At 29.6% G+C, this 105,754-nt stretch overlaps 12 protein-coding genes and 1 long non-coding RNA gene across 22 annotated transcripts in view; 6 read left to right on the top strand and 7 right to left on the bottom strand.

Moving 5' to 3' along the window:
* The first annotated feature begins 1,661 nt into the window (after positions 1-1,661).
* LOC109801013 (AT-hook motif nuclear-localized protein 5) lies at positions 1,662-5,983 on the top strand. The gene is made up of 5 exons (XM_020361975.3): positions 1,662-2,828; positions 4,020-4,087; positions 4,627-4,758; positions 5,070-5,228; positions 5,437-5,983. The coding sequence occupies exons 1-5, from the start codon at positions 2,357-2,359 to the stop codon at positions 5,677-5,679; spliced, it is 1,074 nt and encodes a 357-aa protein (XP_020217564.1). The 5' UTR covers positions 1,662-2,356; the 3' UTR covers positions 5,680-5,983.
* A 2,741-nt stretch (positions 5,984-8,724) lies between these two features.
* On the bottom strand, positions 8,725-10,602 carry GPX8 (glutathione peroxidase 8). The gene is made up of 6 exons (XM_020361914.3): positions 10,447-10,602; positions 9,957-10,033; positions 9,724-9,785; positions 9,379-9,497; positions 9,117-9,284; positions 8,725-9,013 (listed from the first exon to the last, which is right to left on the bottom strand). The coding sequence occupies exons 1-6, from the start codon at positions 10,498-10,500 to the stop codon at positions 8,981-8,983; spliced, it is 513 nt and encodes a 170-aa protein (XP_020217503.1). The 5' UTR covers positions 10,501-10,602; the 3' UTR covers positions 8,725-8,980.
* A 4,880-nt stretch (positions 10,603-15,482) lies between these two features.
* LOC109802682 (retrovirus-related Pol polyprotein from transposon RE2) lies at positions 15,483-17,942 on the top strand. Its single transcript, XM_020364096.2, has one exon. The coding sequence runs from the start codon at positions 15,483-15,485 to the stop codon at positions 17,940-17,942; it is 2,460 nt and encodes an 819-aa protein (XP_020219685.2).
* Positions 17,943-19,281: 1,339 nt separating this feature from the next.
* LOC109800558 (xyloglucan-specific galacturonosyltransferase 1) lies at positions 19,282-21,221 on the bottom strand. Its single transcript, XM_020361338.3, has one exon. It carries the CDS (start codon positions 21,070-21,072, stop codon positions 19,420-19,422), a length of 1,653 nt encoding a protein of 550 aa, XP_020216927.1. The 5' UTR covers positions 21,073-21,221; the 3' UTR covers positions 19,282-19,419.
* A 1,606-nt stretch (positions 21,222-22,827) lies between these two features.
* Positions 22,828-28,025, bottom strand: LOC109801185 (multiple C2 domain and transmembrane region protein 7). 5 transcript variants are annotated; one of them, XM_083066580.1, is made up of 4 exons: positions 27,763-28,025; positions 27,556-27,656; positions 27,123-27,185; positions 22,828-26,158 (listed from the first exon to the last, which is right to left on the bottom strand). In XM_083066580.1, the coding sequence occupies exon 4, from the start codon at positions 26,085-26,087 to the stop codon at positions 23,061-23,063; it is 3,027 nt and encodes a 1,008-aa protein (XP_082922706.1). In that variant the 5' UTR covers positions 26,088-26,158; positions 27,123-27,185; positions 27,556-27,656; positions 27,763-28,025; the 3' UTR covers positions 22,828-23,060. The 5 variants fall into 5 exon arrangements, with proteins under 5 accessions (XP_082922706.1, XP_020217784.1, XP_082922704.1 ...); XM_020362195.3 differs by having other exon boundaries at positions 27,561-27,656; XM_083066578.1 differs by having other exon boundaries at positions 27,578-27,656.
* Positions 28,026-32,419: 4,394 nt separating this feature from the next.
* Positions 32,420-41,036, bottom strand: LOC109801598 (putative copper-transporting ATPase HMA5). 3 transcript variants are annotated; one of them, XM_083066507.1, is made up of 6 exons: positions 40,595-41,036; positions 34,993-36,384; positions 34,538-34,807; positions 34,105-34,227; positions 33,544-34,023; positions 32,420-33,050 (listed from the first exon to the last, which is right to left on the bottom strand). In XM_083066507.1, exons 1-6 carry the CDS (start codon positions 40,949-40,951, stop codon positions 32,634-32,636), a joined length of 3,039 nt encoding a protein of 1,012 aa, XP_082922633.1. In that variant the 5' UTR covers positions 40,952-41,036; the 3' UTR covers positions 32,420-32,633. The 3 variants fall into 3 exon arrangements, with proteins under 3 accessions (XP_082922633.1, XP_020218296.1, XP_082922634.1); XM_020362707.3 differs by having other exon boundaries at positions 34,538-34,792; positions 40,595-41,030; XM_083066508.1 differs by having other exon boundaries at positions 34,993-36,380; positions 40,595-40,728.
* A 4,306-nt stretch (positions 41,037-45,342) lies between these two features.
* Positions 45,343-49,646, bottom strand: LOC109800064 (putative copper-transporting ATPase HMA5). The gene is made up of 5 exons (XM_020360746.3): positions 47,873-49,646; positions 47,291-47,545; positions 46,816-46,938; positions 46,123-46,599; positions 45,343-45,965 (listed from the first exon to the last, which is right to left on the bottom strand). The coding sequence occupies exons 1-5, from the start codon at positions 49,514-49,516 to the stop codon at positions 45,543-45,545; spliced, it is 2,922 nt and encodes a 973-aa protein (XP_020216335.1). The 5' UTR covers positions 49,517-49,646; the 3' UTR covers positions 45,343-45,542.
* Positions 49,647-52,171: 2,525 nt separating this feature from the next.
* On the top strand, positions 52,172-53,898 carry LOC109800065 (actin-depolymerizing factor 7). 2 transcript variants are annotated; one of them, XM_020360748.3, is made up of 3 exons: positions 52,172-52,305; positions 52,841-53,100; positions 53,408-53,898. In XM_020360748.3, exons 1-3 carry the CDS (start codon positions 52,303-52,305, stop codon positions 53,556-53,558), a joined length of 414 nt encoding a protein of 137 aa, XP_020216337.1. In that variant the 5' UTR covers positions 52,172-52,302; the 3' UTR covers positions 53,559-53,898. The 2 variants fall into 2 exon arrangements, with proteins under 2 accessions (XP_020216337.1, XP_020216336.1); XM_020360747.3 differs by lacking the exon at positions 52,172-52,305 and having other exon boundaries at positions 52,832-53,100.
* Positions 53,899-54,297: 399 nt separating this feature from the next.
* LOC109801559 (putative LRR receptor-like serine/threonine-protein kinase At1g63430) lies at positions 54,298-59,302 on the bottom strand. 2 transcript variants are annotated; one of them, XM_083067014.1, is made up of 14 exons: positions 58,977-59,302; positions 58,748-58,898; positions 58,321-58,459; positions 58,092-58,163; positions 57,811-57,954; positions 57,578-57,727; positions 56,931-57,047; positions 56,783-56,847; positions 56,217-56,471; positions 55,918-56,123; positions 55,679-55,814; positions 55,451-55,608; positions 55,056-55,271; positions 54,298-54,934 (listed from the first exon to the last, which is right to left on the bottom strand). In XM_083067014.1, the coding sequence occupies exons 2-14, from the start codon at positions 58,854-58,856 to the stop codon at positions 54,689-54,691; spliced, it is 2,013 nt and encodes a 670-aa protein (XP_082923140.1). In that variant the 5' UTR covers positions 58,857-58,898; positions 58,977-59,302; the 3' UTR covers positions 54,298-54,688. The 2 variants fall into 2 exon arrangements, with proteins under 2 accessions (XP_082923140.1, XP_020218248.1); XM_020362659.3 differs by having other exon boundaries at positions 58,748-59,301.
* Positions 59,303-70,704: 11,402 nt separating this feature from the next.
* LOC109800557 (amino acid transporter AVT1A) lies at positions 70,705-77,122 on the top strand. 2 transcript variants are annotated; one of them, XR_014430765.1, is made up of 12 exons: positions 70,705-71,335; positions 71,722-71,972; positions 72,852-73,066; positions 73,369-73,392; positions 73,492-73,672; positions 73,761-73,980; positions 74,104-74,239; positions 74,340-74,363; positions 74,476-74,642; positions 75,212-75,255; positions 76,224-76,286; positions 76,776-76,801. XR_014430765.1 is itself a non-coding variant. In XM_083067036.1 (12 exons), exons 1-12 carry the CDS (start codon positions 71,154-71,156, stop codon positions 76,866-76,868), a joined length of 1,575 nt encoding a protein of 524 aa, XP_082923162.1. In that variant the 5' UTR covers positions 70,715-71,153; the 3' UTR covers positions 76,869-77,122. The 2 variants fall into 2 exon arrangements, 1 of the variants encoding a protein (XP_082923162.1); XM_083067036.1 differs by having other exon boundaries at positions 70,715-71,335; positions 74,476-74,617; positions 76,776-77,122.
* Positions 77,123-80,496: 3,374 nt separating this feature from the next.
* On the top strand, positions 80,497-90,887 carry LOC109801434 (amino acid transporter AVT1A). The gene is made up of 13 exons (XM_083066365.1): positions 80,497-80,653; positions 84,470-84,722; positions 86,476-86,732; positions 87,020-87,234; positions 87,670-87,693; positions 87,788-87,968; positions 88,065-88,284; positions 88,380-88,515; positions 88,612-88,635; positions 88,740-88,881; positions 89,202-89,245; positions 90,063-90,125; positions 90,572-90,887. The coding sequence occupies exons 2-13, from the start codon at positions 84,517-84,519 to the stop codon at positions 90,665-90,667; spliced, it is 1,608 nt and encodes a 535-aa protein (XP_082922491.1). The 5' UTR covers positions 80,497-80,653; positions 84,470-84,516; the 3' UTR covers positions 90,668-90,887.
* Positions 90,888-98,166: 7,279 nt separating this feature from the next.
* Positions 98,167-99,274, top strand: LOC109801616 (protein LURP-one-related 4). Its single transcript, XM_020362727.3, has 3 exons — positions 98,167-98,441; positions 98,544-98,765; positions 98,861-99,274. Exons 1-3 carry the CDS (start codon positions 98,259-98,261, stop codon positions 98,993-98,995), a joined length of 540 nt encoding a protein of 179 aa, XP_020218316.1. The 5' UTR covers positions 98,167-98,258; the 3' UTR covers positions 98,996-99,274.
* A 5,834-nt stretch (positions 99,275-105,108) lies between these two features.
* LOC109799871 (uncharacterized) overlaps positions 105,109-105,754 on the bottom strand; it is a 1,512-nt gene continuing 866 nt past the window's right edge. The window contains exons 1-2 of the long non-coding RNA XR_002239905.2: positions 105,355-105,754; positions 105,109-105,254 (exon numbers count right to left, since the gene is read on the bottom strand). The exon at positions 105,355-105,754 is cut by the window's right edge and continues 866 nt beyond it. This is a non-coding gene — a long non-coding RNA (uncharacterized LOC109799871). The remainder of the gene's footprint in view (positions 105,255-105,354) is intronic.

The following is a 105,754-nucleotide window of genomic DNA, read 5'->3' as shown; positions in this document are numbered from 1 at the left end:
AATCATCAATGAATAATAACTGATAAAATTTGCACGTTCCTACAAACCTGGATACCATGTAGATCCCTTCGAGCTTTCAAACTATTGAGCATACTTGTGACCCCTCCATGCCAAGGATGAAGAGGTATGGTGAGAGAGGGTTACCTTGCCATGGGCCTCTACTTGGAGTAATAATCGATCGGATCATTGTTGACTAGTATGTTATATTGGACAAAATTTATGCACATTATCATCCACTTTACCCACATATTGCAAAAACCCATTTTGGGAAGCACGACTTCAAGGTATTCCTAAGATAATTTGTCAAAAATCTTACTAGTGTCCATTTTAAGTGTCACTTCGTATCTACTCCCCCTATGTGATAGTAGAGATAGTGAATAATTTCGGATGCAACCATTATGTTGTTGATGATAAGCCTATTACTGACAAAAGTTTTTTTTTCTCGAGGAGATACATTTATCCATTATGGGTTTGATGCATAAAAACTTAAAACCTACTTCTCTTTTCATGTTAGCTAACAATTTAACTTTTTAGTCCATGAACATGATTTACACATATCCTAAAGTTTATAATCAAGTACTAATTTACAATTGTAAAACATGATTTTTGTTGGTCGAACATTATTTTAACACTATGATAATCGATCTTTGAAGTATCAGATTGACCCTCTATTTTCTAAGATAACTTTAGAACTACTAGACAAAGATGTTTGATTATAAATTGTATGTTATATAAGATAAATTTTTATTTTGTACACTTAATTAATTTCATAATTAACAAATATTTTTTAAATATATATTTACAATGAATAATTTAATTTATAAAATATATATTTTTTAATTTCTTAAAAGTTATTAATATTCAATTTAGAGTAAGAGATGAAAAAAGATAAATCAAATGAAATATATTATTGAGAAGATAAAATTATAAAGATAAAAGAATTGTATTTGAAATAATTGTAAAAGAACTTTATCTACTTAGAAAGATAATGTGTGAAATACATTTTTAAAAAGAAAAGTTATTAAAAATATTTAACTGAAAAATAGAGAGTAATATGCATTTTAAAGATAAAAAATAGTAGATTTTGATAACTTAAAATTAACGGAATTATTTGATAAGAAAAATAGCTTAAATTAATATCTTGAAAGATAAATTTTACAAGATTTGAAAATGAAGGATGGATGAGAGTTGATTCCGTAGGGCGAAGAGGGACCAATAAACCATTGGTTATACGAAAAAGGAGATTTGGTCTGTGTCTTGGGTACTTTGGTAGGGCCACACTGTCCCAAATTGACACCACTATTCAGGGGAATGCTCCGGTGCCCTCTTATTTGAAGGGGTTTTGGTGCCCCTCAGTACAAAAGTTGGGTTTTTAAGGGCAATAAGGTAAATTGATCAATTCTGATCAATTTACCTTATTGCCCCTAAAAACTCAACTTTTGTACTGAGGGGCACCAAAACCCCTTCAAATAAGAGGGCACCGGAGCAATAGCCCACTATTCAGTATTCACCCTTTCCATTTGCTTCTTTTTTATTTATTAGCCAATTTTGGTCACATATTAATTAAATTAAATGCAGATACATACACCTATCCTTTTCTTTCACACACGCGCTTACCGCACTTTAATTCAAATGCTCTTTCATATTATTTATTTATTTTAATTTTCCCTTCTCCTCTCTGCTCTCTCAAGTCTCAAGTCTCAAGTCCCAAGTGCAGTCCCATTCTTTGTCTTTTCTCCCCCCTTTTCCCCCTTTCCACCCCTCACACTGCATTCTTCTGTCAAAACCCTAGATTTTCAAATCTAGGGTTTTGTTTTCTTAACCTGTTAAGGACATGATTCCCCAACTGAACTGCCTCCTCCCTATTTTCACTTTTCTCTCTTCAATCTCAGCCTCTGCTTTTTCTACATTTTCCCTCACTCACCTATGTCAATGCTGATTCTCTTCCTCCCTTAAAACCACCTCCTTTCGTATTTCCTTCAACTTGCCCATTTGCATCTCTTCTTCTCTGCGGTGTTTCGTGGTAAACGAAGCCGTCACGTAACCCTTGTTCTTTCTTGTTGCATTCACTTGACAAAATCTCTGAGCTTGTTACTTGAATCTCGTGAGCTTATAGGGTTTTAGATCCTCTCATTCCTTCTTTGTTTTAGGGTTAAAAATTTAATCTTTCCGCCATTGTGAAAAAAGCTATTTGCTTTTCACTAGTAGAAGGATACCTAGCTCAACCTCTGTTTTTGAATATTCACTGGTTTCTAAGTTTGAGAAGCCAGCACTAGTAAAAGGATTTGGGGTTAAGAGGAAAAGAGTTTTTTTTTTTTTTTCCTTTCACACAATTGACAAACCTGTTAGTAAATGCATGGATGGGAGAGAGGGTATGGCATTTCCCGGTGGCTCTGCTCCATATTACATGCAGCATAGAGGAGGGGTTAGTGGGTCAGGTCCAGGAACTGGGACTCAGAGTGGAGGGTTCCAACCTCCCTCTGGGTTTAGAGCTTTGTCAAATGTCTCTTCAGGTTCTACATTTTCAGTAGAGCCTCAGGCTCAGTCTCAGGTTCAGGCTCAGGCTCAGGCTCAGCGTGTTGGTTTTAGCCATGGCATTAACATAGGTTCCTCTCCTGATGGTGGAACTGGAGTATCTTCTTCTGGGGAGCCTGTGAAAAAGAAAAGAGGGAGGCCTCGGAAGTATGGTCCTGAAGGAGCTGTTTCCTTGAGGCTCTCTCCGTTGTCTGCCACTGCTAATTCCACCCCAGGCTTAGGGACTCCTGCTGAGAAACGGCCCCGAGGGCGCCCGCCTGGAAGTGGAAGGAAGCAACAGCTAGCCTCTCTAGGTACATTTATAATTATGTGAGAATTTGAAATTATGGTTTCCTGTGGATTATGATCTATTCATATTGGGATTTAACTTCTCAAAAGTGAAACTATCATTTAAAAGAGAAAAGTGAGGTGTTAATAATTGTTGATAAGGTCCCCTAGAGATGTTACTTGCTTCTTTGGTCTTGATGTTGACAGCTCGCTAATAAGTTTTTCCTATTGAAATTGTCAACTTGCTGTTAAGTTCATCTTTTTAGGGTATGGATGGAAAAATAATTGGGGATCAGGGAAATACAATTAAGCATCTTCAGGAGACCAACTAAATTATGTATTTTCTCTGAGAAAATTAATGGCTGAGATCATGATAAAATGCATGTACATGTATAACAAACTATGAGGTTGTTAAAATCTAATTTTATAGTTATTTGGTGATTACAACAATTGATAACTGTTTAAATGTCTGATTAACTTGCTGACTTAGTTTTCCATTTTTGCCATCATTTATATAATGAACAAGAGAAAAGCAGTGGATATGCATCTTTCATTTTGTACTGTTATTTTCCATTTCTGCACACTTTGTAGTTTGAACTGGCACTTTCTATTTTCTTCTTTTCTTTTGCTTTTTTCTGTTTAGATTTTGTTTTTCTTCTATATTTTGTTGTTGCCGTTATTGTGCTTATGTTTGTGGTCCGGGACTCCCAAGTTATTGTTATGTCATCTCATCTTAGTCATAAGTTCTGCTTCAGAAATCTCTTAATTGGTCTTAATTTTAATACAGGATCTCCTTGGCATTTATTGGTTGAACTGAGGCAATTATTACATGTTTGGTTCTGCTTAATTTAAAAATAAAAAAAACTTTTTTGTGCTAGCTTCCTGAGATAGCTTTTGAAAAGAAAAAATATAGCAGGTATTTCTTAAAAGAAGCAGCATCATGATTCTAATGTTGATCTTGTGTACAGACTGCAATGCTTAATTACATGGCAGCCCAGATTCAAATTTCTGCTCCAGTTTCACCCTGCACTTCAAAAGAATTAATTAACCTTGAAAACCTAGGCACTTAGTTTCGTACTTTACCCTTCCCTTTCTAATACATTTATTTATTTATTATTTTGATGCTAACTCACAGTAGTTAAAGGAAATGCCATCTTTATCTATTTTGCTAAGAAGTGTGTGAACTTCTAACAGTGTTTTTGTTTTTCTCTTCCTAGGTGAATGGATGAACAGTTCTGCAGGACTGGCTTTTTCACCTCATGTTATCACTGTTGGGGCTTCGGAGGTAGTTATATTCTTTCATTAATTCATAACAGCTATAAGTTTTGTTTAATTCTAACTTTTTTTATTCCTTAATATATAAATGTTTCGGCTCATTTTGGCTATTTTTAAATTTTAGTGACTCCAAAGTCATTGCTGGCATCAACATGAGGAAAAAATAATTTGCCCAACCAAGAAAAGTTAATGAATAGATTCTCCCCCCCCCCCCCTAAATTATAGGGTGCTTCTCTATTATTATTCATAATATTGATATGATTTTTGTTTTACCATTTATTATTTATGATCACCCCCGCCCTCGTGGATGGTTATATATTTGTCAATCACTTAATACACACCAGCAAGAATTGAATAATAATCTGGGATTTTTAATGATATATAAACTGAAGATTACATTGCACATAAGTGTGGTTGCTAGCATGCAAAACTGATGAGTGATGATACTTAATTCCAGCCTTCAAATAATAAACATAAATTCATCATGTAAACCTTTATGATTGTTAGTTATTTAGAAGTTCCATGATTTATAGCCTTTCTTTGTTTCAGGACATCGTAGCAAAGTTATATTCATTTTCACAGCAGAGACCCAGGGCTCTGTGCATCTTAACAGGAACTGGAACAGTTTCTTCTGTCACTCTGCGCCAGCCAGCTTCTACTAGCGTCAGTGTTACTTATGAGGTTAAAGAGCTAAACATTAGTTACCTCCACTACTAGAAATTTTTACATCATAATTATCCTCTGCTCTATTATCTCTATCTCCTTTCCATGGTTCCAGCTAAGTGATAAGTTATTATTGTTTAGCAAGTAATGGATTTAGTTATAGTTCTGTGCTGTTCAAGAAAAGAGGTTAATGATGTTCATTTCAGCAAAATTGGGCTAATGTGTAAGAAAGCATCTCTATGCAACAGCTGACGGATACTGCTTAAAGTGCTTTAGGTTGTTGGTTCCTATTATGCAACAATAAACATTTTATCTTTTACCTTTTCCAGGGCCGATTTCAAATATTATGCTTGTCTGGTTCTTACTTGGTTGCTGAAGAAGGTGGACCTCGCAATAGAACAGGTGGCATGAGTGTTTCCCTTTCTAGTCCTGATGGTCAAGTTATTGGTGGTGGTGTTACTAGGCTTATTGCTGCAAGCCCAGTGCAGGTATATTCTTAATTGCTCCAAAAGCTAGGTTTCTTGCACCAATTATACTTATTCTTGCTTGCTGCATTCCCATTCAAGATATGCTAGAACAATAAGTTCAGCAACTGCATGGTATATTCTGAATGATTTGTATTCTTGTGCATCTTAGTATGCTTTAAATTCAAACCTCCCCCCAAAAATTTACAAATTGAGACTTTGCTTTATGCAGGTGGTAGTATGCAGTTTTGTATATGGGGGCTCTAAGCCAAAGACTAAACAAGCGACCACTACAAAAGATAGCAGTTCAGAGCCTCAGAGTAGTGACAAGCTAGCTTCACCAGGCAGTGCTCCACCTAATCAAAACTACACCTCTTCTTCTTCTCCTGCCACAGGCATTTGGCCTGCTGCATCAAGGCCAGTAGAGGTGAAAAGTGCACATCCACACACCGGTATTGACTTGACGCGTGGATAAACATTTACATTTATTCTACAAGAGACCATTGCAGTTTTGTATAGATATCTCTTGTTGTAAATGAACCGAATTTGTGAGCATTGTGACTCTTCTTGCTGTTATGGGTTCACGGGTGACAACTTCTCGCTGACCTATGCTGTAACTAATGGATTTCAGGGTTCAAGTAACATTCTTGACTTAACTAAGTGTTTTTGGTGAAATCAAAGGCCAATTTTCTAGATTAAGTGGAAAGAATGTTATGTTGACCGTTGAGATCGACTTTAACAATTAATAGCACATCTAAGGGCTCACTTTGATGACCGTAGATATCATTTCAAGATTTCATTATGAAGCATTAATTTCAACCACTGACACCTCAGTTGTCACATCTGTTTTTCATTTCTTTCCCCAATGCGTCGGTTTACTTTTATCTAATTATTTTGTTATATACTCGGGGTAATTATAAACCAGCAGGCATTCTATTAAGTATTAACTGTATTTTACTTTTTCATATCTATATTATAAGCTACGATATAATTTAAAAAGAATCGATAGATCGTTAATAAGGTATGATATCTTTTTTTTATAAGATATTAATTTATATTTTTATTTTGTCTTCATTAAAAGTTGTGATAATATGTATTTCTCTTTCATCTTTTAAACTTTTTAATTATTATTTATCATTTTTATTAGTAGTAATAATGCTTTCATCTTATAGAAATTTAATAATAAGTAAACATGATAAATTTCATAAATTATAATTTTACTTTTAAATTTAATTAAATTAATTATTATAACTACTTATATTTTGATTAAAAATAAAAAATGTGTTTTCTTGAATATAACATGGCAGCAGGACTATGTGAAGTTGGGTTCTCTATCAGTAAATTTGACGTATTTTATGCCTTTATTAAAAATAAAAATAAAATTATAATTGAATAATAATGTGTGTTGATGTAATTACTGTTGTGATTGATCTTTGAGTTTCAACATTTTAAATTCAAATTTTGTGTTTAATAAAAATATTAATTTTAATTTTTTAGTAATAAAAAAATATTATCTACTAAATATGAAATTCAAGGTAATCATTAAATAAATATCCTCTTTATATATTACATAGATAGAATAATATATTATTCATTGATTAATCATGTTCTTTAAGAAGTTAGGCGGAACTATCTTTCTTTTTGTTTATGCTGTCCCTTTTTTTCACATGTAAAAAAAATAATCTACGAATGGTAATCCTTAGTAAATCGATTGGTTAATGACGACTTATTTATATATACGATTAACATTTAAATATTATTGTACTTTGTGTCAAATCAACGTAGTTATTTTATGGAAATACAATAATTTATTTGGGATATTATTTACAGAGGATCTTGTGACAGTTAAAATTCTAGGTAACTAACTATTTTCAAGCTATGGTAATTTTTAAAATATTAATAAAAACCAATAAAGGATGATAAAAAAGTTATTTTTGTTTAAATTTCTTCCATTATAAACATACTTTAAGTTGAAGGTTGCTTATATTTAATAGGTTTAAATATATTTTTGATCTTTATAAAATTAGTAAATTTTGAGTATTTGTAAATTTTTTTAATGTTTTTCATTTTTATAAAATTAAAAATTATTATTTTTAGTCTCTATTTTTATGTAATCATTTTTAACTATTTTTTATTTACTAAAAAGTTAATTAATCATCTTATATGTTAGTTACAATCATTACTGATATTATATTGATATTTAACATTTCTAAAAATATTTATAAATTTTTAAAATAAATGTTATTTATTCATCTTAAAATGATTATTAGAGACTAAAAATAGTTAATTTAAATTTTAGAGGAATATACTTATTTTACAAGGACAAAAAACAATATTATAAATTTTAGAAGGATGAAAAACAAAAAAAAACTCTTAAAAAGGACCAAAATCAAAATCATCAATCAAATAAAAACTAAAAAAATATTTAAGTCTATTTAGTTTTATAAGATTTACTCATTTACTCATTAACGAAAATTAGCATTATACACGGCTAATTAGTTGTACAGTAGCTTTCTTTTTAGTCATTTATATGATTTAAAGGAACAGAGCTTTATAAACTTACCTTGATGGTCGTTTGTCTAACTTCAAAGAGAAAGAGTTGGATGAGTGAAATAAGACAGTCTCATATATGACAATTTACTGGCTTTTTCAAAATGTTTCCCTTACCTTAGGTCTTCTGTATAATTTTTACTTACCATTCTCTCTAAAATTTTACTTAGCAAAATAGGTCTTTTGTATAATTTTTAAATTTTATTAGAAAAATCATTTTATTTTTCTGTGTCACTTTATATTTTATTGCATAGTGCTCGTAAGCAGTGGCAGAAACAGGATATATATATTTAGAGAAATATTATTTTGAAAACTATTTCAAATTATAAAAAGTTAATTTAAATTATAAAATATTAAATTAAATAATTGTTTTATAATATAATCATTAAAAAGTGTAAAATTTTTAATGAGTCGAAAGATGTTTCGGACTTTTTATCATAGGATATAGCGGTTCTCATATATTTAAGAGTGTCATGACCAAATTTCACATTTTTTTGTTACAGGGACATGTGTGCTTCGTAAAAAGTTTAGCTAGAAATAACTAGCCAGGAGAATTATGTTTTTGTTATCTGTTTTTTCCGGCTTTTGTTTCTTTCTGCTTTATGTAATCAAAAAAAAAAAATCCCACATTTTTTTTTCTTTTTGGCGATGGCATGAAATAATTTTATAAGAATTTTAAAAGAAGTTAAAAATTTTGGAGGTGATTGTCCTATTAACTTTGGTTCTGCACTTCTATCTGGTAGTGTCAAAATACCAATGAAATGAGGGAGAGAGCAATGGAATACATGACAAATTAAAAAAAACCAAGCATTTGGATTTGCAAACGAAGAAATTGTCAGGCGAAAAAATAAAAAATTCCAAACCTATACCTTTTTATTTCTTTAAAAATCAGCGTGAAAATTCAACGGTACACGCATGAAAAGTGTTATTATTCGATTATAAACAATTGACAATCGATTGCTAACACTCGTGAACAAACAAAATCAATTAAAATTGGAGCTTTCATAGGTTTCACCTATTTATTACAAACATGGAACGTTGAGGGTTAAAAAAACAAACGAGGAATATGCATTAAATAGCTGGGAGAATGATAGAAATGAAATTAAAGGAAGTCATTACGAAACATGGTCTGAATGATGTCCATGACATTAGTTTGTGCATATTACATAACATTGCATAATGAACTCAGGAAGACATGAGATAGGCCACATTGTATCTTTTTGCCTTCACTCAATACCCAGAAGCTGACGGATGTCTCGCTGCAATACATAAAAATATATGCTAAAATAATTACAACAGAACAGAATAGCAGCATAAAGCATATAAATTAATTAATTTGAAGGGTAATATTATTGTGTTCACCTCAAGGCTGAGAGGAGAAGTGGTGGGATAGTAGCGACCCACTACTTGTCCGTTCTTATCAACCACAAACTTGGCAAAGTTCCACTGAATATCATCCCCAAAAATACCCCATTTCCCTGACTTCAAGAATTTATACACAGGAGAAGAATTTTCCCCATTCACTTCAATCTAGCACAATAACAAGGAAAAGCATATATAATACCAGTGCTAGTCATATACCATAGCCTAAAGCAGTTGAAAATTAATTTATATGTGGACCTACCTTATCAAAGATGGGGAATTCAGATTTGAAGCGAGTGCAGACAAAGTCCACAATTTTATCATTGCTTTCTGGTTCTTGCTCACCAAATTGATTACATGGAAATGCCAGAATCTCCAGGCCTAATTAAGTTTACCAACCCAGTCATTTGAATATTAATTAAATATATCTTTAGTACCACAACAGAAAGATCAAAGTAATGCACCACAAAACCAATTTCCAAAGGGTTCCTCCCTAACATGTAGGCCCCAAGCAAAACAGACCCTTATTCCTATATGAGCTTATCCCAAGTATGATGTTACAGTTGGAAATGACAAACAGGAAAACAGTGAAGGGTCTAATACAAACCTTCGTCTTTATACTTCTCATATAATTGATTCAGCTCCGCATAATTCGAGTTGGTCAAACCACTGTTTCAATCCCAAACAAGAATTTTAAATATATTTAACATTTATAAGATTTGCGGTGGGAAACTGAGAATAGTTATTGACTAAAATTTCAAGGCTTTAAATTAATAGAAGGCACAATCAAGGGAACAAAAAATAAGTAATGAGTAAAGGTATAACACAAATTAAGGATACCATTTAGAAGCAACATTGACAATGAGCAAGACTTTTCCCTTGTAAGTGGAGAGATCGACAACATCTCCCTTAGCATTCTGCAAGTTAATGGAAGGATTTCAACAGGAATTTCAGTTATTACAAATATATCATATTTGTATTCTTACAACATACGTAAACACTTTCATGCATGTCTAGATTCATATTGGACCATCTAAATCATGCTAACTATACTTTATTCTGTTTTACTACTTTATTACTTAAGGATATCCAATCCCAAACCACTTTGCTTCAAAATCAATTTTAACCTAAATAAATTTTATTAAAAATTAATTTAGTAAACACTAAACGCTTGGTCATACACACTGTTAATCCTGGAGTCGAGTGCATCCCACTCATTAATGCATGTTTGGTTGGAATTATTTTGCATATTTCTTTCGTTTAGAATCAATAACTGAAGACACAAACAGAGATGAGGGAAAAACAGATAAGATGAAAGAAGAAGAGCAACCTTAACAGCAAAGTCGTACAAGGACTTTGGATCCTTGGAGGATTCGGTCGTCATCGCCTACAGCCCAAGACTAGAAGAGGAACTCAACTTACTCGTTAAAATGGAACAGGAACACATCATTTCTTCGTTGAAACCTATCACCAATAAATATTTCACACGTGGCCTGATTCTTGTCCGATATGCGTACGAACAATTTTATTTATTTGTATTTTTTTTTATAATATCAGTATATCACTACTACTTTATCTATTTTATTATATCAATTACTTTATGTCACAATTATTTATTTATTTCTCTCTTTATTATAAAATTTCCGTACGAATACAATTTCTCGATTCTTTTATGCACCTGCGATACGTTATATACGTTCAATCTAATTAAAATATGATAACTGATTATATAATTGAATTTGTGAATTTATTTATAGGCATAATTTACACGATATTCTTAAGTTGATAATTGAATTCGGAAACATCAAACCTACCCTTATATCTCACAAGTGTAAATTAATTTTTAATTATCAATTTTATAGCATGATAAAAATCATTTCTATGTAATTTATTAATTATTATTAATATTTATACGTAAATTTTAATATGAAATAATATATCCAACTCCCATGTGATAGTTTGATGATGAGTAAATAATAATTAATAAAAAATCTACCTAATTTCTTTAGTATCCGCATTATATTAATACCCAAAATTATGAAAAAAATTTACTTCCTTAAATTGAAATCGTTAATTATTTCAATCTTTAACATTAAGGGGGTGTATTGAATTAGGATTTTAAAGGACTTTTTTAGTTAAAAAAAATCCTGCGGATTTTAAAAGACTTTGTAGGATTTTTATGACTTTTAAGATTTTGCAGGATTCTACAAGACTTAAAATCAGGATTTTAATGGATTCTGCAAGACTTTTAAATCAGGATTTTAATGGATTCTGTGGTATTTTGTAGAATTTTCGTGGATTTTTTATATTTGATAAGATTTCAAAAAAAAATTCATACATTCAAATTTAAAAAGAGTCAAAGACAAAAATAATAAAAAATAATAATGTCAGATAAATAATAATAATAATAATAATTCTCCATAATATCTTATCCTCTTAAATAGCATTTACCCACATATCCATAGCTATACTAGTCCTCCAAGCATTAACGTCTTTTCGCTCTTGTTCCTGGGTTTGAATAATAGGTTCAAAAGTATGATCTTAATTAATTGGTAACGTTGAAGATGAAGGTTCATCCACTGCTTCAATTGGAAATTCATCAGAACGACATTCTTTACGTAAAAAATTATGTAGTGCTACACATACTAACACAAGTTCTACTCGTGTCTTAAATAAAAATGGAGGTGCTGACTTAAAAATTGTGAACCTTGATTTAAAAATACCAAATATTTTCTCGATCACATTCCTTAAAGACCCATGACGAAGATTGAACAACTCTTTCTCATTTTCAGGGTCATTACCATGACCTGCAAAATCTTGTAGATGATATCTTACACCTCGAAATGAAGCTAAAAATTAGCGTCGATTAGGAAATCCAAAATTCACCAAAAAAATATTTACCTAATTACATATGCAATATATATAATATTAGTATAATAATAATAATAATTATTATTATTATTTAAAGAATAAGCATTTAGATATATAGAATATATATATATATATATATATATATATATATTATTTTAGTTATATATTATATGATAATTTTTAACGATATTTATAAATGTAAATTATTCTAACAAATATTTTAACAATATTTCCTCTTTTAAAAAATAAGCTAATGAAGACATAAATCCTAAACCCTAAAAAATTAGATACTGCAACGTCTTATGTTAATTTTCTTTTTTTAAAATATAAAAAGTCCTAATTTCACAATATAAAAATAAAAAGAAAAATTCATAGTAAAAAAAATAAAATAATTGTTGAGTCATAAAAGGAGGGGAATAAGAGTAACAAACTTAAGGGAAGGAGATAAATCGCAATTTTTATGCTAAGAGAGTTCTTTCCCCAACTAAGATCAATTTTCATCTCATTCTACTCACAGAAACCCTAACAAATTCATTTTATATATATATATATATATATATATATATATATATATATATATATATATATATATATATATATATAGTAGAGATTATGAAATCAATTTCATCTTTCACTTTTTTATTTTCTTGACGTGTGTTATAAAAAAAATTACCACTTAAAAGTTAAAATTTTAAGCATTTTTTTGGTGTTATATAAAGAAACAAATTCAACTACATAGAATAAAATAAAACAAGTCAATTAAAGAGAACGAACAGAAAAATAGAGCAAACCAATGACACTATCATTTACATATCGGAGTTTCACAAAATAGGGGAATGGGATGAGAACAATACTACAATATTATATATGAGCAACGAATAATAGTGTAATATTATTAGCAGAGACAAAATGGAGAAGACAAGAGCATAGAAAAAAAAAAGATGAAAAAATCACTTGAAAATTCTTGAAAAGTCACTTTAAACAATCCTTCAAAATCTGATAGGTTTGGATGAGATTGTTTTATGAATTTGGTATTTATAGATAACATTAGAAAGTCCTTCAAAATCCCTCTCACACAAAAATCCTTTAAAATCCTTATATTTTTGAATATCAATAGATTGTTTTTAAGTTGTAAAAAATCTCAAATGAATACCAATGAATTTTAATGGACTCTTTAAAAAATCTTGAAAATCCTTATTGAATACCACTAGATTGTTTTTAAGTGACATAAAATCCTGATTGAATACCAATGAATTTTTTTACTAAAAAAAAGTCTTTTAAAATCCTACGAAATCCTAAACCAATACACCCTCCTAAGACTCATTTGTGATTTTTATATATAAATTTAATTTAGTTGGTTGAATAGAATCTATAAATTATATTAAATTCTTTAGTATTAAATTCTATACTAATAGATTAAAAAATCATTGTGATTTCTTATTTTGATAACTATTTATTAATTAATGAGTTATTAATTGATATGTTAAAATTAATTAATAATTAATATCTTATTAGTTATTAGTATTATTATCAAAATTATCAATAATTATCATTTCTTATTAATTAATTAATTTTGACACATATTAATTAATAACTTTTTAAATATGTTTTTAGTTCATTAAATGTAAGTTAAATTTATTTTTAGTCTTTTAAATTTAAAATTAATTTTTTAGTCATAAATTTTTTTTGAAAAAAAACTTCTTTTCAATCGCGTAAATGTCATTAATGAATCATCTTCAAATAAAATTCACCTAATATTATTAAGTGAATTAGTTAGGCAAAACTTATTAAGTACCTATAAGGAAAAATATCTCAATAAATCTTATTAATTATCCATTGTTAACTCAATCTATTCCATAAATTTGACTAATATTGTATAACTAACACAATCTATCTCGTGAATACTATATCTATACTATCAAGTGATGTTACAAGGAACTAAAAGAAGGTTTTTTTTATTAAAAAAATAATTATAAAGATATTAAAAAAATGAAAATTTAAATTTGAGAGAAAAAACAAAATTTTCCTGAATATTTAAGCCTTAATTTCAATCCATAACTTTATGTGTTCTGATAGCTATCAAATTTAGAGAACAAAGTGACTAATATATTAAATTTAAAACCAATTAAACTGAAAGTTCGATTTCAGGAATTGAAGGAATCAAATTATTTGATGGTTCGTAAACAATTGAAATATACAAGTAGACTTCGTAGGCAATGGTTGCCGTTGCTCCCAACCTTAAAGATTTTAATATTATAGATGATGTAGCACACATTTAATAATTCATTTCACGACAATAATTGTGTTGCTGCAGTAGCACGGGACAATTTCTCTGAAATCACAGTCTACACAGGCATTTCGTTCACCATCAAGGAAAAAAAAAGGGGTAGTGTCCGGCTTCATATGACATTTATTACGAGGAAGAACTAGCAAGTTTGGTTCACGTTTGAGCAGTGAGTAAGAATGAGATAAGCAAAACCATTGTATATGTCGAAACGAACCTTATGCCTACCCAAATTAACATCATTAAAAAATTCAGAATGTTCAAAATTGTTCATTTATTAGGCTTCCCACACATTTTATTAACAGGGTTAGGCCTAGAGCCAAAAAATAGACTCTAGAAGTTGATATTTCAAAAGAAGCAGAAGAACATCATGAGTTTAGACGAGAAGGAAATCGATGATGTTCGTCCACAGACCACAGAAGAATGAGTTTGGTATCTTGCATAAATTGGGACCTAATTTTGACTTGTATCAAAAAGATCTAAGAATGAAATCAGTGAAATGGGAAACGCAGCTTTGAACCGAGTACAAGCAAACTCCACCATCTCTTCTTTAGTTCCTGGCTCCTGAACCCCAAACTGATTGCATGGGAATGCCGGAATTTCAAGTCCTACATAAACGAATAAGAAGAGAGACCCTTTTGATTTTAAAAACTATCCATGGTTGGTAAATATATATCAGCGTGAAGGAACTATAACAGGAGACATAAATCAAACACCCATGAGAAAAGCATACCTTTTCCTTTCTATTGCTCATACAATTGATTCAGCTCTCTGTAGTTTGAATTAGTGAAGCCGCATCAAATATAAATATTATGTATATATATTACAAGACATATAGGAAGAAAAAGTAAAGGGCATGAAAAAGTGCGTAAGCATAACATGTAGTCAAGTAAGTACCAGCCATTGTGAGACAACATTTACAATGAGAAGGACCTTTCCTTTGTGTAAAGGGAATTTGTCAAACTGGTAGTTAGTTATCTTTCTGTTACAGTTTGTTACTGTTGATATAATTGATCAGTTTTATCTCTTATCTCTTATTATTATAATGTATAAATACCCCTCTTGTACTCATTCATTCAAATAATCAAGATCATTCTATTCTCTTCCTTTTATGATCACAAATTCTAATTTGGGGTCCAGCCCCCTTAACCTCCTCTAATGGATCAAGATATTACATAATATTCATTGATGCATTCTCTAGATACACTTGGATGTATTTGCTTCAAAATAAATCTCAAGCATTTACTGCTTTTCTTCAATTTAAATCTCTTGCTGAAAAACAACTTGGAACAACTTTAAAAGCTTTACAATCTGATAATGCAAAAGAGTATCTCACCTTTACTCCTTATCTTACTAAACAAGGGATTCATCACAGATTGACTTGTCCTCATACACATGAACAAAATGGTACCCCAGAAAGAAAGCATAGACATTTGACAGAAACTGGTCTCACTTTATTGGCCTCTGCCTCTCTTCCTTTAAATTTTTGGGGAGAGGCATTCAGCACTGCAGCTACCATAATAAATTACCTTCCTTCACCTGTCCTTAAAAATATAAGTCCTTTTGAAAAATTGTTTCATCAAAAGCCAGATTATAAATTCTTGAGAGTCTTTGGATGTGCTTGTTATCCCTTGCTAAGACCTTATAATAAACATAAACTTGCTTTTCGGTCACATATGTGCTTATTCATGGGCTATAGTTCTCAACACAAAGGTTATAAATGTCTCTCGCCTTCTGGAAAATGCTACGTCTCTAGACATGTCATATTTCATGAGTCAATTTTTCCTTATAAACTTCCTGCCAACCCTTTTGTCTCTGACCATCCTCCTCCCTCTTCCAAATCTACCTCCTCTAATCCTTTACTCGTTTTATCTCCTACTACTCAGAATTTCCAAAATGATAATGATCCAACTGATTCATTACCTAATGTTACTTTACAGAGTAATCCTAATGAATCTTCTACTGTAGTTGCCTCATCTCCTATTGCAGGTTCTGTCACTCAGAATACTCATCCAATGACAACTAGAGCCAAAGTTGGTGTCTTTAAACCGAAAACTTATGTTTCTTACAAAGAAGGAAGCTATGATCACACTATTGAACCACATACTGTAAAGGAAGCAATGGCCAAGCCTGAATGGCTCAAAGCTATGAAAGAAGAACATGACGCACTTATCAAAAATGATACATGGTCCTTGGTGGATCCACCTCCTGGGTGTAAGCCCATCGGCTGCAAATGGGTGTTTAAAAGCAAATTTAATGCTGATGGAAGTTTTCAAAGGCACAAGGCCAGATTGGTAGCCAAGGGGTATCATCAAAGAGAGGGTTTTGATTTTAAAGAAACTTTTAGCCCAGTGATTAAGCCAGCAACAATTAGAACTGTTCTAACACTTGCAGTTTCTCAACAATGGCCTATTCATCAAGTGGACATCAATAGTGCCTTTTTACATGGAAATCTTCAAGAAACTATATATATGACTCAACCACCAGGTTTTGTTTCATTTGACAAACACAAGGTATGCAAATTACTTAAAGCTCTTTATGGCTTGAAACAGGCCCCTAGGTCTTGGTTTCATAAGCTCAGTATGACTTTAAGGTCCTTGGGATTTAATTCAGCCAAGAGTGATACTGCACTTTTCATGAGATTTACACCTACCTCTAAAACCTATGTACTAGTGTATGTTGATGATATTATCATCACCAGCTCTTCCTCTTCTGAAATCATCTCTCTTATTGCTCATCTTAACAACAAATTTTCTTTGAAGGATCTAGGTCCTCTTCATTATTTTCTTGGCATTGAGGTCCAACATCATTCTGATGGTGGTATTCTATTGTCTCAATCAAAATACATAAGAGACCTACTTCATAAAACAAATTTGTTAGACTCTAAACCTCAGCCAACTCCCATGGTTTCTGGTTTAAAGCTTACTGCTGATGGGTCCTTTTCAGTTCAGGATCCCACTCACTATAGGAGCATTGTAGGAGCTCTTCAATACATCACTGTGACAAGACCTGAAATTTCATTCTCTGTTAATAAGGTTTGTCAATTTATGCATAAACCACAAGAGCATCATTGGAGGGCAGTAAAGCGGATTTTAAGATATCTCCAAGGATCAATTACATATGGCTTGCACATAAAACCTTCACAACAGCTACATATCATGGGTTTTTGTGATTCAGATTGGGGTTCAGATCCTGATGATAGAAAGTCTACCACAGGTTACTGTGTGTACCTTGGACCAAATCTTGTATCATGGTCTTCTAAGAAACAAGTTGTTGTTTCCCGAAGTAGTACTGAGGCTGAGTACAGGGGACTAGCTGCTGTCACTGCTGACATTTTATGGCTGCAGAATTTGCTCAAAGAGTTGCGTGTTCCAGTTGCATTGCCAAGAATTTATTGTGATAATTTAGGTGCTGTCCACCTTACTGCGAATCCTGTCATGCATTCTCGCACAAAGCATTTTGAGTTGGATTTGCATTTTGTTCGTGATAAAGTCCTGTCAAGGGAGCTTGTTGTTATTCATCTACCTGCTGAATTTCAGGTTGCTGATATTCTCACTAAAGCTATTTCGAATCCTCAATTTACAACATTTAGATCCAAACTCAAGGTTTCATCAGCTTCCACCATGAGTTTGAAGGGGGGTGTAAAGGGAATTTGTCAAACTGGTAGTTAGTTATCTTTCTGTTACAGTTTGTTACTGTTGATATAATTGATCAGTTTTATCTCTTATCTCTTATTATTATAATGTATAAATACCCCTCTTGTACTCATTCATTCAAATAATCAAGATCATTCTATTCTCTTCCTTTTATGATCACAAATTCTAATACTTTGATTAACATCATTTCCCCTTGCATCCTGCAAACAAACAAACGTAATCATTAAATTAAATGAGAGGTCCATATGATTACAACAGGAAAACCACGAAGAAACAACACTATGTTCATTTTTCATTTCCAACTATCTCATTCTCATTTTCCTTCCTGTGTTCTTTTGGACTTTGTAATCAAACCATCTCACTGTTGCGTTGGAGATGAAACCAAGTTTTGGGCCCTCATTTTTTCATCTTAAAAATCTGTCATGGTTGAAAAATATAACTTATCTTGTTTATAGGGTCCGGCAAAAAATAAAAAATAAAACAATTAAAAACATTATTAAAGAAAATAGTTTTAGGCTCCTACTAACTACTCTTTCACCAGTCCACCTAATAATTTTTAATGAAAATGACTTATGCGAGATTATGTATAAGTTATTTTTGAGATTATGTATAAGTTATTTTTGGAATTTTTATTTTTATTTTTAATTTATTCTGGCCAAAAAGCCTAAGCTACAATCGTTAAAACAAACAAAATGTAGTTAATATACAAAGATTTACAATTAAATATCTTTTTAATCCACATAATAATGTAATATTTTTTTTCTTTATTTTTTCTTCACTTTTAGATTTTGTAATTTTTTTCCTGTCTTTTCACTATTTATGCATGTCAAATATCAAGTGAATTAAATTTACTTCAAATAGTCTCCATTTAATAGACACATTATGCAAAATGGTGAAAAAAGTAACAACAGTAATAATAAATTCTACAAGAACCATAAGTTAAGTAAAAATCTTTTAAAGACCAAAAATGAAAAACAAGTATATAACATGAACAACAAGATATTTAATTCTAACTTTATGATGATTTATGAAGTTCATTTGTTAAATTTGTTTCAATAAATGAAAGTGTTATTATAAGATCCATACAGAAGTTATAAAATAAAGGCTTAAAACAATTATAATAAATTGCATCTTTGGACTTGATCTAAAGCTAGCTCCCTAAGAAGCTATTGTTAATTTGTCGGTGATCAAGTACTCACCCCCTTGATGATTAGTAGGTAAACTCGAACAACATTTATGACTTGAAAAAAATTCCTAATGTTAGTGCTCATATATATGCTTCAAAGTAGAGGCAGATAAACTAAATAATAACATCGAGAAGAAGTTTAGGTAGATCGATCAATTAACAAGGAAAAAAAATAATACTCTCGTCTGTTGCACTTTACTATTGATGAAAGATCGTTACAAGTATTGTTAGTGAGTAATTGTGGAAAGAGCAAAAAGGAAATCAAAACACTACATAGGGTATTGAATGTAAATAAACAGAAGAGAGTCAATCCTTGTGTGCTTCATCTAATCTGCTAACCCTCTCAAGCAGATTATTCATTGTAATAGCAAATGCGTCCTGAAACTTGTCAAGCTCAGCATTGTAATCCCCATATAACAATCCAGGCAATAGTTCATATATAATATACCTCCTCATGTTTTCCCTCTCTCTTAACGAAATATTGCTTAGCCTCTCCACAATGTTCACATTCATTTGTGTCACCTCTTTTTTGTCCATAAACACTGAGTACTTGTCATGATCATGGGGTAAGTGCCAGGGATATTGGTAATAGGCTGTGAAAGGATCAAAGAGAACTGGGATGCAACCTGATATGAGTGAGTCAAACACAGATTTTCTTGTTGGACTATCCCCTGGTGGTTGCAAACAGAACTCAGACTCCACAAAAAGTTCTATTACTGACTCAGCCTCATCACACTTTGAAGAACTACAATTCAGAAAATGACATTTATCATTACCAAAAGAAGTGCATTGGTTGATTAATATTGACCTTATGTTTTCTTCTGCATCAGCACGTGCAGCCCCAGCAAAACTAACAAGGTGTTTGCGATTTGATCTCATGATTTTCATTTGCCAAGAGACTACATCATTGCCTGAATGTGGATGGAAATTAGTTGGATGAGGAATTCCAATGTCATTCACATGCCACGGTTGGCGTTCAATCAAGAGCTTAATGGGGTTTTGCATTTTCTCAAGCTCTAACAATCTAGTACCCCAAAGAGTTTCACTGCTTCTTCTAAAATCCCACGAAATCTTGCCCAACACAAACACATGATCCTTACCTGAGTTCCTTTTCCACGGTCCTTGACTCTCAAGCCACTTGACCAATTCCAGACCCAAACTGTCCTTGACATCGTTTGACACGTTCTTGAAATGCCATCTCAAGATGTCCAAACCACCATAGAATGGAACATAGAACAACTTTGCACCCTTTTCATCATAAACCCTGCATGGATGCTTCAAGACCCTCGAATGAAAAATGAGTTCCAGTGAGTACTGGTGAGTCTTATGCCATCCTTTGCCAAGGTTGGCTATTGGCTCACCCAACCCCTCGTTACTCAAATAGCCGCAGAAGTTTTGCCATGGAACCATGTCACGGCATTGACCCACCAAGTCTTTGTTAAACTTGGATGGCAAATCATATACGTATATTCCTTGACCATCACAAGTTGCATAGTTTTTGTTTGACCTCCATGATCGGTGGACCTGCAATTGTTCCTCCACTACCTTAACAGCACTTGCAACCCTTTCGTCTCTATCATTCATATCTACTCTATTTCTAGTAGTAACCAGACGTGGTATATTTGGAAACTTACCAGTTTCTGTTGCATTACCGTGACCAATTCCAGGGGTAATAATAGAAGTATTGTTGTTTGTGGAAGTTGGGATTTCAAAGGAGGGATGTGTACCTGCAGATAGACAATAGAGGCTATTGAGCTTCCTTGTGGAAAAGCAAACATGAATGATGTTTCCTGTTATTAAGGTGGAGAAGGAGGACCACAAGTAGATAAGGATTATAAGGAAGACTAAAGCAGAAATTCTACTAAGAAAGTTGTATAGGATTGTAAAGCCAAAGTAAGATTGTTTAGCCTCAAGTTTTTTAGATGATTTTGGTCTTCTTCTGGATATAGACACTGCCATTTTCTGGGTGAGAACAATGTGGTATACCTTCTGGCTTTTATATTGTAGAGGGAAACTTAATCATGGTTTTCTCACCTAATACTTTTTCATGCAAGCTCGTGGGAATTTTTCTTGATTAAGTTATATGCACATCGAGATTGGAATTAGGCTATATTATGCGGTTATACTCCCCGATACACGGTTTCAGATTGAGATCGGAAAAGTCGACATACGTAGTATCAAATCCATCTTAGTCTTACGCTTTTTTTTTAAGTTACTCCCAATAAGCGTGACTTCCTACAATTGCCACGTTTATATTATTCAATCGTTATACCATTTCATCTATCATCTACCCAAAAAAAATAATCCATTTCATTTATCATGCAAGCATGTAGTACTTTTCCCTTGAATAAATAATAATGTGCACGTCGTCTAGTCGTGCTCCTAGACACAATACGTTTGCAGAATGGCATATTTTAGTGGTAGTTAAGTCAAAATTTATTATTAGCAACAATTATTTAATAATAATAAATTAATTATTTTTATTTTATTATAATAAAAATATTATTAGTTAATAAATAATAATTATTAAAAATATATTTATGTTATATAAAAATTTATCATTAATAGAAATTATTTAATAATAATAAATTAATTATCTCTCTTTCATTATCTAATAAAAATATTAATGATTAAGAAATAATAATCATAAAAAATATATTTATTAGAGTAATTATTGAAAATGATCAATAAAAAAATAGTAAGAATAACTTTTAATTTATTTGATTGAGAAAAATTTAAGTAACGCATTAAAGAATATATCAGTAGATAATAATTCTCACCTTATAAACTAATTTTGTATGGTTGAATTAGACTTATAATACATTATTCTAAGATGATATCAAATTGTCCACCATTTAGACTTGAGGAAATGTATTGAAAAAAATTCAATATATAACTAAAGAACAACTCTCACCTTACAAGTCTTACACTAAAGATAAGATAATTAAAAAATATATAAATTAAGAATCTTTTCTTAAATTTTTAGTGATAATAGTAAAAAATATTAAATATCAGCAAAAAAATGTCACAAAAATGCATACATTTTTTTCGATTTATTAAGATACAAACAAAGTCTTACATTAATAAAAATAAGAAGAGAGATAACAATTTATAAAATATACATATATTTTAATGATTGAGAGGTTTTTTAGACGATAATGAAGAGTAAAACTGTAAGGCCTTAGACTCAAAATACACTATATCTCATTATTGTGAAGTTGTGTGTGAAATAACCTTAACAAAATTATAATCTTCCTCTTGATAAATATAAATACCCCTTCATGAAAAATAATTGTCGATAACTACTTTATCAACTGTTTATGAGGAAATACCAATAAAATATTTTGTAATCATTTTTATTATCATTAAAAATAATATTAAATATCACTGAAAATTCATTTTGTTGTAGAGGGTTGACATTCATAATGCAATTATTGTTCATCCTCTCAAAGAGGTGGAACATGATCACTCGGGTGGGCTATTTTTCAAATGTTTGATTTTCTGAGTAGTCAAAATATTGTTGATCGCCATACCACTCTTTTCAACAGTTTTTCCCTAGTTGTAAAAAAACGAAATTAGCATCAAATGAAACAGGTATTCAAGATAACTAAGTGATTAAAATCATAGTCTCGATCTGAATTTTCCCAAAACTCTACACTGGTTAAGATCTTGACTCGTAATTACATGTACTAGAGCAAGTCAAAGACCAAAACATTTGAAGAAAGATAATTATATTCATTCAAGTCAAGTCTTACTGATTTGCAGCTAAGCAATCAACATATAAATTAGAAGTCCTTCTCAGTTCTCAGCTTGAGCATGGTAGAAAATAACATAAATTATAGCCTTACATAACAAAAACAAAGTAAATACCAGATAAAATAACAAAAGGGAGAAAACCTGGTTTTGAAACATCACTTACACTACTACTACACACTCGCAGCATCTCTCTACAACATACTGTCTGTTCTTGCAGGCAGGCGCCGGAAAAAGTTGACTGGGGTACATGGCAGCCTGTGGCGAAATCTTGGATGCCTCATGATGTAAAACCCTGCCAAACCAGCCACAGCTTGAAAAGGAGTAACATACAGTACAAACGCAGATAAGAGACAGAATGTGATGAATATGGCTGTAGCACGTGGATCTCTCCAGCTTAACAGTGCCTGAATCCTCTCTCCCTGGCTGGCCAAATCACCAACCACTGTTTGAATCCTTCCAGCCACACTCCTCAAACGATCATACCTCATTCTCACTAGCTCCGGGTTTCTGCTCGTGGGGAAAGTGTCAAACTCTTCATCTAACTCATCCTGGTGCACTGCCTCAGCCTGTGAGATTCTTGTGTTCATGTGAGGAGGGTACCTTGGTCGATACCTGAAGTTCCACACCCCTATCAGAAACATGTAGAGGAAAACAGTTGGCAAGATCAATTCCGGGAAGCAAACAAGCATGAGAAACAGCACATGAACCAGCACTGTTGTGATAGGATTCCTCCACATGCAGATATCACCAAACCACTTCCCAACTGCAAACACACCAGAGAAGACAGTCATGAGCCTGAAGAAATTCGCCTTGCTTCGCCGCATGCTCCAAAGGTGTGAGTCTACGTCTGACATGTATTCCACCACTTCCTTGCGAAGTGGTGGCTCTGCTCGGCCTAGCCGTGCCGCCAGTATGTTCATTGCTTGGTGGCGTAGCATGTCTAGCTGCGTCACTGAGAAAGGCCTTATGTAGTGCATCTTTGGCAGCAGTGGCCGTGAGTATAGGTAAAGCATGTTTGCAAAAGAAGTGCATGAAAACCTTATTGCTAGGTGAAGTTCACCCATCTTCTTAATCCCGGTTGCGTGAAGAACCAACAAAGGATATGAGTGAGTATAAATCCTGCCTGTTTCAAGAGTAGAGATGCGAATTCTTACCTTTCCAATTTTCAAGTCCTTTGAAGAACCATTACCCTTTTCCCCGATTTGGCTGTTGTCAAACACACCAACTGTAAGAACTGTGGCGTGATCAAAAACCTCCCAAGTGTATTGCTCGTTGTACTTTGGACACAGATTATCAACAATGGTTCTTGTTCTGACCCATTTGTGACCATATTTTGCTACACAGTATGTGTCAGATGTGCCCCTACTATCCCTTGTTTTCATTGGGGGGAGACCTACAGCATTCAGCACTCCAAGTTCTAAAACACCAATTGGAGGCTTCCACAGTTGCTTTGCTGTAGGGCGGAGATCGCTGCTGTAATGAGTCGACTCATCAAGAACATGATATCCTCCATCTAGACACAAACGGAGCTGAATTCTGCTTGAGAACTTTTCTTTCTTCAACTGATCAACATCTATAGCAACTGGCTTTTCTAAGTTGAACCATCGAGAATGAATGATTCTATCATCCGCACGCCTCTCCACAAGGTTCAGTGGTATGATGACCCTCCCAATGATCTCATCTTTTCCGGGACTCACCCGGTCTTCAACCGAAATGACTAAATGATCTTCAAAAGGTTCAGCAGCAACAAACACAAGATCCTCATTCCAGAGTGCGCTTAGTGTTCTGGCCGGAACTGTCTTTGTTTTCAGCACTTGGTTTCCAATCTGCACCTTGGCATACACATCAGGGAAACGCATTTTCTCTGTAGGAACCAAGTCCTGTGCCTCCACCACATTGACACGCACATACCATAATCTTGGTGCATGATAGACCTTTGAACGCATCACTGCAGAGATTGCATGTGTGCTGTCAACAGGTGTGGCTGCATCTGAATGCCATGCATCAGAAAAAGCCTCATCTGCTTGAGTACCAATCCAGACAGCAAGCATCAACTCACCTTTTATCTTCTCCCCTTTCTTGTCCTCAAGGCGGTACCACTCTGGTGCCAAAGGGCTATCTGGCGGTACTCTCAATGGAACCTCATTTATGTCAAACCTCACAATGCCTACAAAATCATCTTTTATGAGATCCTTGTCCTTGATCACAACATCTAGTACGGATGCTTGCATCCGGTCCTTTGAAAAGGCAAACACCTGATTCCATTCAGGACTTTGATTCTTATCAAAGTGTTTAGTGATACCTTTGTAGTTGCCAATTCTCACCTCAACAAATGGATCAAGACTCCCAGTAACATCCATTGCAGGAAGCTCACGGGCTTTGACAACCCTGACATACAGAAAGTACATCCTTTCCACAAGATCATATGTACTAGCAGTCTTGTCTTTGTGAATAACTCGACCCCCAACAACTCTTCCCCCGCCAAGATATGGACTTGTTTCCTTCAGTGCAAAATCGACTGGTTGTACTGATGTGGAAGTGCGTACTAGCCTCATAGGTTGTGGTTCAGATTTCATTTGATCAGCTTCATACTTTGTTACATAATGAGTATCTGCAAAGCCAGAGGAATGTTGTTGGTGCTGGTGCTGATGATGGTTTGCGTTAGGGAGATGATGGAATGTGTGTCTTGACTCAACCTTTTCATTTGGCAAACTATTTGTCATTGAATTTACAGGTGCTCGAACTTCTGCATGTGCTGAGCTGGGATTGTTTGTTGCCATGGACTCAACTGTAGGAGTTGGAACAGATGATTTTATGGTTGAGTCATTAGTGATGTAAACTTTAAGGCCAATCTCTCCTCTTACACGAGAGAACATACCCCGCTTTTCCAATGGATAGTGCATGACAACTGCATCACAGTAAGGGACAAAAGAAGTCCCAGTAAGGCTAGCCTTGCCGAGAAATGAAGTGGAGTTAGTAGCCTTGGCATGGCAGTGGACATAGACATCAAGTGTGAGATAGTGAAGATTAGAAGGGTCAGATATATTGAAGTAGAAGCTCTCATTCCAAACAGGGTTAAGATCCCTTTCCTTTATGGTCGTACGGAACTTTTGGCCATCGAAGTACAGTTCCACAAATGCATTGGATGAACCTTGTCCATCTTTAGGTAATAGATTGTGAGCACTAACCACATCTACCCCTAACTTGAAGTTGTTCATAATTGAATGCGGTAGTCGGGTTTCTGTATCCAATGAGATTTAAGCGAGAACTGAACGATAATTGTAAATACCTACAAAGAGAGGAATAAATAAGTGACGACAAAACAACTGAAATTTCAATTATGGGACAAAGCTGCTTGACTAGACGAGTATAAATCTCACATGACTCTCTAGATGCATATTTTTGTATATTTTGCATTTTGCATTTACATACATAGCAAAACATCTAAATATGTGATGATTAGATTTAGCCTCGGTCCAAGAAGGTGATGAGCGTGGCAAATACAGGGTTGACCATGCATCCATACAGCAAAGGAAAACTATGATAGTGATGAATAACAATCAACATAATTAGATCAAAGTATAAAAACTGAATATATCTATTATGACCCCGAAAAAAACTGTGCAACAGCAAATATATATGTATTAATGCATATTTCCATGCCCAACGTAATTAGATCAAGAGGTAAGCTACTACTCTACTAGGAACCTAGATGTTGCGGAAGATAGAGGCACTAACAAGAAAATAGTAAAAGGGTATCAACGTCCCTCCTGTAAATTGTGACTTTGTGAGATGCGGAATAAAAGAACAGGTGGTGGTATATTGGTCAAAAGTATTGGTTGTACTAAATCATTCAAATTTTCATTTTTAAAACAAATGCCTCAATCATGTTGGGAAAATTTTCAGGAAACAAAAAGAGAATAATAAACTAACTAGTGAATAAGCTTCTTTTCTCAAGTAAAAAGCATGTAACACGGCCAATCCAATGTCTTCATTCTCATATCACACTATATTTGCTGTGGCAAAGTAAAACATCTGCTAGTTCCACAGAAAGGCTAAAAAAGGCAATAGGAACATTTAAAATAAGGTACAGAGCTTGCATGATAGTGTATTATTTAGGAGAGAGGGGCTATGTAGCAGTTACTGTTCACAAGACGAATCAAAAAATATATTGAATGAGGGGGAAAAAATCTCAGCAGCAAACATCAGTTCTAATGGAAACAAAGAAGGGGGTTATAAAACTGATACATCACCTTGGAGAGCAGATTTGCAGGGGATCTAAACGAGTAACAGGTTCAAGAAGATCTTTGCTTGTCCTGTTCAGTGAGCAATAGATCAATGCAAAGCCACTAGAAATAAAAGTAGAGTTGGAAAGTACCAAAATCTGAGCAAATATGAAGGATTGGCAGGAAAAAAGAAAAATGGGGTCAACATATATCTCTTCATAAATCAAGCTCATGTGCCAAACCCTCCCGGAACTATTTATGTACACGCATTTAAAGAAACCAGCATGTGGCACTGATTGCTTTTTCAGCTCCAAGTTAGTGATCCATTAAATACGGCACACACACATGAGCTTTGCGCAGGTGAAGGGACTCATCCCAAAAACTTAAAATAATAATAATAATAAATGTGACTTACGACAACATCATGCATGATGCAGCTAAAAAATGAAAACTAACTAACCATACCAAGAAAACCAGCAAACCTGAATCACATTAACCTTAAGGTCCTTAACCTTCAAAAATCATTTCAGATTTTGCTGTTACTAGTAATAACAGTGAATGCTGCAAAAAAGAATTAAAGAGAGAGAGAGAGAGAGAAGACAGTATGCATGAGATATGGACTAGGAAATGGTGTTGGTTCTTGAAGCACGAGCTTAGTTGGGAATACCTCGTTTATTGAAGAGGCAATAGCATAGTGGAAGTGACAAGGAGGCAACAACAAGAAGCGAAAAAAAAAGAAGGGTGTGTTGGAGTGAGGGAAGGGAGAAAAGAAGTGGTTGGTGCATAGCTTAGAAATAGAAAATAGAAAGGGTGGTTGGTGACCCCAATCACAATGGCATTGCATTACTCAGTTAGTTTACTATACTAGTGAGTAGTGAATGGGCACATCACAGACACTGTCTACGATGCATGGTGCTAAAGACAAAGGATACCCGTGTTTCTGTTTCAGTTTCTGACTTGTCCTTCTTGTCTTACTAGTTTCGTTTCTCTGGTAATGCTATGCGGACCACTTCATCCGGAAATGTTATATGTCAGTATGTACGAAATCACACATCACATCCCATATCTAAGCCACATTGCAGATTTGCTGCACGCTCCTAGCATTCTAGTTTTTCTTTTCTATAAATCTATTTCACCTTACCCACTTCCAAAAAATATATAATATACCATTTTGTCATATTTATGAGATTTTATTTTATTTAAATTTTGAATAATTTTTTCATTATTTTATTTTTTATATTTTATGTCTAATTATTCAATATAATCTTAACAAATAGAATTGTTATTAGATAAAATTTGTTTAAAGTTTTAAATTGATTATAAATCTATACATAAATATTATCTTCTATAAATTTTAATGAAAATCTATCATCTTCAATTTTAATTTCAATTTATTGCAAGATCCAATTTTTTCATATTTTTTCGCAAAATATTTCCAGCACAGCTTTAAGAATCATTTTCAACAACTTTATGTATCATATAAAAAATTAGTTAAGATTAGAATATAACACTAGCTTGCTCCATGAACTATTGTCCTTTGGGTACTGCTTAGAGTAATAGAATTATATAAATATTCCTTAAAATGATAAAAATCATGCTACATTGTCTTTGAAATGCTAAAAATCGTTTAAGTTAATCCATCAATATTAATAAAATATATTAACGGAGTAAAATGATATTTTTTAATATTTTAATAACTATTTGTATAATTTTATCATTTTAATAAATATTTAGGAGAGAAAGTACTACTTTATAACTCATTCATCTATTTGGTTATAATATAAAGACTAGGTTGTGAGTTATTATGTTATCATCTCAAATTTTAAGAGATTATAAACACTCTCGTATCAACATTTTTGCTTATATAGCATGTTTTTCTCATTTTACAATTTGTTACACTTTTTTATATTTATTATTATTATTATTAATTATTATTATATAGAAGGTAATACTTTTAAATTATTTAAATGTAAAGATTGGATTGCATATTATGACATTATCTTCTCAAATTTTTGGAGATTATAGACTCTCGCATTATCATTTTTACTTATGTGACATGTTTCACTCATTTCACAATTTGTTACATTTTCTTTTTATTATTATATAGAGGATAATACTTTTCAACTGAAACTATGAAAATATTTTTTTTATTTGTTATTAAACTTTCATTGAAAACTATATATATCATTCTATGAATCATCTCATTCTCTTCATCCGATCACCTCCTATATTCTCTCAAATATCTCTTTCTCTTTATCCAATCATCTCCCATGTCAACAATAGATTTCTCTTCTATTTTATTCATCATTTCTTCTTCTTTTTTCTTCTTTTTTTCTCCTCTTTTTACCTTTTAATCATTTCATTTGTTATGAGGCTAAGTCCAACCTTACATAAAGGGGGTTAATGATTGGGTTACAGGGAAAAACTAAATGAATTGACAAATAGTATCATATATTTCAATTTATCACATTGTAAAAAGGATATTGTGCTTAGATATTCTTAATGATAGTTATTCAAATGTAAGAAGATATCTATAACTTTTTAATATTTTTCTAACTAGTGCAAATTCATATCATGTTCTTGAATTTTATAAAATTATGCACATTTTAGTTCAAATAAAAAATTACAAATATGTTTTAATTATTGTATTTTGAGCCAATTTTGTTAGTTTAGTGACCCTTAGGAGTAATTGATTGGTGCAAGTGCAGGCTACCACAAGTTGATATAAAAATTTCATAATGAAAGGTTCAACAAAAAAACAAGATAAGATATCATTTATTTCTTAATAGTTTTTCTTGTAAGGGACATCTTCTCAAAACGTAATTTAATGTCATTATTGATTCTTCTTTTAATTTGTTGTTAGAGTTCCTTTCCTTTTTTGTTTTTCCCACTACATATATTATTTTAATTGTAATTGTCAACCTTTATAATTTAAAGAAATAGTTGTTAAGAGAAATATCACACTATGAGCACTTGAATGAATTATTGTACTTTTGATTGAAACTTAAAAAAAAAAGACAATAACATATAATAGAACTTCTTGTGTTTAATTCAATTTTAGAGAAAAGAGCTCAAAACATTTCTCTCCATTGTTCATTCACCTCTAACAATGATCATTATTTTTGAGTTGTTATACTTTTAATACATATCCATTATTTTATTAACCTATATTTTTTTTTCTTCTCTTTTTGTGTCATTCATATTTGTAAATATTTTTCATTTTTTCCACTTTCATGTATCACTCATATACAACACTTTCAATAGTATTTTTTTTTTATGTATTAATCAATATTCTACATCAATCATTTTTTTTATATTTTCTCTCCCTCTCTCTCTTTATTTCTTATTTTGAGTATGTTCATTAAATTTCTTTTTATAAAGGCACTTTTTAAAATAAAATAAGTACTTTCAAAATTTTTAATGTGTTTATCTAAACTTTTTTTTTTAAATAAGTAATTTTCTACTTTTTTATAAGCAACTATTATTCACTCCTTAAATAATAATTATTTTTTTTTAAAATACTTGTTTACAAACTCTTCTTTTTAGTTTAAACAAACAAATCCTTTATCTTTTTTCTCCTCGCACCACATGTATTTTGTATATTTGTTTTCCTTTTTGAGGATTAAGATACATACTTTTAATTATTTTGATTTTTCAAAATTATTAACCTTGAATCAAATAAACATGTCATGTGTAGTAGTTAATACCAATTATATTATATAATGTTATAATTAATATTGTTTAATCAATACTTTAAAATTATTTTTAATCCATAGTTATACATATATTAATATATGATTGTATTGATTTGTAATTAAGAGACTAAATTTATTAAATTATTTATCATAAAAATAATAGTATGTAATTATTATTAATTTATCATTTAAAAATATTATAAATTTACAATAACAAATCAACAAACATTTAGTCAAAACTAAAAAATTAGATTTACATGTAAAGAAAATATAAATACATGTATTAAATATTTGAAATAATATATAACTCATACAGATGGTGATAGTATTTTTTTTCTTTTTTCCTTTTTTTTCGTAAAATGTTAACACAAATTATCTGATAATTTAGTTAAAAGATACTTACTCTAATAACATTTTAATAAATGTTAAAAAAAATATGAAACGCATAGTAGTAAAATTTTTAAACATAATATGTAAAAGAAAATATTTAACAAACATTAATAGAATTGTAATACAATTAATTTGTATGTTTTTGTTGAGAGACAATAATTTCTAATCATTTTTTAGGACTAAATTCAATCTTATTCTCCTTGAAATTAGTCTCGTATTTTTTTTTTGTAAAGATAAGAAAAATTATAAAGATGGTCGCAATGAAAATTAAACCTAGGTCCTCATGCTTCTAACTACCCTAATCCCTCTCCATCCAACCATTAAGCTAACTCTAGTAGTTTAATTAGTCTTATATATATATATTAAAATTATATATGCATATACATACATATATAAACTTAAAAATAAACTTGAAATCAAAGTCATAAAATATACAAAATGATGGAGAGAGAGAAGGTTGCTTAAAAAATGATATAAAATTATTTAAGTTATTCTTACACTTTATCAAATAAAAATAATATATATTACCAAAAAAAATATACTTTAGAGGAAAAATAGTTCTACTAAAATGTGTTGAAAAGTTAATGTAAAAGACGTGTTCAAGTAAAAGTTTGTCAAAAAAAATATAAAATATTTATAAAAAAGTTTGTCAAAAAAAACAAAATATTTATAAAAGAAAAGGTATGATGACAGAGAAATTAAATGTGAAGAGCATAAAATTTAAAGGCTATGTTACATAATTTAAAGGAATTACATTTGAAATTAATAAATCAATTAATGAAAAAAAACGTTTCAACGTAACACTAATTTGAATAATTTTACCCGCGCATGGTGTTAATATCTAGTTTATTCTTAAAATTATGAAGATGTAGAATTTAGTATAAAAAAATTTGTGGAGCGCGTAGTGAGGAGGAGACAGATACTGTAATAAATAGCAGCATGGGCCATGGGGTGACCCATTCAATCTGGGCTGGACGTAGTGGGCTTCATTTACTTCGTAATGCCATCCCATCCCCCCAATTTAATTCGGCCATTATTAATACAACAATCTCCGTGTGCATATCTGTCTTGAATCCCCTATGCATGCACATCATTAATACAAATTATTATATTCAGCTTTTTTACCAGAATAAATATTCATTTTCTTTTTATTTTTGTCTTCCAGACTTTCAGGGTATGGCCATTTCTTCCATAAGGCATTGGTGTCTCATGGGTGTGTATCATAAAGAAAGCCACTAATTCATACAAGCAATATATATAATTAAATATGTGCGACATTCTAGGCATAACATACTGTAAATGTTAAACAAAGATGTGGTTCACTTCACTCATTTAAAATCTATATATTTTGTACAAACTGTATTGGAAAAACGAGAATATCTACTTTGTATGAACCCCTTCCCAAAAAGTAAATAAAAATAAAATCCTTGGTCCCCAACAAAGAAGAGATTGACTATTGAATCTTGATAGCATTTATCTCCAAGTTGTTTAGCTTGGTAGGTCTCTTGTAATTCTTTAACAAGAGGGATGAGCAAACAACACTGATAGAAGAGGCAGCCATAGCAGCTCCAGCAACCCATGGTGGCAATCGGAATCTAGTGGAAGGGTAAAGGATGCCTGCAGCAATTGGGATAGCTAGCAGATTGTAACCCAAAGCCCAAATGTAGTTTAGACGAATACGAGAGAAAGTTTTGTTTGCAAGGTCAATTGCAATTATTATATCCTCCAAATTGCTCTTCATTAGAACAATGTCAGCAGCCTCAATAGCTATGTCTGTACCAGCACCTATTGCCATTCCAACATCACCTGCCACAAGTGCTGGTGAATCGTTTATGCCATCTCCCACCATTGCCACAGTGTACCCAGAAGCCTGTAAATATATTTTTTTTAATCAGTAAAAAGTAGCAAGGTTAATGTGCAGATATGTTTGTCAATTTGTATTAAATTAAAAGAGATAACAACATACACCAAGTTCTCTAATCACATAATCACACATGGATATTTTAATAAAAAATTGTATCATATTTTCAATGGAATTAGTTGTTTTATTTTATTAAAGGTGTTGTTTTCTGCAGCAGAAAGTCAGAGACAAATTGTTCAAGATACGGATAACTATTTAGAAGACTGATCTCTCCTAATATATATTAATGAAAGTTATTTGATGTTAGGGAAAAATATCTGTGTGATCATTTGATTAATGACTTAATATAAGTTTTGTCATGTTAAAAAGTCGGCCAAAAGGTTTCATTACATATGCTTAGTTGATGGCTTGGTGCTACGGGGAGCTAAGTGATAAAATTTGAGACGCATGTATTCTTTGACAGGGTTATGTAATCATTTGGGACCATGATTTTGTTATGTACCTGCAATTCTTTTATTTTAGTGGCTTTAGTCTCGGGTTGAGCCTCTGCCATGACAGTTTCCATGCCAGCTTGTCTGGCTATGGAGTTGGCAGTTCCCCAGTTATCGCCCGTCACCATGATGCTCTTGATTTTCATGGAATTAAGAATAGAAATAACTTCTTTGGCACCAGGTTTCAGTGGATCAGATACAGCCACAACTCCAGCTACTTCTTTATCCAAGGATACTAAAATCACTGTTTGAGCCAGGCTTTCAGCTTCTGTTAGTATTTCTTCAGCATCTGCTGAAATGGCTATGTTATGATCCAACATCATTTTTTTATTACCAACCATTATTTCCTTGTTTAGAACAATGGCCTTCACTCCATGGCCTGAAATAGAAACAAAGTCGCGTGCTTCTGGCCAGGGATGATTTTCTTCACCTTCTATGATCTTTTTGGCGTGCTCGACAATGGCCTTGGCTATTGGATGCTCACTGTTCACCTAATATACGTATAACAATAAACACTATTTTTAAATGTAATTTCAGAGTCAAGTAGTTATGGTAAATGGAAGAAGACTTACCTCGGCTGCAGCAGCAAATTCATAAAAATCTTTAAGTGACATTTTTTTGAAGAGTTTTGTTGTTACAACCACTGGCTTCCCAACTGTGAGAGTCCCTGTCTTATCAAACACAATGCAATTCACCTGCAACATTTTAAGTTGAGTGAATTTTGTTTCACGAGAAATGTTAGAAATATACTTTCTAAAACACTCTTTGTTATTGAATATGTTAATGAGTGAAATTTTAGTAGGATTCGAACGAAACTTATGCATAGTTTCTAAGTAATTTTGATAGTTCAACAATTTTATTTCAGTAATATATATAATAAAAGTTTATATAAAGATTAATATAAATCCCCTTGGTGAAACTTATTGGAGAACGGCAACAAAATTACGCCAGAAACTGCATTTGTTTTTTTCCACACAAACTATGAAATGGGACTAATAGGAACACCTTGTGTGCACTTTCTAATGCTTGCCCCCCTTTGATCAGAACACCTTGTGTTGCACCAACTCCAGTACCAACCATAACAGCCGTAGGAGTGGCAAGGCCTAGAGCACAAGGGCAGGCAATGACCATAACCGAAATCCCAAACTGAAGTGCAAGCTCAAAGCTGTTCATGGAGGATGGTATCCAAGATTTCGGGTATGCATGTAACTTTCCAGCGAGAAACCATGAAAGCCATGTCGAAAGAGAAAGCACAATGACCTTCAAAAAAGGGCACTAGTGAGCATAAATGAAATTCCAAGTTAGAATTGTTTGTGAGAGTTTCTCTATTAGAAAAACTTTTTATTTTCAATAAAGAAGTTTTTTCATAAACTCTTTTAAACTTGTATCTAAATAAACCCTTAAACAATACCAACTATAGAACAAAACCAAAAAAAGTAGTTAGTACTAAGCTTAATTACCAGAGGAACAAAATATTTAGAAATATGATCTGCAAGTTTTTGAACAGGAGCTTTAGCCATTTGAGCAGACTCAACAAGTCGAACAATCTGGGAGAGAGCACTCTCTGATCCAACCCTTGTCACCTTAACATGCAAAACACCATTCTCATTCACAGTGCCTCCAATCACCATATCACCCTTCCTCTTCCCCACAGGCCTTGCCTCTCCGGTTATCATGCTCTCATTTACATGACTTTGACCCCATATGACAAAGCCATCCGATGCTACTTTTGCACCAGGAACAACCTTGATCACATCATTCTTTTGTATCAACCTGCTATCAATTTGTTTTTCACTAACCACATTTCCCTCATCATCATGAGTTAACAAGGTTGCTGCCTCGGGCGTCAAGTCCATAAGCTTTGCAATGGCCTGTGATGTCTTCCCCTTTGCCAACACTTCCAAATACTTTCCCAATAGAATAAACGAAATAAGCATAGAACTGGTCTCAAAGAAATCGCTTCCTTTGAAATGCCGAGAGAAAGCAGCCCTTACCACAACATAGAGAGAGTAGAAATAGGCTGCATTTGTTCCTAAGGCTATCAACACATCCATGTTAGCAGAACCTTTGCGAAATGCTTTATATGCACCAACATAGAACCTTCTCCCTATGATAAACTGCACCGGGGTCGCAAACTCGCACCTCAAGAGAAGTCCAATGTTCAGCATATTTACAACTTTGATATCCAAAACACGTTTAACTCCAGGTATATACATGAGGACCATGGATGTCAAGAAAACCGGAATGGTGAAAGCCAAACTCCATTTGAACAACTTGAAGTACCGGTTAATTTCCTCTTGTCTTTGTGCTTCTCTTCCTCCATCATTTGGGAATATCACCGCTTTAAAACACCCTGACTCTGTAGATTCTATGACTTCTATGAAGGTTCTTGGTCCTGTCAAGTATGGTTTATAAGTTATGACAATTTTGTTAGTGTCTGGATATATGTCTGTGGTTTCAACACCTGGGAGTGCACGGAGAGAGTGTTCAATGGCATTCAGGGATTGATCATTTTTAATGCCATCAATTTTGAGTTCTATCTTGGTTATGTGTTCCCCTGTGCTTATGAGTATAGCTTCAAACCCTGTGTCTTGAATAGCCTCCATTATGTGGTTGTGCGTGAGAATGTTAGGGTCATAGCGAACTTCTGCTTCTTCAGTTGTTAAGGCCACTCGTGCTTTATGCACCCCATGAAGGGATTGCAAAGCTGATTCAATAGCGGAAGAACAAGAAGTACAAGTCATGCCTCGTATGTGTATTCGGCATAATTGAATGGAGATGTTGTTGGAGTCGTCTTCTATGGCTTTGGCTTCAAATCCAGCATCTTCAATGGCCTCACGTATCCTCTCTACCTTCGTATAAAAAATATATGGCTTGTGAATATAAGCCAAAATATGTACCAAATATCATTTTTCCCCCCGAATGTTCTACCGTTTTATTTTAAACTAATACGATATATATATTTGAGAGACAAATAAAATTTGGTTAAAGATTATTCTATCAAAGGTCAAATTTGAGTTCTGTCCAAATAATTTGATTTTAAGTTTAACACATTAATTAATTCCACCCAACTTCTTGATTATTACTAAATATCCATTTATATTTCATTATTTTTTCTTGGAAATTGATCTAATACTTTTAATGAAGTATTTCTTTTTAACTTTTTTTTATTCAATTCAAAGATATTGTACAAAAATATGTACCAATGATTTATCAGTAGAAGTGATTAATGTATTGATTCTAAGATTGAATTGTTTGAACAGTATTCAAGTTTGATTTTTGATGAAAATAAGTTAATTAAGTTTTACTTAACTCTCGAATCAGATTAGACCGATGAAAAAAAAAAACATAAAAATCTAATTCCTAACAAAATGCACATTATTATTAAAGTGCTAATTTACTTATAGTTTTCAACCTTTAAATCTAAATTATACGTGTGATTTTCAACTTTGATTTTTTTTTTTTTATCAATGAAGTTTCTTTGTTTTTAAAATAAAACAAAATTATAAATCACCAATAAAATATTCTCATTAATTAATTAAATTAAATTTTGAGTTTTTGAAAAATAAAAACTTTAAGAGTATATGTTTTTATATTTTATTTATATATATATATTATAATAAAAAAAAGTTGATTAAGTTAATTTTCTCTTAAGTATTCATTTAACTTTTAATTATTTTACTTATATTTAAAAGTTCTCGTATAATATTGTATAAATGTTTATTAACTAGCAATAATAATTATTAGTTCTATCACTAAAACCCAAATATATCATCATGATATTAATGCTAGAGTTTATAAAATTAGATATAATACTATTGGATCATAAGATGATCCGCCAAAAGAATTTTTTATTGAATGCTATCTTTGAAAATGATATGAGAATATTGAGATGAATGGCTACAGGAAGAAAGTGGAGCATATCATCAAAAAGTGCTAATAGGACAGCCATTAATAATAATCAGCCATGGGAAATTTCGGGATTGACGAGGCATGCTAGTAGCAAATACAATTATTTTAATATATATCATAATATCCAGTAATAAAAGTGTTACAAGATATGTGGGCTAGCTAATCATCAACTTTAAAGACAAAACAAAAAGCATATTCGTGCACAAGTGGAACAAAAGGCTGAGAAGCATTATTAATGAACACTGTAAAATGGTGTTCACTTTTATTTTAGTTATTATATATAAACCACAGGAAAAAAAAATATATAATAACATGTTAATAATAATGACACATGTGATAGACTATGGCCAAGGCCAAGGAATCAAAGAGGTGATATCTTAAAAGAACCAAGAGGAATGAGATGATCTTAAAGACATTTTTCATATGTTTGTATATATAGTAGTTTCTTTGTATAAGCTTATTTTTGCCTTTGTATTTGTGAGGCACTTTACTGGCTTTTATTAGTGATTGTATAATGTTTTTAGGGTGGGTTACTTGGAGAGTTTAACTCCATTTAACCTCCTTTGTTGATACATTCATTTTATATTTTTTCAGTAGGGAAAAAGGGGTGGCATTTAGCAATGCTTGAAGGTGTGACTAGTAATTGGGCCAGAATTGGACCTAGGCAAAATTTTGCATATTAGACTCATTTTGCTCCTAATTTTTCATAGATTTGATTTAGCTAGGTCTCATCATCATATGATGAACCTAACTAAACCAAATCAAAGAATTTCAAAATAAATCATGGAGCATTTTGGAGCCTTGACCACCTAGCTTGTGTCTTAGTTCTTGGCCAAAATTGACTAGTTCTTTCTTCAAGTTTTGAAGCTTGCCTTCCAAGTTTCTAAACCTTGGTAGGTTAGGCTGACCTTACCATGGTTCTTAAGTGAACCATGGTCAAGGTTAGCTTCTCCTACAAGTTTTATAAACCATGGAAGGTTAGCTACACCTTACCATGGTTCCTAGTGAACCATGGTTAAGGTTAGCTTCTCCTAGAAGCTACCTCTTCCTATAATTTCGTTTTCTCTTCACTTATAATCACTTTTGGACATTTATGAGAATTAGAAATCAGATTTCTCTCTCATTTTCAAGAGTCAATTTCGTGAGAAACCTCCTCCTAGGTTCTCTTTCAAGGTTCCTTCTCCTAAAAGCTTGGTTTCTCAAGCTTCTTCACTTTTTCAAGAGGTAACCGAACCTCTCTTAGGTGCTTCTCCACCATTGGAGAATCCTCCAAGGTGATTCTGCCACCTTCAAGGAGTTCAACCTCATGGAGCATTTCGGTCCTTGCATGGAAAGCTTGGAAGAATATCAATCCTCTCCAAGTACTTCCATCAACATGACGCAGTCAAAGAAACAAGGGAAAAGGGAGAAAAATAGGTAAAGAAATAACGATGAAAGTTAAAATGATATTCTACTTTGAAATTTAATTTGAATAACCTTTCATAAGAGAGACTTATAAAAAATGGATCTCTAAAATATGAAAGAACATAATTAGTCTGTTTCTGTTCCACGTAGCCCTGATTTCATTTTCATGAGAAAAACGAAACTGGGGAAGCAAACACTTACGTAACAATCACAGATATGATCTTATCACTCAGCTTGCATGATCTGTGTATAGTATATATTATCCAACAAAGATGCAATATGTGTATTTATATACCATAACAATAACGACTCTCAACTTTGCAATTTCGACACGCAACTACCAACCGTCGACTATATATGCTAGCTAAAAAACTTACACATATTTATAATTACATAGATTTAACTTGTGTGTGACGGAAATAAAGATTAAATGGTTAATAAATGCGAGATATGCGTAATACTTTCACAAAAATATAAAATTGCTTTTCTTGTAAAAATGATAGAGCTAGCCTATATATAAACTACAACCGAAAGCGAAATGTTACTAGCTCAAAGAATCATTATTCTTCCCTGCAAGAGTGTAAAAATTGAAATGTTTAAGTTGCGTTTTGGTAAATCATTACAGTTCTTTAAACGTAATTATTGAGTTGATAAAAAAACGTAATTATTGAGTCTTTTGGTAAAGGATATAACTTTATTGATTTAATCAGACAATTTCTGCATGATATGCATAGCACTTGGGAATTTTGAGATCTTTGCTCCACGTACTTCCCTCACGCACCACACGATCAGCCACTTACTTTCAAAACAGGATCACTAGTCATAGCTATAATTTTTAAACTAAAAGTTATAGTAATCATTATTCTAAAGACGCTGATTGAAGAATTAAAAGTAGAAAAATTTGTGAAATTTTACGAAGGATCAAATTGGGACACGATATATCGTGTATGCCTAAAATATGCTTAAAGGACCCCATAAGCACTGAAAATAATTGATATCGAAAGGTCATTTTAAATTAAACAATTCATATTGTTAAACTTGTATCTTCGGCACCCAATCTGCTAACTTAAAAGAAATAAGAATGTTATTTTCAAGTAAGCGCGCGTATCCCCGCCTTTTTAGTTTCAGTTTCGTTAACTGATGTAAGAATTATACATAATTTAATTTGATATTTTTTTACAAAAGAAAATAATTTAGCTCTATAAGGGAATCTACCCAATTAATTAAGTGATAATTACTTACCAACTTTTCTGAAAAGACTAAAAACAAACAATCACAAATACGATAAGAAGAAAAATTTTAGGAATATAACATGTAACTGTGTATATATGCTCTCTTTTTCCTCTGATGTGATAGGATAACACTTAACAGAATGAGAAGTGTTAGTGAGGTTTTTGAAAAAAATAGAGTATTTAAAAATGATCATTACTATTTTTCTTAGTCCCATCCTCCTTCTTTACAAATGTAACTATGAATATCCAAAATTTATAAACACAGTGCAACAATTTATTTATTTGTTAAATTTATCAATCTTTTTTATAAAAAAAAAAGAATGAATTGTTGGTCTCTTGTGTTATGAATATATAAAGTTGAAAAAACAAATTGTGTGAATGGAGTAAGTGAGAATTAAAAGAGAAGATCCGAAAGCATGTAGAGAGAGGCAGGAATATTTGTGAAGAAGCAATTGAATGAATAATAATTAAAGTGGCGAAAGCAAAGGAAATTGAATGAATGAAGTGCACTCACATGAAGGAGTTTGGGGTAGTAAAGAACGTGAGTTTTATGATTCAAGACATCAACAAGGGCCTCTCGAATCCCAGGTAAGCGTTTGATGGATTTCTCTACGGATCCAGCGCAGGCAGCACACGTCATTCCCAAAACGCTGAAAACCACTTTGGCTTCTGATCCTAATCCTTCTTTCTCTGCTACTTCCACACTCCCATAGTCATAGTGTGGCTGAGCCCAAAGGTTCCCACAGCACTGCATCATCTCCATCTGCATCTGCATCTGCATGCTCATTGCTCTCCCCACATTCTTTAATATTCTTTCCTTCCTTCCTTCCCTCTTATAGAATCCAATATTAATAAAGGCAACATCACCCATTCCGCATCCCAATGCTACAAAATTTAATTATAAACCTTTTTTTATTGCCCCTCACTTTTGCTAAATGTTTTTTTATTCATAAAAACTATCATAAGACTTTCACTTATAACATGCTTATACGATTCTAATTATTCTCACCTTTAAGTCGAGCTATTTGTTATCATTCACATAATAAAAAAATAAAAAAAAACTTATTTCTTAAAATAACTATTATGATTTCTTGAAACTTATTTTATTAATTAAAACGAAAAAAAATAATCTTACGCACAAATAAATAACTGACTTTCAATTACACCTTCATACAATGGAGTCCGCTTAGCCTAATGGCTTGTTTGATGAAAGGGAAGTGGAGACAAAAAGTAAAAAAATATTTAAAAAAGAAAAAGTGTAAGAAAGTTTGAAAAAAAGTGATTATTTTTTATAAAGAAGAATTAGAGGAAAATGAGAAAATGAGAAGAAGTTTTGGTGAATGTTATAGTAAAAAGCTTTCCCTCTAAAATGAATGGAAGTGTGTGGAAGTTGTTTATATCCTTTTAAATTTGTACTCAAACATCTTCAAAGATTTAAATTAATTATGATTTACCAGTTTATGAAAAAAATTAACTCCTTTAATCACGTATCACAATATGTAAATTTTTTTAAGATGATGTCTCTTAAGTATATAATTAGGGATTTCATGTTTAGTCAATGTCTATAAAAAATTATTTGTTAAAAAATTAACTTTTTAAATAAATCTAATATACTGAGTGATTAGTTTTTAACTTTTAGTTAAAGAATATTTACAAGAATATTTATGAGAGAGAGAGAAGAGAATTTTATTTGCTCTTGATGTAGATAAAGCTGTAGAACAATCTGACTTCTTTAAAACGTAAAAAACTAAAAAAGTTATACAGATAAATGATTAGATAGATTTTTAATCAACATAAAAATTAGTAATTGTAAAAAAATAAAAAATAAATATTTTGTCTATATTCAAGTTATACAAATTTAATTTAAAACAAAATCGTAGTTATTCAAAATTATATATATATAAATCACTCTGTAAATAACTATTTATTTTATAAATATTTTACTCTCTTCACTCTCTGTCACTTTAATTTTTATTTGAGTATTCTCCTGTCATGAGGTGAACTTTACATTTCTAACATGTATTAGATAATATCTTTTGTATTTTTTTTTTATATCAAAGTAATAATTTATTATCTAAAAATAATTAAATACAAAAAACAATTTCTTCAAAATTCAAATATTGTTGTTCTTATGTATCATTTTTATATTTATTTTAATATAATTTATATGTTAAAAATTATTTTTTATTAAAAAATTAATTATAACACATAATATAATTAAAAAAAATTATTGATTATAAATTTTAGTTATATATATACAATAAAGAATTATCACGTGCATTAATATTGTATATACTAAAATGTTTTAATCAAAATATCAAAAAATAAATTAATGAAATGAAAGATTATACAGAGCCGCAGACACACATATGATTACTTGATTTTGGTAAAGATACATATCCCTGGGGTAAATTGTAATTTTATCCCCTTTAATTCTTGATTAACAATTTTGATTATTTATTTTTAATTATGTTATTTTATTTATTTAATTTTGAAAATATGCAATTTTTGTCGAACCGCTAAATTTATATACAATAATAGTTTAAATTTATAAAAAAGTATTCGTTCAGAAAGGTGAAAACTTAATAATATTTTATGTTGTCATGTTATTGCATAAATGTGACATTACATGTGCGCAAATTCAAAAATATAGCAAAATTTTAAAAATTAAAAAATAAATTACGTAATTAAAAAAGAGAACCAAAATTATGAATTAAGAGTTAAATAGAAAAATGACAATTAATTCAATAACTTTAGTATCCAAATATATATATATATATATATATATATATATATATAACTACTTAAATGAGAAAAATGAAAATAAGAATATTAATAATTAAATCTTATTTAATTTATGAAATATATTTTTTATTCGCCAAAAATCAAACTCGGAGTTTAAGACAATTCACAAATACTATACTACTCAATTAATTGAGTTAGACTTTGTTAATTTATTAATAAATAAATAAATATACACAACTTCTTATGAAGATACAAATTAAAGTCTCGTATTGAAATAAAATAATGAATATAAACTTATTCAGACACACAAAACCTCTATTACTAAAAAGTCTTGACAATATATGAAAAATATATCTCTACCTGATCACTCAACAGCTTAGAAGGGAATAACAAGTTGAAATGTTTGATTGCGAGAGTTAGATTGACTGTGCTTATTTTATGATATCCAACTCATTGATTGATTGATTAATAATAACAATAATAATAATTAACGATTAACGATGATATCAGCGTTATTAAAAGTCTAAAGGTTTTTGAATTTTATGATAGCCACAAATAAACTTTAAAAAGGTTTGGAATTCGTGAGTTATTGCTGAAACATTCAATATGCAGTGCCATAGCACATGAACTGACATTTGACAATTTAAGCATACGCACCCACTTTAAAATATCCTTTTATAGGCAAAGGAGCAGTTTAAGTAAGAAAAAAATTTCTCTTGTTAGAGTTTTTATATACAAGTTTAAATCATGCACTTCGTTCTAGGGATGGCAACGGGGCGGAGCGGGGACGGGTATCATGATACCCGTTCTCCTCCCTGCAAGTTAAACTCATTTTCATTCTCGTTGTCATACCTGTCGAGTATAGATTTTCATCTCATCTCCGTCTCCGTCGGGTATCGGGTATGCCCGTACCCGTACTCGTACCCGTCAATTTTTTTATTTTTTATTTTTTATAAAAAAAATGATATTTTTAAATTATTTTTTATATTATAATTATAATTAAGTTATTTCTTTATCTCATATTATAATAAATAATCACACATAAAAAAATATTAAATTTTTTTAATATAATTAAATTGAAAGTGAATATTAAATTAAAAATGAGAACGGGGACGGGTACGGGTACGGGTAAGGGTACCCTTGCTCACTGAAAAGTCTTTTTGCATTGACTCTACGGCTAGTCATTTTTTCCTTCTTTTCTTTCAGCATAACCAAACAAAATGAACAAGTATCTTCCTCTTATTTTCATTTTATTTTCACGAGCAGAACCAATCAAATGAACACGTATTTTTCCCTTATTTTCTTTCCTTCTATTGTCATAAAGTCAAAACACTATATAAATGGATGTGTAATGCAATATATATTGAATAAATGACAAACCCAGGTGGGGAGGTTACCAGTAGTTAGTATTGGTGAAGTAAGTGGTAACAGAGGAGTCTCCTTGTTTGAGAGAATGAATATCAATTAAAAGTTAAGATATTCGAACATGGTCATTTCGAGAAAACCATTGCTTGAGTTCTTTCCATGCATCAAATACAGTATCAATGTAAATGATACTATGAACAATTTATGGGAAAATCGAATAGATGAATCATGAAAGAACAAGTGTATTACAGCGTTTTTACATTGAAAATTTGGGATTATTTGAAACAGGTTTCTTGAGAGTGTCATCTACAAAAGATACTTTATTTTTCTGCCATGGCCATTAAATGGGACCAGCTATGATAATTAGGTCCATCAAGAACAGGGGAAACAAGTCTTAGTACTTATCAAATTCAAGCATTGCTTGCGCTTCTTCCTTCTACTACACCTACGGCAACAACATCTATTACCAACTTGGTCAGCAGTCATGATGTTAGCACTTCACCAATATATAATATTGGACTCAGGAGCAACTGAACATATAATATCATCTTTATCTTCTTTTTCTTGTCACAAATCTATTCAACCTATACATGTTTCTCTTCCAAATGGTCAACATTCTATAGCAAATTTTTTTAGTACTGTAGTATTATCTCCTAATGTTTCTCTTTATAATATTCTTTATATTCCTAACTTTTTTGTGAAAAAAAAGGAAGAAGAAGAAGAAGGGTATTTTAAACTGATACCATATTGGTAAATTTTACAGAAAAAGATTTCAATTTTATTATTGAATGAGAAAGTCTTATATAAAGACTCTAATTACAAAAAATATAACTACCTACTGCAGAAAGATATATATTCTTAATATAAGAAAAACTATTTTAATAGTTAGTTTAGGTTAGGACGTACTGGCGAGTTGAACAGTATTTTGAATATCCTTTCCTTATACTATCAGAGATAATGAAGTACTTACTAATAAAAAATTTCTGAATCTATTATAATTCATCCATATAAGAGTGAGTTTCAAAGATGCATTTTGCTATTTGTCATTTTAAATCAAATCAATTTACTTGTATTAAATCAGCGAAAATATTGGTTTACAAATTACAATTCAATCAGTGAAAAAATTGGGCAACCTTCCACACACATCACACATTTAAGCTGGGCATAGCTTCGTTTCAGCAAATTTGTAAATTTTAGAAACAAGTACATTTAATTGTGCAAAAGACTGAGTTTTACAAGGAAAAGAAGAAAAGAGCTTTCCACTTTTGTACACAAAACTAAATCATCACAATATAACACTTATATACATGAAAAATTGGCTAAAGCAAAACCATCAATCGTGATGCATCATATCAGTCTGACTCGATCCTTATGCTTCGTATCTCAAGGTTGTCCAGCTTCCTGGGTCTCCTGTAATATTTCAACAACAGAGAACAGCAAACGACGCTGACAGAGGAGGCAGCCATGGCAGCCCCAGCAATCCAAGGTGGCAATCGAAACCTTGTGGAGGGGAAAAGAGCTCCAGCAGCAATTGGGATTCCCAATATGTTATAACCCAGAGCCCAAAAGTAATTGAGGCGAATGCGGGAAAATGTTTTTCTGGAAAGGTCAATGGCAGTTATGACATCCTCCAAGTTGCTCTTCATGAGGACAACATCAGCAGCCTCAATAGCAATGTCTGTACCAGCACCTATTGCCATTCCCACATCTGCTGCTACAAGTGCAGGTGAATCATTGATACCATCTCCCACCATAGCCACAGTGTACCCAGAAGCCTAGAAGACAAAAAAAAAAAAAAAAAAAAAGCCACTCAATGTTACAACAGATAATATATTCCTCTGAACCAGTACATACAGCTGTAGAAGTTTAAGCAGACAATAACTAACTTCTTAAAATTAAAGTTGAAAAGTTTTAATCATTATGCATTAGTACCTGCAATTCTTTCACTTTCTCTGCTTTCTGATCCGGTTTGGCCTCAGCAATAACACTTTCAATTCCTACTTGCCTCGCAATAGAACTAGCAGTTCCAAAGTTGTCCCCAGTTACCATGATGCACTTGATTTTCATGGACTTGAGAATGGAAATGACTTCTTGAGCACCTGGTTTCAATGGATCAGATACTGCTAAAACTCCGGCTACTTTACCATTTATAGATACCAAAATTCCTGTTTGAGCCATTTTTTCGGCCTCGGCAAGCATATCTTTGGCATCAACAGGAATTTCAATGTTATGATCAGCCAACAAACTCTTATTGCCCACAATTATTTCCTTGTTATGAACAGTGGCCTTTACTCCATGTCCTGTGATGGAAACAAAATCCCGTGCTTCTGGCCAAGAAGGGTTCTCTTCATCTCTAAATCTTTTGGCATACTCAACAATGGCCTTAGCCAGTGGGTGCTCACTATTAACCTGAGATAGGCAACTAATATTAATGACAGTTGTTTACATGCATATGCATCTATAATCCATGAATATTGAAAGCACTTAAGCAATTAACAAATTCAATTCAAGTAAAGTCATAACTTAAAAAAAAAAAAAAAAAAAAAAAATCAGAAAACAATTTCTTGTTTACTATAACTATTAATGAGACTAAGCCTTTGAGAAGGAGATAGGGGAGATGATTACCTCAGCTGCAGCCACAAGTTCATAGAATTCTTGGAGCACCATTTTTGTCAATAGATTTGTTCTCACTATCATAGGTTTCCCAACAGTGAGAGTGCCCGTCTTATCAAAAACAATGCAATTTACCTACAAGACAGTCATAAACATATTCAGGTGTAAGTCCAGATAAAATCATGAATGCTTTTATAGATAATTTTGAGATGTCACAACTCTATTTCTTCAATAAGCTTAACACTAACAAACAACAGTACTAATGATATAAAGTGAACACAATACAAACAATAGTACTCCTTTCCTATAACACATTTAATGTTGAATTAATTAGTAGAAATAGCTCTTAAACATCAGCACTCCTTTCCTGTGCTTATTTCCTTTCTTGTCACTTTATTAACTGCTCAATTTTAAGTTCATCAAACCAACATAGACAAAGCAAATTCAGAATTCAAGGGGCTAATCTAATCTAATGTAAACTGTTGACCTTATGTGCACTTTCTAACGCTTGCCCTCCTTTGATGAGCACACCCTGAGATGCACCAACTCCAGTGCCAACCATAACAGCAGTTGGCGTCGCCAAACCCAAAGCACAAGGGCAGGCTATGACCATGACAGATATGCCAAACTGCAAAGCAAGCTCAAAGCTATCCATGGAAGACGGTATCCAAGACTTGGGGTAAGCATGAAATCTTCCAGCCAAAAACCAAGCCAGCCAAGTAGTAAGCGAGATCACGATCACCTGCATAGAAATATTCATCCCTTTAAAATAGCTCCTCATCCTCCACAAGCATAATGATTCAATAAAAACAAGAGTAGATTAAATAAGCACCCCCAGATTGGATGATCACTCCCTACTTTTCTATCCTTACAATAACCCTCTCAATTGTTTGGAAAACATAACACGAATACCTCTTAAATATTAGAGAGATTATTATAAATGTTAAAGACCAGAGTGTGAGTGTAATTCTAAGAAACCTTAAAGATGCGAGTGTAATTTATTTTTATTTTTTTGAAGGGAGTGTAATTTATTGTTAAAGCAAACAATTCCTTGATTATATATACTTACGAGAGGCACAAAGTATTTGGAAATGCGATCAGCAAACTTCTGCACAGGAGCCTTGGCCATCTGAGCAGACTCAACAAGGCGCACAATCTGCGAAAGAGCACTCTCCGATCCCACCCTGGTAGCCTTGACATGCAAAACACCATTCTCATTGACAGTCCCTCCAATAACAACATCCCCTTTCCTCTTGGCGACAGGACGCGCCTCCCCCGTTATCATGCTCTCATTCACGTGACTCTGCCCCCACACAACAAACCCATCCGAAGCCACTTTGGCCCCAGGAACAACCTTGATCACATCACCCTTCTGCACCAACCTCCCATCCATCTCCTCCTCCCCCACAACGTTCCCATCCGCGTCCACGCTCAGCAAAACCGCCGTGTCCGGCGCCAAGTTCATGAGCTTGGCAATCGCATCGGAAGTCTTCCCCTTGGCCAGAATCTCCAGATACTTGCCAAGCAGAATGAACGAAATCAGCATCGCACTGGTCTCAAAGAAATCATTCCCCTCCAAGTCTCGAGAAGTAGCAGCTCTCACGACAGAGTACACCGAGTAGAAATACGCGGCGTTTGTTCCCAACGCAATGAGAACATCCATGTTGGCAGAGCCACGGCGTAGCGCCTTGTACGAACCGTAGTAAAAGCGCCAGCCGAGAACAAACTGAACCGGCGTGGCCAGCACCCACCGTGCAACCTCCCCCACCGTGAGCATGTTGACAATTTTGGCCTCAAGCAAGTTCTTAACTGGAGGGACATACATAAACACCATGGAGGTTAGAAACACTGGAATAGTAAAGAGCAAGCTCCATAAGAAAGACTTGTAATAACGTCTCGTTTCGTGGCGTCTGTGAGAGTCTCGTTGTCCTTCTTGTGTAGGATATATTTTGGCCTTGAAATTGGCGGTTTGGTTAACGAGGTTGATGAAAACTCTGGGTCCGGTTATGTCAGGTTTGTAAGAAACGGAAATTTTGTTAAACTCGGGGGTGATGTCCACCGCAAGGACACCTGGGAGTGCCTGCAGGGAATCCTGGATGAGTTTGGTGGAGGGGTGGTGGGCTAAGGCGGGTTCCACGTGGAGGTCTATTTTGCTTAAGTCTTCGCTAGACGTGATGAGCGTGGGTTGGAATCCGGCGTCTTGGATGACTTGGAGAATGTGGTTGTGGCTCAGGAGGTTTGGGTTGTACTGGACTTGGGCCTCTTCCGTGGCCAGGCCCACGTGGGCCTGGAGGACGCCTTGAGTGGCGTGAAGAGCCGATTCGAGGGAGGAGGAGCAGGTGGTGCAGGTCATGCCTTTGATTTGGATGCGGCACACTTGAACGGAGTCGTCGTGGCTCAGTAACGCCGCTTCGAAACCCGCGTTTTCGATGGCCTCGCGGATCATTTCTTCGTTGACGAAGGAGGGGTAGAAGATGACGTGGGCGCGGTTGTTGAGGACGTCCACCATGGCTTCGCGGATCCCCGGGAGGCGCTTCACGCCCTTCTCGACGGATCCGGCGCAGGCAGCGCAACTCATTCCGACGACGGAGAAAAGAGCGGTGGCCTCGGAGAGCTCCTCGACGGAGGTGGCCTTGGGGTATTTGGGCATGGACGGATAGTGTGGTCGCGGCGAGAGGTTTCGCCAGCAACCTAAGGCTAACAGCTTCGCCATTACTAACAGGAGAAAGTTTGTGTAAATTGTAAGCGATATGATACATACAAATATACAATTAGGCGCTTTTTATATTGTCAAACACTTCCCCAACTTCCATACGCTTTAAACAGATGCCGTTCTTCGTGACTCCTCACGCTACTTTATTTGGTCGGTGGGTCCTTTCTTCTTCTTCTTCTTCTTCTTTTTTTTTTTTTTTTAAATGTTATATACCCCTCCAATATTCGCGCTTTCTTTTTTATTTCTCCATTTTTTTTCTCATTAAAATACATTATCGACCCCTTTTTATTATCTTTTAAATCTTAAACTTTTACTTTGTTTTAATATTACCTTGTGTATGTAGCTGTGTTAAATTTTGGGACCAGCTATCCCACTTTTTGAAGTACCTCCAATATAGCGAGAAAATTAGTCACAATTATCAACAGTGGATACTCTAAAAACGAATAAATATATATATATATATATATATATATATATATATTTTACAATGAATTGTTTACAAAATAATATATAAATTATACTTTCTCTTTTTTAAAATATACTTTTGAGAATAAGAGTGAAAATATTTCTCTTTTGAATTTTTTAAAAATATATTTTTGTCTATCAAAAAAAATGCAAAAGTATATTTTTCTTTTTTTATAAAGTATTTTTTTATAAAATAAATATATATTTTTAAAGTATTTTGAAAAATTAGAGTTCTTGTACAAGTCCTTATATTCTTTTTCCTAAAACGAGCGTTTTAAACGCGAACCCAAATGTAGCACATTAAAAAAAAAATTATAGTAAAACTTAAATTTACAATTTATATTGTTTAATACCATATACATTGTTAATGTGTATAATTATTTTTTATACACTATTAACGAATCATAAATCATTCTTAATATGATTTTAAAAATAAATAAATTATTATAAAAATTAATTAACTTATACATGGTATTTTTTATTATTAAATGGAGGTATAAAATATGTTTATCTGTTAGGTCGGATTCGTGGTCACCCCTACATATGAAATTGATTTGTATGGTCAATTTTAATTAGAAGAATTGCCCGAACCAAATAGATTCTGCCTTTTTGTTTCCATCCTTTCCAGATTTCTCGAAACGCTGTGGGAGCAAGTTATTTTTCTTCTTTACTTTTCCAAGTATTATTCATACATACTGAATAGTAGCATTATTAATATCAAAATCTCATATTCCATGTAAATGACCATATTAATTAAAAATAAGAAGATTGAAAGAGTGGGGGTAAACGAGAGAAATCGTTTACGGAAGCACTAAAAAATTGTCACAATTGGAATCATTGTGTCATTTTTGTCTTGGGCCAACAAACACGTCATGGATTACGTTTAGAGGCCTTCCAACCAAAGTTGACTTGGACTGAAAGGAAGGCCCATTTATTATTAGTTGGTCATGGCCCACATTCCCATACTATTCAGGCCTTAGTTATTTATCTAACCGACCCAATCAAAGAACAGGCCTAAATCTGTACCTACGTGTTCTAATTTAGGTGGATGATATATACACTTCCTTTTTCCTATAAGTACACCCCTTTTAAAAAAAAATAATTAAAATTTTAAAATATTCTCAATTTTTTGTTTTTTTTTAATTTTATATTCACAACATTTAATTTAGAACTTTTTTTTACAGATCTTTTTTTTTCTTTTTTTTTTTTTTCCAATTTTTATATACACCCCGTTATCTTTCCTTCACCCCACCTATTTTGGTAACATATAAAAATTGAAAGAGAAAAAACAAAGTGTGTGAAAAAAAAGAAAAAAATAGAAAATTGAAAGTTAAAGGTATAAAATTAAAATATATATATAATATTTTATAATTTTTTTTAAAAAATAAAGGTGTACTTATAAAAAAAACAGGAGGTGTATATATCATAAGTCTTCCGAAAAGAACTTTCCGTCAAAATAATTACGGAAAGTATTTCCGGAATACTAAAATTACTATTCCAGAAATAACTTTCCGTCAAAATAATTATGAAAAACACTTTCCAGAATATTAACCGTGTGTGTATTTGTTACCATAATTCCGGAAAGAACTTTCCGCAATAGTAATTTTAGTGTTACGGAAAGTACTTTTCATAATTATTCCAACGAAAAGTTATTTCCGGAATAGTAATTTTAGTATTCTAGAAAGAACTTTTCATAATTATGTACAAATACATCTCCGAAAAAAACTTTCCAGAATAATTTTTTTTTATTCCAAATAATATTAAGGATAATTTATAAATTTAATATTTTTTTTTTTAAAAGGGGGTGTATGTATAAAAAAATGGAGGTGTATATATCATCAGCCTTAACACACCATCTATCCATTCATATTGATAAAAGACGGTCCAAAATCCAAAAGTTCAGATTGACATGAAAACGAATATAGGATCCAAATAACATTATTAAACAGCGACTTTATTTGTTTAAAAGATTATCAATTATACTTTTTCTCTAAATGAAAAAATGTGTATATTAAATGGAATGGAAATCATTTTGTACATGATTTATTTCTCTAATAAAGGCTTCTCCTAAATGTGGAAGCAAAATAGATTACAAGGAAGCCATCCATTAATTTTCTAATGCTGTTTCCATTCCCTAACCGCTATCTTAGTCTTGTCAAAGTTCCACCTCTCGTGGCTCCCAAAAACAAGGATCTTTATCTGTTATTTCTCTTCATCATTTTCATTCAGTCTCTCTTGCTCCCGTTTTCCATTCTCTATCGCTCCCATCCCTTTCTTTTCATACACTTTTCAAAGGGCGCTTCTTCCTCATTGCTGGCAAAATGGTATTTCCTTTTTTCTATATCTTCTTTTTCGCCTTTGCATGTCAATATTATCATTTATCACCAATTCATACTCATGTTTTCTCAGTATATTACTGCTGAATATTTCACATTTCATTTAGGTAGGATGGTTTTTTCACGTATCAAGATGAAACTTGAGTTTCTGAAACGTTAATTAAACTGAAAATTCTATCAAACTATACGATCAATTGTGCATCTCTAGCAGAATGAAAAATCATTTCATTATTTGCATGCATGCACCCTACAAAAAGTTAACGATTGTCAAACCATTTCTACGTTTCTTAATGTCTCATGTATATCCCGACAAAAGGACCTGTCGTGCACGGGAACACAAGTTAGGAATCAGAACTACCTAAAAATTCTAAATTCTCACCCTAACTCAAATCAAGATAATTTTTTGCATGCTGTGACCTGTGACGAAGAATGAATACCAATCTTGAATTTTAATGGGAAAGTGTAGCTTAACAATAATGATAGGTCATTTGATGAAAAAAAAATAAATGAAATTATGGGGCAGGCAAATGCAGCGTCCGGAATGGCTGTGCATGATGACTGCAAACTTAAGTTCCAAGAGCTTAAGGCAAAGCGGATCTACCGATTCATTACCTTCAAAATTGAGCAACAACAAGTTGTGGTCGACAAAATAGGGGGATCAACTGAAAGCTATGACGATTTTCAGGCCAGTTTGCCAGGTGACGAGTGTCGTTATGCCGTCTACGATTTTGATTTCACGACTGATGAGAATTGCCAGAAAAGCAAGATCTTCTTCATTGCATGGTACTAGTCTACAACATACAAAACTGTTACAAGAACTGCACTTGGTCAATTAATATCTCCCACTTGGCTTCAATAGAAGCCAAAATCACTTTTCTAATTTTGTCATTCAACTTATGAGTTTGTTTAGATATAAGTTTATAAGTGTTTTGAATATTTTTTTACTGAAAATAAACAGCTTTTCCAAATAGATAGATTCTTAAAAGTACTTCTAACTTGTATTCAAACAAGTTCTATCTAGTAATGCAAATATCTTAAAGACTAGTAAGACAGGTTTTTGAACAAGCTGTTGAATATTGTTTGAGTGCAGGTCACCAGACACTTCAAAGGTGAGGATGAAGATGGTGTATGCAAGTTCTAAGGATAGATTCAAGAGGGAACTGGATGGCATTCAAGTTGAACTGCAAGCAACTGATCCAAGTGAGATGAGCTTGGACATTGTGAAAGCGCGAGCCTTCTAAGTCCCCCCCGTTTTACTGTCTCAACTCGTCTTCACAGTTATAATTTTTTTTTTCTTCTTTTCCAAACTGTTTGATAAAATTGGGGGCCATGGTGTTATTGCTTATTCTAGCCTGGATTCAACAACGACTAATCCAAGATGACATGTGTTATTATAATGCGTCATTCTTCCAGACTTTGTTTAGTTTTCTTTTGACCTTGGTTAGTTTCAAGAGACAATGTGAGTGGCTCGTTCAAGAGATCAAGTATCATCTATTATTGATTGCTGGCTCTGCCAAGTTGGCAATAAACCACTTGGTTGTTTTTCTTGGAAGAGGATTATATGTAAAAGCATTTATTATATACCTTTTTTTTTTTTTTTTTACTTCTCCTTTGAAGTAGATTATGGACATGGTACATTATTTATGTGTTGAACAAACAAAAATGGTCGTGATTTACATTAGTCCAAAAATTAGAAATAAAAGGGACAGTGCATGGCAATGACACGGCACTGACATGACTATTAGAACGTTTCTTTGTTTTCATCCAAACCCAAACAAGCTAAAGAGAAATAACTAGATCCAAGTATTCTCACCAATTCAATACTATATAATTTTTGCTCCCATGGCCTTGGATGATGGATGTTAGTTGGGAGAACAATTCTAATTCGATGGTGAAAAAACCATTTCCAAGGTAGGTAACAAGCCTAGCAGGGTACCTTAATTAGGTAACAAGCGCAACAAATAATAATCTAGATAGAGATTTTCCATATTAACTCAAAACGCCACTATAAGCTTTGTAAAAAGTCACCCTTGTTACATACATCATAATATAGGTACCCTAATCTCCCTGATTTCTGAAAAAGGGTCCAAGACGAATAACACAATGCTCGGCAGAATACACAAAGGAAAACATTTGTCCAATTCAATACTCTTCTATTTAGCATTTTTTGGACTTCTACTAGCCCGCTAGTGCTATACAACGAGACCTTGTCGTGCTTAAGCCTAACACAAACTCATTTTGAGCAATCATTTACAACAGAAATAAACACGAAGGGTAAAAAAGAAAAAAGAGAAGAAAGTAGTCAGAAAAAGTATTACTGCTGTGTATGTCTCTGATTTAGTCTAGATCTGTTAATTGAGTTTTGAGTGTATTAAGATAAAAGTGCAAGTTCAGCCCAAGCCAAAGATGATGACTTGATCTCCAAGCTTACTGATGTATCAATTCTGCTCTCCAGCATGCTGCATAATTCTCGCATAGATGGACGCATAGTTGTATCAGGGTCGATACAAAGAGTTATTACCTCGCATATCACTTTGAGGTCTTCATATCTAAAATGTTTTAGTTCAGGATCCACCACGTGGGACATTTCATCAGGCCTTTCAAGGTAGCCCTTGGCCTGCAGCACATATATACGTTAACAAACACAACTTTGTAGAAATGCACACTCTTTCAGGGTTGTCTGAAGCGGTAAAAGTAAAACTACACTTTTATACATCAAATTTCAGGAAATTACTTACCCAATCCACCAAGTACCCCTTGTTCTTACAGTATGGAGGTCTCCCACTAATTATCTCTAGCAGAAGTACCCCAAAAGCATATATGTTCCCTTTGGTATCAAGATGGCGTGCTTCAAGGGAGTTTGGAAGAACACATATAGCACCTTGGCTACCAATAGAACCAGAATTCTTTTCTGATCGTTCAAGAATTGTTTTCCAACTTTCAAAATCAACCAACTGCAATTGAAGTTCATGTCAATGAAAATCTTGAGCAAGCATTGGGATCTCCAACATAACACATAGTATATAAACATCGGCACATGTTACTCTATTTCTGCTCATTCTTTACTACAAGAAGATATTGAGCACAATTGTAATTTGTAAACTTGAAGATTTGAACTAGGTAGTGTGCGCACCTTAGGGGAAAATTCTTCAGTAAGGTATACAGCACTGGAATTAAGCTCCGAGATAGTAAATGGAGGGTCCACTTCTGTGTGCAAATACTTGAGTCCGCGTGCAATGCCTATGGCAATTTTCATACGCCGTGTCCAAGAAAACTGGCACCCTTCTTCATCTGCAGTCATAGTTGCATGTTGAAGGAACTGAAACACTTAAAACATACAACGCTAAGACACTAGACTTACAACAGTGTAGGTGTTCATGAAGTGTCCCATTTGATGCATAATCAAAAACCAACATCCTTGTAAATGGAGTGTCCTCTCTACAATAGCCCAGTAGTTTTCCTATATTCTCTTGATTTAATCTTGCCAAGTCTGCCACCTGAATGACATGAATAGCATAAGTAAGTATTAAAAAATTTGTACAACTATTTGTCTCCAAATTCATTCTAGCATGCTATAGGCATTGGAGTTTTTTCATTTACTTCTCTCTGGAAATAGAGCTCAAGATATCCTGTCCAATGCTCCTCCTTGATGCAGAGGGAAATAACAGCAATCTCCGGTCCACCTTTCATGGTTCCCTTGTAGACCACACTATCTGGTGAGGACCCAATTATGTTGCTGAAGTCTTCACAGGCCACTTCAAGCTCTTGTCTGCTATACCTTCTCACATCCTTCAACATCTCAGGGTCTGCACGTTAATGTTGGAAACAGCTTTAGAACATTGTTAGATGTAAATAGAAAGTAGGAAGAAAAAAAAAAAAAAAACAGCTAGATGCTATACCTATATATACTGCTGCCATATGATCTTTCTGGCTTGAAGATTTTTTCCAAGGAATGATGATAGATGATCTTTTGTTACATCTCTGAAAAGCTGCAAGAACAGCAACCAGAAAGAGAGAGCCCACCATAGTTCCAGTTACTATTTCTAGAGCCAAAAGCCAAATAGGTTTTGATGCTCCATGATGGTTGGTCACATATTCAGTAGTTTGGTGGTATGGGTTCACCACTGGCTGGCTCTTGGCAGGTGAAGCACCCGCTATGAAATAATAGTTCAGTATTAGATAGAAAATTTTGAAGTAGCAATATAAGGTAAAGAGCGTTATCCAGTGATCAGTGTGTTGGATTTGACAAAATTCTTATACCAATTGTAAATATCACATAGATCCATTCCCAACACCGGCTTGGGATTTCAAAAGAGGAATACAAAGTGAATATCTGTAAAAGTATGAAGTCAAAACATCTCATTTTATCTCTTCCGTATGATTCAAATTTTATGAGATGTTTACGAAGAAACATGTAATTCATGCCTCCAATTTTGAACGCTTAAAAGGTCATGTCAATACATACCACACTGAATAGAAGGCCGCTGATTTAAATCATTGCTCTGGAGGCAGTTACCTTGAAAGCTTAACCTGCTAGACATAGTATATGTTATTGTTTACTAAATATAGTGGAGGAGTAGAATGCCAAGGTAACCAAGGTATCAGTAGAGTACCTTGGAAGATACTCCAAGCATTTGGGTATGCTACCAACTAAAAAATTATATGAGAAATCTGCTACTTTCAACTGAGACGAACGACACAAGCCAGTTACATTCTCCTTTGATGCATACCTGAAGAAATTATACAAATTATAAGAGACAGATTAACAAAATTCAAACTTTGACTGGTGTAACTTGATTATATATAGTTTATGTTTAATTAGACTACATGTTTTCCAGCCAAGACAGTTTTAAGCTGATTCATATCCCAAAGGTCATTTAAGCCTCCTTAATGAAATCCTTTTACATATTGAATGGCTCTTGAACAACATGTGGAAAACATGACATTATTGCCAATAACAAATTATCTTATTCCATTTTGCATATATAGAATTTTCCATTTGCATTAGTCACAAGTAACGAATCAAGTGACATTTGATGGAAACAGTAATTTGCAACCAATCAATTGTATACAAGACCAAAATCAAGCTCAAATACTAGCTCATCTGACCATGGCTATGTGCAACATATATATTGTTGCCTGTAGTCTATAGCCATACGCAGAAAAAGAAAGATTTATTAACCAGATAAGGAAACTAGATGAATAATAAATGAATCCCTGAACCAAACTATAACAACTCAATTATAAAAATTACACTCACATGCTATGCCTATTTGAAGCAATATTTGAGCTACCACCAGCAGGAACAGGTCCTTGAAGCCTATTCCTATCCAGCCGAAGTTCTTGAAGGTATCTCAAGTTACCAAGCTCTGGAGGTAGCCTACCAGTCAACCCGTTGGACTGCAAGTTTCTATAGGAATTCAAATAAATTTGAATAAGTATGAGAGTCAATAATTTTATCTATATAAGAAGAGCATACTGAATTTCTTTTACATGTTCACAACTTGGGTTAGATTTCCAATCTCCGGAGGAATTGGTCCCGTTAACTGATTCCTTCCCAAATCCAACACCTTGAGAGATTTCAACACACCCAATTCTCTAGGTATTGTTCCAATGAAATTGTTGTCATGCAAATTTCTGTATAAACACAAGAACCAGAAATTAGCTTCAAGCTTCATATTCCAGAACCAAGACAGTTGTTAATCACAATATGACTAAACCAAGGGTTTTCACTGTTCAGAATGAAGTATGGCTAGGAGAAAAATTGAACATACAGTTCTTGCAAGTAGGTGATTTGCCCCAACTCTGGTGCAAGAAACCCTTTTAATGATGATCCTGGTACGCTTCTGCAAAGAAGAATCCCAATCTTTAGTACTGGCCTACTAGGAATATGCTAGCTTAGAAATTCACGCCATAAGCCATGTCTAAAAGCAACAGTACACCCCACCGCCACCACTAACAACATAAAAAAGCACCAGCCAGTGAAGACCAATAGTATCTTACAGCTTGATGACGTGATCTCGAGCCAAAGTGCATAAGACGCCAAAACAGTTACAAGGATCTGATTCCAACGTATCCCAATTCGATAATACTTGATATGGGTCTTCATAAACAGCTTCTTTGAAACTCCTGAGCGCCCAAACTATCAAGAAAAGAAAGAAACAATGCAAATGCTTCATTCAATTTCATTGCGATGAACTCCGTAATAAAAAGATATTTTGTAACCAAGGCAAAAAGACCACCGCCATGAAAAGCTAAACCAATCACACAATCTCAGAACATGCAAGTTCACACAAGAAATAGAGCTACCTGCAAATCTTTGTTACTTAATGACACTTAACACACCACCTTAAAAGAGAGTATAACATGACTACATGAGTTAATAGCTGAGATCTAAAAGAGGAAGTGAAAACATCAAAGTAGCACATACCTTCGTTTGGGGGCACGATGTCAGAAGCCACAAAAGAGAGCGTGGAAATCAAACTGAGAAACAACAATGAAGTACAAGGCTTCATCTTTCTTCTGAGTTTTCCACACATCTACTTGTCCCTTGTTTTGTTAGCCAGACACTTCACTTCTCTCTGACAAAATTCAAAAAGCACTTTTTTTTTCCAAGAAAGAGTAGAACTCATGAGAAAAAGAATGGAAAAACTAGATACCTCAAGACTAGTTGAAAGGTACAAGAAAGTTCAAAAGTTGCTAAAAAATTTGCTTTGTGTGCTAGCAAGCAGGTTTTGCAGCAAAGAAGTGAAAGAAGAGTTTAAATCCAAGATTTGGCAACCACCGGTAGAAAGAATAACCAACTGGCTAGTTGGATAGAGAGACAAAGAAAACGAATTGTTAGGGTGACAATGACAATGACAATTGACTCGAGCCACAGCAGAATGAAAACTTGGATTGAAAGAGAGTTTAACCAACAAGCAAGTGTCAACCATTAATTTGATTAAGAGATTCCCACATTCAATTCAATACAAGAGAGTAAATTCAGTATAGCTATGCCTATCTTCAAAATGCCAATTTATACTGTAAAGACTACTCTTTTCATATTTCCTTTTTCGTAATTATCACTTTAATATTCTTTTAGTTTCTCTAAAATCTGCAGGTTTTTATTTTATTTCTTGTAAAAAAATATTTTTTTTCATAAATTTAAAATTATTACTTTGAATCTTTAATCATCATTTTAATAAAGATAAACAATATTTTTTTTAAAAATATCACGTGGCTAATATCATCATCAAGTGTGAATAATATATAGTATAGTCACTAAACTTTTTAATAAATAAATAATTAATAAGACTAAAAAAAATAGTTTCAAATTTTAAAAGAATAAAAAAAAGAGAAAAATAAAAATTCAATGAGTAAAAATACATTTAATTAAGTAATTAATTAAAAAGTAATGGATGATGGAGTGGGGTATGATTAGTGCTAGTATTACTAAAGTATCTCGTGAAGTTGGTGAAAGATGGAATTGAAATCTCAACGTTTTTGACAAAAGTCGTTCTACATTAGTCAACAACTAATATGTAGGTTAAGCAACGAGCAATCATAAATTACGACATGTTCAATCTCCAAGGGATTGCTCTTCTACTTAATAATGACAAAATTTTGTGTCAAACTGCGCAATGCTTCATTATGTCTTCTTATTTTTCCATCTTCTCTTCGATCAAACATGTTTCTTCAATCAATTTTACAGTTTTCTTTTCCTTTTCGTATAGACATTTTCTTCAAGGAAGTTACTCTTTAATTTTATTCATTAAAATCGTTATTTTCTATCCACACAGATTCATAAGATTGCGATATATCAAAAAACTAGGAACATTTTAGCAAACTTGTATCTAATTATTGAACTTGTGATATTTCAGGAATTCCTTACCATAGACGAATTTATGACTTTCATTGTTAAAAAAAAAAATTAAAATCATTGTCAGAACATAATGACATCATCACTATAGACGTAATTTATTTATTTTGTTCTTTCAAGACGTAAAACATTATGGACGTGAATTTTCTATTGATGTTTGTTTCCTTTTGCTTGTCTTGTCTTTTTTTTTTTTTTCTTCCTCCATTTTTTTTATATCCGGGTTAAATATTTGGAAAAAGAATACGATTCATGCATTTGCTAACGGGCCAAATTAATGATTTCTGCATTTTTTTTTACCGTGATTACTGGTCGGTTTGATACTTAGTTATATAAAATATTAACTAAGCAAAAGTGCTTTTTTTGAAAAAGCAAGAAACGGTTCCAAAATTTCCACAGTTTACAGTTGTTCTCCAACAAAAACCGATATGAAATTAAACATGTGTAATGTGTTCTAACCTTGAAGTATAACAAACCCCACCCCAGCTTTCGTTTTCTTGATTGTGATTTAGAATATGAATAGAAGAGTACCAATACCTAATAAAGATTGGCATGATGCATGTTCAGGTTAATTTTGGTTTATTTAATAGTTACTCTCCTGTCTTCATGTTTATGTGTTGTTGTACTTGTTTAGTCATTATGGCTAAAGTAATAAAGCTTTGTCCATTATCGCATAACTAATCAGTTAAATATGAAGAGGCTTTCATTTTAATTGATTATCCCCCCACCTTTTGGTTAGTATGATAATATGATTATATTTTTTAAATGGTACATGTTAGGGGTTACGAGACAAAATGGAGATAATTTTTTAATCCTGATAGAGCCTCGCTAATGCTTCCAAGCAAGACATTCTAAGAGTTAGAGTGTATTTAAAGGAAGGAGAATCCTCCTCGTCTCCTCATGATTTTCAATCAAGATTATTTGCAAAATGCAATTATAATATATATATATATATATATATATATATATATATATAAAATACCATGAACTGGAAATCATAAATTATCAACAAAAAAAAATATAGTACTAATATATATTTTAGTCTATATAATACATAAGTCAAATATTTATTATATATAACTAAATTTTATAATAAATTATACATAAATAAATATTATATTTGAATATATAAATTATATTTAAAATTTGTATAAATAGGTATTTGTATAAATCAATATTATATCTCTAAAAATATTATCGCAAAAAAATATATATTTATATTTAATATATAAAAATTAATTATTCATCAATAATCAAAGGTCAATAATGGATATTAACTATAAAATAATTTTCTATCAAACTAGTTGAGATTGTTTTTATTTTATGTAAAATGATCGAGAAAAATCTTAAATAAACAGACTTTAAAAGTTAAACAATAGTCTCATATACAATTATGGATATAAATTTTGAAAACATATCATTGTTGGTCTTTCTAGTTACTTTTTCATGTAAAAATAATTTCCTATCAAGTCTAAATTCAATTAAAAAAACAACATATAGGTTAACTTTAACATGTCTTACACTTTTTAATTGATTAATTCAAATAATTATGTACTTATATTCTTTAATTAAAGATCAGAATTTAATCTTCACATTAATTAAGTATGAAGTTACAATTGAAGATATCATTTTGTTCTTATAAGAGTTAAATCAATAAAAATAAAAAATAAAAAGGTTATACCTCGTTATAAAAAAAATTCTAAATAATAATAATGAATAGTAAAAAGTATATAAAAAATGTTACTTTATTGAAATTATCAAGATGATTCACATTAAGGATAATATTTTATTACATTTTTAAGAAATTGTTAATAAAATAAGAAATATTAATCCTTATAAGAGAGAAGTGATTATCGATCATACATTTCATTAAGGGAATAAGGTTACAAATTTTTTTTATATATAAAAAAAAGTTCGTTACATTTAAAATATATTAGAGTCAAAGATAAAGTTGAAATGTAATTAGAAACCTAGTAAGCAACATAGAATTTTGCTGTTCTTGCAAAGGAATGAGAATAAGATTAATATATCTCCTAACATAACATAAAGTGTGGAAAAGAACTAAGGCTATTCTTACACGAAGTTAGAATAGCACTTAATTGAGAATGAGCTATACAGTTACCATTTACGACATCAATAACAATTTTACAGTTCATCTCTAAGGCAACCTGCTAGAAATCTAAATCAGCTAACCAAGCAACTGCATAAAAAGAGCCAATCCTTTTACCTCCACAACTGGGATATAACCCTTTAAAAGCACTACTTTTGTGCAAAGAAAAACTCCCGTCATCCCTAATACAAAACCCAACACCAAACATCTTTTGGAGGAGAAAAACAGCAACATCAATATTATTACATTTCACCATACCTAAAGGAGGTTTCTCCTAGTGAGGTTGGTTGGACCTGGAAAAAGCAATTGGTAATTAACTGCTTATCTTTAGCTCTTCCCCACTCTTAGTTAAGTTTGTTGCCACAGTGAACATATGATGGTGTAATTTTTGTTTTTCCACTTATTTCACTGTAGTTTTTATCTTGGTTGCCTCCAATTAAAAAAAAATAAATAGTCATCAACAAATAAAAGAACAAGTAAAGTGAATAAATTTGGACCATACAATATATATACTTAATTTTATGTGACCACTTCAAAAAATTGTCTTTTTAAAAAGTTCATATGATTTGATTGTTTTAATTTTGATGATAAAATATAATAAAATAGGTCTTCGGTTTTTTTTACTCTGGTGTCAAAATACTTGCACATAACCAATTCATCAGACACCTTAGATAACACAAAATTCCTTGTACGCTAATAAAGCCGCACATTTGATGGTTTTGATTTATATATATTTTAAGAGAGAATAGATTCTCCTTGTATACCACTTACTACTTACTCTTTAGGATTAAAAAATAATCTAATGGATTAGCAATGAAGTATAGTAGAAGATGGGTCCACAACTAAACTCTTACAATGTGAGATGGCTTTAGTCTTTGCTTTTGTAAAGGGTCGTCCATGCCGACTCTTCATTTTGCTTGGTATGAAGAGTGTCCCAATGATAAGGACCTACACATGTGTATCTTTTTACTCAAGTATACTATAAATACAGGAATTTTCTTCGTAATTTCCCTACTCTTTATTTGGTGTTTTCCATTGAATATATTGGTTCCCACCATAGTCTCATTAATGGTTTCTTCATTTTTTCCTTTGCTTTTTTGCAATCGAAGAAGTCTCCCACGCTGTCCATATATGAAATTAAAATGTCCTGTGAAATATTTCTGCAAAACTGGTCCTACCTTTATAATCATTACGAAGCTAAAAAATTTCGTGCTTTCTTTAATCTGCGCACGTTCTTTCTCCCTGACATTATTGTGTTTCCTCTAAACACTAGGATGTGTGCAATTGACGCCACAAAAATACTCCACTCATGCACCAGCACAGCTTCTTAAATTCCTGAGATTAATAATTTTCCTGCTATATTAAATTGTTCAATTAATATTTTGTTCTACAACTAACCTTGTATAAAAATTTATAATATTAAGTGTTAGATTGCATAATTGTATCTACTTAAAAATGGTTTTATCATCCATCAGTTAAATCGACAAAACTTGTTGTAAAATACTAAATTAACTCACCTAATTGTTGAATTATTTAATATTAATTTTACATAATTTGATTGACATTCTCTGTGTTTTTACATAATTTTTACAGACAAATAAATTTGTGTTTTTAATTTTTTAACACGTTGTTTTTAATTTAAAGATCAAATATTTGATTAAAAAATCGAGTAATCGTGATGTTAGTAGAGGTGACAAATTATTTTTTTTTAAAGTATTATAAATTGAAATAATTTAATTATAAGTTCAAAAAATACTTGTGAATAGTATGTGAAAAATATTAAAAGATGATAATATAAGTTCGTTTATAAAATATTTTATTTTGGACAAAAAATTTATAAACTGATGGAAATATAAACTGAAATACCTTATTAAATAAAATTGTGTGAATATATATATATATATATACATATATATATATATATATATATATATATATATATATATATATATATATATATATTCATGGACAAGTAAATGAAGTGATTCAAGCATCATCATTTTGGTGAGCTTAAATGGTAGCCTTCTGCAATGATTTGCAGGTTCCAAGTCAAATTATCTCTCATACTTCTCAAAATTAAGTACTTAATTGCTACTTGTTTTAAAATTGTAAAATGATATAAAATCATCCAAACAGCTAAAGACAATTGTTTTGGTTGATGATGATTATGACATAGGATCGCTTAACTCTTAAGGATACATTAATTGTTCTCTCTTTTATTTTCTTTATAAAGCATGTAGAGTTTTCAATAATAAGAGGTCGAAGCAATTAGATTATCAGATAATAATTTGTTAAGAAAAATAGTTAAAAATAAGAATAGATCAACCAGTCTACCTTTGTATAACTCAAAACACTGGTTGATATCAAAATTGATGAAAAATAATAAAGAACTGGTCTAATAATTCAAAACCGTTGTCGGTATATTTTAACTATATATATAGATTTAAACTTCAATTATATAATTAAAATAAAAAATAAAAAACTAAATTACATTTTTAGTCCCTTATAATATTCAATTTGTGATTTTGGTTTTTCAAATCTCAAATTTATTTTAGAATAACAACTAACTATAAATATGTGTACATTTATATATATTTCATTTAATTTATAAATAGAATAAATCTAAAAGTATAATTTAAATTAAAAATATATTTATATAATTTAAATTTAAAATGTATCAATTTGTTCCTAAACTTGAGGTCAATCCATCCAACCCACTACAATAACCCAATTTTCTGTTAGCCCACTTATTGAAGGGCCCAAGAACCCACAGATAAAGATGACTGAGGGAAGGGCTGAAGAGGACTTATTTAGCCCAAACCACAGCAAAAGTTGAAAAGCATGCGTTTTACTCAATGCAATAAGCCAGTAAAAGGTAATTTATGGCTAAAACAATATCGATAAAGGTGTGTTTGGCAGAGCGAAAAAATATATAAGAAATAGAATAAAGAAATATATATATAAGAGAAAAATAAGTGAGTGAAAATAGATACGAAATAGAATAAAAATTTAATTGTTTAATTGAAGAGAAATATGTAATAAATAATATAGAAAAATTATACTAATTTCTTTTAAGATCTTTTTAAATGACATATATATTCTTTTTAGTTTTTAAACGTACACTAATATCTCTTGTTTATTTATCTAAATGACACATACACCCTTTTATATAAGATAACATCATTTGTGTATTATTAAGAGAGAATAAATTATTAATGCAAGTGTTAACAATTAAATGAGATTTGATCTCTTACTCAATTTTACCTCTCAAATTATATCTTAAATATCATATGTATTTTGATTTTAAAAAAATATCAACTTCAAGAAATAATTTCAAAGAATGAACTGAGAAATTGTTATTTTTAAAATTAAAAATAATGGAAATCTTTGTAAAAAAAAAAAATAGAACACATAATTCGAAAATGAATGATAAATATGTATATAATTGATAGAAAATAAATTAACTTTTATTTTTTATCTTTCACTTACTTTAGCTAATGACCTTATTATAAAGAATGTAAATGATTTTTAAAATATTAGAGAGGATGTATATGTTATTTAAACAAACTTAAGGAGAGGTGGGTGCAATTTTTTCAAATAATATTATAGCAATTTAATTTGAATAGAAACTATAATATAAGTTAATTTACTATTTTACCCTTACTCAAATGTTCCTTATAATTGCATTGTTACATAATCTTAACAAAAGTCATGTGGTATTCAAAATATTTTTTTTAAATATAAAATAGTCATGTGATATTCAATCAAGATAATTAGGATTTTTTTAAAACTCTGTCAAAATTTGATGGTATTTAATTAAGAAAATCAGTATTTTTTTAAGAGTCCGTCATAATCTAAAGTATTTAATTAAGATTTTTTTTTACTAAAAAAAGTTGTTTACCATTGAAAACATAGGTATTCCAATAGATTACTTTAAATATTATATTTTGGGAGAGTTTTTAGTATAATTTACATGTAATTCACCCATCAAATAATCTTACTAAAACCTTGAATAATGACTTTTTTCCCCCTTCTATTTCTATTATTTGTTTTCTCTCTTAAATCTTTTCTCTCACCTTTCTTACTTCTCTCTCATATTTTTTTCTCTCCTTTTGTCATTCTTGATTCTCTTTTCTTTTCTTCTTTTTCTCGTTTTCTGATTTTCATGTTATTCATCTCTCATTTTACCTCTTCTTCTTTGTTGCATATTCAATTTTCTCTTTGATTCTCTCTAGCTTTCTCTAGCTTCTCTTTCTCTTTCTTCTTTATCTCTTTTTCTCTTTCTCTTTTTATTCATTTATCTCCTCCTATCTTTTTTTTATCTATCAATTGATGTATAATTTATCAATATTTATTTTTTAATAATTATATATTTAAAATTATTTTTATATTATTAAATATTATCTATTGTTGGATTTTTAAATTATTAAATTTAACTGTTTGTTTTTAATAAAATTTAATATTGAAATATTTATTAACTCTCAAAATGAAAATGAAAATGAAAATGAAAATGAAGTTTTCAATTTACAATATACATTCTTAAGAAATGTGATTGAGAGGATATGCGGTATTTTTAAATCATGTTTCACAACTTTTAAGTTAGAATATCTATTTTTATTTAAGACACAAGCTAAATTTGTTTCAGCATGTAACACTACATAACTGTATATATAAAAAATGTCGTTTTGATGAATTTTTAATTGAATTAGTGGAAGAATCTTCATCATTAATGCTACCAGTTAATGAATATCATAATTTTAAACATATTAATCAATTTCAAGTATATAAAAGAAAATATGTCAAAATGCATGTAAGATTAACATAATTTAAGTAGATATAAGAAGAAATGTTAGTTAGAAAAACATTAAAGTAAATTATTTATCAAAAAATTAAAAAATTGTGTTAGTTTTACTTTTCTTTATTATTTATGTTATATTTTTTTTTATTAAATCTTGTAGTGCAAATCTATATTTTCTTATGAATAAGTCTATAAAGTCTTTTAAAATCTTATAATATAAATCCATCAAGATCTATTAAAATTTGAATTACAAAGTCTTGATTAAAGTCTAAATTTTAAATTTTTTTTAAAAAAAAATTCTAATTAAAAGTAATGACATTCTTAAAAAAAAATTTAAAATTCGTTAAATTTTTCATATTAAAATTGTCTTTCCTCGATACAATATACTCCTTAAATATATGCTTATAAAATTTTATTATCTAGGAAGTATTTAAAAAAGGGACTAGGATCAGCTACCGTTTGAAATTTAACTGCACCCTGTGCAGTTCTGAATCTCACCGATAATATGAGTTTGTCTCTTTCCTTTGTATTAAAATTATTTAAATTAAAAGAATGACTGAGATCTGTGCAGTTTTTTAAAATGTGTTGAAGATCTGAATCCTTAAAAAGAAGATTTGAATCCTTAAAAAAGAAGGCACATTAAATATTTTGGAAACAAATTAATTGTTTATTATTATTATTAATATTTTGATAATCATGACATTAATATTAAGAAATGACTCTGTTAGGCAACATGAGTGAAGAATCCTGTAACTAAACCACGGCCACCCATGCACTTTGTACAACGTCCAAGAACTCCGATAAACCCCAAACCTCTGATCATATATATCAATCAGGAAAAGTAATCTGTTTTCTTATTTGAAGCTTTTATAAATATAAAAATAATTAAACTGAAACGTGTAATAGCATTATTTTGAAGAATTTATCTGTTTAATATATAAAAAATGGATTAGTTAATTGATTAGATCTGTTTGATTGGAATTGAATTTAAAAAAAACTCGATTGATGGATGATGGGCCTAGAGTGTAGAGTGTAGAGTGTAGAGAGAAGTTAGATATTAGGTCAAGGGAGCAGAATGTAGGCAGTGGGGAAGGGCGCAGGAGAATGCGTAATGTACGTAATTCATTTATTTTGTAAAATGCAGCCTAGACTAGTTTCCACGCACATGTCTCATGTATGTCCATGCATCGCCACTTCACCACTATAAAAAAATCTCAACACGACAAAAATAAAGAGGTTAGACCTGTTAAAACTTAAAACTCTCTTATTATGCCCAAGATCCACAAATTTTAAGTTTTTTTTTAATATTTTACTTATGTAATATATATGTTAAAAGAAGTTTATATAGATATATTTCATAATAAATAAAAATATATATTGAAATGCATAAGTTTAATTTTGAATTTATAATCAATAATTTAAGTTTTGATGTAAAATTATTTTAATTACTAAAAATTTCAGGAAAATAAATTGAAATTCAAGTAAAAATATAGTAAATTGAAATGTTAGATAATTAGAAAAATTATTTATATATTAAAATAAAATAAATATAATTTGACATAATTGAAAGATTTTTTTTTAATTTGCTGCAAAAAAATAATGTGTAAAATTCATATTAAAAATATTAATTGAGAAACTAACAATAATCAAACTAGAATAAATTAACTTGATAATATTTATATTATAACCTTTTTATCACATGTTAAATTATTAGCATAGATTATGATTATAATTAATATATCTAATAATAGTTATAAATAATAATAAAAATTAGTGGGACATCTGCCCCCACTGCTACCTATGTGAATCCGTATACCTTAGTTCAAGAAATATAAATTTGTGTCTCAAGCGATCGACAACGCAAAAATTATGCACTTGCTTTGACTCTTTTAAAGAAGGAAAAAAAATTAAATTATTTGTCAGAAGCAAAAGGTAAAATCCTGAAAATCATGAAAAAAGCAAAAAAAAAACTCTACAAATAATTTGCTTTCAACCGACTTCAATTACTTTGTGCTGACATTACTTCTGTTATGTTTATTTTCTAAAGAGATGATTATGTTTATTTTCTAAAGAGATGATGATAAGTAGTTGTTAAATTAGATACTTTTTTGAAAAAATACTTAGTGATTAAACCTAAAGAGACTTATTTAAAAAAAATATTTAATGATTGAATTTGGACAGACTTGTTGAAAGAATACTTAGAGTTAAGCCTGAAAAGATTTATTATTTAAATAATACTTAGGTAGTAACTTGAAGAGACAAGTCAAATACTATTAAGAATTGAGTCAAAAATGATTTACTGTAAGAATACTTGTAACTTTGTCGAAAGTTAGTGGAACTCAATCTAATTGGATTGAAAACTGAACGTAGACTCGGTAGTTAAAATGAATCAATATAAAAATCTCAGTATTTCATATAACTATTCTCCAATACTTTGTCTGATAAGTTATTTTATTTTTAGAGCACAAATGTGTAAGTTTTCGACACAATATTCAACTCTCTGATGTGGATCTTTCTCCATGGTTAATATAAAGAATATCATTAAAAAAGAATTTTTTTTTTGACAGCAATTAAAAGGATGTTTTAAGAAAATAGGCCTAATTAGTTTTAAAATATGTCCTTATAACTTTATATATATTTATATATATATATATATATCAATTAAAATTAATTAATAGATAATAAAAAATTGAATTCAACATAAAAATAATTGATCTTCTTTCACCGTAAAAGAACAATTCTAAATTTTAGTTATTAAATAAGAAAGTATTGAATATTTTCTTATGTTTTGAGGATATATATTTAATGTATTTTATTTTTAATTACGTATTAAGAAGATTACAAATATATATATATATATATATATATATATATATATATATCGTTAGAAAGTATAATTTTTTATAATAAAATAATAAAGTAGATTACGTCTTAAAAATTAATAAAATTTTCATAAAAAGGGATAGACATTAGACGGTGCGTATAAAGCATTTGAATTTAAAGTACAAATAATAATTAACACTTATTCCTTTTTTTATAATTAAAAGTCTATTTTTTTAAAATATATACCTAAACTTATTAATATTTTATGCTTTGACCTTATTATATACATTTAATTTCTATGGACATATTAATAGATTTTTTTTATATTTAACTTATTAATATTTTATTGAAATATTACAATATTTAATAGTTTATCTTAAAATCTCTTAATACTTTTACTAAATAGAGTTTTAGAAAAAGTAAATTTTGAAATATTAAATGGTAGCAATTTAATAAAAACTTTCAGCTAATAGTGCTGGCACCTTTTCACTGCCGGTAGTTAATTGTAGTTTTTCTGGTTTGGCCTCTGGGCTCCTAATAATATACATAAAAAACTTATGAAACTTCGGTAGATGCATTGCATTTGTTGCACGTTTTTGTGAATTGCGAGATGCGTCTATGTGAAGGTTCCTCAGCTTGCTTCTGCGTTAAAATGTAAGATAAACGTGTGTTGACAGAACAGCAGAGACTTCTCGCTTCCCAGTTCACACAGTACTCCTCTCGTGTTTCCACTCTTTTGCCACCTTCAGTCATTCTATATCCTTCTCTTCTTTTAACTATTATAATTTTTGCATCATCTATGCACAAGGAATCTTTTCAATTATGATAACAAAATTGCTTATTTATACGATTTCCTTTTTCTCAAATTAAAATTACGTATGGAAATACAAGGACAGCTGTGTTTCAGCAACAATTTAATTATTAAGTATTTTTAATTAATTATTTATTATGTAATTATATTTTTTTTTTTCATAAACAAAATTGTAACCGAAAACTTTACTTAACTGATTCGAGTCCAACACTTTTAATACCGACGAGCTATTTATACATATTTATATCCTAAGACTAAACAAAATTAATAGTGTTCTGGCAAGTGCTGGATGAGGCGTTGTCACTTTCTTAGGTCATGGTAGCATTTCCCAACTTTGTCGTTATATATGTGTGCTTTGCGTTAGATCTTCTGCGTTGGAAAAGAGTTCTTACTCTTCCGTTTGAGATATTGCTTGGTGTAGTAGCTAGTTTCAACAATGGTGTGTAACACCAACAGCAGTAACAAGGAGAAAGACCTTGAGTTTTTCTTTGAGGATGATGTCAACGAAGGTGAACAACACGATGTTGAAACTTCCAAGTTAGAGAGTGAGAGTAGCAGTGACGAAGAGGAAAATGACCGTCACTCTTTCACTTCTCACCAATGGCCTCAAAGTTACAAGTACACTCTTCTACTCGATCTACCATTTCTTTATTAGATCTGAAAACTTTTACGCTTCTTCTGATATTTCTATTTGACTTTTTGTTTTGCTACTTTCTTTCTTTTAATTATTGAGTTTTTGCTTTGTTTTGTTGCCTTTAATCATGATCTGAAATATATTTTTGTTATCGCGAGGTCTTTCTAGTTTATACAATGTTTTGATTTTAAAACCTACGTCTTTTTAATTTTAAATGACTCCACCTTTTTAAAGCAAATTCTCGGCATAATTTCTTTGTTATAAGATTCATTTTAAGCTTTGCTAGAAGTTTGTTATCTAGTTTATTGCTCTCTCTCTGCTAACTAGTAACCTGAATTCTGATTCTTCTCTTATTGTTTTTCTCCGTTAGAGAGACTACAGATTCTTACACACTTGCTGCAAATCCAAAATATGATTCAATTCTACGAGGACCAAGTTTTATATTTTCAAGTTTTGACGGTTCAAAGAATAACTTAGACTTAGATGGAAAGATTCCTTTTCTCTCTAGTCACGAACGCATTACCCAATCGACATCATGGAAGGAAGGTGCAGTGCAAAGGCATTCAACCAACGAATTATCTATTGGTCACGGATGCAGCTTCATTCAAACAGTTTTCAATGGTATCATGTTATTCTATTGCAAACTCTTGTCGAATCCTTGAACTTTTTACTAAATCAAACATAATAATAAATGTATGATTATTTTTATATAATTTTTAAAAAATATTCTAACCTTTTAATAAATACATTAGTTTTTATTATAGTAATATAATTATTTATGAAAGAAAAAATTAAAAAATATAATTAATACTAAATTAGAAAGTAAGAAATCATTTATTTTAAAATATTTTATAAATGTTTAAATTAAAATCATTATAAGATCAAGAGAGTAATGATATAATCATGTTCTCCACATTCATTACAAATTCAATATACATTGCTTTTATTTTATGGAAGTCATGGCAATTAATATTGTATTAGTATGTCACTAGAGTTATAAACAACTGTACATAATCCATATTTCATTCATCCTATATCATGTGTTATATCATGTGTTGTGTTTGAAAAAAAAAATTCTTAAATAAGTATTATATTGTAAAGTATTAATTATTTTTTTATTTATATCTCTAATAATATTTTTAAAAAAAATAATTATTATATCTTTCATCTATTTATTAATTTCTCTTGATTAATGTAGAATACCTTAAGACAAATACTTATTATGTAACAAAAATAATAATACATTAGATATACTTTTCTATGTATTCTTACTGCATAATAAAGCAAGGGATTGGTTTTTATGCCTGAATTAACTTATTTTGTGATCAAAATAAGTTATAATCAAAAGCTTATTATTGAGAAGTCATTTAAAAGGGTTGTGGAGTTTTATTCTAGCCTTATTATGGAAATAATATTCTGTATGCAAATATATACCTAACCATACTTCCTTAGTTTTAATTCCTACTGGTCATTATGAGGTGATGATATCTACCTTTGCAGCGATTAATGTGATGGTTGGAGTTGGCATTTTGTCTACACCTTATACATTGAAAGAAGCTGGTTGGGCGAGCATGGTGCTGATGGTTCTTTTTGGAGTCATCTGTTGCTATACAGCCACCCTTATGAGAAACTGCTTTGAATGTAGAGAAGGAATCAATAGCTACCCAGATATGGGAGAAGCTGCATTTGGAAAATATGGTCGAATTATTACATCAGTGAGTTTATCTATATCTTTATTTGAACTAACTGAAAATTGTTGTGCAATATAAGTGTTTATTGGAATTTACTCTAATGATCTGCTAGTTAATCTTCAAAAGTCATACTAGAACTATTCTTTACCATGTATTTATCTGGTTTTGGTCATTCTTATCTTTGATCTTTTCAGTTTCAACTTACAGCCCTAACAAAATTCTCCTAATTAAAGATAATTTACGGTTTATCCTTTGTTGTATAATTGAAACTCATGTCATAGTAGTGAGAATTTACTAATCAATGTGTACTTATGGAATTATTGCAGATCATTTTGTACACTGAATTATATGTAAGTGCTGAAATCATTTCTTATATTTCCTTTAATAACACCTGAATTCTATTCATCTTCATTGTCTTAATTTATAAGATATTTTTTTCCTGAGTGTAGTCTTGTTGTATAGAAATCATCACATTGGAAGGAGATAACCTCACCGGGCTATTTCCGGGAACATCCTTAAATTTGGGCAGTTTTCAGTTAGACTCTGTGCACTTGTTTGGAATTTTAGCTGCACTTATTATTATCCCAACTGTTTGGCTGAAGGATCTTCGTTTAATCTCTTTACTGTCAGGTACTCCAAATTGTAAAAGAGTTTTCTATTGTTTTCAATTTTACAACTTACAATATGTCCTTATTGGAATTTATGTTATGATATGCAGCTGGAGGGGTTTTTGCAACATTGTTGATTACTATCTGTGTGTTATGTGTTGGGACAATAGACGGTGTTGGATTCCATCACACCAGTCAATTTGTCAATTGGAGTGGCATTCCATTAGCTGTTGGTATCCATGGATTTTGCTTTGCAGGACATTCAGTTTTTCCGAACATTTACCAATCTATGGCTGACAAAACACAATTTACTAAAGCAGCAATAATATGGTATACATGAGTATGATACTACCTTTATTTTATTTTTTATTTTTTTTGTAATTGGCAAGCAAAACATATCTGTTTTCTTTATATCTGAATCTCTGATTCCTCAACTCATTTATTCACATGCAGTATTGTATTGTCTGTTGTAATATATGGAGGTGTTGCAATCATGGGATTTCTCATGTTTGGTGATGCCACTTTGTCTCAAATAACATTAAATATGCCACGAAGTGCAGTTGCTTCCAAAGTTGCATTGTGGACAACAGTGAGTATTAGATTTTCTGGGTCTCTTAGCACTATTTCATATTAGTTTCATTGAAATGAACATTTCTTTTTTAATTTTGTGTTCCTTGTTCTTGTTTCAGGTAATTAATCCATTCACCAAATATCCTTTTTGCCACATTAATTAGCTTTTTAATCAATGTCATAAAATTGGAGATTGCTTGATCAAATTCAGGAATCATTCTTGAAGTTTGCTTTTCCTTAACTATAAACACATATGCTTTGTTGATGAATCCATTGGCAAGGAGTCTCGAGGAATTGCTATCAAATAGAATTTCAAATACTTATTGGTGTTTCATTCTTCTAAGAACAGCACTTGTTGTATCTACGGTTTTGGCTGCTTTTCTGATTCCTTTTTTTGGCGAGTCTTAAACTTTATCTCCATAGTATCAATTTTAATGTGATCGCTAAATTAGTCAAGGACACTAAAGAAATTATTATAGCTTTTTGTTAATATGCATATAACAAATTTTAAATAATTTTAAAATTATATTATTATGCATCAAAAGTGATGTTTATTTATATATTAGATTTTTAAAATATTTTTTATAAATTACTTTTCAGATCTTAATTATTATCAATATACAAAAGTGTCATTCTAAATATATAAAAAAATCCTTTATTTTTATATTTATATGAATATAAATATTATACTAATAGCAGTAAATGCTACATCGATATGATTTATTTACATATTTATCATCTTCTATATGTTATATTAATATAAATTTGAATATTTTATTATTTAAATACTTTCTTTTATAATTTTTATAATTAAACTATGACATGCTACTAATATGAAAAATTCATTTATTTATATATTAGTAGCACTAAAGACTATATTAATATTTCTTTTCAAATCTAAATTTATATATATTCATTAATTTCTATATATTATATCAATGTATAATATATGAACCTAAATGACTCTAACACCATTTTATTATAATTTCAGGGCTTTTGATGGCTCTAATTGGCTCTCTCGTCAGTATACTTGTGGTAAGCAAACACCTCAGACACTCACAATCACCACATGCATTTACTGCATTTTCGAGATTTGTTTACTTCAGCACGAGACTAAACTTGTCTGGAGGAATAATATACTTATGCATAATTATATTGTCTATTGATTCTTTTGCTTTATAATTAATGTTTGTTGGCATCAACTTAACATTAATAAATTAATCTGTCTCGTCATATGGTTTCAATTTCTTGTAAGGAATTCCAATGAAATTTTCACTACAACACAAAAAGAAACTTTATAAGGTTTTAGTAAGGTTTATAATTTGATAATATGTTATGAAAGTAAATTAATAACATTTTTATATAATTAGACAATATTTTTTAAATGTTATAAAATAGTATTTTTGTAAAATTTTAATGATATGACTAAGTTTTTGTTAATTTTATAAAATAATAATTAATTTTAATTTAGATATTATTATCAATTATGCATCTTAAACTCTTATAAGTTCTTTAAAAGAAGATTAAAGGCATTTTTAATTAGTCACTACTAAATATATATCAAATATCAAAATTTATTTATCTTAAATATAACTATATGATTATATATACTCTTTATGAATCATTCATCTATTCGACGTTAGACTTTAATTATGGGTAATAATCAGTGATAAGAAAAATATATTTTTTTTACTCGATGTGAGACTTTGATTTTAGAAACAATTACAGTAACATTTTTTCAAAAAAATATTGTAAAATAACTTGTGTGATATTTTTTTACTCGATATGAAATTTTAATTTTAAAAACAATAAAAAAGAATAATATGAAAATAAAAAATATTACTCTATTTATAATGATATTTTTTAAAAAGATATTATAAAATAATCTATTTATTCAATATATTATAATATTTTAATAAATGTAAGAAAGAAAATATTGCTAAATAGTTAAAATGTTGTAGTGTGCAATGTAGCTAATTTGGGGAATGCAATTTTTTTTTCAGTCAGTGATATTGCCAGCTTTATATTTTATGAAAATTGTGGGGAAAAAAGCAACTTATACACAGGTATGATACTGATGATCTTGTATTTATTTATTTTTCTAACTAGTATAATGCCGCAGATATTCCATGAAACTTGTATGGTAAAAAATTGTAGAAAACCCAAAAGATCAACCGTTGTAAAATTGTTTTACATTTTAACTTAACTGGTGGTTCAGAAATTCAAATCATTAGTACACAATTAACTTCAGTACTTAGAGAGATAATTTTGTCACTCATAATAATTATGAAAATAAGATTATTTTAAATGGAGAATACATATGATATCTTCAATGCTATTATTGAATAATAGTTTCAATATTTATCAACTGAGTTATACTTATACACTAAAAAAATATAAATATTTAAAACATTTCATGTTTGTTGTAACTCGTAACAAATGCATGAATGCTTGTAATTACATGTATAATAATGCAACTAATATAGTAATATTATCCCCCATCATATTTATATGTTCCTTCTTGACTCTAATTTTCATTATTGTGATCCCATCAGGTTTCATTGAGCGTCGTAATTATTGCGTTTGGAGTCATATGTGGAATTCTTGGAACATATTCATCTGTACTGAATATTGTGAAGAGTTACTGAGACATCGACGGTTACAATTGAGTGTCAACCCAATTAATTACAATTGTTTACTCATGACAAGTATAGCACCATTTGAATTTTTATGTGACGACTATAAGACCTTTCTTTCTCAAGAAACACGTAATTTTAAGATTTAAATTTTCTACTGAAATATATATGTATGTCCTACTATTTTGTTACAAAATTCTCAATCCTTGTAGTCGGCCATTTGTAGCTGACTTTTTTTTTTATTATGTAAGAGGCTTTTTATTACGCAAGGGATAAATATTCTCAAAAAATCAATGATATATATATTTTTTGGCAATTATTTAGATTAGATATATATCCATGCGTTGCACGGATTTTAATATTATAATTTGCAATTTAAATGAAAATGATAAACAAATGTGTGAAAAAATTGGTACACTTAATAAAATACCAAAATATCTTTAATTATATATACAATATTATTACTAGTGGAATCAAAATACTTTATATTTTTTATATGTTTTATTTAAATAAAAGATAAAATGTAAAACAATGAAAATAGAACATAAATGATAAATAATAAAAAATAAAAAAGATAAAATGTTAAGATAAAAAATTTACTGTGATTCGTTGAGAGGGTTAATCCAACATATTATTAGACCTAAAATAAATGTCAAGGTTTAACTTTTTTAAAATTAATAATAATATTTTTTGATAAAAAAAAAATATATTTTAGAGATGGATCTTAAAATTTAATTATATTTGTATATCTTTTAAAGATAAACCTTCGTAAATTTTTAAGAATGTAAAAAATGACTTTTAAGTTATGAAACCTTTAAAAAATTATATAATATTAATATTTTTTTTTATAAAAAAAAAGAACCTAAAACGAAGATTTTGTTGGCCTCATCCTTGGACTGGTCCTACTTGCTGTTACAAATAAAGAGTTGTGGTTGATTTACGATGATAAGATACCAGAATCAAAATTTTAGTTACGGTCATTTTTTTGAATTAAATAAGCATAGTAATAAGAAAATATGACTATGATATAATAAGGAATAAAATTGAGTATTAGAAAGTAAAACCAAAATAAATAGTTATAGATTATAGAAAAATAAATAATACTATATTGTAAAAGAAAATAGGAACATATATTTTTCTTTGATAATAATATTATTGATACAAAGTATTTATTAAGTTTTTTTCGAGAAGTATTCTTCTACAAGGAGAATATATGATCCCTTTATTGAAATATAATTTTCTAACCATATTTTTTTCATACACAAGTTGTTCAAGAAAATAAAGTCAAGTACTATTTAAACTCAGATTGAAAAAAAATGAAAATACAAATATATTTATCTCTTAAAAGGAAAAAATTATGGTAATAAAATATAAAATTATTTTATTTATTAATCAATATTCTCGCGCAACACAGTATGAAATATTCACAATTTATAAATCTGAAGCACACGGTTTCTTATAGTTTTGAAAGCTAGACTGAGATTCTGATTCTGATACGTATGGTTAAAGATTGTCACTATATTTAATTTTATAAAGTAACACTTTTTTGTTATCCGTACGAAAACAGTTACAATAATCCACAATATTAAATGGTGTCAATGGCTCACGAAATGCATGGGGATGGTGAGAAAGTACTCTTACTGTTGAAGGTGACTTTCTCTGGCATGCAGAAATTGAAAAGAAAAATTAAAAAAAAGGGAAATAAATTAGAGAAAGCAGGAAGCAGAATTGAGCTCACGAGAGTGGGCATTTGGTGAGTGTGGACCTGACTCCAGAGGAACCCATGAATGAATGCCTCGTGGGTTGCGTCGTTTTTCTTCTCCTCTGGAAGTGGAACCATGTCATGTGCATGCTCACTGCTCAGTGTGGACCTCCTGCACTAGATTCTTCTTTTTCACCAAATCCTACACTAAAATATATAAGCACCTACTATACCTAAAGATACTTAATCTTATTACCTATATATATATATATATAAATACGTGAAGAATGACCAAACATATGTACAACCTTTTTAAATAATGGAAAATAATACTTAATTATGCACCATACAGGTTGGCATATTTATATGTAGTAATCAACGTGTACATGCTGCCACCTGATAACTGATAACACAAGACATAAAAGAAAAAGGCCAAACCCAGTAATTATATATATCCCAAAAATCTCAACAAACACAAAATTGTCTCCAAAACAAAGTTAAAATTTGACATTTTTTTTATATCTAAGAATCACATTTAGAGTATCTTCAGATACAAATTTATATATAATTTTAAGAACCTCTCCATAAAAAATACTCTTTATTTCAATAAAGAAGTTTTTAAAAACACTCATAATTTTTAGCTACACAGATTCTTAGTATTAAAGAATTACCATAATTAACATATGCTGCTCAATTAATTGAACACCATACACTTATGCAATATGCAAACCACAAAACTCAAAGAAAAAAAGGAATAGCAATGTTAACAAATTTAAAGAAGATTATTTACATCTATCTTATTTTCACCGAATATTATGAAATAAGAATAAATTTTGAAGCTATGAAATAATATTGTGAAAACCAAAATAAATAGTTATAGATTATAGAAAAATAAATAAAATATTCTTAAACAGGTATACAAAAATTACAATTTGAATTCAAAGTATACAAATAATAATTAACAATTTTCTTTTCAAAAAGAACAATTCTGTATTTTTAAAAATATTTTTCCCAATCAATATATTTTTCTATCTTTTTTGGCTTATTATATGTGTTTAGTTTCTATAGAGATATTAAATTATTAATAGAAAAGAAAAACGTTTCAGAATTTTGTCCTTTAATATTTTTTTTTTTTTACTATTATACGTTTTAAATAATTAGATCGCTTTTTTTGGATTGTATTTTGTTATGACTAAACTTATTTCATTTTTTAAAACCTTCGAAGATGCAATAAGTAGATAACCAATTTTATAGTATTTTAGGTTAAATATTTATTATATATAATTAAAGATTAAAATAAATTATATATATATATATATATAATATATTTAAATTTTGTATAAATAAATATTTTTTTAATATTTAAATTATATTTTAAGTTTATGATAAGTAATTTATATATTGTGATTAAATATTATTTTTAATTATTAATAATTTATCTTAAAAGTATTAAAATTTAATTTATAAATAAATATGATAAATAAAAATTAAATTAGATGAGTTAAAAAATTTCTAAAATATTTTTCATAAAAAAAGAAAATGAACTTCTATATATTAAACATGAATCTCTATCTTATACGATAGCAATTTTATGAAAATTCTTTTGATGAAAGGATTTTTAGAGATTTTTTTAATATCTTATATTATGAATTAAATTTTAATATTTTAAAATAAATTATCAATAAATAAAATAATATTATATTATAATATAAATTATTTATTGTGAGATTAGTCATTGAACTAATGGACTAGAATACCTAGCTATATGATTAAAAAAATAAAAATAAAAATAAAAATAAAAAGAAAGAAAAATCGGAATAATTACTTAATAGAAAAGGTGAAAATGATTAAATGAGTCAATATCAGATGAATTTGTTAAAAAAAAAAAGTCACAAATAGATGAGATTGTTGAGTTTTGCTATAAAAGAGGAACTACTGCTACTTAGATGGGAGGACTGGTTACTGGTAGGAGACGAAAAATATTTGAAGAAAAAGCTCATAGCGCAGAAATTTACAGAGGCAACATTTCTCCCAAATTAAAGAGGGACTGCTTCCAAGCCACCACACACTCCTAAGCGATCTGATTCATTCCAAGGTTTTCGTTTTCTTTCGTTAATGTTTTAACCTTATTGTGCATATTTCTATTCTTGATTCTTGATTCTAGATCAATCAAATACGCATGAGGCGTTGCTATTCTTCTTTTAGTTTAACGTGTTCAATATATTTTGATTTCTAATACATAACATTTGGTTTCTTAATGTGTTCGATACATGTTGAACTCTTTGATACGATTAAAGTTCCATATTATTAGAAATAAAAAATATATATATAATTTATATTCAAAATAAATAATATTATATTAATATAAAGATATGTGTGAATTTTGATGAACAACAAATAAAAACACTATCAATTTAAATTAGATACATTATTGACACTTTTTTCTTTTCACCAATTCATTTATTTAGTTTTTATTCTTTTGTATTTTTTTTATCATCTTATGATTATTTTCATTCTCTCTCTCTTTTTATTTTTAATAATAAATGATTAAATGAAAATTTATGTAACACCGTAACATTCGATGATAGATATATAAGGTGTGTTATTTTTTTGTATTATTCTCTATTGATTAAATTTGTATTTCATCATTAAGGCCTTTGTTGAAAATTGAATTTGTTGACAACCTTTGTTTCTTTCTTCATCCTTATATCTGTGATTGATATAAGGGTGTACATTGTTTCAAATTGATTGAGTTAATAAATGTTACGCTAGATGTCTTTTGAAGAGTTTATGAATAATCATTATCATAAATATTGTTACGATTATGGATTATTTTTTCAATAAAATATTTAGTTTGAAAGATAAAAATAAAATTTGATCAAACATGCAATAACTAACTGAATAGTAGTTATTATTTTTAACTTTATTTAGATTATAAGGATTTAATAATTAGTTAATTGATAGATTTAACTATTATGTTATATTATTTTTTAAAAAAAGTTATTTTCAATATCTTTTCTCAAACAACAAATAGAGTTCATATCAGTTTTTTTTTCTCATAAATATAAAAAAAAAATTATTTTGAGTTATTTCTTCTCCGTAAAAATAAAACCAATTTTTTTAAAACTATCTTTCCAAATTTTAATTTGAAAGTATGTTCTTTAGAATAAAACAAAAATAAACAAAAATATTTTTATCATAAAATTTAAGAAAAATAATTATGAAAATTCTATTTTTATTGGCATAAAATAAATATTTTCAAAATAATATAATTTTGTACGATTTATTATAAGTAGAATTTTAACAAACAGTTGTTAGACCTTCCATGCACATAATTGATTTCCGATTCTATCTCAGGTTTTATTTATTTATTTTTTATATTTTCCTTAAAATAACATATATTAATGGCGATTCATTAAAAAAAAAACAAATTCCATTGTCCTGTCACTATTATGATTCATGAATCATTCAACTTTCAAGTCTTCTTATCCATCTTTCGTCGCCACATTAGTCTCTCATCCCTTTCATAGTTTCATTCATCTTTCTCCTGCCTTTGCAACCGCACAAGTGTTTTATATTCAAACAACTCTTATAGGGAATATTCTTAATGATCGCTTCTACATTCACCAATTTTATAATATGAATCACATTTATAAAGATATTTCTAAATACAATATAATTCTTAATTAAATTAAAAGATTATGAGATTTTTTTTCTTTTTATTTATATCATTTAATATAATAAAAAATAGTATTTCATTCTTTAATTAAAAAATTTATTTTATTTTATTTTTTAGAATATTTATAATAAAATTTCTTACTATATTTGAAATATTATTTGAATTGGAAAGAATCTGATTTTCTTTTTACGTAAAAAATATTTGATACATCAATCTTTCTAATATTTTTTCTTTACATCAATCTTTCGGTCACATTGATTTTTAATAATTAAGCATCAATAAAGTAATAAACTTAAATATGATATTAATATCCATAACATAAAAATATATTTTAATTTTAAAAGAAATCATTATATTATTAAAATTGATTTAATAGTGGAGAATTGAAATAACATGTACAAATTTCTAATTCAAACCTCAATGTAACCACTATAAAAAAAATATTTGAAATTATTTATTTTAACTTTATAAAATAAATAAAGTTTTATTTTACATTTCAAAAATATTTGTTTATTTTCATTTTTCAAAATTTAAAATTACTAATTTTGACATTATATAACTGTTTATTAATTTTAAAAAGACCTGTTCAAGTCATGATAATAAATATTAATATAATATGTGATATATAAAAATATTCGCATATTATTACTTTGTTTTCCTTTCACTTTTTTAGTCCCAGGTTCATAAATTGTCGACAATTTATCCCATTTTTCAACGAGTTCACCGCACTATATACAATATACTTTTTTCTCTATTTCTCCTCTTTTACTTATTTTAGTACGTTCACATTATTTCTTAATTTTATTTTTAATTAATTTATTCTTAAATTATTAATTAAAATACAAAATTTAGACAATAAATTTTTCTTTATTTCTATTATATATTCTTATTTCTTTTCGTTCTTTTAAATGTGTACTAGCACCATACTGTATATTTGCATGTATTACTACCATTTTAATGTAAATTTGAATATGTATTTGTTTATAAAAAAATATATTAAGAAAAAGATAAGAGATTCGTTTACTTTTAAAGTAAATCGTGACAGAATCATATATTCAATAACTTGCTATTTACATTGAATTTCAACAATATAATTGTTAAATTTAAAGTCTTTGATAAATACATTAAATTTATAAATTTTTACAAAATTTAAAAATTATATGATGATTTTATACATAAATTAAAATTAATGTATAATATGTTTTTAAAAATATATGTCCATTTGAATTAATGTAATGATGTATTTTTAAATTTTTGTAAAAATTTATAAATTTGATGAATTCACTAAAATTTTTTTATAATTTAATAATTAAATTATTAAAATTTAATATAAATAAAAAATATTAAGTACAGTAACTCTGTTAAGACTTAATTATTGGGATAAGTATCTTATTTTCATGATATTGACATGCGATTCATAACCTTTTTTAATTAGTAATAATTGATTATAGAAAAAAAAAAATTAAAAATATTACTTCAACAATTTTTTTAAAATTATCAAGATCTTTTAAAATATGAAAAAATAGTATTATAATAAAAAAAAAATTAAAGTAAGGGAAAAAGTATTTTGGGAGAGAAAAATAAATAAATAAGAGATTAAAATATGAGCATATCCATTTTTTTTTATTTTTTTATATCAGTAGTGCCCACCATTCTCACGATTAAAAAGAAGAAAAAATTGGCTTCTTGCCTTCAAGTTCTGTCGATCCTTATCCATCTGCTTTCGTCTCATTCAACTTTCAAACTTTTGCAGCCGCGCAATTTTCTTTCTTTTAACTCATTCAGTCCTAGGTTCAAAGCCGACAATTTATAACAGTGTTCGGCACTTTACTATACAATGAAAACTATTGTTTTTTTACTCATGTTTTCCTTATCTCATTTCACATTTTGTTAGAAATTTCATGATTTTTAATTAAGTATGATATAGTGCTTATTATTTATAATTTAGCAAGGCTATATAAGGAATCTACAGAATTAGGAGGACAAAAGTGATGACTGATATGATTTCATTTATCAAAATTGCATGGTTATTAGTAGACGTGGCATGATATGTGCCGAAATAAAATTATTGATAAACTCTTGTAATAGCAGTATATCATGTGGTAGACCTAGAAGTTTCAACGACACTGCTTTTGTCAAGTTGCTAGCAAATGTCCCACGCTGTCGTTATACAGAGATTTTGTTTTGTTTTGGCAATTGTCGTTTTATATAGATGCTCTGTATTGATTGCAGTGGAAAAAGAGGTCCCGAGTTTTACGTTTGCGGCTGGTGTTGCAACAATGGTTTGTAACACTAACAAGAGCAACAAGAAGGAGAAAGACCTTGAGTTTTTCTTCGAGGATGATTTCAACGAAAGTGCACAACAAGATATTGAAAGTGCAAAGTTAACGATAGAGAGTGAAAGTAGCAGTGATGATGACGAGGGAAATGATACAACGCACCGTCGTCACTCTTTCACTTCTCAGCAATGGCCTCGAAGTTACAAGTACAGTACTCTTCTACTCTACTACTGTTATTTGTGTTTGCTACTTCTTTTTTTTGCAATATTTGTTTGTTTTGTTATTTTCTGTTGCCTTTGATAATGTTATGGTAAAAATACATTTTTCAGTCAAGTACACTCTTCTTCATGTTGTCATGACACGTGTCATGTTATTATAGCATGTGTCATGATGTCATGTCACGTATTATGTCATGATATCATGTTATGTATCATGATGTCATGTCACATGACATGATACGTGTTATATCCGTTAAGGACATCTCTAATAAAAGTAACTCATTTGAGTTGTTTCATGCATTGAAAAATGAAAAAAGTAGTCTCTAGTGTGCCATATCAGCATTAAGCAACTCAAACACAAATTTACTCTAATAGTAAGAAACTTTAAGAAATTCAACTTTTAGAATTTTTTTTCTAATCATTTATGAACCAAATTTAAATATTTATTATAAAGGATAATTGCACTACAATAAAAAAAAATTACGAGAAAAAATACACAATAAGTAGATATTAAAAATAAAAAAGCAATAGTAAAACATAAATATTATACAAAATTAATTTTCATCATTATTATTTTCGAAACGTTCTCAAATATGTTTAATAAGATCTGCTCGAAAATTGGTAAGGAATGCTTACTTGAGGAAGCAACTCTCTCTTCTTCAAACAACTCATGTTGCCACGTTAGAGTCCTCTAATGGTAAGAAACCGGAGCTTGAGTTGCTTCATGGAACAAGCAACTCCCATTGGAGTTGCTCTAAGTATTTAAACGAAGGAAATGAAAAATCAAACATTGAGATACATTTTAAAAATATGGGACTAAATTGATTCAATTAATTAAAGTGAGACTAAATTGAATCTAATAAATAATATAAGGGACGAAAAGTATATTTTTGCCTTATGTTAACTTCTGTTAAAAATAATTATTATCAGCATATTATTTATATTTATTATTTTCTAAAAGATACACATATTGCATATTCTTTCATGTTAAAATACACATTTCTCACTTTCAATAATGCTAATATATTAAGAAATGCCTTTTTATGAATATATATATATATATATATATATATATATATATATATATATATATATATATTATAAGTCAAATAACTTGTAACATATTTTAAAAAAAATGCACAAATATATATTAATAAACATTTTTTTTGTCAAAAAATATTGTCCAATATAAATTATTAGACTTTCTATATAAAATATTAAAATTACGAAAAGTGTGGTATATTTCTATTTATTAAAGAATAGAATTGTTTATTTAAAAATAAGAAAAAGAGAAAGTGTAATATATATTTTTTTATGAGATAAACTCTATTTTTTTTATGAGTGAGAAAGTGTAATATTTAAGAGAATGTAAAGAATATTTTAGCCATAAAATTATTTTTAACAAAAAAATTGAAATTAACGGAAAATGTAATCAAACACCATTTCTAGCCTTTTTATATACTACTAACAATAAATTTGGTTAGATGATTTTAACTCCAAAGCATTCAATAACTGAATGAAGCAATGTAATGTAATGCTTAGACAAGAATCATTTTTCGGACACTGAGTAAAAGAGTGGTAACTTCATAAATTTAAAATAAAATTTAGCATAAAATTTTTTTGAAGCTTCTCTATCATTGTGTTATCTAACTTATTGTTGTGCTATTCCTTCCTTTTAACTAGTAACCTGAATGCTAATTTTTTGATTTTTAATTTTTTTTCTTTCATTCTCTTATAACAGAGAGACTACAGATGCTTACACACTTGCTGCAACTCCAAATTTTGAATCAATTCTACGAGGATCAAGTTTTGTATATTCTAGTTTTGACGATCGTTCAAAGAATAAGTTAGATATAGATGGAAAGACAACTCCTTTTCTCTCTGGTCATGAAATCGTTACCCAATCAACTTTGCCGAAACAAGGTTCAGTGCAAGCGCATTCATGTGGCGAACTTCCCATTGGTCATGGATGCAACTTCATTCAAACAGTTTTCAATGGTAAGTTATCTCATTACAAACAGTTGTTGTATTGCATCCTTGATCCTTGAACATTTTATTTGATGTGAACATGTTCTCTATAAACATTACAAATTAAATATTGGTTTTAATCTTTTTTTTTGTTTGGTTGTGGCAATGTATACTGTATTAGTAAGTCACTATAATAGTTAATAAGTCCACTAATATTATATATACTTCCCTATGTCTTCTTACTGCGTGATAATGCAAGGAATTGATTTCGTGTTTGAATTAACTTATTTGGTGATGATGTTCTTCTACCTTGGCAGCGATTAATGTGATGGCTGGAGTTGGCATTTTGTCTACACCTTATACATTGAAAGAAGCTGGTTGGGTGAGCATGGTGCTGATGGTTCTTTTTGCAGTCATTTGTTGCTATACAGCCACCCTTATGAGATACTGTTTTGAAAGCAGAGAAGGGATCAATAGCTATCCAGATATAGGAGAAGCTGCATTTGGAAAATATGGTCGTATTATTATATCAGTAAGTTTTTCTATTTACTTATTTAAATTAGTTGAAAATTGTCGTGCAATGGTTGTTACTTGACAGATACAAGTGTGTTTTTTTGGGATTTACTTCAATATGCTAGTTAATTGCCTGGCTTAAATTCCAACCTTCTAGATCTGGAATTGAATTTTCTTTGGTCCTCAAAGTCAATTCATTTTACTCTTTCCAAATGATTGTTTTGATTCTGTTCTTTACCGTGCTTTTATCTGGCTTGGTCTTTTTTATCTATGAATTTTTTAGTTTTTAACTTACGACCCTTAAAAAATGCTTCTAAATTTGATTCACGGTTTACCTTTTTTGTTGTATAAATCCAAACTCATGTCATGTAGTGAGAAAGAATGCTGAGATATAATGTTTTTTACTGATGCAAAAGCTTATACTAATCAATTTACACTTATGGAATTATTGCAGATCATCTTGTACACTGAATTATATGTAAGTGCTGCAATCATTTCTAATATTTCCTTTCATAACACCTGAATTATCTTACTCTGCACTGTATTCATAAGACATCTTTTTGTGAGAGTAGTCGTGTTGTGTGGAATTCATCACCTTGGAAGGAGATAACCTCACTGGACTATTTCCGGGAACATCCTTAAATTTGGGCAGTTTCCAGTTAGATTCTGTCCACATGTTTGGAATTTTGGCTGCACTTATTATTATCCCCACTGTATGGCTAAAGGATCTTCGTATAATTTCTTTAATGTCAGGTACTCCAAAGTGTTAAAGAGTTTCCTTTTTTTTCTTTTTGCAATTTTACTACTTACTTAGGATGCCCTTATTGAAATTTTTGTTATGATATGCAGCTGGAGGAGTTTTTGCAACAGTGTTGATTGTTATATGTGTGTTTTGTGTTGGGACAAGTGATGGTGTTGGATTCCATCACACTGGTCAATTGGTCAATTGGAGAGGCATTCCTTTAGCAATTGGTATCCATGGTTTTTGCTTTGCAGGACACTCAGTTTTCCCTAATATTTACCAATCCATGGCTGACAAAACACAATTTACTAAAGCAGTAATATTATGGTATGCTACTTCCTTTCTCTTTTGGTAACTTGCAAAACATAACTGTTTTCTTATCTCTGAATCTCTGATTCCGCAACTCATTTATTCTCATACAGTTTTGTATTGTCTGTTACAATATATGGAGGTGTTGCAATCATGGGATTCCTCATGTTTGGTGATGCCACTTTGTCTCAAATAACACTAAATATGCCACGGAGTTCATTTGCTTCCAAGGTTGCATTGTGGACAACAGTGAGTATGAAATTTTCTGCGTCTCTTAGTACTATTTCATTAGTTTTATTGAAATGAACATTTCTTTTTTAATTGTGTTCCTTGTTCTTGTTTCAGGTAATTAACCCATTCACTAAATATCCTTTTTACCATATTAGTTTTTTATGAATATCATAAAATTGGAGATTGTTTGATCAAATTCTGGAATCATTTTAGTTTGCTTTTCCTTAATTATAAACACATATGCTTTGTTGATGAACCCATTGGCAAGGAGTCTCGAGGAGTTGCTACCAGAAAGAATATCAAGTACTTATCAATGTTTCATTCTTCTTAGAACAGCACTTGTTGTATCTACGGTTTGTGCTGCTTTTCTGATTCCTTTTTTTGGTGAGTTTTAAGCTTTGTCTGTGTAATATTAATTTTAATTGTGACTGTTCAATTAGTCAAGGACAATAAAGAAATTAATCTTGCTTTCGATCCATAAAAATACATATTAATAGTTTCTTTTTCATTTATTTGTGTACTTGAGATGGGCATATTATGATAACATAGGCTCATATAAGTGTTGTATTTTTCAGTTATACTATTTATTTTCATTGGAAAAATTGATCGAAGAATGTTTTCTTAAAAAAACTCTTTGTTAAATGTTAAAAAGTGCAAGTCATATGAACCTAAATAACTCTAATACCGGTTTATTATAATTTCAGGGTTTGTGATGGCTTTAATTGGCTCTCTCTTCAGTATACTTGTGGTAAGCAATCACTTTAGTGCTCTCACAGTCGCTCTCTCACACACATTTCCTAGTCAACATCATGATGTCTAAATTAGGAAAGGTTCATTTTCATGAAGGAATTAGGAAGCCACAAGTCATGATTTTTAATGTAGGGACCTAATTCTTGATTTTAACTTAAGACCGTGCACATGCCTTAGACCAAAAGCCAAATTACCCTCTTTACATCAATCGGAGTGTATATAGTTTATGATCTTCAACTTAGCATTGTTTGATCGTCTGTTAAACTTTATTTACATACATCAACTTTGCAATACCAGTTTTAGAACTGTAGAAAGAAAAAGGGAGAGATAAAAGACTATTTTGTCTTCCAATATTGTTTGGAAATACTTTTACATTTTACTTTCATGCATTTTTGCATGAAACAGTACCTATTTCATACCGCAGGAATATATTTCATAACTTTGTGACAGAGAAATCTCTGTCACATTGGTTGAATAATTCACAATTCTTATCTAAATTAATTTACTGTATGACTCACAAATAGACCCCAAAACATTGGGAAATACTGGTCCAGCATCGAGTTTACTGTATTTTCAAGATTTGTTTTCTTGAACACAAGCCTTAACTCATCTGGAGGAATATATTTATAAATAATAGTCTCTTGATTCTTTTTGCTTTATCTAATCGACACCTATCTTTATATAATGTTTGTTGGCAATGGCATCAACTTAACATGAACCTGTTTCGTTTATAGTTCCTTTATTATTATTGTTTCAATTTCTTGTAAGGAATTCCATTGAAATTGCAAACTAATTTGGGAGTGCAATTTTTTCAGTCAGTGATATTGCCAACTTTATGTTTTGTGAAAATTGTGGGGAAAAAAGCAACTTATACACAGGTATGATCTCTGTTCTTGTATTTAATTTTTAATTATTTTTTCTAGTATAATACTATAGATTCTACGAAACTTTTATGGTAATCTTTTTAACACTAAACAGAGTATAACTTCAGACTTGATGCTATAACTAAACAATTATTTCTATATTCAATAACAGAATTATACACTACAAAAAAAAAAAAAGAATAATTAAAATATTTCATGTTTCTTGTAACTCGTAACTATTTCATAGTCCAAGACAAATGCATGATTGCTTTTATAGTTTTGGTGCCCAATTCTTCACATCTATTGCAAGAGGAGATCCATTTTCAAGTTATTTTCATAGTCTTGTTTTCTCTATGTTAAGCAATATTAAATTTCTAACTGCATATACAGCACCAAATCCCCCCAACTTATTTATATTTTCTTCTATCTGTACTCTAATTTTCTTTTCTCGACACCATCAGGTTGTATTGAGCGTCGTAATTGCTGCATTTGGAGTCATTTGTGGAGTTCTTGGAACATATTCATCTGTGCTGAATATTATGAAGAGTTACGAATGAGTGTTATAAGCCAATTACAAATGTTTACTCATGATAAGTATATAGTCAATTTAATTTTTAGGTCACAAATATATAAGACTTTTCTTTCTCACAAACACTTCATTATAAGGTTCAAATTCCTGCTAAATGTAGTCTGTTATTTCTTTTTTGACTTTTGTTTATGTAAGAGTTTTTTTAGGCGAGTGATAAATCTAAAAGAATCTAATGATATTTTATTGCAGGTACTTATACTAGACATATATCAATGCTTTGTAAATCCTTCATTCATTCACATTTATATTTATTTAAATACTTTTCTATTATCAAGAGTTACAACTTCATAAAATGATTTCTTATGTTTTATATTCTATAATTTTTTTAAGTTCAAAGACAAATTCTGAATAGTGTACTAAAACTGATAATTAAGAGTTAATTTGTGTTTACAAGATATTATTTCCTTGATCAAGTATTATTTTAATATTGACATGAATCAATTATAGGAATATTAAGTCAATCCTTAATTTATATCTATCCCAATACTAAATATAAGAGAAAAAAACCTAATTTACATTAACTAAAAAGTTAGTTAACATCATTTAATTGCACTAATCAAATTTAAAGGTTAACCTAATTTCTTAAACTATCCTTTCTTAAAGCTTTATATTAAGAATAAAAAAATATTATCAAAAATACAATCTTAATTAAATAAAAGATATTTTGGATATGGCAGCATGAAATACTAAAATTAATTGAGATTCAATTGTATTTGTCACCAACAAAGATTTTTTTTCTCTGAAATTTAGTGTTATGATTTTAATTATCCAACTTCCTTAATCATAATATTTAGAATTTATTAAAAAAAATATAATAAAAAAAATCGAGGGAGAAAAATTAAAGTGAACAAATTTAGTCTAAATTCACAATCTTTCCAGAATTAAGCGTTCCTAAATTCAAACTTTTTTTTTTTTGTATTTTGGATTAATACATTTTATTTTTCATTTCTAGAAATGTTTCTCAAAAGTTAACAGCCGTGATCTCTTCTGTACGGAGCGACATAAGACCTGACATTTGTGAGAAGTAGCTGAAGCCCATGAGCTAGGGAGCACCCTGTGTGCAATTTTTCCCACAAATCCTCCATACCCACCATACATATTACTATTAGCTCCACCTAATCTTATTTCACCATTTCAACCTATCAATCCACTTAATCTGGGGTTTCTTTAATAAATCCCTTTTTTCTCATTTTCAAACCCTATCTACTTCCTCTTTAACCTAGACACACTATACTCACTCACCTTAATTTCTATTTTATTACAAATTTCATCCATCGTAATGGCTAGGATTATTTTAGCTATAAATTTACGTGCGATCCCACCACGAGTTTGAAGTTCCTGAAGAATTCCAAGTCAGGCATAATGTTTTGAGTAACCGTGATACCCACTAAATATGTGGATTTTGGTTTGGATGATGACATAAACTTCATGTTGGAAAATGATGGGTGGACTAACTTTGCCAGAATGAAAAGATCCTGTATACGCTCGTCTTGTTATGGACCAAATGAAAATGAAGGATCGATATCCCTCCGCTTCTTCAATGCTGACTTTGGAGGAGTTAAACAATGTTTATGGATTTCTTACAAAATTTAACAATTTTGGGATTAAATTACTAGTGGCTCTAGTTGGGAATCTTCCGAGTGTAACTCCACTCTTTTCGTATCATGCATAGATTCCTTGGTTTTGATGGCACAGTTACTTATGCTGAATTGTTATTCATTTGGGCTATGTTGGAACAAAGGATTGATCGTTATGATAAGCTTGACACTGCAACTTATCTTCCTATTATGTTTCAAATTCTGGAGATATTGTTCTTGGAGGTCTTGGAGATATTATATTTTTCACACCTGAGTTCGATTGAAAATTCAACCGTTAGTGCCTTGAATCATTTTTTTTTATATCCCTCCGTTTTTTTTTTTAACGTTTTAATGTTGGAAGATGTCGTTTAGGATTCTAACCAAGGCAGCCCAGTGAAAAAGAAAGGAACAAGGTCAAAAAACAACCCTAACACACAACTTGGGCTACAAGATAGTGCCAGCCCAACAACAACAAAATTATTCAAAATAATTAACTAACATTTATTCAATTCAATAAATATAATTTTTACACTTCAAAAATATATTTTATTTTATTTTATTTTATTTATTATTTTTTATGTTAATAATATTACTTGAAATTATATTCAAGTCAACAAAAATAAATTGAATTGATTTTATAAAACATTCCCCAAAATTTAAAGTGCTCAAAACGTCATTTCTATAAGATTGCGTGAACGATATATGTGGTATACATAAAAAAAAATATTATAGACCTCGTGTTCATTACTTTAACAATTATTTATTTCCGGACCTTATCAAAATATATGTATCCCAGACCTCATTAATTAAAAAAATAAAATAAAATGGAGCCACGTCAATACCACATAATACTTTTGATTTTAAATCCACAAAAATCACTGGAGTACAGAAGGAATACTATATTTCAGTACTAGGAATGACAGCGGTATTTGATAGGTGCAAATGTCAATATTTTCGAGTTCTTATTTTATACTTTATCATTATATATATTTGATAGGCGTAAAATTTGTATTCACATTTTTATTTGTGTTGAATATCAAGTATATTTATATTCATCTTTTATTTTTTTTAATTAATTTAACATTTTAAAAAATCTAACATAAAATAGTAATTTAAAAGTTACATTTTAAATTTTATATGACATAAATTTAAAATAAAGTTAAAATTATATATATATCTAAAAAATTCTAGAAAATAAATTAAGGAGGGTGTACCTTTATAAATTTTTAAAAATTTAAAGAGAGAACAGTATATAACAGATAAATATATTTTTATTATTATTATTGTCTCTATACTCAATTTCACAAGAGCTCGATTTTAATTATTGTTTCGTAAGTATACTTATGTTTTTTAATTGATTGGATCAAATATCTTGTTCACACTCCGTACTCGTTTACGTAAGCTTCTGAATTGTTTATTTTAATTTTATATATATGTGCATCCCACACATTTTATCCATTTGTAATGTGTTGCATTTATGTAATGAGTGTGCTGTATTTGGATTCGACTAACATCTATAACCAAAATATTAATAATAATTGACGTCTTAATGTGTCACATCAAACAGCGTATGGTATGGCCTGCCATATGAAAGTCAAATAAGTAATTATCTGTAATTATTTGCAGTAAATATACACTTTTATTTTCTTAAAAGAGAAAACATATATACTTCAACTTTTATGAAATATATATTAATTTTAACTCCTAAATATTGTTTATCTTTTTATTTTTTTCTTGTCATATGTAGAATACTTTAATCATGCAACAAACTAAGCATGTTTTATCTTAGGATTAGATAAATTAATTTTAATAAAGTTAACTAATTTAGACCTATTTTACACCCTTTTGAAATGTGAAATATCATTTATATATAAAGGAGAATAAACTATCTTTGAATGTTTTTACGAGAGCTTATAGAAGTTTGTTTAAATTCTTAACTATTTTAATTTATATTTATTTTAAATTAAATTTTAACATTTTTAGAATAAACTATCAATAATTAAAAGTATTATTTTTGTGACAATATTAAAAATAATTTTATGGTTCAATATATTTATTAAAAATATAAAATATAATTAATATATTCAAAATATTTGTTTATATAAATTTAAATCTAATGTAACATAATATATATATATATAATATTTATTTATATATAATTATTTATAAATGTTAATTATATGATAAATATTAAACATGTGTAATATATATAATAAATTATTAATTTATTATTTATTCTTTAAATTATGAAATATTAACATTTCATATTAGTGATAAATTACGTGACATTAATATTTTTGCCCCTATTAATAAAACTATATTAATAATTTATATTTTGATTATTTTTATTAATAATATTAGCGACAAAATAAAAATTGACAAGTCACAAATAATATTATTAAAAAAATTAAAAAGGGATAAATAATTATATATTCATCACTGATTTTTTTAATCCTTAAAAGCTAAATATTTATTGTACTACCTTTTGAGTCCATATTACCATACCCTCCCCCCACCCTAAATATCAAACTTGGTCGGCCAACAGCTATAAATGTAGGCCAATCCATGGTTAGGTTCATCCACGTATATAGACTATGATATTAACAATAATGTGTTCGCTAAGATTAAAAGAAAAAAAGAAAAGAAAAAAAAAAAAGAAAGAAGGAAGGTAATAAATAGATAAAATCAAGGGAAAAAAAATAAAAATAAGAGTATTCAGTTTTAAAATTGATTATGCGATACCGTTTTCGTTTATTTTGTACACTGTAATTAATTAAGCAGTATTTAAACCAAATAATTTTTACAATCAACATGGTAACTGTTTATTTCCAGTTATTTTTATGAAGAAAAATTTAAGAAGTATAGGATTGATATTTCAAACATACTTAACTTTTCATTTCTTATTTATTCCTTCCTATTCGCGGAGTCTCTTGCAAAGTGCCACTTCTTTCATTCTTTTTTTCTCCCAAAGAATGAGATATGTGAGATGGGATACAATGATGAATGAAGGTGTAGTGGTTAGGATAAGTACTTAATAAATAAGAATGCTATTACTTGCAGCCATCACACCTATCTATTGCCGCCCCCTATCAACATGTTGCCAGATAACTCCACAAATGCAAGCTTTGTTTCACTCCAATCAAGTTAATAAAACTAGGTTATATATTTATTATAAAAAAAAACACTCATTTACCCATAAAATTAATAAAAAAAAATGTTTTTTAGTTTAAAATTATAACATCTTTACATGCATATAAATTATGACATGTCAAGAAAAGGAAATACGGAAAACTATATATAATTATAACAGTGTTTATAAATATAATAGACCAACCTATTTAATATGTAATATTATATATATATATATATATATATATATATATATATATATATATATATTAATTTTACAATTAATATTTCTCTTTAAGTGACTATTTTTACTTTTTTATTCTTTTTAGTTTAATTTTTTTATTGTGGGTTTTGGTTTGGTCTCTCACTTGCTCTTGTATTTCACTTTTTTTTTTAGTAATAGTTATTGTGATGTGTAATATATGATTGTTGTGTGGCAGAGTGCATCCTCCCTCACATAATGATATTATAACACATCTACCTTATTTTAAAAAAATATTTATCTTTAATATATAATCATTAATAGTAATACTTTTATACTTATGTGTATTGAGCTACTTAGATTTAATTATAGGTTAATGTAATGTAAATAGTCTTTTAGATCAAGTTTAAAAAAATAAAAATAAAAAAGACACGAAATATACTCATATTTAGTAGTTATATTGTAAGTTTTGGCCCACACAAGTATAGTCTTTCTTCAAATTTCTTTATAGACATTATTTATACAACATCTCAAATTTGATAATAAAAACTAATTTATATTTATAAAATATGATTTTTACTGGCTAAACTTTATTTTAATATATATGAGAGAGTTTATCCTAGAAGTACAAAGTTGACTCCTCAGAACAAATTTCATAATCATTAAATAAATAAATAAAAACAGTTAATCTATCCTAATTTGACTTCACCCCTAAAAAGTAAGGTGCAAATTGGTCAAAATTATCTTTATTTTTATCTTTAACCAACCTAATTTTATTATTTGGTCATTCATTACACAAACTTGATTTAATAAAGATCTAAAATACATGGAACAATAGAATCGGTCTAATTTTTCAACATAACATATCAATATCAATCTTATATATAATTAGATCATACAATAAAATAAATTTAAAAATTAAATTAAAGTATATTTTAAAATGAACAATATAAGTATAATTACAATTCAGTGAGAAAGATTAGTGCTCGTGTTCCGCGGATACTCTTTGATAATTAAAAAATATATTTAATGTATTTTTTCTTTCTCCTTGATCAAATAAGTAAAGTTTTTTTTTTTTAATTTCTTTACCGCTCTTTTGACTTGTTTTCGTCTCAATACTAAAATACATAAACAAAGTTCAACCATGAAAAGTAAAAGATTCGTTGTGGTGTAAGTCTTTAATTAATACTAGTTATTGTCTAATAAAAGCCAAATTGAAAAAGGTAACTAATCTAAATAAATTGTTACAAATTCATTATTTTAATTGAACATAAGAAATTTGACACTACGTAACATTGCATGTAATATTAATTAAATTAACTCGAGCATCCACTGTGTAAAGATTTTTAATATTAAAATTTAATTATAAATCATTATTCATAATAAATTTATTAATTTATATAATATTTATTTTAAAAGTCATATTTTATTGTTTTTTTTTATCTAATTGATAAACTAAAATTTGATTCTTAATTTATTTTTGTGAATTATACAATTAACTAGTTTTCTTCTTATTTTACTACAAGAACTCAACTGTAGCGAGTTTTTATATAAGAACTGATTTTATATGTGACAGTCAAGTCATTGCAAGCTATTCTTATTCTAAGAACTTATATGAGAATTCACCGTTTAAAAAAATAAAATAAGGATATTTCTGTCTGCTTTACATTCCCAATCTAGTGATTAAAACGTGCTGTAATCGGAAATGCAACTCCTTCCGTGGCAACACGTCTGATATATACACAATTCGAAAAATATTGTGTTTACTCTCTAAATTGTAAAATATTAATAGAAAGTTTCGAACGCGAATTAATTTTATTTTCTTTTGCTGAGCCTAAACGCAATTCAGAAGAAATATGTTATTGCTCATAATTTTATATATCCCCTAAGAAATAGCCTACGAATCAGCTTAAAAGATTAAGAAGAATATAAATACTTTGTGTTTACTGTTTAGCAAGACATTCTAATATGCCTAACTTATTTGAGTTTTTTCCATGTGTGCCTCATGTCTTTAACATATAATAGTAATTTAATATTTCATAATTTATGATTTCTTTTATATATTTTTTTCTTCATTGACCTATTAATTTATTTAGGGATAAGTTACGCTTATTTAAAATACTTTATATGAAATAAACGTTTTATTAACTTAAGTAGCAAAATCAGACTTTAAAAAAAATAATTGTAAAAAAAACTTAGAACAAAAGTTTAGTCTTAATTCAGTCCAAATATGATTGTCTTTGATAAAAATTACATTTAGTAAAAAAAAAAAACTCGGATTTTCTTTTACGTATTGAATTTTGCAAACAAATTTAATTGAGCCAACTTCTACGTCTAATAGTTATCCATTGTACAAAATAAATAAAAAAATAACAGCTGAAAACTGATTAATTAATTGATTAGCTAGGTTGCTCTCTATATGGAATTAAATTATTTTGAAAAGTGAAAAGTGTACTCTTTTTTTTTTTGTGAGTATAGTGAAAAGCAGAAAAGGTACTTTGAGTGTTTGACATTTCAAAGAAAGTGCCAAGTTGGTAATTAATAATTGGGATATAACTATAATTGGGCAGTCCTTCATTTTGAAGAAACAAGTCTGTGATTTGGGCCAAATGGCCAAGGTTTAGCCTCAGCAACTCACTTCCTCTCCCTGCATGTCCTTTGCACCAGAAACATACACCCTTTGGATGAAATCACTTGTTCTCCACTCTTACGGTTGCACCGTCTATGATTCCAATGGTCTCATCGTTTATCGCGTTGATAACTACGACACAAAGGGTAGAAGAGATGTTAACCTTTTGGATCTGCGAGGCACAGTTCTCTGTACCATACACAAGGTATACGTTTTAATCATGCTGTCCACTTTGTAAATTATTAAATCAGATCATTCAATATGGTTTCAATTAATTAACTTGTAATTTCAACCATATAATTTGCAGAAACTACTTAGTTTTGGACGTTGGGATGTGTATAGATGTAGCGGTTCTAACTCAGAAGCAGGAGAAAAACCTTGGTTTCAAGTTAAAAGATGTTATAAGATGATGACGGGAAAAGTAACGTGCCAGATTACAGTGGAGTGCCAAAAGTACAGCATAGAGAGATCAATCGGTGGCAAAAGGGCATTTCGAATTGTCGACATAGATGGAGACATAGTTGCCGATGTAATAATTCATCTTTTTTAATTTGGTCACGCACGCAACAATTAATAAATTTAATATGATTTTGTATTTTATTTATTTGAATAATATATATGCAGGCAAAGCAAAAGCATTCGTCCTCGGGAGTTGTGCTGGGTAACGATGTTCTAACGTTGGATGTGGAGGGCGGCGTAGATCATGCTCTCATAATGGCTTTTGTCACTGTGTTCGGATTAATCTGCCGCAGAATGTGATTATCTCTTATCTATCTCTATTCTTAGCTCATCCTTTCCACCTGATTATGTATTTCTCATGCTTGCTTTTCTGAATTTTCTCCAATTAATAAACAGTTTTCTAGTCCCTATATTTCACTTTATTTTTTTTATTTTTTTCTTATTGTATATACACACAAGATTGTGATGACCTTCATTCAGGATTATCGTGATGCATGTGGATACATGTATATATTTCTCCTTCCGACAGAGGAAAGAATAATTAATATTCGATCTTTCACATTTTTCCGTGGCTGAATACATGACGTTTTGGTATAGTGTTAACTGTTAATGTTTGGTGTAAAATCACCAAAGGCACTAGGCAGATTACTGGATGAAGATCTTGGCTTACCATTTACTATATATGTTCATTTCATAAAATAATAAAATAATAATAAAGACAAAACTTATATTTCTTTAGGTATTTTTTTGTGTTTTTCTTCGATTAAAATTAAAGTTCTTAATAATTTATTTTAATACAAACTTTTAGTACGTGTATTATTCAAGTGAGACTTCACTTCTTATTAGATAACACAAACAGTATATGAAAAACTTTTATCCAAAAAATATATAACTTCCATACCCTAGTTTAGTGGCCATTTATATATTGTTTGACTAAAATCACCTATTTTTGTTTTCAACTCTCTTTTTTAATTAAGAAAAAAGACGCATGATTAAAAAGTAATGTAGAATTTCTTTAGTTATTATTATTTTTTTACTGAAATATTATTACTTAATTGGAGGAAAGAACAGGGAAGAAAATAGAAAACAGAGAGAAGTAATTTTATCTTACTTAATTCGATCAGTTTATTTGTAGCAATACGTGCATTTGAAGCAAACATGAAACATTTAATTTTGTACGGTACAATACAATACTATACATCAATTCAATGGAAGACTTAAAATGTACAAAAGTGACACACTTAAACATTTTTATTCAATGCACACGCCTCATTAAAATTGCATATATATATATATATATATATATATATATATATATATATATATATATATATATATATATATATATATATATATATATATATATATATATATATATATATTGTATTTTGAACAATATTTATAATACAATACATACTTGAAATCTTATATTGTAAATGTATATTATTGTGAAGGAAAAATAAGTGAAACTTATACCCTTTACGGTTTGTTTGGATAAAAAAACTCATAAACATTTTTAAGACAAAAACGTATAAAGAAAAATAAAATAAAATTTGTCTAAAAGTTAGAAATAACTAATGCATAAGTTAAAATTACTTTTTTTTAAAAAAATTAATATAAAATAATTTTTACAAATTAATTTATGCGTAAGTTACATTGAAAACTTTATTTCATTTTTTTCTCTCAGAAATATTTATAGTAAAATTTATCCAAAACAGACATTTAATTTATACTATATATATGTTTTTTTTTATGATAAAAGAATAACATGTATAAAGAAAGTATAATAGTTATTCAAACCCATAGCCATAGGGAAGAAATATTCGCCAAAAAAAATCAAGAATTAATAAATTCTGAAGTACCGATACACCATTCTTAAACTAACAACTAGAAGCTCCTGCCTTAATTTTCAACAATATCCATGGCCGAAAATTTATATGATCATTTAGCAGAAGGAAATCAAAGGAATCGTTTTAAATAGGTATGAGATATACATATTATTTTTTTATATTTATCTCCTTGTCATATTATTTATTATATCTCATTTTTTATCTTTTTATTTTTTTAAAATAAGATACTTTTAAAGCTCATCACAAGTTCATCCTCTCCTTGTGACAGATGTAATGGATGTTCTGTTCACTCAGATGTAATTCTTTATTTTATGTTTTCTTATTGATAAAAAAAACTCATCACAAGTTTAGAAATTATATTAAGCTCAAATTAAAAGGGATACTCACCTATTTAATACTTGTTAAACTCTTAAGAAAGATTAGTTTTTGTATTGAACTCTACATATATAACAATTACACATTAATTATAATATCCATATCATCACATGCCAAAATTATATCCATTAAAAATGATGTTGCATATTTTAAGAAATATTCTTGTTTATAAGTAGATATATATTATTCTTGATGATGTGATCTTTGATTCAAAAAGATATAATATGTCGATATAATGTTGTATAATATTTTTAAAGATATATTTTAATGATTGTAAGAAAATATTATTCATTATGAATTTAATTATTTAGGATTTCACTTCATAATAACGTGTTGAAGTCCAATGTTAGGATACAATGGACATTACATGGAAAACAAAAAAATCCGGCCCAAATGTAAAAAAAAATGGCGTTAACATAAACATGAAGAAAAAAAATTAATATAATACAAATTATGATGTTTTGTGTGAAAAAAAAAATGCGACTGAAAATATCTCAACTCACATAGTCGCACACCACCCCGTCATTTTAGATTCTAGATGTACTAAATCAACAACACACTATTTTTTACGTTGAAAATAAATTGAAATTTAGTTTTTCCCAAAATAATAATGATAATGCATGGGATAGATTTAATTTTCAAAAGGTTAAAATGTCTTAACTTATAACGTTGACTTTCAGGCTAACAAATATTTATAAGAGAAATGTTTTGTAAACACTGGTAAAAATAGAAAGAAAAAAAATATAATAAATTGAACAAATCAAATATAACAAACCTAACATTCTAATAAATAACTGCTAACACTCTAATAAATAATATGGTGTGATTAGAAAGAAAAAACATAAATAAAAGGTGAGTTGCAAATAGCTATTTATATTTTTTAGATAATAAATAATAGGTATTGTATTTAGTAGTATTTTAAAAATGTTTTAAGTGTTACTATTTGAAATCAATTATAAAACGAGGAAGCGCTGGGAACACTGATGTTGACCAAATTAATATTCTTGAGTGTTACCTACCATACTAATTTGAAAGTTTGGTACGTGAAAGATAAAGCGGTGCATGATCGATTGAAATTGAATATTGCATCGTCACGTAAGACTATTCTGAGATATTTTCACCTTATTCTTTTTTCCTGCAATGTCTCAAGCTTCACCTAATCAATATATCAAAAAATATAAAAATAAATAAATAAATCACATAATCACTTATTTCACAGATAAAAAATTATTTAAATACTAGTTATGAACGTTTTTATATATTTTTTATTAATAATAAAAAATAAAAATAATTTTAAACTTATATCTAAACATGTTACTAGTCAATATATATAATGAAAACATAATAAAATAAGATTATCCCATTCGATGTGTATTACAAATTACAATAGACTAAGTAAAAATAGTTGAGTTTTAATTTAAGACTTTAAAATAATCCTTCTGATGAAGGTTTATAATTTTAACTAATCCTTACGATCAAGTTTTAATCAAATTTGATGGGTTCTGGTTATAAAAAAAACTAGTAATTATGACTCAAAATTTAAAATTTAAATCCTATATTGATGAACAAGTTCAGGATATATGGTCCAATCAATCTTATCTAGCATCTAGCATTTTTTTCACCTCTAATCATACGCATTCGAAATATATGACAGAGAAAGTGATCATATCTGAATCTGACATCAATTGGAACCTGGTTGAGTCAAACTACAGTAACATAGATGATGCATGACGCTTTTCTTTTCTTTTGGTTCGTCCACACGACGCTTTTCTTTTCCTTTTGGTTCGTCCATGGATGTACTATTCATTATTTATACTAGTGATTAATCTTCTCGTTAGATTGAAAACATTTTAAAGAGTGGGATAGCTGACCCCAAGATTTAATGTGGCTGCATACACAAAATAAGATTCAAATTTTTAACCACACGCTTGAAGTTCACACTTTTCTTTTCTATGCGTTCAGCAGCCTTACCTTTCTTCTCAGCAATTTCCACGGAACGCTTAATGCCACTTTTGATTATTTAATTTCTGCACATCTTTAAATAATAGCATTAAGGGTTACAGTAATGTCTATGTAAAAAATATCATTAATGTCAATTTTTTTAAAGAAATAATTAAGTTCATTGAATTATTTTAGATTAAACGTATGATATAAAGCTTAAGTATTGATAAACAATTTATGTTAGTTCAAGAATAAATGCTATTATTATATATTTTTTAATTATAATATTGATACAAAATATTTATAATTAATATGTTAAAAAAATTGTTGACTAGTAAGATTTCTTCTCCTAACAATATTTTTCATTTACATTACTCAAATTTAAAGAGATCGACACCGAATCTTATAACACTTGGATCAATAATTTTTTGATAAATGAGCTAATGTATTTAAACTTTATACTTGTTTAATTTGATATATTTATCAATTTTATTAAATGAAATACTTAATTAAAAAAATCTAAATGATCAACCTAGTGAAGGAATGAGGTATTATGTAGTATGCACAAGTTATAGACGTGAAATATATATGTTGAGCATTGTACACATAAAAAAAAAAAAAAAAAAACTACAAGAACAATGTTAATAATTAATAAACATACAACTAAAAGTAAGATTAATTTCTTCATAAATAATTGTTCTCCAAACTATTTTACTCATATTTATTGTTTTTAGTTCATAAATGATTTTTTTAATCAACAATTTTCTTATTCAAGTGGAATTGGATTGATTCCTTTTAAACAAGTCATTGACTTTAAATCTTGTAAAAAAAAATTATGATTAAAAAATCACATTATAAGTAATTAATCAAATTTTTTAATAAAGATTAATTATCAATAACAATAAAGTTGATGGATATTTCATATTAATAATATGATGACTAATTTTTTTCAACATAATTATACATAAAGTTAAATATTTTTCATTATTAAAAATACAATTAGATTGTTTTTAGTGTGTATCGAACTCATGCAAAAATTATCTCCAAGTTATGATATGTTGAACGTTTCTATTTTTCATTTGGTTCTATTAAGTTATTGGTATCATGATTAATTTCATTTGCAAGCAAACTCGCTAACATATAAAAGAAACGTAAGGAAAATAAAGAGCAGGTCGTGTTTATAATTTTTTCAAATCTTTAGCAAATCTTATATTTATGTTATACTAATATAAATCATCTATTTTAACTTTATTATTCTAATGTTAAAATACAAAACCATAAGTTAAAAATTAATTTTTAAACAATGTCAACCTCTGACTAAATAGTTATTCATTAATTATTATTTTTCAACTCAAATTAAATTTGAAAAAGGTAGTTTTAAAAGTTTTTTTTTCTTTGACAATGACAACACTTGCAAATATTATTATTATTATTCTATAAATATTACATATATATGCATGTAAAAACAATCAATTTTAATAGAAAGAAAATGTATGATACATCGATTATGTAAAGTAATTTTACATCATCGTCAAATCACAAATCACAAAGTTATTGACTTTTACAATAATTAAGTAAAAAATTATATTAATAATGATATTTGATTGGTTGTAAATATAAAATCATTTTAAACTATTAGATTATGATTATTAAACCTTTTTAATATAGGTTAATATTTTTAATAAAAAATTAATTATGTTTATCTTTCGTTTAATAATACCTTCAATTCAGGAGACAAAAAAATATCAACAATATCAAATTAACCTTCTCAGCTATTATAATTTGAATTAAAAAGTTCAAAGTAAGTTAACATTTTAAGATTTCTCCGAAAGAATTAATCTTTAAGTAAATGTGTAGTACCGTGACTCTCATTTTCATTAAAATATTTTTCCTATGGATCATAGAAATTTTAGGAAATTTAATCGATATATTCATTTTAGTGCCATTTCTTTTGAATTCAAAGTAAATGTACACTATTTTTATCTATAACTTTTTGAACGAGTGACAAAATTTTCAAATAATTTACAATATTTATATACAATATATTTATATATTATTAATAAATTAACTACAAATAATATAATAAAAATGTATCATTTAATAATTTAAATTATTTTTTTATGATTATATATAAAATTGAAGAGTTTGAATGGGATATGAGGTAAAGGTGTTATTGACACTGCAGCTACGACTCTAATATAGAGAAACGATTAGGAAAAAGGATTTACGAGAAATAAACAATAGACGTTACTTATCGACTAAGATTTATTTATTTCAATTATGTATGTATACATGTTTTTTCACCTAAGTACCTTTTTCTTGATCATTCTTTTGTTTGTTCGAACACTTTTGCAAGTAAAAATTCATCATATGGGCTGTAAATTCACGAACATCTGAAAAATAAAGTCAATTATAAAAAATATAGAATTAACTCAATCATAAAGAATAATTATAAAACCTTAAAAAAGACTAGTGATATGAGAGAATAAATACCAAAGTTTCTGTCAATGGCTTCAATGGACATTTGATTACATTGTGCAAGACAATTAGCAACACACGATTTAAACTTTGGTGGATCACATAGAAAAATTGCACAATCATTGCAACACGTATAAATACAAGGAATACTAGTTGGATCATTGCGCGGCTCAACTTCCGCAAATGAATTGTAATTGGCTTGTGTCAAATCTAACATAATTATCATCATAATCGTAACCTGAATAATTTTTATCTCATTTTTTGTCATTTTTTTTCTCCCGAGTCTTTGTGAAATATCTTTGAATTTTGTACAAATGTTAAATTTTTGTTGTGATGTTTCTTAAAAAAAACAACATCAATTTATAGGCATGAAATAATGCATATAAAATAGCTTCAACTCATTGTGACACTCTCT

Source organism: Cajanus cajan, chromosome 11 (genome assembly GCF_000230855.2).
Source record: "Cajanus cajan strain Asha chromosome 11, NIPB_CcT2T_4, whole genome shotgun sequence".
Taxonomy (NCBI): Eukaryota; Viridiplantae; Streptophyta; class Magnoliopsida; order Fabales; family Fabaceae; genus Cajanus; species Cajanus cajan.
The sequence above is the reverse complement of the archived record's forward strand: the minus strand, read 5'-3'. Positions and strand labels throughout refer to the sequence as shown.

Coding starts and splice junctions, on each gene's coding strand:
- LOC109801616 (XM_020362727.3), top strand. CDS start 98,259: ATGTCCTTTGCACCAGAAACATACACCCTTTGGATGAAATCACTTGTT. Junction 98,442..98,543: donor TTCTCTGTACCATACACAAG/GTATACGTTTTA, acceptor TATAATTTGCAG/AAACTACTTAGTTTTGGACG. Junction 98,766..98,860: donor ATGGAGACATAGTTGCCGAT/GTAATAATTCAT, acceptor ATATATATGCAG/GCAAAGCAAAAGCATTCGTC.
- LOC109800558 (XM_020361338.3), bottom strand. CDS start 21,072: ATGGCAGTGTCTATATCCAGAAGAAGACCAAAATCATCTAAAAAACTT.
- GPX8 (XM_020361914.3), bottom strand. CDS start 10,500: ATGACGACCGAATCCTCCAAGGATCCAAAGTCCTTGTACGACTTTGCT. Junction 10,034..10,446: donor TGTACGACTTTGCTGTTAAG/GTTGCTCTTCTT, acceptor ATTAACTTGCAG/AATGCTAAGGGAGATGTTGT. Junction 9,786..9,956: donor GTCAATGTTGCTTCTAAATG/GTATCCTTAATT, acceptor GGATTGAAACAG/TGGTTTGACCAACTCGAATT.
- LOC109801013 (XM_020361975.3), top strand. CDS start 2,357: ATGGATGGGAGAGAGGGTATGGCATTTCCCGGTGGCTCTGCTCCATAT. Junction 2,829..4,019: donor GCAACAGCTAGCCTCTCTAG/GTACATTTATAA, acceptor TTCTCTTCCTAG/GTGAATGGATGAACAGTTCT. Junction 4,759..5,069: donor GCGTCAGTGTTACTTATGAG/GTTAAAGAGCTA, acceptor TACCTTTTCCAG/GGCCGATTTCAAATATTATG.
- LOC109802682 (XM_020364096.2), top strand. CDS start 15,483: ATGTATTTGCTTCAAAATAAATCTCAAGCATTTACTGCTTTTCTTCAA.
- LOC109801598 (XM_083066507.1), bottom strand. CDS start 40,951: ATGGGTGATGTTGCCTTTATTAATATTGGATTCTATAAGAGGGAAGGA. Junction 34,808..34,992: donor CTAAATATTTTGTTCCTCTG/GTAATTAAGCTT, acceptor TATGCTCACTAG/TGCCCTTTTTTGAAGGTCAT. Junction 34,228..34,537: donor CATTAGAAAGTGCACACAAG/GTGTTCCTATTA, acceptor AAAATGTTGCAG/GTGAATTGCATTGTGTTTGA.
- LOC109801434 (XM_083066365.1), top strand. CDS start 84,517: ATGGTTTGTAACACTAACAAGAGCAACAAGAAGGAGAAAGACCTTGAG. Junction 88,285..88,379: donor ACTAAAGCAGTAATATTATG/GTATGCTACTTC, acceptor ATTCTCATACAG/TTTTGTATTGTCTGTTACAA. Junction 88,516..88,611: donor AGGTTGCATTGTGGACAACA/GTGAGTATGAAA, acceptor TTCTTGTTTCAG/GTAATTAACCCATTCACTAA.
- LOC109800557 (XM_083067036.1), top strand. CDS start 71,154: ATGGTGTGTAACACCAACAGCAGTAACAAGGAGAAAGACCTTGAGTTT. Junction 73,673..73,760: donor TTTAATCTCTTTACTGTCAG/GTACTCCAAATT, acceptor TATGATATGCAG/CTGGAGGGGTTTTTGCAACA. Junction 74,364..74,475: donor TTAATCCATTCACCAAATAT/CCTTTTTGCCAC, acceptor ATAAACACATAT/GCTTTGTTGATGAATCCATT.
- LOC109800064 (XM_020360746.3), bottom strand. CDS start 49,516: ATGGCGAAGCTGTTAGCCTTAGGTTGCTGGCGAAACCTCTCGCCGCGA. Junction 47,546..47,872: donor CCAAATACTTTGTGCCTCTC/GTAAGTATATAT, acceptor ATTTCTATGCAG/GTGATCGTGATCTCGCTTAC. Junction 46,939..47,290: donor CGTTAGAAAGTGCACATAAG/GTCAACAGTTTA, acceptor ACTGTCTTGTAG/GTAAATTGCATTGTTTTTGA.
- LOC109801559 (XM_083067014.1), bottom strand. CDS start 58,856: ATGTGTGGAAAACTCAGAAGAAAGATGAAGCCTTGTACTTCATTGTTG. Junction 58,164..58,320: donor CGAGATCACGTCATCAAGCT/GTAAGATACTAT, acceptor TCTTCTTTGCAG/AAGCGTACCAGGATCATCAT. Junction 55,609..55,678: donor TCATGAACACCTACACTGTT/GTAAGTCTAGTG, acceptor CTATGACTGCAG/ATGAAGAAGGGTGCCAGTTT.
- LOC109801185 (XM_083066580.1), bottom strand. CDS start 26,087: ATGAACAACTTCAAGTTAGGGGTAGATGTGGTTAGTGCTCACAATCTA.
- LOC109800065 (XM_020360747.3), top strand. CDS start 52,832: ATGGGGCAGGCAAATGCAGCGTCCGGAATGGCTGTGCATGATGACTGC. Junction 53,101..53,407: donor AAGATCTTCTTCATTGCATG/GTACTAGTCTAC, acceptor GTTTGAGTGCAG/GTCACCAGACACTTCAAAGG.